The 141,491-nt window shown below is 40.9% G+C and overlaps 11 protein-coding genes across 18 annotated transcripts; 9 read left to right on the plus strand and 2 right to left on the minus strand.

The window, feature by feature from the left end:
* The first annotated feature begins 1,101 nt into the window (after positions 1-1,101).
* Positions 1,102-28,923, plus strand: LOC119196251 (heterogeneous nuclear ribonucleoprotein C). Of its 2 annotated transcripts, none has more exons than XM_037451793.2 (7): positions 1,102-1,341; positions 5,641-5,716; positions 21,343-21,393; positions 25,618-25,787; positions 26,216-26,329; positions 26,969-27,126; positions 27,663-28,923. In XM_037451793.2, exons 1-7 carry the CDS (start codon positions 1,320-1,322, stop codon positions 27,699-27,701), a joined length of 630 nt encoding a protein of 209 aa, XP_037307690.2. In that variant the 5' UTR covers positions 1,102-1,319; the 3' UTR covers positions 27,702-28,923. The 2 variants fall into 2 exon arrangements, with proteins under 2 accessions (XP_037307690.2, XP_037307697.2); XM_037451800.2 differs by having other exon boundaries at positions 1,102-1,287.
* Positions 28,924-30,229: 1,306 nt separating this feature from the next.
* On the plus strand, positions 30,230-32,661 carry uraha (urate (5-hydroxyiso-) hydrolase a). 3 transcript variants are annotated; one of them, XM_037452037.2, is made up of 4 exons: positions 30,230-30,437; positions 31,766-31,905; positions 32,009-32,144; positions 32,237-32,661. In XM_037452037.2, exons 1-4 carry the CDS (start codon positions 30,384-30,386, stop codon positions 32,324-32,326), a joined length of 420 nt encoding a protein of 139 aa, XP_037307934.1. In that variant the 5' UTR covers positions 30,230-30,383; the 3' UTR covers positions 32,327-32,661. The 3 variants fall into 3 exon arrangements, with proteins under 3 accessions (XP_037307934.1, XP_037307943.1, XP_037307950.1); XM_037452046.2 differs by lacking the exon at positions 30,230-30,437 and adding an exon at positions 31,124-31,264; XM_037452053.2 differs by lacking the exon at positions 30,230-30,437 and adding an exon at positions 31,268-31,406.
* Positions 32,662-32,790: 129 nt separating this feature from the next.
* Positions 32,791-36,093, plus strand: pdcd5 (programmed cell death 5). Its single transcript, XM_037452074.2, has 6 exons — positions 32,791-33,014; positions 34,119-34,162; positions 34,422-34,483; positions 35,183-35,274; positions 35,362-35,433; positions 35,518-36,093. The coding sequence occupies exons 1-6, from the start codon at positions 32,949-32,951 to the stop codon at positions 35,566-35,568; spliced, it is 387 nt and encodes a 128-aa protein (XP_037307971.1). The 5' UTR covers positions 32,791-32,948; the 3' UTR covers positions 35,569-36,093.
* An 873-nt stretch (positions 36,094-36,966) lies between these two features.
* On the plus strand, positions 36,967-40,766 carry mvda (mevalonate (diphospho) decarboxylase a). Of its 2 annotated transcripts, XM_037454968.2 has the most exons (10): positions 36,971-37,142; positions 37,309-37,379; positions 37,719-37,833; positions 37,918-38,064; positions 38,216-38,415; positions 38,562-38,636; positions 38,782-39,000; positions 39,517-39,632; positions 39,756-39,864; positions 40,198-40,766. In XM_037454968.2, the coding sequence occupies exons 1-10, from the start codon at positions 37,082-37,084 to the stop codon at positions 40,276-40,278; spliced, it is 1,194 nt and encodes a 397-aa protein (XP_037310865.2). In that variant the 5' UTR covers positions 36,971-37,081; the 3' UTR covers positions 40,279-40,766. The 2 variants fall into 2 exon arrangements, with proteins under 2 accessions (XP_037310858.2, XP_037310865.2); XM_037454961.2 differs by having other exon boundaries at positions 36,967-37,142; positions 37,719-38,064.
* Positions 40,767-41,167: 401 nt separating this feature from the next.
* Positions 41,168-43,616, plus strand: LOC119198985 (cytochrome b-245 light chain). Its single transcript, XM_037456624.2, has 6 exons — positions 41,168-41,380; positions 41,724-41,793; positions 42,021-42,095; positions 42,203-42,286; positions 42,395-42,476; positions 42,862-43,616. The coding sequence occupies exons 1-6, from the start codon at positions 41,323-41,325 to the stop codon at positions 43,045-43,047; spliced, it is 555 nt and encodes a 184-aa protein (XP_037312521.1). The 5' UTR covers positions 41,168-41,322; the 3' UTR covers positions 43,048-43,616.
* Positions 43,617-44,331: 715 nt separating this feature from the next.
* tcf25 (transcription factor 25 (basic helix-loop-helix)) lies at positions 44,332-54,898 on the plus strand. Its single transcript, XM_037488997.2, has 18 exons — positions 44,332-44,692; positions 45,296-45,442; positions 45,534-45,605; positions 45,772-45,896; positions 46,651-46,716; positions 46,802-46,884; positions 47,203-47,333; positions 47,754-47,853; positions 48,125-48,218; positions 48,364-48,456; positions 49,785-49,890; positions 50,590-50,749; positions 50,855-50,942; positions 51,168-51,326; positions 51,418-51,505; positions 51,918-51,997; positions 52,148-52,223; positions 53,778-54,898. The coding sequence occupies exons 1-18, from the start codon at positions 44,492-44,494 to the stop codon at positions 53,943-53,945; spliced, it is 2,037 nt and encodes a 678-aa protein (XP_037344894.2). The 5' UTR covers positions 44,332-44,491; the 3' UTR covers positions 53,946-54,898.
* A 1,378-nt stretch (positions 54,899-56,276) lies between these two features.
* mc1r (melanocortin 1 receptor) lies at positions 56,277-59,668 on the plus strand. The gene has a single exon (XM_037489012.2). The coding sequence runs from the start codon at positions 56,847-56,849 to the stop codon at positions 57,822-57,824; it is 978 nt and encodes a 325-aa protein (XP_037344909.2). The 5' UTR covers positions 56,277-56,846; the 3' UTR covers positions 57,825-59,668.
* Positions 59,669-62,372: 2,704 nt separating this feature from the next.
* Positions 62,373-71,209, plus strand: def8 (differentially expressed in FDCP 8 homolog). Of its 3 annotated transcripts, XM_037451889.2 has the most exons (13): positions 62,419-62,826; positions 63,079-63,110; positions 63,606-63,728; positions 65,624-65,718; positions 65,839-65,988; positions 66,596-66,737; positions 67,099-67,263; positions 67,561-67,688; positions 67,971-68,084; positions 68,298-68,378; positions 68,579-68,719; positions 68,965-69,074; positions 69,369-71,209. In XM_037451889.2, the coding sequence occupies exons 3-13, from the start codon at positions 63,620-63,622 to the stop codon at positions 69,448-69,450; spliced, it is 1,317 nt and encodes a 438-aa protein (XP_037307786.1). In that variant the 5' UTR covers positions 62,419-62,826; positions 63,079-63,110; positions 63,606-63,619; the 3' UTR covers positions 69,451-71,209. The 3 variants fall into 3 exon arrangements, with proteins under 3 accessions (XP_037307771.2, XP_037307786.1, XP_037307778.1); XM_037451874.2 differs by lacking the exon at positions 63,079-63,110 and having other exon boundaries at positions 62,373-62,560; XM_037451881.2 differs by lacking the exon at positions 63,079-63,110 and having other exon boundaries at positions 69,369-71,208.
* A 1,704-nt stretch (positions 71,210-72,913) lies between these two features.
* dbndd1 (dysbindin domain containing 1) lies at positions 72,914-83,943 on the minus strand. The gene is made up of 4 exons (XM_037453539.2): positions 83,534-83,943; positions 81,101-81,247; positions 76,475-76,612; positions 72,914-73,455 (listed from the first exon to the last, which is right to left on the minus strand). Exons 1-4 carry the CDS (start codon positions 83,562-83,564, stop codon positions 73,301-73,303), a joined length of 471 nt encoding a protein of 156 aa, XP_037309436.2. The 5' UTR covers positions 83,565-83,943; the 3' UTR covers positions 72,914-73,300.
* A 2,188-nt stretch (positions 83,944-86,131) lies between these two features.
* mthfsd (methenyltetrahydrofolate synthetase domain containing) lies at positions 86,132-93,139 on the plus strand. Of its 2 annotated transcripts, none has more exons than XM_037490444.2 (8): positions 86,132-86,579; positions 86,933-87,036; positions 87,665-87,778; positions 88,245-88,358; positions 88,491-88,581; positions 88,962-89,074; positions 89,914-90,039; positions 91,186-93,139. In XM_037490444.2, the coding sequence occupies exons 1-8, from the start codon at positions 86,534-86,536 to the stop codon at positions 91,906-91,908; spliced, it is 1,431 nt and encodes a 476-aa protein (XP_037346341.2). In that variant the 5' UTR covers positions 86,132-86,533; the 3' UTR covers positions 91,909-93,139. The 2 variants fall into 2 exon arrangements, with proteins under 2 accessions (XP_037346341.2, XP_037346331.1); XM_037490434.2 differs by lacking the exon at positions 87,665-87,778 and adding an exon at positions 87,832-87,945 and having other exon boundaries at positions 86,145-86,579.
* A 2,649-nt stretch (positions 93,140-95,788) lies between these two features.
* Positions 95,789-98,289, minus strand: foxf1 (forkhead box F1). Its single transcript, XM_037456712.2, has 2 exons — positions 96,997-98,289; positions 95,789-95,966 (listed from the first exon to the last, which is right to left on the minus strand). The coding sequence occupies exons 1-2, from the start codon at positions 97,973-97,975 to the stop codon at positions 95,803-95,805; spliced, it is 1,143 nt and encodes a 380-aa protein (XP_037312609.1). The 5' UTR covers positions 97,976-98,289; the 3' UTR covers positions 95,789-95,802.
* Between the last annotated feature and the right edge of the window lie 43,202 nt (positions 98,290-141,491).

The raw sequence follows: 141,491 nt of genomic DNA on the forward strand, positions 1-141,491 counted from the left end.
CGTGCTGCTGTGACACTACAAGCTTTTTCCGAATTCACTGTCTGTTGCTGGATCAGGTAACGCAATGGTGGTCGAGCCTGCGGCCCACAGATCAATTATTTTAGCATTTTTTTAGCATTATGAACAGCGTGTCTGTGGCATCATTCCTGTGGGAAATCACAGGTAGCGCTCTAAAAAATGACCACAACCTCCTAACACATGGTGGCCTTTTATAGCAGACACAGCTATTCTAGGGTTAACAGTTTAATGATGCAATTGTGCCAATAGTGAAAAGAAGTAATAATCATTTGACCAAGATTAAAGTTTGTCTTACAGACAGTTTTACTCTGTGTTGGTTGTTAAAGAAGCTAATTAAAACCCTCATGAAAGCCTCCCCTCGGGAGCCAGAAAGATTAAATACCCTCATGTGTCTTCTCATTCCAACTACACAGCACAACAGAAATGGAGCAACGATTTCACAGCAGGCACAGTGTGCAATGTGTTTAAAGTGATTCAGCTGGGATTATGCTCAGATGCTGTATTAAATAATGTATTAATCTTGATGGGGGAATTACCATTATGATGTGCAATGATAATGCAGCTGGAGATGTATAAATATAGCTTCAGTTTCTTTACTAGTTTCGATATTCAATACAGTTGAGGTTTAGTGTGGCGATTATTTGCTTGTCAGATTTCTTTTGTTTAAAATTGTCAATATGGCGTAGTGAAACACAGTTGTTGCTCCCTTTGTTAATCCCGTTATGCCTTATTTCGAATAACCACACAGTACATGTGTGCGCATATCCAGTCTGAAGCATATAATTCAATGAATGTCACATCTGTGTCTTCAGGTGCCTGCTCTTTGGCACGTGTGTTGACACGCGCGCACACACACACACACACACACACACACACAAACAGGCGCGCGAACACGCGCTAAAGGCAGCATCCCTCTTGCCTGGCTGCACTTTGTGAGCCCTCCAGCAGAGCCCCTGTTGCTGAGGGGGAACCAGCTGCACACTCATCCAATCCTCCTGCCAGTTCACCCACCGATGGAACAGCCCAGCGCCACCTATGCACCCCTGCCGTCGGAAAACAGTTGGTACATCCCATCGGTGGTCCTCTAGCTGGTTTATTCACCGAGTCAGTAGTAGCACCGCATTTAGCCAAAAGGGAGCCTGAGCGCGCGCGCACGCACACACACACGCACACGCGCGCACACACACACACGCACACTCAGCGGACGCTGAGGACGCAAAAAGAGAGTTGCAAGAGAGAAGCAAAGACATCCTCAGCCAGCTCAAGAGGGTCAGTTTCCTCGTTGTTTTGAGATCCTTGATATGACCCTCTTTAGCCCGAGATGTGAGTATTCCGGTGTTTATCAGTGTGTGTGTGTGCGCGCGCGCGCGTGTGTGTGTGTGTGTTTATGTATGTATTGGTGGATGTTTGCGTGTGTCGGAAAGACAATATTTTCACTGTGCTTCTCGTTGTTTGTCCTACCTTCACATCTTCTGCCTTCATAGAATCCGCCTGCTGGCTGCTCTGAATCTCTGGCTCATTTTACACTTTTTCCCCCGGAGCAGTTTTTTTCTTTCCGTGTCCTTACCCACACGTTGACCTAGTCAGATGAACATTTCAGTTAATAGTGTAAACATTGTGATGCATGAAGAAGTGTTTCTGACAACGTGTATTTACAGACATTCCAATTCAACCTCTCACAAGTCTCCCATTGGCAAGGTCAGCATTCGCTCCCTGGGCATGGAGGCTTGCGGAACAGAATTAACTTATGTCTGGTGATGTACTCAAGCATGCCCCACCCCCAGCTGTTGAATTTGAATTATGCATCTTTTCCCTAAAATGATCTGAGCTGTAACGTCTCCTCACAACTCCCATACTAGTTGAGAAACAGCACTTTGTTCACAAAGCTACTTTTTAGTCTCAAGTAAAGTGTGCACGCATGTATAATAGAAGATGAAAGGGAAACTCCTCTCAGGCTGTCTCCCTGTGGTTTGCATAATGTGGGATGTTTGGAAAGGGTCTGTAACTCAGATCATGTACAGTCACTCTTCACTGCTTTTTTTGCTGCTGTCAAAAGAGACCCTTTTCTGGCTCACACCAACAACTCTGTTCTCAACATGCCTTCTATTCATATCAACCATTCATATTTATTTATTTATTCAGTTATTTATATGTGCGGTATCCTCAGAGTTTTATGCTGACAGTTGCGCTTACGATTACTAACTTTGCATTTAGCCCTGAGAGCTAAAACAAGAAAACGTTGCCGCTTTGCTCACAGTTTCATTCTCCGTTGTAGTGTGTGACATGGAGAGGATGCAGCATGACGAAAAGAAGCCAGCACGCTGAGCTTTTACATCCTCATTTTTTTTTTAAACGATTTTTTCTTCATATTTAGGGTGGCAGGATGGGCTGATTAATTAAGATTGAGAAAAGAGAGGACTTAAGAGCTGTGGGCACATTTAGGTGAAAACCAGCAAAAAGAAAATGTTTTAAGCATCAGATGAAATTATAGCGGTTAGAAAGTGTGTCAACGGCACATTTACATGAGTTTATAGGGCAAAATACATTTTTTAAAATGTAACAAAATATATTTGTTGCTTTATTGTTTCATATTGACAAATTTGTTCTGCGCTAAGAAGATCAAAAGGTTATACGAGCAATATCTTTACCAGTTAGATTGAAAATCTACAAGAAATATCTTTGTTTAATTTTCCCCCAAGGTATGACGTTGTTTCTTGAATCTGCCAAAGCCCATTCAAAAAAAATTAATTCCCAGTTTCCCTAGTTTAGACGATTGTTGCGAAAGCCTTCATTCATAATGGTGTGTGAATAGTACAAAAATACCACTGACAATGTATAGCAGTCATCAGGTTTACCATTTGTGTTCTGCTCAAAAGTCAGTTGAGATTAACAAAAAAATTCATAAAAATTTAAGGGCGGTGGTTCAACCCATTGCATGACAATTTGAAGAATCAGGAAGAAAGAAAATGATAGAAGACAGAAAATTGAGTGTTTGATTGAAATTGATTGCAGGATTACCCCATCCTCCACAAATCTGTGCTCTTTAAAGTGCACAGATTAATAGACCGCGCTGTACTAAATTACATCTTCCTATGCGCTATGTTAACAATTTTTTTCAGAGTGTGTTTGTGAAAGTGTCAGGTTTCAAGGAAATTTGTAGTGGGGGATTTATTACTGGCAAGACTGAAATTCTCGGTGAAGCAGCAGCAGTAGTTAAAGTGTGCGTGCGTCTGTGTGTGTGTGTGTGTGTGTGTGTGTGTGTGTGTGTGTGGGTGCGTGCGCATTTGCACAGAAAAATGACTCTGCTTGCCAAAAAAAGTCTGTAAACATAAAATGCACGCTGTGCACGAGTTCCTCCTATTCGTGTGTTTCAGCAGAGTTCTTGACTGTCGTGAGGTTTTGCTCTTGAGTGTTAATGTTGCATGCATAAATCACCTAAAGCCTAATAGGTAGTGATTAAAAATATAATTACTAGTTTGCCCTGATAGGTGAGTTGTCTCATCAGTAGGTGCAGGGAGGTGAAAGCACAGGTTCTCACAGAGCAGCTTCCCTGGAGCTCCAGGGACACTTCAGCAGTGTGGATGCTGACAGACTGGGGTCTTCAAAGGCCTCCTGTAGAGATGCAGAATAGTTTATAATAATAAAAGCCTTTCCATGCTGTGCAGTTTTTGGTTTGCACGTAGTGTGACTAAGCCGTCTCTTGAGCTTTAAAACCATTGAAATCTGCAAACAGACCGACTGTAGACCGATGCAGCTGCTTTTCAACTCCTCGTGACCGATTGCCATGTTTGACCTTGATGTCCCCTCTGGTGCCCTTTGCCTTCTATTATACCCGCGTTTGTTTCAGTATAATCCACCACTACTGGACTCTGTTGGGCTTCTTCCTTATATGTGATGTGAATAAAGACTCCGCATACAATGTTATAATGACATGCCGCCCATGATGATGACACTAATACCATATACAAACACTCTTGTCATATGTAGTTTACAATAATAGTCTTTGATGCATCCCAACACCAGTTTTGGGATAATGTACCAATGCAATAACAAAATACATAAAAATACATGCTACTAAAAACTAATAACAAAAAGTGGTATGTATAAAACATCATTACTTGCATTGTAGTTATAATTTTGCCACTGTTCAAACTTAACACATCCATGAAACAAAACAGAAAGTCAGGTTCAAATCCAGAAAAATGTGGAGGGAGCTTTGAAGTTCACACACATTGGACTCAACTGTGCTCAGCAGCCTCCTCCCGTCGTCTTCTTCATGCAGTCAATCATACAGTTGTCATGTTGCGCATTATAAAACTCTGAACTCTGTTTCCTTCTGCCATACGATCACGTCAGCCCGATCTATGTAGATCGGGAACTGTCCAGTATATCTTTAAATATTTGTTTATTTATACTTTTCTTTTAACATGGTGAAAATATCAAACTCTGGCAAGCAAAAGCAGGAAGCATGATGGAAACTTCAGTAATATTTGTACTTGTAATATAATATATATATAATATAATATAATTTCACTTGTGGTAAATCATTTTCTAGTTTTAAAGGCTTTATTACAACTTTCTCAAATCTAAAACCTTCTGTTAATAACATAGTTCATATTATATCTTATTTTTCACATATCCTTTGAAATGCCTTTCATTCGTTTGATGTATTTTAAACGTGTCGTATTTTATATGGGTCTGCATCCCTAAAATCAACAACACAGTCACAGCAGTAGTGTGCACGCACGCTCTGCTCAGGCAAGTAATAGTTAAGGTGTCAGCAATAAGGGCCAGTTTCTCACCAGCAGAGTTGGCTGCAGAGAAGCAGGTCACTGTTTGACTAAATTTGTCAGGAAATGGTCTCTGCGGGAGGTAGAGGCACATACACGTGTCAAAATGAACGCATTCAAACCCATACTTTATTAATTGTAGCTTGCAGCCATTTGACAGTCCCACTGTGTGAGTGTATGTGCAGCTGGCCCAGTCACACTCCATTCACCCCCCCCCCCCCTCCCCCCATCTGTCCGTGTCAGACTGGCCTAGTCTCCTCCTCTCATCACTTGCTTTCCTTTCTTTTACACTCACCTTTGGAAAGTCACTGGTGAGCCCCAACCAACAGGAGCAGTGAGCTGTTGGCATATCCTGTAATCAAGATGGCTCGTGGTTAAATGGTTAAATGGCCCTTTGGAACATGCCTGCAGAGCTGTTTGCAGGAGAGATGTAAGAAGACAGAGAGATGGGGTTCGGCTTTTGAGACTAGAAGTCTAAAGCTGCACCCGATTTCTGATGTACGCTTGCAGGCGGGAGACAAACATGGAGGTGAACAGCTGGCTTAGAGTGGCAGAAGCAATTAACGGAGAGTGTTGGTATATAGATGTATTTGAAAAACAGCGCTGTTGGTCTTGGCCAGCCCTTTAGTCATTATCATGTCAAATGATGACAGCAAGTGGGGTTAATTTAGCAAACTAGGGTGTAGGATAAACATGACCAGACAACATAGAGCATTTTCTGGTTAGAGAACCAATCGACCATTCCTCCTCGTGCTTTGCCCCTGCTGTGTTGTGTTATTTTCATTCTCTTTGTTCAATCAGTGCACGGTTAATTGGTTTCACTTCCATGCAGACATGAGCATGAGTGGAGAGTTGAAGTCCAGCCGCTCCAGGGCAGCGAGTAAGAGGGCCAGCAACACCATTTATGGGTGAGTATAAAAACACACAAACACACACTCTTGCCCTCACACACTAAGATAATCATGCGTTCTCTTATTTGCTGCAACCTTTTATCGGTAACTCAATGGCTGCACCTCAGTGTTGCAATCAATGCCGCATTATTTGTTGTTGGCTTCATACCAACTGTGCATGCAAGCTGCTATTGATTTTAGCCGGAGGGGCTGTCTCCATCCCTCAATGTTTTAATCTCTCTGTTGATGTAGTGCACACATATGAGCTGATTACTGTTTATTGCTGGTGGTTCAATACAGTGCCGTGGTGCTACACTAACATGAACTGGTTGTTTAGATAGCTGTCAAATAGAATGGAGGGCAGTGGGAGAGATGACAGTGTGTCGAATTAAGGTAGTAATAGTTTTGAATTCTGAATTTTTACATTCTCCACTTTTTACAGATCTACACAGTTAAAGTTGTGTTACGTTGACAGGAGACAGGAATAATATTAAAATAATTTACTGGACATCCACCAAAGGACACCATAATGCAAGATAGGTTTGAATTACAAAGAAGAGGAAATTAATATTAATTAAGAGATTCAATAATATTGAGGCCAACTGGTTTGTCCCCAGCCAAATCAGAAAATCTCTTTATCATTTTGCATAACTGGGGCATGTGTTTCCAGCTCTTCTATAAAGACTGATATTTTTTTTATTATTGCCAGCTCCATTTCCTGTCTCTGCGCTGGTTCCATCGTAGCATATCATGGTATGTAGATTGATACAACTTGCAGTGTGGGACATTATGTCTGCAGCATGTGCTTTAAAACAGTTCATCTCTGCTTGCGCTCCCTTCTCCACTCCCTTAAACCCGCAAACGTTATTTTCTGGCCCAATTCCAACATGTAGTTATTCAACATCGTGCGGCCATGCATTAATGAGGTTAGTCATACACACACCCACACGCACACACACAATGACTAACCTCAGATGGAACACACCTGAGGTAGCAGCTCTGATAGAGACTGAGACCTCTGTAGCTCTTTCAGGTTTACGGACACATCCAGCCAGCTAAACCAGAGAACGTGTCCACCCTGTGCACACGTTAACGATCCAAAAGTCCCCAGCCACGTCTCCGGTGCCCTTGCTTATACCAAAACTATCGCCTAAGTCACCCTTTATTTTGATCGCCACTGCACACCTGTTAGCTTCTTGACAGCATCTGGCTCGGTTGATGCTGCGTTCACAAAAATGTGTCCACTGAAAACACATACACAGACTCACAGGGGGAAAAGAAGACCAGCGTTGAATAGTAATAATAGTAATAACACATTTTCAATCTTGGCAAACCTTGACATAGAAATGACATATCTATCTTGAGCAACCCATTAAACATTTGTTGAGCTATTTCAGGACCAAAGCACACAGTCACTGTCATCTCTGGGGCTATGGCGTTAGCATGACTAAAAACGTTCATGTGAAACGTCAAACATACAAAAGGTTATTTTCAATTTCACTTGAAGCCAATATCTAATGGGGTTTTGAATTCCTTTCTAAGAACGCCACATTATAGATTCTGAGTTCCAGAAACTAAGAAATTAAATGATAACACAAGCCAATCTACATTATCGTTTCTCTGAAACTACATTAGAGCTGAAGTCACAAATTTAAATTATTGCAACACAGCCACCAAAAGTATCCTAGTCAAGGCTCCAATTACCCTGCTCTGTATGTCTGACAGCAGTGTGCCCCGTCTCCTCCCCGGTGCCACTGTTCTCACAGAGCTGGCCAACAAACACGACGGCCTGTGGCCTAGATTACTTTACCAACAAACTTTCCAGCCCGCGGAAGATGCAGAAGCAATGTAATCTGCTATGGAACACCGTCTGTGTTGCCAGCTTTTACTTTCTAATTATTGCTGTGAAGTAGCTCAAAGTTAACAGTTAAACTGAACAAAAGCTTTTCATTTTAAACCTCTTGATATAGTTAAAGTCAGTTCTTGCCTCATGATAGCTGGCACATTTGTTGTTCTCCATTTCCTCTGCTCCCATTACGCCGGAACATTTTCTCCCTGACAGCATATAGTTTTGTCATCATTTATTGTCTTTGTCACAGTTCCTCTCTAGCCTGCCGAGTGCCAGCTGTGAAAGGAGGGATGGGTTAGAGAGCGCAGCAAGCGTTTCACATCCAGATGTTGCTGCTGCAGCCGTGGCCTCTGTGCGCTCCAGTGCACTACTACAAAAGCTCACTGTATTGTGTGGCCCCTACAGGGAGGCTCAGGTGCCAGGAAGAGGACCCCAGAGGTGTCATGCGCGTGTGTGTAGTTATCTAATGACTTGGATAGCATTATGGGTTAAACAGTTTAAAAGACTTCTTTTAATTAATGTCTCTGCTGTGATGGTGAGCAATATGTTTTCCTGTTGTATGTACATCACCTTCAGGCAATTCCTCAGGTACTCCTGGAGGGAAGTTCTTTAAATGTGGCCTAGAGCAGTGGTGCCTAACAACACGAGCCACTTGGTTCAGGGCCGCAGACAAAGAAAAAAATCACCTGATTCTCTCCCAATTACATGCGCTTTTTTTGAACACATATCGGCAGAGTGTACCGAGCATCTGCTCTCTGGTATTTCTGTCAGCTTTTTCCACGTGCTTTTGTCTTTTAGTATTCTCTCATCTGTTTTAATTGCCATAAAGGCTGGTCATAGAGGATGGAAACAATGCCCTGACCTGCCAGTCACAATGCCCAAAAGACACTTAACAGGGGCAGGAGCCGGTGGAGGCAGCAGGATATGAAGTCCGCAGTGGGAAATGATGTCCTGATGTCTGTTCTGTTTGATACAGAGAGAGACAAAACTCAAAGGCTAATTTGATGGCCGATAGTACAAATATTAAAAAGGAAATGAGCCATAAGAGGGCTACAGCAAATAACAAAACAATGTTTGGTTAGTTACAACATTGGTCTTTAGTGTTTTGGCCATCATTTTTATAGGTTACGGTATCGTTGTTGTTGTTCCTCCATGTTTATTGCTATTACTCATGGGGCAACAGGAACAAACAGTCAGGCGTTCGTCCAGTTTTATGAAAATTGGCCTTGCAGTTTTTCACAAAACTGACAAATAAACCGGCAAACCAAACTAAAAACATAACTTCCTTGGAGGCAATAAATACACAACTGTTAATAATCCGGAATCATTCTTTAAAACCTTTCAGAGGCAGTGTGGTAATAATGACAATTGAACCGTAAAGCTGCATATTGCATACGCAACACTTATTTTGTCAGATTTGTGTAGCTTGCCTGGGGCTCAGCTAGCTGACATCTGTCAAACCACCAGAAGCAGTGAAAAAGCAAAGGGCAAATGACGGCAATCAGCACTTAGGAAAGCAATGTTGAAATTCACTCGTTTTTGATGCGCCAACATTTCTTTGCTGGACTGTGACATTACTCTGATTGTCACAACACAGCAGCTGGCTGCCAGCTGTTATGATACCCACCCACAGCTAAATCTGTATGCATGACATCCTGATTATCTCTTTAAAACATGACAGTAATAGATTTTATTTTGAATAAAAGGGGTGCATCATACTGGGAGATAATAAGTCACATTCATGTACTATTAATGGGAATAAAAGACTGGAATATGTGAAATAGATACAACATAGTGCTCAATCCACACGCGCCGTCCCAGAGTGGATGTTGGGTTATGATGATAAACTATGTACAGGTCACTTCTGAACCACCCAGGACTAGTGTGAAATAAGGGTGCAAAAAACATCCTGCAGGCTACCCAATTAGTTTCCTTAGAGGACATAAGCAGATGCCCTGTTGTCTTATTCACAAGAATGCATTGCGGCATCTATTTCCCATCTATTTTTATTTAAAAGTTGTGTCAATCAAACAATGAAGAGAATAAAGGCAAAACACAGACCGTTCTTTCCTTTGTTCTCTCGTTGTGAGAATAATTTATATTCAATGGAAGTCTATGAAAAGAATAACCTACTTACTTGATTTATTACCTCAGTTCACATTGTATTCTTCTTCATCATCATCATCTTCTTCAACACATCATGTCCGTCTTTAAAATGATCCTATTTAGAATAAAATTGATGATGAAGCGGGGTGGCTTTAGGGCATGGCTACTTTGGTGTTGATGATCTTGAGGTTTTCTGTGTTTTCATCTTAAAACTTTAACCTTTTCATGTTATGTTTTCAGTACAACTCCCCCGTCACAGACAACAATTCAAAATAGCAGTTCACAAACCAATGGGTGACGTAGCAGTGATATGGTTGGGACAATACTTTATATGTTTGTTTAAGGATACTTAACTCTGCATCTTCTCACACCGTCCACAGCGACAAAGTATTTCAATAGTAATGCAATATTTTGCTTCTGCCGCGGCAAAAAACAGCCCAGTAGCCATTCACCAAAGAAAAGATACCTTCCTCTTCCACTTCAGCATCAGTTTTAAAATGTCACTGCCGTTTTCATTTTTATGTCCAGCTTTCCATCTTTTTTTTTGTCGCCTGTGTTTCTGCGTGGTTGGATGCACAGACAATTCGGTGCCTGTAATCCATTCCTGGGAGGGAGCAGAGGAGGGTGTACTGTAGGTAAAGGTCAGTGCAGTCAGAGGTGGATGTACTGCTGAGGAAAAGGTCACTCCGTGCAGAGAAGGGAGGAGAGTGCATCTGTCGGTTTCAAGGCCACTGCCACGTCCTTTTTTAGGAAGCATAAAACAACTAATGATGGAAGACTGTTGAAGCGAAGAGCAAGAGGTTGATATGGAGGCTGTAGAGCTGATGCTGTGTGGAGGAATGCCAGGCATTAGTAGGTCAGGATATGATGGAAGAAGTTACCATGATCACAACTGAGGATTTCTCTTTAACATAAATCTATTGTCATGTCAGTGTATGATGGTGTGTTGGTGTGTCTTGCTTTAAATGCATGTATTTCTTTAGCTGCGTTGCCAACCCGGATGAGTTATTGCACCTGTCCTGCAGGCTTATCAGTCTACAGGGGTTGGTCCCCGTGCTAATGAAGTCATTTCTACCATTGCTGCTTTTTCAGAGCTTGGTGGAGAGAAGGGAAGCTGGTGAGAGAGGTAGAGAAGGAAGAATGAATACGGACTGATGAAAAAAACATGCATGGTGTAATACAGAGAAACAACAGAACGGTGCTAAACAGCTGAAGGAGAGAGGAATAGATGGAAGAGGAACATTCAGGGACAGAAATAAAAACAGTTAGGGAGAGTGAGGGGTGAAGAAAGCAAAGAAGGGGAAGCAAGTGAGCACTGCACTGCGTGTCATTGGCCCCCTGGCGTGAACAATCCATCTCAAATTGATCTTCCAGCTCGGCCCAGCAGGGCATTCCGAATCAATCTCAAATTGATCTCAGTGCCAGAGGTCGGAAAAACTAGCAGTAGAGCTTATCAGAAATATGGTGGTGCTGGGAGGATCTGACAGGGAAACTTATCACACTGCACAACAGGAAATGGGCTCTGAGCCCCCAGGGCAGCAAGAGGACGAGCCTTCTCCCTGTACACACACACACAAACATGCACGCACAATCACACTTACCAGCACACACCGATTCAATGTCTGCGCGTGACTTAACACAGCCATTCGCTGACACTTGCTCCCCGGGTTCAGCACAGTACGGAGAGTGTATACTGTGCATAGACACATAAACCAGCACACTCACACAATCTCTCGGTCTCGCTCACACTACCAGGCACAAGATCATAAACACCCGCAGGCCATATGATAAAAAAAGACCCTGTCAGAGCCCAATATGTCAATATATTGTAAGTTAAGACGGGTGAGATTCAAGCCCTGTAGCCCACAAAAGGCTTATAAAGCTTTTAATGTGACCCCAGCAAGACTGTGCGAAAGGGCCAGAGGAAGGACAATCAATACTGGCGTGCATTTAGACTGTCAGTGAGCTTAGGGGAACAACCTGCCTCACCGGGCCCTGTGAAAAATAAAGCCATAAAAACAATTGACTTTCACCACATAGTGTCTTTGGAAATACTGAGGTAATCCAGTCCAGGAGCATTCACGTACACGCCACAGTATCCTCAGCACATCAACTGGCTGCTTATGTTTGGTAACTTTTAAAGACACCACTATGCTGTTATTACTGTCAAGTTGTCTTTGTTCCGTTTCAAAAGGGGTTGTCGAATACTTTTTCTTGCTGCTTGCATCACCAGATTGAAGCTGGCAGGAACCTTACAGAGCATGAGTAGAACACTAAGGAAACCGATTATTATTATTATAAGTTCATTGTTGATGGCAGAGCGAGTTGGAGAGTCACAGAGCAATGGGGCGGAGGGGCGATTTGGCAGGGCGGGAATCATGCTGTGGGGGGCCCTTACCAGTGTTTATTTTATAATGAAGTATTTGTAGGCACCCCTAGAAGGGCAACATTTTCAGCAGGTAAAACAAACATTTTAGGGACATAAAAGTCCATTAAGCTATTCATTATGATTTCTCGAGAGTAAATTCTCAATTTAATCATATTGCCGTGAAACAGTAAATTCCATAATACGTCCTCCATGCAGGCACTTAAGGACGAAACATCTGGCTGTTACTATATAAAAACAACCGCACCACTTACTTAAACAGACCTTCAAGTGTAATATATTTAACTTTACAAGCTTTTTATTCCAGTTGATGTTGACTTTCATTCTCATTATGTTTATTATTTTTGTTTCTTTAATTATTAGCATTAAAAAAGAGTATCTAATAAAAATAGAAAATGGGATTCATTTATTCCTTTTTTTACCGCCCAATCCTCAGAGTACTTCTTTTGAAGGGACAGAAAATGACTTATTGCTTACGTCCCACAGTGTCTTGGTCACTGTATGTCGGCAAAGAAATGATATGAAATGTCCCCAAAGCCATGGGTGCAGTAGGAAATGCTTATGTTGCTAAATGGGTAGTGCTGTGCTCTGGTGAAGTGGGAGATGCAGGCAATGAAAGACTAAGAGTTCAGTGAAAGAGTGTGAGATGGAGAGCAGTGTCTTTGTCAGCTGTTGGGAGCAGGAGAGGCTTTTCTTGTCCTGCACTGTAAAAGCGCTATGTCAGCACAGGAGGGTAATGGGGGTTACCAGTGTGTGAGTATATAAAAAAGTGTGAATTTGTGAGTACACGTGGTTGCATCTCCCAAGAGGAACAACAGAACATCAGTGATCCCAGTGGGCCTCAGGGTACCTTTTATGTATGTATGCACACAACATTAAAAAATCAAAGTCACTCTCTAGGAACCTCTTAAAATTCCTGGTTTCTTACAGGATGTTTATCACTAAAAACATCCGACAGGACAATACAAAGACAGACTGAGAGGACCCCTTGATGTGGCCATCTCCTTTTATATATATACACTTACATTTATAAACTTACATTAAATACAAACATGTGCAATTTCTAACACATCTGTGTTTCTTCACTTTTGCTTCCTCTGCTTTTCAATATCTATCTTGACAGATTCAGGGAGGTTTTTGACTTAACAAAGCTGATGCCAGCTGAGGTTTGAGTGTTTTCCAGCGGGAGTTGCAGACTGCAGTCCGAGGTTGACTCTGCAAATGTCAGTCATGTTGATCACCGTTAAAATGTCAGAAAGCTCTTCGGGGGGCCTTTCTGAATGGCAGCTTCTTATTTGTCCAACATCTCCTCTAAATATTCATATATTCTCTTTTTGTCCAAAGAGATAACTGTATTTGTTTGCTCAGTGGCTGGATACCAAAGTCTACCTAGAGACAGCTACTCAAACACACACACACACACACACACACACACACAAAGCTTTGCTATTTAGTTTTTTTTACTTTCCTTTTCGTAGCGAGCAAGTTAATTTGCGCTGTGTGTAATCGTGCTGCTTTGCCCTTCAAGGCGTTGAGTTGAAGTGACTTTTAGCTTTTAATTCCCTGATAATTTCCGGACAACAGAATAGTTCAGGACATTAAAATGATGCAGAGGCTTGACAGAGTTGAAAAGACTGAAAGGATTAACTACTTCAGGCAGCCTCGGGTAACCTTTTAACTTTGCGCTCTAAGTCGCTGCTGACGGGGGCAGTCGCCCTTGTTATAGGAGGTGTCTAGATATCTGTGTTCCTCGAGCTCTTTATGCTTAATGAGTGCATGGGAGGGCGCGCTGTGAGTGGCCCCGGATGTCACTTGTCACCTTACTGCTGTGTAATGCTGCTAATAAGCACTAAATAACCTGAAGTCGGATATTTCCAATTACTGCTCCCACCGAGCCTCTGAGCTTTTGATGAACGGCAGCGAGCAAAAGCAGTTGGGCCTCCTGGAGACAAGCCGCACGTATTAGAAGATGCACTTTAGAATAAAGTAACAGCATTTTGTGTTGAGTTGTGTGCCGATGGTCATAAGTCACGCTGAAGAATTGGCCTTTGGCCTCAGGAGGTTTATGCCACATTGTTGACGCTACTGAGGGGAGCATGTTTCTATAGCACGTCGAGCTCAACCTACACCTTTCTACATATCCACATATGTATAGTGTGCAGACATACCTACACCCACGTACAGCACACACACAAACAGGAATAACCGCAGCACATAAACAGACACAGATTATACTGCACGGCTTCGAGTGATAAAAGATACAGTTCTTGACTCTGATCTTATTTTTATCTTTATCTTTGTATTCCTGTATTCAAGACTGGATCATATGATGTGTTTTCATGGTGGCTACAAAACATTTACATTATTTATTTATTCATATCTCATGCTGCAGGAGTGCTCAATGAGTAATCAATATAAAAGCGCTTTGGGCCTTCACAATAAACACCTGTGAAACTGACTGATTTGAAAGGCGGATTATGTTAATCTTTAGTTTAGACGGTCCAGGGTCGGTACATTGAGTCCCTCTACTGCATACTGTATCTGCAACATCGCTGTGTTATCTCTTCCTGTTATGTTTCTTTCATGGGTTTAGTGTCGCAGAGCTTCTGTTCAGTGTTTTGAACCTGTTCAGTTACTGTGAGATGAAAGCCCAGCGGCAAATGATGAAATTACAGCTTTAATGGTGATAGACTGTGAGACACCGTCTTTGACCCTGATGGAAAAACATTTAAAAACTGCTGTTTCTTATGACTTGGTTTATTTCAAGGAGTCAGATCCCCATCACAGTTTGCTTGTAATAAAAACACGGGCTGGCTCATTATTTCCATCTCTGAATTCTTTGGCTAATCAAACAGTAACCAGACCATGCTTCACTCCGTGGCTGATCCCACACAAGCTGGCTGCATCAGTAAGGAATGTCCACATCCTGACAGCTGCTGGGGAATCTTGACTCATTTCTCTCTCCGCCCCCCATCCTCCTTGTCATTTTAACAAAGGAGCCACTCCACCCTTTCTCAGCCTCTCTGTCCTCTCCACTTTATCCGCTCTTGTTTGAGAGCTTTGGCAAGTTGGCTCTGCCTCCGCCCTCCATCTGAGTGTTGGTTTAGCCCTGATGAGTTCACCTCTGAAGGGACAAGAGGGATGCATTGTGATGGACAAATGGACCAAAGGAAGAAAATATTGTTTTCCTTTGGGACACCCTTCATCGAGTCTCCTGTTCCCTGATGTATGTCTTTTGTACAGGAACTGTCTATTAAGCTCCAGCTGTAGACCTGGCCCCTGTCCAATGCCTTATTGATGCAGCAGCACTGCTCCTCCCTGTCAATGCACTTCTCTTCTGCTCCGCTCAGATGTGGCTCCAATCAAACCTACACGGCTGTTTGCCATTCAGGGGCTACTTAAACTAAAGTGAGGAAGGATGATTGCAATCTGGAACATAACTCCTATCTATGTAACTCAACTTCTCAGACTGAATGACATTCAGCTGTAAGTTGACGTTGATGCATGTAGGATATGGATTTATGACCTCCTGGAGCTGTCATTACTCTACTACCTCTCAAGCCGTACATTTCTCACTACATACAGTACAAGCAATAATGAATGTCACAGGAGCAGATCACATGGTAATGTGGTATTGATTGGCTTCTGTCCTGCACACATCACTGATCACAGAGCGTCTGACTCCTGCGAGGAGCAAGAAGGTCTGACCCTGCTTCTTGGTGTAAAGAGAGGCTACAGCACACATCAGAGAGGTCCCTGTTGTCCAATCAGAAGGACAACCCTGCACAAAGGAACTTGAGCAGGAAAATAGATGTTTGAAAGAATACACACGTCTAACCCCCCCCCCTCAGTGTCATCGTAGATTGTCTACGGTGACAGAAGGAAAGACAACAAATGGATCATTCAAGAACACATGGGTTTCAAGCTTTGCAAACACAATGCCACCGGGAACTAGGTCAGGTCACAGAGTTCCTGAGAGAATTGAGATCAGCTGCTCTCATCACAAATTGTATTGTAGTCTGCAGCCTGTCGTACGGTTTCATCAGATCGATCGTCATCGTGTCAAACTTCACTTCACTTTGACGTCGGCAATATAAGAACCTTTTATTGACCTCACAAGGTAACTCTAGGAGTCTCTTCTGGTACTTTGAGAGGAAATGAAACGTTCAGAGCAAGGGTCAGCGAGGGTCTTTGTCTCTTATTTAGATGTTTCGTGACCAGTTGGTTATTGGTTATTAGTCAAGGTTTCAGCATTAAATTGTGATCTGAGAATTATAACCATAGATGCTGGTTGCTGTTGCTGCTATACGAGCAAAAGGAATTTCATTTTGAACTATTTCTTCTCAACATATATATATATATATATTGCCTTCCAAAACTGCGTTTTTTTACATTAGAAACCATCAAGCGCAAAGTGAGGCATTAAAGATCAGACCACAAAAAAATTCAATGCAGGAATAACACAAGAGATAAGAGGTTATTTCAAACAGCACACAAGAAACCTGTGACTGCACTTTTGACAAAACCCCAAACTACTTCACTGGGTACTTCACACTGTTGCATTACTCAATAGGTAATTAGTTTAATTTGACTCTTTAACTCCACGGGTATCATGGAGAGAGGCCAACGTTGGAGTAATGTGCCCCCTGCTTTTCCTTTGTTAGAAGATGAGCTGCAGTGTTTGAACCAGCTGAAGCTGCAGTTCTGTTGGCTGAGGCAAACATACAAAGAATTACTCTCTGAGCGTGAAGACATAAAAGCATTGGGTTCATTCATCTGCACTTTGAAGGAGCTAAAATGTCTCATCGTCAGAATCATTTCTTTACTGGGAAAAGCGTGAAAGAACCAAGTTTGTTGATTTGTGGGATATATAGTCATGGGAGTTAGGGTGAGAAATGAAAATGAAAAGAAGCCTTTAGTCTGAAAGGTCTCATCTATATCGCACCTGGATTTCAGCATTGTTTGAGAATGTAACTGTCACAGAGCATCTCTCTAATCTCACCGCATTTGCTCATATGACTAATTATGTAACAAGTGAGATATAAAAATAATGGGGACACAATGAGGAGCACATTAACACTTTTTCAAATGGAGGCACACACATAGCATGAGACTCCTCTTCATTAATCCTCTTCTACATAGCATGCTGGGAGGCTTCCCCTCACATTTAACCCCTGCAGAGCTCCAATGAGGGAGATAACAGGTGCTTACTAGAGTTTAATAGATAGTAAGAAATTATTCGACTTGTTGATTAAAGTCTCGTTGTCTTCAAGAGTGATGCTGGTAAATGGTTTATGTTTTCATATAGAAGAATATAGGCAGAATTGATTTAGCAAAAGCCTCTACATAAAGCACACAGGAATAATCTGTTATCATGCTTCTGTTAAATGCAGTCATTTTAAGAGCATGGTCAGTAATATTCCAGTATTGGATCCTATCATTTTTTACTAAACCTGCATTCTGGCCAGTTTTAAATCTGCAGTCTCGGGGAAGCACAGTCACAGCCTGTTCTTCAGCTGATTTTAAAAATGTAATTTTAACTCAATGACCATCACATTTTTAGGAAGCATACAAAGGGAAATTCAGTAACTGGAACTAATTCCTTCAACTATGGCGAGTGTGCTTTTGAACACTAACAAATCCTATCAAATGCAAGTGCAATTTTCTTGAAATCATGTAAGAAAAAAATGATGTACTTGACGCGGCGGCACATGTTTTAGTCCGGCCCTTTTGCTGCTTGTCTCTTCCCTGCCTTTCCTGGCTGTCTCTCTCATTATGATACAAATAAATACTCTACATTATTAAACAACATTTAATCAAACTCTACATATTCCTTGACAAACCGTTATAGATAAAAGGACACTGAAGATGCATGGCTCTATGTTGTATGTTAGCTATTTTTACGTTCGCTGCTTTCTTTTTCTCAACTTCAAGTCTGTTTAATATTGACATAAACGTGCTCTGTGTATATTTCTCTGACATTTGTAATCGTATCCTGTGAAGACAATCTTATCATCAGTGGGGATAGCACGTTTGTGGCATTTTAATGAATAGAACTTCTTTTTCATCTGTGAAGATGTTGTTTTTCAGACAAGAGCTAAAATTCTGTTGTTATTTGTACTAAAACTGGTATGTCTTGTATCAACTTATTCAGCCCGTTCGTACCGAGAATCACACCAGAAAATGTTGACAGTGCTGTGAATTGATTGTCAAAGAAGTGCAGGAGGAACGACTACAGCAGTGAATATTTATCACCGAAGATATCAACACAATCAAGAAAACAAGAATCTCACATACAATGTGACTTTGATGCATTGTCAGCACGATGTAAATTGCATCTGTCAAGGCTCTGAGCCAAATCTCTAATAACTCATCACACACGCACGCACAGCAGCGCACACACACTTCAGACGTTCTCCCACAGTTGGAATGAAACTGATGAATTTCTGTTCACAGCGGGTTGTTGGGGAACATTTCTGGGCTTCTTTGTTCACACAAAAAGCAGCTCATCTTTGGCTTATGCACAAACACACATGCACAAACACACATGCACACACACACACACACGCACACACAGGCACGCTGAGGCTGAGATGATTTATAGTCGGCCATGCCTAATGGATTGCTTTGGCACTTGTGAAATTATGAAAAGAAATTAATTAGCCTTTAGTGACCCTGCTGTCCATCTGCCTCTCTCTCCCTCTCTCTCTCTCTCCTCCCCCCCCCCCCCTCAGCCCCCCCACACAGTGACCCAGTCATTTGGCTGCGCACTTTGGATGTAATTACAGTCAAAACCTGTCACACATTTAGCGTTGTTAAACATCACCGGCTAACCAAATGAATAAAACATACATATACAGTATTTTTCAACATTCAGTGGTTAAAAGCAACACACATGATTATATAGATATACATACATACATACAAGCTGATACAAGACGTATCTATATACCGATATCTAAATGTATGTATATATTGTATTTCAGATTTTTCTTTTCTAAAGCCTTTTTTGATATTGAAATTAATTCTATACAAATATGTTGTCTAATTCTAACCTAAGCCTAATCCTGAAAAACAAAAACAAAGAATTAACAATTGATGATCCCCGTCTGCTTCAGAGCTGCATCCAGAACGTAAAATGACGAAGGTAAATCAGTGAACGCTGATGCGAGAAAAAATAGGAAAGATCAGCAGCCTATTTTCTCCTCAGTGAGGATTCACTCTTCTGGCTGAATTCACTTGGAGAGTAGAATGCTCATTTCAGGACCGTGGAGTTCTCGTTTTCTTGTCCTTCTGCCTCTGTGTGTGTGTCCTTCAGGGGAACAGAATGAAGGCTTACCGTAAAATTACCAGTCACACAAAAATGCCCTTTTTATTTGTGTCCCAAAATGCACAAAATGAGCTGGTGCAATATGTATACATCCTCCGTTCTAACGAGTATCAGAGGGCAGACTTTAAATAAAATGTAAAAATGTGCTCTGCAGTGTTGTGCAGCTCAGACAACCAGCACTGAATTATTTTGTGGTTTCCTGCCTCCTGGCTCCGGGAACCAGCTGCTATGAGAAGAAATGAAGCCCATGAAAGCAACGTTGGGGGAGACGTGATTACGGTCCAGTCCAAAATAAGTCTTCACTTCACATCCGGAGGTGATGTTCGTTTTGAAAGTGTGTGTAATTCTGAATACGGAGAAGTATTTGGTTTAGTCCCCTGCTGTTCATCCTGGCATAGAAAAAATACATTTCTTCTTTGAGACGAGCAGCTTGATGACAACCAGGGGAATCACTGCCTCCCTGAGTGACAGATAAGCAGATGGCAGGGGCTTTGGGGGTTATTTTCCCAAAATACGTAGAACAAAAATCTTGTTTTCTTCACACATTGTCTGAAAAGAGGATGTCACTTGGATGTGGAAATTTGCGAGTCACTCTAAAATGTGTCATAGATTTGTTGCAGCAAATTACATACGTTTTATGTGGTTGCTTTGAAATGCAATTTTTGCTTACTCTAGTGTCTAAAGAAAAAATATTTTAACAATGGATCATAAGACTCGCTTTTAAAAAAGGCTTAGTCTTTTTGACAAATTTTGAGAGTTCTAACTTGAATTGTAGTTCCCCTCTCATCTGTGGAGGAATTAGTGTCTTTCTGCTATCGTTTGATTTCCACAGATTTGCTGTACCACTACAATAGTCCTCATTTATTTTTTAACTTTAATGAACTGGAAACACTATTAAAGGGTTAAAGACAAACTGTGGTATTAGCTGTTTACAAGCATGCGGCACACTTATCGACTGTTTTACTTTGTTTACCTTAATTTACAAAATGAAAATCATGCTGTTTAGAAGAATTGAAACAAGCGATTTAAACCATTACCTCTTGTCTACAGTGTTTATGCAGCAAAGATATTAAGTGAAAAATAGGGTAATCGGATTTATTTCGAGACAAGTCGCCCCCTGATGGCCGGTAGAGATAATGCAGGTTAAAGGCTTTTCTGCTTTTACATCAGTTATCCTGACCTGTAAGGTGCTGCCTCTGTTTAAGTCATTATGATGTAGCGATTCAGTTTTTTTAAATAGAATAACAGCATATATAAATGTTTAACCTAGGTGCTGTTTTTTTTCAATGCGCTTGACCTATCTATCTTGCAGGTCAAGCTTTTGAATGGAATTGCAAGACTAATTAAAAGAGAAATGGAAGGAGTACGGTCAAACAAAGAGAAAGTATGAACGACAGAAGGGTAAAGACTGATTGAGAGGGATTAGTCAGTAAGAGAGACAAAGAGAGACCGATGCAGGTAGAGAAACATGGCGGCGTTATTAGGGACACTTGGAATGCTGATGTCTGACACACCAGAATGTAATCCCGCTCTGCCTTAGTGTCACTTCTGTCCTGCACCTCCTCTCGTCTGTTATACAGGTACGGTCCAGCTCGCAGCACATTTCAGTTCCCTCGTGTTACTTCGCTCACCTGCCTCACTGCTTGCCTCACCTCACCAAGCGTGCACATGAGATGAGATGTTCAGTGGGTGGTACAGTTTGCACACAAGATTCTATGGATTTTCCATCTTGGAGGCTGCAGCAAAACAAATCCAATGTCTTTTTCAAGCTGGCTGGAGATCTGAGCATTGCTTTCTTTCCAGATGAAGGGATAGTACCGCAATAATCGGTTGAGGCTATAAATTGATACGCCAAGCGAGTTTGCTGCCTTTTTAAGAGGAATGTTTGATCGCCCCAGTAAAGACGCATGGTGAATCTTTGAGAAATGCTTCACTAACCACCACCCCCGTCTCCTTCTCCACCACTTCTGCAGATCCGAGTTCGACCTGGACTGTGACAGCTACCACGAGGACTACAATGACAGGTAATGTCAGAGAGCCACGCATGGCAGCTCACACACATCATTGCTTGTCTGCGTGTCACAGGGGGCTAAAGGAAGAGGCTAAGGTGGATCCCTAAACCTTGCTGTCTGCGATAGTCTCCGCTCTCTGTCGCTCTCTGCCACACAGACGTCCGTCATCCTGGCTGTGCTTACGATGTCGCCAGCTACTACTTAACAGCCGGAAGCTGTCGGGTGGTGGCTGATCACTCGTTGCACACGGACACACACAGTGCACACTTTCCGGGAAGACACCCACCTTGTGGATTTGGGATGCGTAATCCCGTTCAAGCATCGTGTAGCTGAATCTAAAATGCCTCTGTTTAGCAAACTTGGTCATGTCATTTCCTTACATCCATGTTACAGAGGTTTCTTTGAATTCCTCAATGAATCCTCTTCTGTGCCTGTGACCTTAGCATGCGGGTTGGCCGACCTCTTCTTACAATCTACCGTATTTTAAAATCTTTTTTTTTCTCAAAAAACGTTGGAACAAATGTTGGAGGTTCAGAGATATTGTTAATATCCACATTAACGTTTGAACAACGTTACCATGGGAGTGAACGCTTAATAACGTTTGATTTAGCACAGCCTGATCTAGTGGATGCATAACGCAACCCCAGTCAAACGTTTTACTGCAGTATCTTCTATTCTATGAGCCTTATAATCCGGTGCGCCCTATATAGGAAAATAGTTCTAAAATAGGCGATTCATTGAAGGTGCGCCTTATAATCCAGTGCGCCTTATAGTCGTGAAAATACGGTAGTCTAGTTTTTCTTGAAATGTCTGTCTTTAAAATGGCGTTGCGAGTATGCCTGGAAACAAATGAATCTCTGCTCCCCCATCAGTCTTTGTGAGTAGAAAAATACGCTTGTAGATACACACCACATAGCTCGTTCAGGTCGCCACAGGGTCATTATGGATGCATGCTGGACCTGGTGTCACCCACTTCAAATCGGGTTGGTTAACAGCACAGTTATGTTTCTGTTCACTTTAAGCTACAACTGCCCACAATCTTGATTCTCAAGGCCTAAGATCCTAAGACATAAAGGCCAGCCGTCCAAACCTTTAACCTGAGACTGGAAGCAGTCGAACCAAGAGGTTGAATTGAAGAGAATAGTGTGAAATCATTTGATGCATATTTGTGTATCAAAATATGTATCCAAATGAAATTGATATTCTGATGATGTTCAGGTGAGCAAAGAAGGCCTCACTGGCCCTGACGACCCGTCAATGACTAGATTTAATTGTAATAGTTGGCACAACATACCAGTATTTACAATAATGAGAAAACGTCCAAATTAAATACATATAGATTTCTTCGTAATGACACACACAAACAGGTATTGACAATAACGGCAAAACATTCAAATTAAATATGGATTTCTTCGTATGTTACGTTACCGACTCACTACACCGCAATACATTCATATTTTGAGCGTCATTAATTTCCCAAGAAAACAGACACAACTAACATTAATCATCGTCACCGATCAATTTGATCGCACAGTTGTTATATATATTTTTTCTAAATATAACAACAGATTGACAATAACAACCATCCATTAAGGTTGAATAATGCTCTTCAATTAAAACCCCTAAACTGAGCAGGTTCTTTGTAATGAACTCAGTTAGTTTGTTGTGTGCACTCGCCTTTTTGTATGTTACTGCAGAACACACTCTTATGCAGTTAAGTGCAGTGGTTAGGTCAACAAGGTAGTGAGTTCAACTGAGCTCCACTCAGAGTGACTTTATATTATTGATCCTCCACATGAAATTGTGCAGGACCTCCCTACACCCTGCAGGCCACAGGCATAGACACTCCACTCGGCACATCTGAATACAAGCAGGCAGACACATAAAACACACGAGCACCGAATACACAACTCATTCCACGGCCTTCATGCACGTGCACGTATCGATGCTCTGTTGCTCAGTGTTAACTGTCATCTTTTCATTGCTTTAGTTTTTTGCATTTATTTTGCCTTGCTCTGCATTTTTTCCTCTATGCTCAGGGGGAACACTCACCACTGATTTTCAATTTGTTTTTAACACACTGCATGATTATTCCCCACGCTGTTGACTAAAACTATTGACAACTGCGTGTGCATATTGATGTGTGCGTGCGCATGTACATGCCTCTGGGTTTGAGTGCATTGTGTGTGTGTGTGTGTGTGTGTGTGTGTGTGTGTGTGTGTGTGTGTATGTGTGTTTGTGGAACATCAATATGTGGGGGGAAAAAAATACTTTTTTTTATTTATTTTTTGTCCTCTTGTGCCAACATGATAGAAAAGTGTCTTTATACACACAGATAACAGCTCCAGCTGACAAAGCTGCTTTTCGTGTGGGGTCTAATCCATAGAGACAAACACTCTCTCTCTCTCTCTCTCTCTCTCAAACACTCACACACTTTTCTGTAATCCTCACTCGTCCACAGTCTCTCATTGTCTGAGCTTCCATTCTCTGAGATGACACTTCAAAGCCGGTATAACAACACATTGTCTATCTGCCCCTGCAAACTGCTCTGAAGGACTTTAAACCCCCGTAAGCCTCTGGTCTCTGTTTCTCTCAACATGGACAATGCTCAAATCCTCTAATCTCACACACTGATGGTGGCCTAATACACTTCATCCTTATATGACATTGTGATGCCTGTGCGTTTGTTTGCACACTTTGGATGTGAGAAGAACACAAAAATCCGGAATACACTCTTTGGAGAATATAGCAGGGTGAAAGACAAAAATTGAGGAAACTTTTCAAAGTGGCCCACTATCTGGCTATCAGCTCAGCCAGTAATCTACTTTACGGTCCGACTCCAAGTGCCTCGAGCTGACAGCTTGCCTTCCTGTTGTGTGCTGGCGTCAAACAGCAGGGAAGCTGTTCACTCCCGAGGCTTTGCAGAAACCATTGACACTATTTAGATCAGACTGTCCTTGATCTAGATACGTCCACATTGAGACAAGGTTTATCAGAATGATCAATGTTTTGGTACCTTCAGGTCTAAAAAGCACTCAAGATTTTTAATGAGAAAAAGAGATTTAATCTGTAATGTGGAAATGTTTTCCTTTCATGTCGCAGACAGTAACATTAGTTATACTGTAGCTTTTTTGCTTTTGGTTGCAGGCTGTCAGGAGACATTATACACTGTTCATGTCCTTTCAATCAGTTTTTGTTGCATTTCAGGCAGCATCATCAGACCCAAAGTAAACCCTGTCACTGCTGTTTGCTAACGTAGCTCATCATCTCAGTGGTCATGTGTCAATTTTATCAAAAGAACTTAATTATAAATATACATATATTTTTTTTATTAGTTACACATCCATCAATATTCTACCACTGATCTTAACCCAAGCCACAGTGATAATAGTGAATAACAGTTCCAAACCTCTCCCACAAGTACAATTAATAATGACATAATCATATTTGGACTTGGTCGGGGTTCATCCTTGCTCTTTGCTGAACGGTTTGCTTGTTCTGGGCCTGCTTTGCCTTGCTGTGTTCTCACCTGGTCGTTGTGTGTTTTAAGGTCAAATCCCTTTCTGCATCAGTCACAACATTGCCTCTAGTTCTACTGAAACATGCACATGCACACAGGCACAACTCAGTGAGGTTTCTGTAAGCTCTATAGACTTTGCCTGTGATACCCCCCATGTCACCAGCACTACGCCTGGCAGCAAGCTATTGATTGGTCCTGACAGAACCAATTACATTCAGTGACAGTTAGAGACATGGAGCCTTCCACAGGGAGGAGGCAACATCAGCACAAGAGAGAGAGAAACAGGGATGGAAAGTAAAATACTAAATAATATTGAAAATACCCTTTTTATCTATGAGGTGTTTGATCAGATTATTTTATTTATTTATTTAAGTGTCACAGCTTTCCTTTAATATGTCGTTTCTCCCTCTCTACGTCTCTTGGTAGGGCAAGGATTGAATGTTTTCAACATGAGTACCAATGCAATAAGTGTTGAGTTTTGATACAAATTTTGAGGGAACATATACATGTTTTTCAACATTTCACTTTCTTTTTAAATCAAGTAAAGCCAAAGTTATCATATTGAAGTGATGCCTAACATCAGGGACAACTGTGCCATGTCATGATTGTGAGCAGGTTCTCTTTCTTCTCACAGCACACCTTCCCAAAAATTAAACAAAATTCCTGCAAGCACATAAAGACGTGTGGTTTTCAAATTCTATCTGCTGAACTTTTAGGGCGTATGACTACCAACGTGTGCCGGCATCGCTGTCGCCTCTGCCCGTCGGACCCGGTCCGGCCAAGCGATCCCGTTCCTCCTCCTACTCCTCTGGGAACAGACGCAGTCGAGACAGAACTCACTTCAAAAGCTCCAGAGCCCACTCCACAAATTCATCCGCAGCCAAGTGTGAGTAATATGAATGGAGTGAAGAAAAAAGATTGCATTAGATGATGCAGATCTTTTCTCTTAGTTTGAAAGGGGAATGCTTCTTAACATTAAAAAAAAAAATTGTTAATACAAATCTCAGCCTGTCGTGTTTTGCCTCTCGTACTTTTTAGCACAATACAGTCAAGCACAATATGCTTTGTGTATTTTACTGAAGTTACACAATGATTTAAACACTTACACATTTTGAGGAATATGCTTTTTTTCTTTGTTGCAGAGAGTTAGATGAGATGGTAAATAGCTCTCTGGTATGCATCTTCTCATCTAACTCTTGGCAAGAAAGCAAATATGTGCATTCCTCAATATTCTAGCTAATCCCATAATGGATTTTCAGGTAGTATTATAATTTCCTAACGTCCCTTACAATCTCACCGTCTTCATCCCTGCAGTGGGCATGCAGGAGCTGCAGGTGATTAAAAAGGAGCTGACTCTGATAAAGACACAGATCGATGGGCTGCTCGACAATCTTGACAAAATGGACACAGAGAGGAACGACAGCAAAGGTGAGACTCGTTCACAAAGACAGTGGAAGCAGCTGATGGATAATCTATTCACACGTCAAAAACATTTTAGGTGGAATCTGGCAATATGCCCCTTTTCTGCTTGATTACCTTTAGCAGTCACAACCCCAATCAGAATTCTTCAGGATGTGTGTGGCAGAGGATACTGGGGGATGGGATCGTACTGCACCTCCTATTCTACCGGACTAATTCATTATTTCCCTCCACTGATCATTTTAAAGTTGAAGCAGGACCGCCATCCAATGGATTGCGATGTCTGGATATATGGATGTGAGCAAATGATGGGACATGCTAAACAAACAATGTGCTTGACGACAGTTCCTAAAAAAGACATATTGAAGACTTAGAGCGACCACAGATCAGTGTGCATGAGTTGCTGCTGCCCTCATGTGGACTTTTGAACAAAATACTTTTTCTCCATCTGCATCTCCCATCACTTCCCCCTCATCTGTCCTTCATCCTGTCACTCCCACTCTTGTTTTCTGCATTAAATACAAAGTCAGCGGGAGACGTTTTTGTCTGTGAACCACACAAAACATGCATTTTCTTCTCCAAAGGAAACAGGGCCTCAGCTCGACGCTTAAACTGCATGGCATGCATCTGTTTATTTCTGCTCTGTAGGTTCTCCCCTGAGAGAGGACAGTCCAGCCGGCTCACTGTACGCTCTGTCTGCCAGCAGCCCCGAGCACTCCCTCTCCTCCCTCTCTCCACCCAGCTCCCGCCATCGAATCCGCAGAGAGAAACCGGACCTGAGGGGGCCTGGTGATGAACACCACACGGTAAATGCACCTGAAGACTGTGTGCACTTGTTCTGGAAGGACTCGAACGGGAATCAGCAGGGGGCTTTCCCTTTAGCTATTGTTGTCCTAAATCTAATGGTGCCAACATTTTTTTTGTCAAGCAGTATGTCTGCTAGCGTCCCATTTTGTGGATGATAAAAATAATAATTTAGAACAATAATACACTGGAGATGTCTCTAACACGCCGAATGAGTTCTAACAAAAGGCCATTCATAACTAGCACCCTTCAGATTCACATTTCCTTACTGTCCATACGATTAGCTTCAAATGAAAATGTGCTTTTGGAATTTGGCATAAAACAACACACAAAATACACAAATCACAACAATACACTACATTTACGCATCTCAAAGTATTCAAGTGACCAGGTGGCATTAATATAACATGGGCTGTGTGGATCATTAGTCCACTAGTATGTAGTCATTTCATTTTTCACTTCAGTCATTGTGAGCTTGCAGTTCAGGGAAATGTTTCTTTGTTTTGTCCCTCACTCTTTGTCCGTCTGTCTGTTACAGATGAGCAACTACAGCTCTGACCCAGAGGAGGGAATATGAGGGAGGAACATGAGAAGACATAGAAGACATGTATTAAGTGCCAAACATGGAGGAGGAGAAGAACAGCCGACACTGAAATTATCAGATATCACGCTACATGTATGTCATTGTGTCACAACAGCCTGGTTTCTGTGAGAATAATTTCAAGTCAAAATAAAACATTGACACAGATGACTTATATACATTAAGTACAAATATATCTTATTAGTAATGATTTGTAAAGTTGGCCTGAGAGAGTGAGACAGTAATCAGAAAGGACAACTGGATAAACTGTAATGAATTCAACTTTTTTTATTTTACCGCCTACGGAGCCATTCCTATTATATTTTAAAAGAGGGTCTACACAAATGCTTAGTTTCCAATATTAATCCAAACACTACAAAATTAATCGAAATAAGTCACATTTTAAACATTGTCTTAGTAGTTTAAAAATTGATTTTTTCACGCAGCAAATGCCAGCATCAGACTTTACATATGGTAATACTTTAGAATAATAATGTATGTGTCATGTTATCAGAGGTGCTGCAACATTCTGCTGCTTCACCAGTGTCTCCCAAGAAATAAAATTCTTCTACTTGAATAAGATTACTTAGAAACAATATAGAACCAACAATATTAATGAAGCTAGGGCACTTATTAACAACATTAACAACATACTTACATATTATAATTTTCAAAATAATGGTATAACTGCAATTACTACTGGAATTTTACATGTAATGTAAAAGCAAAACTTGTGAAAACAAAGGAAAGCGCTACACTCTCAAACTTGATCTCAATGGGGCTTTTTGTTGACGCTCAGCGCTCCCTTTCCCTCTATTGTACACGAGAATTCAGCTGGACAAAGTTAACATTGGTTAGATTGAAGAGATTGAAGTGTAACGCTGATCATTCAGTTGACAGGTTGTTTTCTGCGTGTATCTGTATGCTGTAAAATGTGTTGATGAAATGTTACTACGGTCTTCCATCATGTATTTGGCACTTTTTAGACATATTGTGTATTATTGTAAACTTTACTGTAATTGTTGACGTGTCTGATTTGAATCTTGCTTTAGGACTTCTCATGACTTATTTTTAAAAGAAAACAATGCTGTTATTCCTATGGTGTTACATTTTTTTTGTTTGCATTCTTCAGATTAGCCAAGTGGAAATACAAGTGAAATACTCAGTCCCAGTAGTAAAGGTATTTTCCTATGGAGTATAAATACAGTACATGAAAGTGTGTGGTTTTTTTTGAGAGACCATATGGTCATAGATGCAAAAATGTGGAAAGTACTGCTTGAAAACGTTAATACTCACAAATAAACCGAAGAGCATAAATCATATGATAGATTGTATGAAACAGAGGAAGGTCGATTAATGTAATCATAGTCTTGATTGCAGGAAGACAGAGAGCTAGATCACATGATTTCTCTTTGCATGCATGATTTGAGCTACAGTCAATCGTAACGTTAGTGTCAAGGTTCTGTCAGGGTTCAAGCTGCTGGTGCAGAGGAAGGGAGGGAGGGAGGACTCAGACGCAGGATCTAAAGGTTTCCAAAGGTCCTCTTTAATCCAAAATACGTGCTCCAACAAAAGGTAGACTCGACACAACATAGACAATGACACGACCGGGGGCAACAGGACAGCAGGGCTTAAATACACTAGGGAGGTGCAGGTGATTGGACACAGGTGGAAACAATCAGGCAATCACAGGACAAGGCAGGAAGTGAAGTTACCCAGAGACACGAGAGACATGAAACTGCAAAATAAAACAGGAAAGAGAACCAAACCGTCAGGCAGAAATTGAAACACTATCATCCATATTGTGTGTGTTCTGAGGACAGCTGCGGTACAAGTCAGCTTTAATTTTGAATTGGTAGTGGAAATATGACATGATAGCTAACTAGAAACCGTAAAATAACATCACAGAATGTAGTTAGAATAATTTGTGTTAATTCTTGAGAGCAGTTTCTTTAATGACGACACACCTAAAGTCCTAAAGTGAACAAGTGATGAAGTTCAAGAGTTTTCGGAGAGAACTCTGACAATAGCTTAGTAAATGGACCTCCTGATTAGAAGGTGTGTAACAGTTCCTGTCAGACTCGTTTGACACTTGTGTTCAAACTCAAAATTCCTGTCTAAGAAAGATGCAAATATAAAGTAATACGTAAATGATCATTTTCTGATATGCTCTATATTTATACTGAAAGCACATAGTTGTCTTTGCATTAAGAGCGTGTACATGAGAAAAAAAGCTAAATACAGCTCTATTTTAAATGAAGTAGTGGCCTGATATAACAGACCATCGTGTTATGTGTTTGAAGAGCAGTGCTTGTTGGCAACAATTAGCTTTAAATCATTCCCATCGTTACATTGAAAATTTTGAACGCATTAAATTGAGAGGGGGGTAAGGGGAGGAATTATGTGCTTGTCTACATCTGCCTTGGCCTCTGAGTAGACAACTTTGTCATCCATTTCCACCGAGTTCAAAGTGCAGAAACCAAAATGGCAAAAGGAGCTCTTGCACAACCATTCTTCTGTTGACAGAAAGATAAGCATTTGAGAACTAAATGTCTTTCTGAGTAGGTCAGTGTGCACAATTGCAAGAGGACAATGTGACAAACATCTGATGCCGTTTAATAAACCATGAAATTACATATTTTTCGTTAAAACTTGTGACCCAGTTAATTCACAGTGCACATGAGTGTAAACAGGCTGCAGCAGCTCAAGGGTCATATATTGCCTGAAAATAAGGTAAGCAAAAATCTTTTTGAAACATGTTGTATGGACAGTGTATTGCATTTTATAGCTACTCTGGCTGAGTTGACTTTGTTAAATGTAAGATAAGCAGAAGCAGTCAATAGTACAGTCATGGAATATATATTTTACCCCAAAAGCTTTTGACTTACTTATTTTTCAGATTTGGAATCAACTGATTATATCCAGGATTTCATTCAGCTTTTATTACAAGTTTGATGAACTATCTGTATGTAGTTGAGGTAACTACATGTGCATTTAAACAATTACTCTAATTACAATTACTATTAAGTACATTAGCCTTTATACACAATAACTCAAAACATTCACAATTTGCTACTTTTATTTTCTGTGTTTTAATATGAAAATACCCCCCATTAGATCAGTTTTATACATTTTCCTGTTTTGGCCAGTTTTCAAATTTTTTTATACAAATGTTGGGTATCTATACTTTACTGGAGTATTTATTTTTCAGACGACTTTTAACTTCTACATTTTTACGCAAATATCTGTACTTTTTACTCCCTACAAAAATAACCTTGTTACTCCTATTTCATTTTGGCTTGTTTTGATCGTTTTAAAAACCCCAAAAAAACCCTACCCGGATAAATCGCGTCATCCGGGTTGAGTGAACTTGATTGTGGTTGGATGAGAAGTTTAAACATTTACCATCCAGACACCTTATTGGTTTTCTCCGCGATGCGCCTGAAAATCACACAAATCAGAGGCCGGATGCAGAAGGTGGTTCCTCTGTCAGGGCGGCAGGGTGCGGTGGTCGGTGGTCGGTGGCAGGACCTTTTACAGAAGGCCACAAGCCGATCTCAGTTGGGTATTTAGCGGCATGGACACTACTCTTCCTCATGCAAATTCCAGTTAACGTCAAATGAGTATCTACATGACCATGGGTTCGCCGTAAATGTTTTTTCTAACTTTATTGAGAATTTGGCACAACACAGCGACTTGCAGGTAGCGTAACGTCTTACATAGTGATATAAAGTTATGTCTTAATGCGAGGCTTTAGAAATTAACTCAAAGGGATTCTGTATTTGCTCATGAAGCCCGAAACGGGTTATTTGGCCATTGTTTTGATAACCGGCCGTTGACAGTTCAGTGTTTCCATGAGTACTTTTATACTTAGTAGTAGTTTTGAAACCAGTACTTTTATACTTGAGTTGATACTTCAACTTCTATAAAAGTCTTTTTAAACCCTTGTATCTATACTTCTACTTGAGTAATGAATGTGAATACTTTTGACACCTCTGGTCAACAGTGATTTCTTTCGATTTAAACAGGTGAATTTAAAATCTTGACCTCTTGTTGTGTAGATCACAGCGATGGCAGGCCCTGCGAGCCCCCTGACCACCCATGTGCTGAACACTGCATTGGGGGTCCCTGGTGCAAACATGGCCCTCAGTCTCCATCGACAAGACCCTTCGACTAGTGCATGGCGTTTGATAAACACTGGGTAAAAACTGAGGAAAACAGTCAATAACCAAATCTCTTCACAAGAAGAATATTTAAAATATTAGTAACACTCATATGACTTGAATCATATTTTGTCTTAACAGAATTACTAATGCTGATGGACGTTGCCCGGGACTCGTAACAACACAAATGTTTACATCTGGGGTGTATAGATTGCATTTTGACACTGCTCAGTACTGGCAGAGTATGGGAGAGACCTGCTTCTACCCGTATGTTGAGGTGAGAACGTCATAAAGGGTTCTGTGCTAACATGAGGTACAATGCCGTTAAGTCATTTAACAATCTATTTAATTTTTTGTATTTTGTTGCAGATCGTCTTCACTATAACTGACCCGAGCCAAAAGCACCATGTCCCATTGCTCCTGAGTCGTTTCTCTTATAGTACATACAGAGGGAGCTAGAAATAAAGTGTGATGTCTCATCACAGAGTGAGGCAACTCCACGAAGAACATTCATCGCTGCACCAGCTGAACTGTCATATTTACAAATCGATTACACAAATTGATTAAACAGACTATGCTTATTTTGATTCCATTCATACAAAATCTGCACACTGCTAACTTTTTCAATTCTTTTTTCTGGTGCTGGTTCTGGTGCTGGTTCATGTAAATGCATCTGTTAGTGAGGGTTTTCAAAACTTGGCACTTACTCTCTGTTTTAGTCAGTTAAATGAAACTGACTTATTTTCCCTTTTTGTGAAACTAATACCATATCAATAAAGTATAAAACATCTTCATTGTTCTCAGCAAGAAGACCCTACCTTGTATGTTACTGTAACGCCTAATATACTGTATATTTTCTACAGTTCAACAATCTGTCCAGTAGGGGTCCTCGTAACCTCTCTTATCTGATCCTCACTCTGCGCTCGATTGCTTCAGCCTGAGAGTTGGCTCGTTGTTTTCGACCTTGATTACACTCCCCTGAACAAGGAAGGGCCTTGCCTCAATCGGGAGTTTAGGTTGCATTTTATGCCTTTATTTCGTCCCTTTCCAATCTATTAGGTCCATATCGCTGTTGTTAACCATGGCAGACGACGAATTAGAGGCAATTAGGCGGCAAAGAATGGCGGAGCTACAGGCGAAGCACGGGGTAAGAACAAAACGAAAGGGAGCGTGTGTGCGGTCGCCCTGTAAGAAGAGACTGGGTTCAGTATGCTGCCCGCTAACACAGTGCTAAACCAGCACAGAGGATGTACAAAGCCCACTTATGAGAGCAAAGCATGATGTAAATGCTGTGTAATTAGTCCAGTAGTAAGTAACATAAATCACAGCTATAACCATCACCATCTATGCTAGCCTTTCACACCCCTCTGACAATGAAAGCGATAACAAGGAGATATGTAACGTTAATATCTAAAATAACTCACTTTTCAAAGTAGACCGATGAGATCAGTTGAAGTTGGGTATTTTAATACATCTGTTAAATATCTGTCGCGAGAAGGCAATATTTGCAATAGTGTTTTTATTAGCCACATGAATATTATGTAATAGGGGAAGGTAAATAAGTTCTAATGTGACCCTCAAAAAAAACGTTGTACACTTCTAATATAGCTAAAAATTGATAAAGTGGCATCCTATGCAAATAACATGAATGTGAAAACACACTTCTCAGCAGACACTTCTCAGTAGGATATTATTTTTATCGATGGATACGTTGATATTGTAGATTGTACCAGATATGTACAATACATTGCTGCACTGAAATGTGTAAGATATATTTGACGTCATTTAGAAAGACTGTTTCCTCCACCTGGTTTCAGGGAGTGTTAACTCCTTTATTTTTCTCATTTCAAATCTTTAACCTGGTACATAGAGCAGCAGTCAAAATGTACTCATCGGCTGCATTCAAAGTATCTTATTAAGAAGAAGACATGTCAGACTGAATAAATATTTGAAAATAGAAACCAAACTCTTCAAATAATAACAAATGTCAACAATTTAGAACCTTTTTAATGAAGCAGATCAGATGGAAGGTATCCTAGATACAAAATACATTGCAAAATAAAATGAAACCGTTGTTGGACATCAATGAAACTGCAAATGAATGTGAATAAAAAAAGGTAAACAATACTGTAAATTATCCATCATGGTAAAGAGATAGCTCATCTATATAGACACTAATATGTTTACAGATGAGAAGTCGGGATGTTGGTATTGAATGTATACAACCCATATGTGACACATTTTCTTTTAGGATTCTTCTAATAATCAGCAGCAAGGGGAGGAGGCCAAACAAAGGTAAGTGTTAACTTAAACACTTGTGCACTTAAAGATCACATATGCATTAAATTATCTGCACACTATTGTGAGATGATAGGAATTACCGAGTCTCAATACATGAAAGTAAAGTTAATAGTTAATATGACGTTAACTGTGTAACTGAGTTGATGATGCGATGGCCTGACAGTTTGAAAGAAGTTTTCATTTTACTGATCTCAGTCCTTGACTCAGACGATGGTACGTAGGTCCTGATGTGGTAATGTTGCTTTCTTCACAGAGAAAAAGACATGAGGAACTCTATTTTGGCTCAAGTTCTTGACCAGTCTGCCAGGGCCAGACGTAAGTGTGCTGAGAGATTTATTTTGCCTATTGAGGGGAATGCATTTGGAAATTAATCAAGCTCTTGAAGAACCGAAAGCTATTATTAAATGCTTGGCTTCCGGTTCCGCTGCTCACAACTCACTCAAAAACTTCTAATTCAAACAGCTTCACACTCAACACGGTCCTTCCTTTGGTCCTGAGCATTTCACCTTCCATCAAATAGTTGCACCCGCAAAAGCTCACTTAAACATTGGCCTTTGGCAGTGTAACAGTTCATAGGTGACACGTTTTAATTGACTGCACAGTGTATAGATAACGCACTTGTAATTAATAGTAATAATGTCCCATAGAGCTCAAGAGTGATACAGTTGCTAAGTATGCAGTCAATTGAATGAAAGCTTTTTGAGAAAAAAAGAGCAAGCACACAGAGACTCCTTCCATTTTAGTGGCATGTATTTATTTGCCATCAAAAACACAAATGTATGTGAAAATCAGATATTACAAATTGTACAAATGATGATGAGTGCTTCCAATTCATTCTATTTGAAATGTCCAACATGATCCAAGAAATGTGAGGCTCCTATTTATTAAGTAGGGGAAAAAATGAAAAGGTCTAGTGCTTCTTTAAAACTGTGTTGTGTTATGAAAAGGTTATGATGAACATGAATAAATGCTTCTCAATTGTGAACACAAGGTGGTGAAATGTTCCTTTTTCAGTGAGCAATCTTGCTATGGTGAAGCCGGAGAAGGCCAGTGCAGTTGAAAACTATCTCATTCAAATGGCTCGTTTTGGATCTTTGGGAGGAAAGGTTAGGATATTGACCTGATGCTTGAATACAGTGTTGATATTATTCCTCATGCCAGAAATGTGACGATTTTTTTTTTTGTGTGTACAGATTTCAGAGTCAGGCTTGATCGAGATCCTAGAAAAAGTGAGTCAGCAAACAGAGAAGAAGACAACAGTCAAAGTAGGTTCCAATGTAATGTTGCCCGGGTTTGAGTGATTATCAGTCACTTGCCCATCTCACATCCTTATGCTCTGTACTCTTCAGTTCGACAGGCGTAGGGTGATGGACTCAGATGACGATGAAGATGATTACTAACTTTTAATGGGAACCGTGGAACAAGCCAAGAAATCTGGAGAGGACATGCTTCACTGAGACTCTGACAAAATCTATGACCTCTTTGCTGAATCCTGGAATGCCACACAAACATCTGTGTGTCTCTGGAGAGTACATCACCAGGAGGGAAGAACAAAGTGGAGTTGACCTTGTGGCGTAAAAGTTGGGGGTTTGAATACTCTGTGTCAAATAGGATGTTCTACTGATCTCTTTTCAGTTAAGTTGCTACAAATTTGCTCTGCTTATGTTACACCCCGACAGCTACAGCGGTTGGCTCCTCTAGTTCGTCTCTATAGTCACTTTTTCCCTTTATTTTTATCATGTTAGACTTTGGTTTTTCAATCACAAGAAGATGGATAAAATACAAACCGTTTTATCCAGATTGTTCAAAGCAGTTTTTTGTTTGTTAGGGCCAGCATCAGTTGAAGTTCTGTTGTTGCACTTTGATATTTTCATTTTGCTGACATGTTTAAAGGTTTACATTAAAAAAAAGGTCTTACATTTGAATGTTTGTTGTTCTATTGTATCCCTTTTATCAAATGTTCAGTTATGAAAAAGAGTTCACAGATTTTATTCCATGGTTTGAGGCACACAAATTTCCTAGTTTTATGGTTAAAACTAGGAAATTTGCAAATGCAAGAACAGAACAACTTTGCAGTATTATTACACATAATCACTAATGCACAAAAAAAGTTTACATCATCCTTTTTATAGATGCCTATTTATTCTCAACAAGCATTTACAGGTGGCTAAATGTTCCCAACTAGAATGGCTCTTTTGGAAGAAAACACTAAAGTAATTGTTTTGTGCTTTGCGTTCTTGCATTACATAATGGAAGAAGAGAATTTTCCAATTCTAAAAGAGTTACTGTGTCACTGTTAGTGGAAAGATTCTTTAAGTATAAAGTTGCTCCATGACAAAAGTCCTTTGCTTGCTTATATTCTTATAGTGTTGCTTATATTAATATATTGCGATCAAATGCTTTCACAAGTAGTCTTTAACATATAGTAGAGTTAAATTGTGAGAGTTGTAAAGTCATTGAAATACTCAAGAACAATTAGATACAAATTGCACTGACAGTACCTCATTTAATTTTTTTTAAACATGTTATTATCTTCCCACTGATTTTGACATACAAGTTCAATATCTTAAAATTGTTTTGCTTTGCATTGATAATCATTTACTTTCTTGGCCGCTGAATGGATTTGTTCTAATTCAGAGACACTGCTGTGGGATGGTCTTCTTCTTGCCCCATTTCGCACGACCGTGGTCAGATAATCTCTCATTGGCTCGTCCGAATGTTCGATCAAAATGGCTCGACTCTGATTGGTGGCAGCGTTAGTGACGTGTTCATGACCAGCCAACCGGAGGACACCGTGCGGAAAGGCTATACTAGTAAGGCTATGCGTTAGCTTAACAGTAACTACTGAACAGCAGTGTTTAGAGGTAACGTCATACATTTTTATTATAGAAACGAGTTATACATTAGGAAAGTATGGAGAAGCCAAAAACAGTTACATGTACCGCGCCTGTGAACATAGCTGTCATTAAATACTGTAAGTATCTCCTCGATTCAGTTAATCTTTCTGTAATAACTCATTCTTCTAAATACAATACATGCTTTTCCGGTGTGGTGAGCTGTGCACAGCAGAAACACAAGGGTTTGGATTTAGTGTCAAGCATTTCAAGATTGTTTCACCCTGTTTAAAACTCACTTTCCAGGGGGGAAGCGAAATGAAGAATTAATTCTACCCATTAACTCATCCCTGAGCGTCACATTGCATCAAGACCAGGTATTTACCTTTACGTGTGTAGCAAAAAGTCAGATGAAGATGCAAGTCCGCCATTTGTTCTATTTCATGCATTGTGATTTTCTACTGGAAATATTTTTTTCTAACCTTTGTGGGATATTAGGATATAGTGTCAGTATCTGTATTCCATGTTCAATGTAAATGTGATGGAAACATTGCAAGATGTTGAAATACACCTTGAATTGTTCCCTGGATGGGCTACATTGATGGTGTCATGCATTTGTTGCAGATCTTGAAGCTTGCATACTCTAGTCTGGCTTTGTTGTATTGATATAACAGCTACAATTTCATATAAAACCTCCACCCCCCCCATCTGTTCAGCTGAAAACTACCACAACAGTGGCAACCAGCAGGTCATTTCAGGAAGATCGAATATGGCTAAATGGCAAAGAGGAGGACATAACCCATCCTCGGCTACAGTCGTGTCTGAGAGAAAGTGAGTCCTGGCTTTTAGTTCCTCTTAAAAAAATCTACAGAAACAACAAGCCAACCTGTCATTTTTTCTGTGTTCTGTATTTAGTTCGACGACTTGCAAGGAAGAGAAGTAAGGACGGGGACCCTGCTTCGGATTCGATGAAATTGTCTCACAAAGTCCACATCTGCTCTGTTAACGACTTCCCCACCGCCGCCGGCCTCGCCTCCTCCGCTGCAGGATTTGCTTGTCTAGGTGTGTGTGTGTTTGCTACAGGTGTTCATCTTAGGATCAGAACCATGCTTGTTGTGTGTGGCCATTCTTCAATGAAACGTGTCTATCTGATATTTGATATATTTTCCTTTGACTCTGTCTCCCCTGCTCCCTCTTGGTTGTTGTGTTGTAGTTTACACTCTCGCCCAGGTGTTTGGCGTGGAGGGGGAGTTGTCTGAGATTGCTCGGCAAGGCTCCGGGAGCGCATGCCGAAGTATGTATGGAGGTTTTGTCCAGTGGATCATGGGCGAGGAAGACGATGGCAAGGATAGTCTGGCCCAGCAGGTGGCACCAGAGACTCATTGGCCTGAGCTCAGAGTCCTCGTATTAGTGGTAAGTCAGTTTGACTGTGTTTTTTTTTTTAGAGTGACAGAATGATGTGAAGTTTGATCCTGGCCCTTTTGTACTCCATTGTGAAAGTCTGATGGTGTTTTTGTTTTTTCTTCTATGAATGACAATTTATGAATGCGTTTTCTCAGGCCAGTGCGGAGAGGAAGCCAGTGGGCAGCACCTCTGGGATGCAAACCAGTGTACAAACAAGCCGTCTCCTAAAGGTACTCACATTAACTTACAGGTATTCAGTGTTTTAATATTACTGTCATTCTGCTATAATTGGAAACTACTTTAATTTATGATACTTTTTAAGCTAACTTCCTTGTGACTCACAAGACATCCCATGTTCATCTTTTCCTTGTGCAGCACCGAGCCGAGTCTGTGGTCCCAGGCCGGATGGTGGAGATGATTGAAGCCGTGCAAAGAAGGGACTTTGCTGCTTTTGCCGAACTAACGATGAAGGACAGTAACCAGTTCCACGCAACCTGCCTTGACACATACCCACCCATCTTTTACCTCAACAGTGTGTCTCAACAAGTTATCAATTTGGTGCATCGGTATAACGGACACTACAAGGAGACAAGGGTGAGGAGGTTTCTGAGACAGAGCGGAAAAATATTCATGTAGTCCTCTTCCTGTTGTAGTGTTTAACAGCTGTGTATTTAATTAAAAGAAATATTTAATTATTACATGACAAAAGTAAACGAAAGTAAAATAATGAGTTAAGGGTTAATGAATTAATAAATTTCTCTGCATCATAGAATACATAAATAAACGAAAACATGGAGCTGTGTGCGTTAAAAATATTCTAAAATGACTTGGAAAGTATCAGTTAGCAGTACATGATTTGTAGTTAATGGGACGAACACAAACATATTACAAATATACTCAGATCATTTTTTCCGTGGCAGTCTCTGTCTTGTACCACATATATTATTTAGAATTGTAGCCTCTTCGCATTTGCATCGCTGCTAGTAAGCGAATGCATTTGCCTCAGGTCATGCTGCTGTATTTCTGAGCTGGTGTAATGAAGATGTGAAACTAGTAGGGTGGTTTTCACACTCTTCGGATGACTGTTACAGCCTCCTTGTTCCCCTCTAGTTGGCCTACACTTTTGACGCGGGACCCAACGCTGTGATCTACACGCTACAGCAGCATGTTCCTGAGTTTGTTCAGGCAGTTCAACATTTCTTCCCCCCAGAGACCAATGGAGGAGAGTGAGTTGAAAGTTACTGTTACAATACATAAACTTGTCAAAAGTTGCTTCAAATAAGCCGTCTATTAAGATGTTTGCTTTTGCCTCTTGACATTAGAATTGAATGATTATTTATTCTCTGCAGGTTCATAAAGGGTCTTCCCATTGAGCACGTGGCTCTTCCTGAGGAGCTGAGACAGGCTATTGGTCTAGAGCCCTTAGCAAAGGGAATAAGCTACATTATTAGTACCAAGGTACACACACAGATCTAATCACTCTGTCACTTGTTTTTTCAGTTTACTTCAACGTCACCTAAAACATAAAACTCAATGTGTCTGTATCTGTTTTTGGTTTGTCTATCTTAAAACTGCACAAAGATGTGATGTATGAGTTGTCAGGTTGTCGTAATTTCTGTCCACATTTCCTTTTTAACACGCGGTTACGTAAATGTTGTGTTGCACTACTTCAGTTGAAAATTGTGGCACATGTTGTAAGATGTAGAGTAGTTCCTCGGCTTCACTGAAAGGAAATGGATGGATGGATAAATGGGCTTTTTCCTCAAAATCTTTTCATGTTTTGTGTTCAAGGTTGGACCAGGCCCTTGTGTTCTGGAGGATCCCACTCAGCATCTCCTTGGATCTGACGGGTGGCCTAAGAAAACTTTGTGATTCAAGTTCCACTGAATAAAAATGAGGGCAACACAGCAGCGAGATAACTATAAAATTTGCATTTATTTAGGTTTTTACAAATCACTGAGACACCACGGCTTCATTACTATTGTGGGTGCTAATACGTCTTTCTTGATTATCAAGCTTTACTGGTGCACCGGTCCTTATCTCTAAATTAAGTAGATATTGTTTTAGAGGTGTTCGACTCACTGGTTCGGTTGTAGGGATGAGCATGTGACTTTGTTTGTCAATACATGGACACGCTAGCATTGCTCACGGGTTTAACACACTGCACCATAAATGCAGCTCCATACTGCAGCTGGTCTTGGGCTCTATTCTACCTGAGACAAGGCTTGTGCCTACAATCCATTTCATTTCGCTTTTAATTTAATTTTCCCCTTGTAAAAATATAATTTCAGGCCTGCAGTACGTACTTAACTTTTGATAATTGTATTCTGTAACACTAAATAAAACATATTGTTATTGTCTATATTGCCTTGCGTGTGTTTTTCTAATTAACAATATCAAGCTTTTTGAGATTGTTTTGTCAGGGACAGATGCAGAGTAGGGAAACTAAAATAAACATGTGCTTGACTTTAAAAGCTGAAATGTTCAGAACAAAATAGCCCAGCAAGCACTAAAAACGTGCTTGAAATAATGATCATAACATGAGATCATTCCTGAATCTGGCAATAAAGCAACTTCTTTGTATAATTGTGTTTAGCAACGTGTTACCTAGTTGACAACAAGCTAAACGTAAGTTTCTTCAGCTTCTCGTGTTGCACTTATCTTTACCTGTTGGGTAAGTTGGACCGGTTAAGTGGTCCCTCCTTTCCACCGCACTTCTGCACCATTCGGAAATGACGATTTAAATGGGGATCGGCTCACGTACGCCCCGCCTCCCAGTCTGCACACACACACACACACACACACAAAAACACACACGCACACACGCTTCGCTTCTTCCTTGTAGAAAAGATCACATTTTCTAGTCGCTCTGTGGTGAGATCCAGCGGCTCGCAGGGCGGCGAATAAGTGAACGCAATGGGGAAAATCGAGTGGGCCATGTGGGCCAATGAGCAGGCTCTGGCCTCAGGACTCAGTGAGTATGAAAACATCTTCTTGAGATTGGAAAAAAAAAAAAACTTTATTGAGTGAGTTTCATAAAAAGTTTGATTAATTTACATGAGACATTAAGATCAAATTAAATATTTTCACGGGATATTCTGATCATTATCTATCTGCCTTGACCAATGGTATGCTACAGGTCAAAGCACTATATCTTTATCAATTGACTTAATTCGAGTCTGTTTTTAATAACAAATTATAAAGCGTTTCAGAGCCAAAGGGTGATACAGAATTTGACACAGGTTGTCTCTGAGTGGATTAGTAAAAGGTGTGTTTGCAAAAAGTTTTAATATTAACTTCCTGCTTCCTTCTTTTAGTTCTCCTCACAGGAGGCATTGTGGGGGTTGCTGGACAGTTCAGGGGCTGGCAGTTTGCTGCTTATGCTATGTATCCTTCATACCTAAACCATGATCATTTAGTTTAATCTCAAGAAGTGAAGCCTCATTTGTATTTGTTCTGGCATTCATACCATATTCCTATATTATGCGGTCTCATTTATATCTTTGCCAGTATAAATGAACCTTCTCACAGCCACAGATTGTTTATTTAAATTTGCTTTAATTATTATGTGACTAGTGAACCTTGTAAAGTGAAGGTCCTTGACAGATCAATAGTGCTGCTGGGGCATTTGTGTGTCTTTTGGAGTATCCCAGAAGCAAGAGGGCTAAAGGCACAAGTGTGGAGAGAACGTAAGTGATGTCTGTTTTTATGTGTAGGTCGTATTCCACTGGTCATTTTCTGTGATGATTGCATGTGAAGCTTTCTTTGCTAATTTCTGTCTCTGGTTTTCCCTCAGTGGTCAGTACTGCTTCACCGTGTGTGTGAAATCCTTTGGGCCATTGACAAGGAACTACTATGTCAGAGCATTTTTACATGCTGTGTGAGTTCACATGTCATATGTCACCTTTGCTGGACTGCATTCCTCTCGTTCAGTGTCTCTCCAATAGAAGACACTTTAGTCTTCAAAGTTTTGTTCCGTCTTTCTTAGAATCTGTGTACCTGGTGGTTTTATGCTCGCTACTGTGCTCGGATGTGTCTGCCTCGGCATCGCCAGCATTATCTACCTTGCAGTAAGTTAATCTTTTATTACTTCAATTTCTAATTATAGCAGGTAAAGTTGTTGGCTGAGGCAGGAAGTAGCCATTTGACCGAAAGAAGGAAATGACAACAAGGAAGAGATTGGTTCCTCAGTTGAGACACGGCCGTCTCATTATGAAATCTGACCCAGCTGGGGTGTGCCTGGATTCTTCAACATTGTGGTTACCACAGTCATGAAGTTTATCTTACACTGTTAATCTCAATCTAAGTGTGCATTTGACCATGAGTGTACTGGATAAGGGCCCTTGCTATGTATCCTTCCTTTTAAAGTTGTTAGGATTTGAACTTGATAGGTTTGAAGCACGCTTTACTTGATCTCACTGCCTTTTTTTTTCGCCGTCATCCTCTTGCTTATAGGCAGCTATCCGAGGTGAACACTGGGAGCCCATTGTTCCAAGGAAGGAGACGGTAGGACCGCCACCCGCCGACATCAAGAATCCCCCCCAGAATCCACCACCGAGACCTCCTCCTGAGACGCGCAGGAAACGGGTAGATGACCTCGAGGGAGCGGCCTATGATAACCCCATTCCTGTGCAAGACTAACTAACCAATTTAATGCATCATCTTCTTAACTCTTTCCCTTGTCTGTCTGAGAGATTTGTACATTTAAACATATCAAAATCAGTCACAAGATGATCTTATATTAATAGTTTTATGAAGCCAATGAGTGGACTACATGTCGGCCCAGACAAGATTCTGTACCTTGAGAGTGAACTCAAATGTTTCTTTATCACAATTATTGCGAATTAAAAGGAAGAGTAAAGCCACCACAGAAATCAAAGGTAAATGCTGTAGCTGCTAAGTGTCGACCATTCACAAAGGTTAGCAAGTCCAAAGACTGTAGGTGTTGCACTGCTGTTTTCTTTGCTGACCACCAGAAAATATATGAAGTTGCGTTGCATCCACTGTATTGTTTTCCAATGCTTATGTATGTACTCACATTCTTATCTTAACCCCATGTATTTATGTATTTCTTGAGGTCAACTGATAACAACAGGCATTAAGGGGATTAAGTTAACATATTGGGCTGGGGCTGATTACATTGGGCCTTTATCATTATTTTGTTGCCTGTATTTTGATGTCTTGTAAATAAAAGCCTTATGTGCATTGAATCATGCTCTGTCCTGGTTTTGTATGTTCATATATATTATCTTGCTGTACAAGTGTCCAATGGATGTTTATTTTAAGAACTGACATTTGCAACTTCCCTTTTTTGTAAACGTAGTTTCACAGTTCAGTTACAATACATTAGAAATTCCATTTCTCAGTGTTGAGTGTCTGCTTGTCACACTGCCATTGTTTGTTGGCTTATGATGTATTGGGTGAATGATTAATCTACCAGGTTGTCCGACAAGTTCTGCATGTTTTTTCATTCATTTCTGTCATGTAGATATTGTTTTTGTTGGTCACAGATGATCTATTAAGCAGATGCAGTGTGTGTGGATACTAGAGAGGCGCAATAATACTTCCCCATTTTGATTTATGGGTCTGTCACTCAGCATCACTTAGTATAATTCAGAATAAGGAGGCAGCATCAACTTGAGTAAAACATTTTATGGTCCTGTTACAAAAAACACATTTCATTCAAGACATCACAGTATTACCATTTGTTATTGTTAGAAGCATCTAGCACAAAACAATGACATTGTCTTGAATGAAATCAGTGGTTTTAATTATTTTTACTTTTGTGTTATACTGCCACCTCCTGCTGCATGAGAGAACAACGCGCTGACTGAGTGAATTTGTGTGCGGCATCAATAGCTTATTTTCTGGTGCATTTTCCACCTGTCCTGTAGAGGGCAGTAACGCACTCAGAAGTGTTACTGCATTTAGAAAGAGGGAAAAAGAAGAAGAAGAGAAAACGGACAACCAATGGAATTGCCACTTATTACACAGCCTGTCAGCTAACTAACGTTAGTACAGTTACTACCTAAATCGGTAATATTTTAATTAACGTTACGTGTATGTGTCGTTTGAGCAGTGGACAATGTCTTCCCGGGCTCTGCGGAGGCTCAAAGGGAAACAGCGGGGTCAGGAGGCCTTGGACCTCGGGGATCTAACTTTGGGTGACAGCTCGGAGGAGCAGCTGGACTCGGCTAATGTTTCTCCTCCGCCTGATGGCAAAGACCGCGGCCGAAAGGCGAAGAAAAATAAGGCTCAGAAAAACTTCAGCAACATCTATGAACTGGTAAGGAGAAGATGTAACTAGCCGAACTGGAAGCAATTTACTTATAATACGACCCCGTCAAATTACGTGTTTCCCCCTTCGCTCATAAACATTGCTAACTCAAGCTAGCCGTGTGACGTCAGCGTTAGCTTGTTTCTCAGGTAATTAAACGTTACTCTAAGATAACATATTACGTTAAGCCTTAACGTTAAGTAAGCTAACACGCTGTTTGTCAGAAGCAGTGTACAATAACAACAACCTTAAGAAAAACAGTGACTAAAAAAGTCCACCATGCTGTACCAAAGACATGTTTACTAACCTTTGAATTGCATAAAACCAAAATGGAGACTTTGTCAACAAATCCGCACATGATCCTGAACCTAAACCCTCAAAGACTATTATCTATTTATTTTGATCAACATTTGGACAGAACAATGAATAATGAACAACAATAAAGTGGTGTTTGAATTCAGTAACCTCATTTAATACTAATAATTCGAATTTGTACGAAGCAGTTAAACTACTCAAACTTAGTGGTTGCCATTGAATTGTTGTAACCTCAGGTCTTTTCAGGAAAAGCTTTTTCTTGCTTACCAAACCCTCTTGTATTTTTCTTTTTACTAGATAGGTGATGTAGACAACGAAGCAGAGAAAATCTCACCCGATGAAGATGCAGAAAAGCCAGCTGGAAATGAAACAAATGGCACGGGAAAAAACAATAACAGCGAAACTGAGGAACCAACTAAAAACAAAGAGGAAATTTCTACAAAGGTAGATATGCGAGAAGAACGATTTCTGACCTTCACAAAATTATTTTGATCAGCTTTGCATATATTAAAGTCTAATCTCTTGTTTTTAATAGTCTTTGTCTGGAGACAGAGTTAAAAAGAAGAAGAAAAGGAAAAAGACAAAACTGACATCAGAAGATGCACAGGTAATTTTATTTGGAAGGTATTCTACATCTGCTCTAGTATGAAATTAAGTACTTTAATTAACAATAAATAGCAATCCTCGTTTATTTATTGAAAACTGTAGCTTCTGTAGCCTTTATTACACTACTTAAACATGGCTTCGTCCCTCTTTTTTATAATGAACTCCAGGAGGCGGTACCAGAAGATAATATAGATTTATTGCTGCAAAATCTGGAGCAGTCTAATGGTCTGAGTTTGCAAAATGAGGATTGCAGTGTCTCCGAGAGAAGAACCGTGTTACACGTGGAGCACAGGTGAGAAGACCAACATCTCTGGTGTAGACTGATTCAGACAAGATTGCATTTCTTTGTTCATTCTCTGTCACAGCCCCGACACAAGGGGGACCAGGTCATTCACGGAATCCCTTCCATTGGAAAAAAAAAATCTCGTCAGGTCACCACGCATGCGTGTGACTCCTGACAGACGAGAGGCTTGTGTGGGGACCCCGGCGTTAGAACAGGCAGCAGCGCCCACTTGAAAATGACTGTGTCCTCCCCGTCGACCGTCCGCGTGCCACCTCCCCCCGTTGGTCGGACCATACGTGCCAAACCCCTCACCCACCTATGATGAGTTTGACTCTCCTGATTTAGAGGCTGTCTGTATAAGGGGATGCAATGCGTATAATCAACAGAGCATTGTAAAAGGTCAAAACTTCTCGATATATGGCCACACAGCCAGTGATGTCAGGGCGAACCTTTACAAATCACAATCAAAGGCTAAAATCCCTGTGTTCATAGAATTATGTCATGTGGCTGCTGATTTCAGTGATTCAACCATGCTGGAAAAACGGCGAGCATGTACTCTAACATTTGTCAAGTGTGAAAGCCTTTCATCTGGGAATAACCAGTCAACTTCGTAATGTTGCTTTTATTGGATTTATGACTCTATGTTTTTACATTCATACACAACATCTAAATCAAACACCTTGTTTCTCCTGGAATGTGTTTCCTCAGCTCGCTAATGTTGTCATTTAGCACATCAACATTTACATCTTTGTCTACTCCTAAGGAACCTCAACCCAGACACGGAGCTGAAGAGATATTTTGGGGCTCGAGCTATTCAGGGGGAACAAAGGTAAAAAAATGTTTTATGGAATTAGCCCTCACTGTCTGCATGAGTGCAGTATGTTCCTGTGGTCATTTATATTGTTTTTTGGCAGACCACGACAGAGAAACCGACAGTTTCACCGTAGCACCTGGATGACAATTCCAAAGGACAGCTGGCCTCGTTTCAGCCGTCCAGGTAGGCTTCTCCCTATAGTCATCTGAAGTGTAACATTTCCAAAGTTTGTTGCAGATATGTGGAGCAGAAAACAATATAAACAGTATAAATACACATAAATCACATATGTTGGAAATTAAATCAATACACTGTATTGGCTGACGCATACATGTGTCTTTTAAAAAAATATATTTTTAAGGTATATCTTTTGCAAGAAATCTTCACTAATGTAATCTCTCATTAGATCTGATCTTGAATCAGTGTTTAATAGGTATTCTCTATTAGCATCCTGTTGTGTCCTTCCTTATGTGTTGTTAACTCGGTTTAATATCTTGGTAGGAATCTCAATGACGCTTCTGCAGTCAAAGGAAGGCACACAGTACTTCACCTTTGAACATGGTCGGCAGTACCAACAAGTGCAGTTCAAGTTCCTGGATGCTGTTGAGTCTATGGATCCCAACAACATTGTGGTAGAACAAGTTCATTTCTGCTCTTTTGTTTGGTGTCATTTAATTACTGTTGCCTGGATTACGTAAAATAATCAGTGTGACTGGTGGCAGGGCATAAGCAGGGCATAGACATGCTATTCATCCAAAGCTTTCAACTCTTGAATTGACATAAAACATCTTGTTGTGGTCTCCTCAATGACCACTGTGGTTTGAAATTTCAAAGGTCCATTTACTGAGCTCAAAAGTGCGCTGTCCGCATGTCTAATGAGATGCAGTTACTATGCTTGCGCTTGTACTATTTAACAGTTATTAACCAGTCTGATGGCAGATTGCTAAAGTGTGTGAACATACTGACATTCTTGCAGAAAACAAAATTCTGACCCTTCTTCCTATGTTGAATGATTTTCTCTATTGTGTCTCTATTTTTCTTTTTCTCACCAGGCATTGCTTCAGCTTAACCCCTACCATATTGATTCCTTGCTGCAGCTGTCTGATGTCTGTCGCATACAGGAGGATCAGGAGATGGCCAGGGACCTCATCGGTGAGAATAATGCGCTACTTTTTATAACTTGATTCAATTATAAACCAAAGACAGAAAATTTGTTTAAATTCCAGCAATGAGCCAGATACCAAACAATTAAGTGCTGGTGATACAGAACATACAGTAAGAGCGTAACGTAACATGTTGTACAGCTGTGTTCAGGACTGCTGTCTGTACATTGTGCTTCAGTGAAAATGCTGTTGTTAGGATTATTGTAATTATTGTTGTGGATAAAAGGGAATGATGGATTTTTCTTCATTTGTTTTTCCAGAGAGGGCAATGTACAGCTTCGAGTGTGCCTTTCACCCCCTGTTCAGTCTAACCTCAGGTACCAGCAGACTCGATTATCTGCGTACAGAGAACAGGTGGGTAACTTCCTTTTCCTCTTTGTTTGCTGTTGCTCAACACATTGCTTTGCGTCAGGCATCTGTGACTTAAGAATCTTGTTTCTCACTGAAATTGTATTTGAATGACCGAGCAATTGAATAATTGAATCATCTTGGTCTGCAGGGCGTTTTATCTGGCTCTCTATAAGCACATGATGTTCCTGGAAAAGAGAGGCTGCCCTCGGACGGCTTTGGAGTACTGCAAACTTATTCTGAGGTACGGAGAAGTTATAGAGTAGAGTAAGTAATGTCATACAGAGAAGTTCACATGCTTTGGCAGGATTCTTTTCTTACAAAAATAAGAAGGCAAAGTCTAATCACTCAACTGACCGGCCAGTGTTTCAGAGATCGGAGTGAGACAAGGACAAAAGGTGATCTTGTAATCTTCGCAATAAAACATCTTTGATGTTTTACATCTTTACGTGTCGTGGCCAATCAGCGTTCAGAAGTCTACAGCGCCTTCTTTTCCCTCCAACTTTTCATCCTTTCACTCCAAATTTAAGTTAACACTGGATTATTATTATTATTATTATTACGTTAAGTGTTTCAGCTTAATCTATGATCTTAATGAGATCAGTTTAAACTTTTGGTCAAATCTTCATCAAGGCTTGAGTGTTCGTCACACAACGTGAATGTGCTGTGGTGGCCAGGTATGGTGTAATGATGATACTCATGAAGAATTATATAACATTTACATTGGTTAAATCTCAAAACAATGCAGATGTCAACATCTCATTACATGACACGCAACCTCCGGTTTCCTGTTGCTACATAGTTCACTTCATAATGCCTCGCATACACACACACACACACACTAAAGATGGTCGTTCCCTGCCATCGGTCTGCTCCAGCTTAAACTTTACGACCTAACCAAATCATGGTCAATGCTTATCTCTGATTTCTATCGGACTCTGGCTTCCTTACTGTCAGCTAGGTTCTGGTCCTTTTATAAAGCGGCACTGGAGGAATAAAAGCTGACGGCTGCCCTTGTTTCATCAGTAGTGAGTAAATCATTGTCAGCCTCAAATGCCAAGAAGAATCTGCTTGAAGAACTGTCTCACGATGATCTGATTAAAACTGTCAATGTTATGTTTGAGAGAAAAACAGCGCTCATAACTTTATTCCCCTTTTTATATATATATATATATATATATATATATTTTTAAACCAAAATCATATTAAATATCATCATGCATGCTCAAATAGTATTGGGTGGATTTTAAAGGAAACCAGAAAAACTATTTCATCATAGAAAATTGTGCACAGCAGAGTGCAGGAAAAGCTTTAAAACTTACTCTGAAAGCAAATAAGCAAAGCAGTGGGATTTTCCTACATCTGGTTTCTGATGTTTGACGATTTATTTTTCACTGAAATTACATTTTAGATGAAGCCAAATGTCAACTTGAACCAACAGTGCCTTTTTAAGGACCGTGTGATACACAAATAGTTTCACCCATTGTGGGATGAGACCGTTAGTTGTTCTTGGATCCAGATGTTGTATTTGTGCCCTATTAACCCTCTAATCACCTTTTGCTTTTGTCTTAGTTTGGACCCAGATGCTGACCCACTTTGCATGCTCCTGCTCATAGATTTTCTTACACTGCGCTCGAGAGAATACCAGTATCTCCTCCAGTTACATCAGGACTTGGAGGTAATTATTAGTGGCCTGTAAGGGTTATTTTACTGGTGCATTTGACAAGGTGCCCGCCATGGCCTGAGGGTTTAAGTCTTCAGTTGTCCATACATCTGTTTGCACATATGTCCGTACATGAGGCGATGTCTCAGGAATGCCTGGTTGGAAAACTTTGTTGCCCACCAAGACCCAAGGATGAACCGATTCTATTGGTCAAAGATCCAGGTCAATATCCCGGTGACCTCACAAAACATCATTTTTGGCTTAAATCAAATATTAGTTTTTCAGTTATCGGTATTGACACGCCTAACTATCAAGCCTAAAAGACCATGCACCAATCCAATATTACATTATTACACTACCAAATCATTTTTATAAACTTGTATAATGCTACACAACAATATGTGACAATTGATGTGTGCCTAATCAATAGTTACTTGCACTTCTTGCTGAGTTAGTTGTTTTCTATGTATGCTTCATGCTACATGACCCGTTTTCAAGGAACTGTCTTACACAAGATTTAAACCGATGCTTTAGCGTTGTTCTTACCAGTCACTACCAGATCTGTCAATTGAATCAACTGACTGTTAGTCGATATACATTTTCTTGTTTCGTGGATCTTAACCTTCTGTTTGTCAGTCATCTGAGAATCTTTTTTTGTTCACTAACCTTAAAGTTTAATTTGCTGACACAAAAATTTCTGTTTTTGCATTTTAGGTGCACAGAAATCTGGGCCTGCTGCCAAACTTTGCATTCTCCACTGCACTTTGTCATTTCCATCTTAGTCAACAAGATGATGCTGATCCTGAAGAACGAGAGAAAGAAAGAGAAACAGCTGACCAGATGCTGCAGACAGCTCTCATCATGTTCCCCGGAGGTTAGACTCTCAGTCAATGAATATTAAAAGGGAATTCCCCCTCAGTCACTTCTTCCCATTGTTAATTGCTATGACTGAAGATATCACTGTAATAAATCTCTGCAGTCTTGATTCCTCTACTGGATCTGTGTACTGTGCAGCCCGATGCCACAGTCAGCTCACATGCCTTCTTTGGCCCAAAGAGCCGGATTGGGTAATGTATCCTCCCTTTGTTTTGTTCATCATGCTATTTAACCCCTTTTTTATGAATGAAGCTTTGTGTCATTTATTTTAATGTGGCTTTTTACTGAGCATTTGTCATGTTATTGCTATGAACCTTTTCATAGCTTATGACCTATTGTTATCCTTACTTTCTATCCATTTTGCTTTTCCGTTACCCCAACGTTAAACAAAAACCCGCCCCACTATCTGTTTTTAGGCAGCCGCCAGCCCTGGCTGAACTGACTGCTCTGTATGTGGGGAGAACTCACAGCATGTGGAGGGAGGCAGCGGTAATGCTTTGGTTGGAACAGTCTGTGAAAGAGGTGCTGCGTCGGGTTGATGCTAAAGACCCTCTGGTAGATGACTGCCAAAACAAGTAAGTAACCTGGTTTAGCTGCTGTGTTGAAATACTTCTCTGCAGTCTTGCTTCCTACGTTCGCGTAACTCCCGTCCCTCTACTTTATCAGACAGCAGAGGTACAAGTGTGCACCGAGGAACATCCATCGCCACGTCCTCCTCTCTGAGATCAAAGAGGCCACCTCGAGTCTGCCTCTTGTAAGTAACGTTCAGCAACCACACTTATCAAGGAAAACCAATCAGATCAAAATCTTGTCAACCATCTTATGCACACTAAGGCCTTCCACATATCCTGACATGCTGGATGAGTTTGTTTGATAATAATCACACTACTGGAAATATGTGGCCTCCCTTATGTCTTAATCTAAGATTATCTTTGTTTTCACAAGTAAAAACTTGGACTGGTACAACAAGAAGAAATGCAATATTTTATTCTTTTTAAAAAAATGGACTCGTAGACTGACAATCATATGATCATGGATGTGCAAAAAATTCTAAAGAATCCAATGAGCTTAGTTTCACACTGCTTTAAAGTTCGTACCGTTGGATCCAAAAAATTCTGATGACCTTTCTGACCCATGTTGTTGTATATGTGTTTTGACAAACAAAGGAGGTGACTAGTCAGCCTGTGATGGGATTCGACCCTCTGCCTCCACTGGACTCTGTGACATCATACACCCGACCAGAGAGGTAATGGAGGACCCGTACATCTGTCCACTCTAAATCCCGTTGCAGTCAAAAAAGAAGCAATTGTTGTGCTGTAGAAAGCAGCAGGCGATAGAGCAGCAATTTTCTTTCATGTCAAAATTGTATTTTTCTCATGTGTGTTTGTGTAACTAGGCAGCACGTTGGTGCAACCAATGAAAGTACATTGTCGCTGTTTTTCCGGTCTTTGCTGCCAAACTTCAACCTTCAGGTGAGTTTTGTGGATTAGGCCGAATTGGTTGTAGCAAATAGTTTTGGAAAATTGCTTTAGTTTTATTGAAAGAAAATATGGTTGTCTTCCACAAATATAAAACAATCAGGCCTTTAAACAGAATTCATGTTATTTATGTGATGTTGTGAATCTGTCATAATTTGTGAATTCAGTTGTCAACCAGTAGAGCAAACCATAGTGATGTCACCTGAAGATGAATCCTGTACAATAAAAGAACTCTCCAAAGGAACCTATGACGTGGAAATTGCCGCATCATGTGATTAACAGCCGTGTTAAATACCATTTTAAATGGTTATAAATGTCAGCAATATATTGGTTGCTTAATGGTACAGTCATCTTTAGTCCACATTTGTCCTCAGCAAAGAACGAGTGTTTGCTTTTTCTCCTCATTTACTCTGCATTATTTGCTTGTCACAAACAGCTTTCCGTTTGGCGTGTAGCGCTGTAGAGCTGGACAGAATGTACCAAACCACTGCAGTCTGCAATTCCCAATGCGGTGTACACCCTGACTTCAAGACATATTTGCATCGTGCCGACAATCTATATTAGACCATAACTGTCTATTAACTTTGTAAAAATGTAAAAGAGTACCCTGTGGAGTTTTCCACCACTACTACTGCTATAGAGCAATGTATTTGTGATGCAATTCCCTCTTAGTTTGTTCTGTGGCACGCACATGAGAAGTGTGATGCTATGCTATGCAACTCTCACATTTTATTCACCAACAAATCTGCGTTGACAATATTGTTTTGGGAAGAGAAAGCATTCAACATTTTTGTTACAGTGAGGCCATTATTTTAGTCCACACAACTTGTTTGTGTACAAGTAAACTCCTGGGTACATTTTATATTGTGTGGAATTTGACAATTTATAACTTAGAATAACTGACAATTTGATGGATGGCCTGAGAGCTGCAAATAGACTGAACCCACTTACACTGGACTTCATTTATCTCTAAGGTTTTAAGAGATTCTGATGAATTAACTTGCGACCAGAATAATTTGTAAGATCCCTGTGATAACACAACAATCTTCAAGTCCTGCATGGCTGCTTTGACAACCCAAAAGAATGATTTTTTTTCTCTAACTCATCACTAGTCCAGTGCGCTTTAAAACTCGAACTGCTGCCACATAAAGATGCAGCAGCAGCAACATCCTGTGGGTCAGCTATACATGCTCAAAGTTACCAGATGGGTTTCCATCAGGACAGTTCCATCCATCCTGATCATGTTATCCACTTACGGAGAGGAAAAGATGTGATACAGATAAAAGAAACAAAGTTAAGATATAGCAAAATATGCTGCACATTGTTCTTTATTAATGCTGACCGTTAAATATCTACAAACAGCATCATGTTGTATATATTATATTAGAAAAAATATAAAACAATGTCTGTTATACATTCCAGAGGATTGTGACAGTTAAGGGTGTTAAATAGAAGAAGAAACAAAATCTGACAACGATAAACACAAACATAGAAAGTAATGACACGTCAGATATTTGTATTTTGACCAACATCTCTTTCCTCTATAAGGGGGGGCTGAGGCAGGAGGATGACATGGAAGTTGCCCGAGCTGGACAGGAGCTGAACCAGGAAGTGAATCGTCTAATGGTGGCAATGAGAGACATGCTGGCAAACATCAGGTTTCAAGAGCCCCCCAGAGAGGACAACCCCTACAGAGATGAGGATGAGTGGGACTGAGGCAGGTGGAGACAGGAGGAAGAAATAGGGACATTAAGAAATTTAAAACTATTTGATGGTGTTTTAAGGGTTTACAATAATTAAGAAGAGATGAACAACTGTATTTTTTTTTTAACTGGCACAGTTATCACAAACCATAAGGATGGAAGAAAGAGCTGACTTAAACAATATTTAAACAGACTATTGGCAACATTGGGAACTTTTCAATAGTCAGAAAACAGATTTTTTTAACTCATCGCGACTCAAGTTGACTGTTTTATTTCTTCTTTGTCAGTGAGCCACACTCTCAGTTCTCCCTCTCGCTTTAGACTATGAGGCAATTTTTCATGTTTACTAACAGTGGACCGGCTTATAAATTAAGATCCACATTTCTTTGAGTGACAGTTCTGTATCAAACATTTAGCAATTGAGCATGGCAGCACTATAATTTTGTATTTCATTGCCACAGGGTTTCCAAACAGCAGTGCTTTCCTACCAAATAGATGAAAAGTTTCAAAATATGACAAGGCACTCTAAAAGGATGTTAGTTCCAGCATGTTAAGGTTACTAAAAAGTTCCTCAAATCATTATTTTAGAAAAGTCCAAAGTTATTTCTGGATAAAAATTACTTTCACTACTTTCAGGCTTTATGATTTATTAAAAACTCATCCATAAACATTTTTATTTTCTAAATCAAACCATCCCAATATTGCAATTCTGTTATCTAATGAAGAAATTGTTACTTAAATGGTTACAAAGTCCTTTCATTGGACAACATCTGTCTGAGGACTTAATGAAATCTTCTAGGACTCATTCTTGTGTAAATCGTATTGTTGCTGCAGGATGGCAGCGGTTCCTCTCCTTTGCTCCCTCACGTCTCCCCTGTTTGGAAATCTATTCCACATTTCTGTTTGAGTCGGCACATTTTTGATTATTTTGATGGCTTACCCCAACCAATAAAACAGTAGAGAAATCACCCGAATTTGTTCTGTTGTCAAAGTGATGTTAAGGGCGTACGACACTTGTTTTATGAATGTTGCCTAAATTCTATAGTGTATATAACCGTACTTCTGGCAAGATGTCAACCATAGATATGTCCTTCCAACTTCCCTTATGTGACAATCCACCTAATGTCTCAGCCTGACAGCCTGCAGCGCCCTCACGTGGCTTTCATCTGGAAAAAGGAACAATCTCGTCTCATGAGGATGCACCTTTTTGTTTTCCTGTCAAACCTCCGAACAAAAAAATGTCAGACATAAGAGTTGAGTTAATCTCTTTATGGGTTTTCTCTATTAAAACACCAATTCATTTATAATAAAAAACATTAAGTTAGTCAACCTAAAGATGTCTTTGTTCTCAGGAGACAAACAAAGCACCATCAGTACTAGCTGTTCGTGCATTGATAATGTAATAAAATGAGAAAATAGTCACAGGGGCATTTCAAATTAAGTTTAAAAAAAATGTTTAAAGCCACATTTAGTTTCAAATTTATAAGCCGCAAGTGACCAAATCAATGTTTAATGAGCTGTCATCTGTTCATACTCGTATGTTCTTTAGCGATATGTGCCGTGCAAGTCAAATGGTAAACAGATTACGTACATGTCAGTCATACCTGTTCCTTTACAAACATGCGTGTATATGGGGCCCCAAACATCACAGCCCGGCTCAGAGACCTGCCGCAAAGCAGGGAGACAAACAAGCAAGCACGGTTAAAAAAGGGACCCGTTTGTTGTTAACAAAACAAATAAGGATCAGAAGTGAGCCCAGAACCGCACAGCCCTGATGTCGTGCCAGAGACGCCAGCGCCTCCTCTCAGTCAACCCCTGGTTTCTGAATGGAGAAGATCTTTAGGGCCGATCCGCCTCTGCTCAGGTGTGGCTCATCCAGCTGATGACACTTCAATCAGGACCTGCAACAACAGTCAAAAACACAAGGCCACCTGGGACGTGGGAGGGTGTCACAGTGACTTTAGGGAAGAAATACAGCTCTTTGTTGATGACTTTGCTGCATGACTTTGGGAACAAAGTGTCCACAGCAACAGTAACCGCAAATATAATCACTCAAAGCTGTTTAAACCAAAAAATTAAAAAAGAAAATCCAGGTCAAGAAACAAAAGCATTGAACCAATGTCAAACCATGGAAGTTTTAAATAAAGGCACTGACTAACTGCGCGTGGTGTTTGGTAATCCATCACCGTCAGCATTATTGTCAAAATCAAACTATACATCCATAAATTAAATAGCAAACTTTCGGTTTCAGACAAACATTTAACAAAATGATACCAAGCAGAACATCGCTTGTCCCCACCCTGCCGTTTTCTCCATTTCTTCCCCCCCCCCCCCCCCCCCCCCCCAAAGCTGCGCGCGTGTGAGACGTTACTGAGACACAACCACAGCCCAGCTGACGTTTGTTTGAGAGGAGGAGGAGGCGCCTCGGGTCTCTCAGGATGCCGCATCCCTCTCACAAACCTTCAACACAGTCAGTCACAGTGTCCCGTTCCCTGGGCAGGAGTTCCGCGCATGGACCGATGAGAGGGAAAACGCGTGGTTCTGATGGAGAGGGGAAATTGATGGACGTGTAAGAGTTGCAGCCACAAAGAACCGGAAAACTCGCGAGGAGACGAACTTTTCACACGGACGAGCGCTCAAATGAATTTGACTGAGTATTTATTTAACTATTATTATTTAATGGGCGAAATAGAAAGTGATAACTCGTTGTGGATATTTGACAGTTAGCGAGGAGGTGGTTCAAATAACTCAACAACTCGCTTGATTTTCTTTTCAACTTGCTGTGGTGAACCGGTTTATGGCTGAAAAGAAGCAACAAAACAAAGACAACTTGACAACTTGCTTGCTCATTGACACTACTGCAGTAAAATCCAGCATTTACAGGCCTGTACATACTTCATATAGAGGTTAGAACATGGAATTGACCAACAGGTCCCGTCTTGCCCCCTCCATCTACCACATGGAGCTCAACCCGCAAAATGACTTCATGGAGGACAACGAAACGAACTCCACCGCTGGAGAGCGAAACTCGCTGGGCTGCGTGCAGATCCGCATCCCGCAGGAGCTCTTCTTGGCTCTGGGGCTCATCAGCCTGATGGAGAACATCCTGGTGGTTCTTGCCATCTCCAAGAACCGCAACCTGCACTCTCCAATGTACTACTTCATCTGCTGCCTGGCGGTGTCCGACATGCTGGTGAGTGTAAGCAACGTGGTGGAGACCATCTTCATGCTTCTCAACGACCACGGCCTGATGGACGTGCACCCCGGCATGCTGCGCCACCTGGACAACGTCATCGACGTGATGATCTGCAGCTCCGTGGTGTCCTCGCTCTCGTTCCTGTGCACCATCGCTGCGGATCGCTACATCACCATCTTTTACGCGCTGCGTTACCACAGCATCATGACCACACAGCGCGCAGTCATCATTATCGGGGTGGTGTGGTTGGCCAGTATCACCTCCAGCATCCTCTTCATCGTGTACCACACCGACATCGCTGTCATTGTGTGCCTCGTCACGTTCTTCTGCGCCACCCTGGTGTTTAACGCCGTGCTGTACCTCCACATGTTCTTCCTGGCCCACGTGCACTCCAGGCGCATCATGGCTTTCAACAAAAACCGGCGCCAATCCACGAGCATGAAGGGAGCCATGACCCTCACCATTCTGCTCGGGGTTTTCATTGTATGCTGGGGCCCGTTCTTCCTCCATCTCATCCTCATCCTCACTTGCCCCACCAGCCCCTTCTGCAATTGTTTCTTCCGAAACTTCAATCTCTTCCTCATCCTCATCATCTGCAATTCGCTAATCGACCCGCTCATCTACGCCTACCGGAGCCGCGAGCTGCGTAAAACCCTGCGGGAGCTTGTCCTGTGTTCGTGGTGCTTCGGGATGTGACAAGGAGCAGAATGTCTGCAGAAGGCCTGCATTATGACATACACCGTGACTGATGAGTGCTTGAACCGACTGTATATCTGTACATCGTGGATATCAAGGTATTTCCACACATTCCGTCTGTGGGGAGGTTGTACACAATTCCATGGACTGTGAAACTCTTTTAATCCAATAATGATTCAGAGATCCTCGTATTTGAAGCTGTTTCGAAAACTGCACAAGCTGGCAAGCATTTTATTCTTGTTCAATAAAAGTAAATGTATTTTCCTCTCTAAATCTCGAACATGTTGGTATAAACTAATTTCTTTGAAGAAATGTGTTCCCACCCTTTTTCATGCTATTGGCACTATTTAAGAAATCAGGTAAGAAAACATCTGTAAATATGTTAAAGTTGTTGCCACGGTGCATGTAGTCTGTTGAGCACAGTAATTCATTTAGAGACAATTCCACAAGGAGACTGCTCGTATTCAGACCAATTTCTGAGGGTGCTTTTAACAAAAAATGATGCTTTGCGAAACAGGATTTGGAGTGTAATTCTTACATTGCGGTGTTAAGCAATTCATAGGACATGTTAATGTTTGACGTTACCAATGAGCTCCCTTTGACCCTTCCATTTCCCTACTATTTCAAAGTGGTGTCCATCCTGTCAACTTCATCCTAAAAACATATACATTTACTCCAATGTTCCTAACTGCTGGCTAGAAAATAGTTTGTTTCATTTTTCAAGCATGCCAAGAGAAATGGATCGATATTAAATGACACGTAACAGAAAAGTGTTGCATTTAGCCTTTCGATGACACGACAGCAAACTCTCGCTGCAGTCTAATTATTGGCGTTGTGGGTGTAACTCTGCGTGCCAAAAATACATTTCTGGATTACTGAAAGGGGAAATATGGTTGAAATCACATGGCCTGCCTGGCTCAAGGCCCCGGGGCACAAGAGGGTTTATGAGAGAAGCCATATCAAAGTAACATTTTGAATGGTTCTCTGAGATGTGCAAATAAGGGAGACTTCTTAAAGATTTGGGCCTGGCTTATGCCGCTCAAACAAGTGGGACTTTAAGCCTGGTGGCCTGTTCTTTCTTTTCGTAACAAAAATAATACTTCTTTACTCAACCTATTGCTCTTGAATTTAAGAATCTCTCCTTTCTTATTATTTAATTATTATATGACATATTTTTTATAGATCCTGATTTGCTGTAAAGAGGATCTGACTTTTAGTCTCTGAGTGATCTTAATAAACCGTGAAGTTAAGCCATATGTCTGTATTTGAGCCAAGAAGTGTATTGTTGCCCCCCATTGAATTGTTGCAGAGTTGTTGCCGTATTACGGAAAAAGACTTCTAATAATTCAACTTTCCTGGTTAGATGACAGCAACCGAGGGTGAAATTCATATGTGTGAAATGTATATTTGTGTGCACATTGTACTGTTTATGTGTTGCCAGATTGTTTGCTGACACAGTCCCTGTTTGCTACTGAATATAGCATCATTTTCTTCGAGTCAATTGGGGTTAGGGTTATTAATGAATGAAACAGTTGGAATGTTATTATATTTTATTATAGTGTTATAATCTATTTTCCTTGATGTGTTTTGTCTTGATGTTACTGGCACATGGCACATTATTCAAGAACATTCCTGCCAAAGGCCTTCTTCTTATAGGTCCTATACATACTAACAAGATACTACAGTTTCTCAGAGATCACCATCATGTGTTCGGGTAACTAAATGGAGATTTTTCCATTTAAAAGTTGTAAAAAAAGATATGTAAAATTGTACACCTCAACGAGTGTCTCTGTGATATGAATTAAAAGTATTTACTTCCACTCCTTGAACTAACATGTTTATAACATGACACTTATATTTATTAATAAAGAACAAATATCTAATACAACTTTTGCTAATAGCAGACAGAAGGGCCATTCATATATAACACAACAGAGACAAATTTGAAATACTCATTTTTTAAACTCATGATCAAGTTAAATTCCTGTGAAATAAATAACATCATTGACGAGAAGGGGGTTCCCAACTGAAATAAATATAAATCCTCACCCTGTCCTCTAGGAAGAAATTAGAAGTCTTAATTCTATAAATAACGGATTTAACAGAAAACAAGCTAAATTTGAGTTTACCAGCCTCAATTTATATCCCATGTTTTTCTTTGGAACTTTGCTTAGTTTATGTTGGACGGGACATTTTAGGATAAAGAGGGTGTGGCCTTTTGGCTTACCTTGTAATGCATAATAGCTTGTAATTCTTTATTGGTTTGAAGAATTTTTATTTGTCCATCAATATTCTTTCCTCTACAGCAGCTCCTTTCAATGCGTGCGGTTGTTTTTTCTTCTTAAAATGTTAAGGCTCATAAATCAATATATTTCATGGGTTATTATTCTCCATGTGGCGTTTTGTTGTCATCCTTTCGTCACTGAAAATATACGCAGGCCCTTGACCGTGACTATAAATGTTAACCTTTACAAATGCCAGGAGCGCTTTTGCCGTCCCACGGGCGATCGCAGCACGACACATCCGTTGTTCCACAGTTACTATTTAGAGCTTGTGTAAACTGTAAATAGGAACATGGGCTGTTTGCGAAAACAAGTCACTCAGATCGTAACATCCGGGTTAAGGCTGTGGCTGAGCGTGAAAGCGCGTGTCACCGCCTGCGGTCATCAGGCTCTCTGCTGCAGCGCAGATAGCGGTGACGGTGAACAATCATGGACAATGACTAACTTGTTTTTGCTATATTCCAGTGCTCTGCTCTCATTTGGCCCTGATGCTTCAGCTATATAACACACCTGGTTCAAATGCCCGCTTAACCCAGATAAGAGGTAACAGGTAACAGAGCTGCTCCTCTGCAGCAAGGGTCCGATACCAGCAGCTCCAGATGCAGAGTACTGACTAACTTTAGAACAATTGCAAGAACTCGTTGTGCCTTCCGTGGCCGTAACTTCTTGTAAACCTTGCGTTAAGTTGTGCATTAGTTCAGCTGAATGACTGACTGGGGGTGGAGCTCATGGTTTGAATGCCATCACTTAGATGCAGCATTAAAAAATTGGCATGAGAATAAGTTCCTTAGTCTTATTGAATTAGTTATCGCTGTGGGTTGCTAATCTTCCCTTCCTCTGTCACATGCAGGCTCATTAGAAAATACTACACCCCCCCCCCTCCCATCTGAGTATCTCCACAAGGAGCTACCCAGAGGTGTACCATATTTCCTCTAAAGTCCAATCGGACCACACTGCATGGGGCTGGATGTAAAAAGATGATACTTACAGAGGGGTTTTTCAGTCAGAGGGTTCAAATTATCTTGCGTTTCCTTTTCTTCATATGAGCATCAATATACGTGCTGAACTAGAGACCCAAAATATGGAGTATGGACCTGAAAATCAGCCATCTTCTTCAAATGCTTTCAGCCAGAAATGTGACCCTCTGCATCATACGCATTAAGGACTAGATCGCACTGATAGTGCTTCATAAACAAGGAAGAGATGTGACATCCTCAGTGTGCCTGTGACTATTTAGTTTATTCGGTTACAATGTTGGAGTGTACCATGTCACAGAGCTTTGTCAATCTCCTCTGAGCATCAGTTGCCGCTGAACTCGAGTGTTTTGATAATTAACTGGAACAACTGTGACATACCTCTCGTCATGCTACTGGTTAAGATTTATTATGTATCACCAGATATTTCATTTTAAGCAATTGGGAAAACATTATCTGATCGTTAGTCATTTTACGGGAGCCAATCTTTGGCTTTAGCGTTTGTTGATTTTACCATATTATGGGATTCTAATTGAAGGCACTACTGTTAATGCTTTGCTTGCAGGAAGCATCATTTTTACTTAGGTTTATGACTGGTTCCTTTGTGCTGAACAAAACACTCCTTACTGCAAAGATGAATCTCCACCTTGAGCTGCGATGACTTAAGTTACGGACAGAAAGTGTGTCTTCGAACTAAGAAGACTGCTGCTGATGAAGGTGTTTTCAGATGAGCCCTAAAAAATGTATTCATTTGATATTAACAAATAGTTTAATTGAAATTGTTTTAGTTTTTTACACTTATACCATTAAAATGTTAAATTCTTCAGAAACCCCATGAGGAGAGGTAGTGTACCTGCAAACACTAAATTGTATATAGATCAAATATGAATGTCGTATGTCTTATTTTTCAGTGATAGAATGATGACATCTTGACAAGATTAATGGAATAATAAATGATAACAAAATGCTGCTCAGAAGTGATATAAGTAAATGTAAGAAACACACCTTGAAAAAGACAGTGTCCAAATGCTTTTATTATGTACAACCGCAAATAAACCAAACAGGTGCTTATAGGGTGTAGGAATGTCATTTTGGAAAGAGAAATATTGAAGAGTCAGCGTAGATGTACAACTGGAGTGGAGCATCAAAAGACAATACGTCTAAGTAATACCGTAATTGTATTTATATGATAATCGTCATTATGATGTTACACACTCCGGTGCAATAAGCGGCCGGAGTAACCTTTCATGTTGGGTTGCAGTGCCACAATTAAAGGAAAAGAAGGAGTTTATTCTGAAAATACGTACCGGAAATGGACTTTCTACTTCTTTTGACAATTGATGACTCGGCGCTTTACGTCTCATGCTGCTGCTGATAGCAAAACAACTGTGGTTGAACTGCTCATTCATTCCGCAAGCCTCGACCAAAGGCCTATTTGACAGCTACCGAGTCCGTAGTGGTAAATATGCTCGACCACGTGGTAAGCTTCTGACCGGCCCGGGCTAGCATTATTAGCAACAACAGCAGTGTTTGGCTGTCAAAAGCTAGCGAGCTAACGTTAGCTGCCTGCTGACACTTAATTAATTAATTAATTAATGTGCCCTTTATTTTATCGGTAACATGCTTGTGATTATTCACATTAAATACCCCACACCTTTACCATTAATACTCTGAACAAGACGGTAAAGGTCGCCGCTGTTTTGGGGAGTGTGACTGGCAACAACAGACCTGGGATCAGCCGGTGAGGTGAGCCTTCAGTCCGTGGCGATAAGGACCTTTCTCAGGCTGTGACTCGGTGAATGTTAAACCAGACTGGTGATACAAATATTTCAGTTTAATGTATAAGTTGTGAATGAAATGTACGTTAATGGATAGTTTTTATTGTCATGTCTGACAGTAGTGTAGTTTCCCATAGGCGAGCTGTGGTTTAAATGTTCTTGTCATAATAATCTGAATTCCTGTTTTAATTTTAATATACTGCAACCTTTTGGGAACCAGGAAGAGAAAAAATATAAATGAGAAGGTTGAAGGTGAGGTATTCATTTGAATGTTGAGGTTTCTTTTTGTCATTTAACTTAACTTAGCGGCATCTGATCTATTTCTAAAGCTCTTTTAAGAGGCCTCCATTCCTTGTTAGTTATTAATTAGTTAGTTAGTTATTGAATGTTTTAGTTTGTTGAATCATTTTGTTCCACTTTCAAAACATCCTGACAATGCATACTACATTTGGTAATAAAGATTGTACTTGCAAGTTAAGAAAGAACTGTCAAAAGATGTTGTAAAGTTTGATGAAGACATCAGAGACATAGGTGACGTTTTAGGAGACTTACGACCCGGTTGAGAGACGTGTTTACTGCTTATTATCAGTGGCCCGTTTGGGATCTGAATAAAATCGCATTGTACAGTGACCCATAACAACGGAAACGCTATCCGGCTGTCATTAAAAGACGGACCTTTTTTTGCTTTGGTCCTTCAGCGAGAGGAACAAAGCTCTCCGTGTGACTAAAGTCTCTTGTCTTCTTCAGATGTAGACGATGAAATGGAGTATGACGAGAAACTTGCAATTTTCCGCCAAACCCGCCTCAACCCCTTTGATCGTGGGGAGGAAGAAGATGTCCTCCATGGAAGCAAGACACCACCACAGCGCGGTAACCTACTTTGCAGGCACATTAATATACACTCTATTTATTTCTATTGCACCAAAGAGTTTTATGGACATCATTTATTGGACCAAACCATACGGGTTTATTTGTCTGGTCAAGTGGTCTCAAACAGCTCTTAAAGAAAAACCTGGTGAAGACCAACATGAGTCCCGCTGCAAACAGTATGTGTCAAATGCTACGCTCACTGAGGGAGGGGCCGCGATTCACGGAGGAGGACGAAAGCACAACAAAACGCCGTTTTAGCTGTTTAAAAATTGTGCCTTAAATTGTGAGGAGAGAAATGACTCCCGTCAGAATATAGAAACTGGTTTAATTAGTTTCAGTATTCTGCTTTGCTCTGAAAAAGACGTCTTGTTTGGTAGCTTGTGGAAAGAAGCCAGTAAATCTGGGGTCTTTTTGAGCCATTGTTCTGAAAAAATATCAAATGTTCTGTTTCTTTGGCCTCTTGTGAGGATGTGGTGCCGCAGTGGGAGGTGTTTTCTTGTACCATGGTTTCTGCTTTTCTAAATGTCACTTACTTGCACTTGTAGGGTTTTCTCCCCTTACAGGGTCAAATGCTTTTGTGTTGCAGGACCTCAGTGACTCCTCAGTCAAACTGATTTTACCAAATTGTTTTTCAGATGTTTACAGACGTTAAACTGTTTAATCTAGGTCAGAATGGATCCCGACACTGGACAGTTGTGAGTGACTCTTAGCTAAAGGAAGTTGTGAATACCATAGCAGAGAGAGAGGAAACGAAAACCAAGTGTAAGCAGCACTTAAGTCACACTTCCTGTATTCTGAGAATTAAAAGCATTTTTGTCCAATTACGATCATTTTACCAGACGAGCCAGACACGCTGCGTTCTATTGTCTTTCCCACGTCTGTCTGAGAAACCAAATTCACCGAATGTTTTGTTCAGAGGTGTACGCAGGTAACAGCTGTTTTTTTGCACTTTTTTGATACGATGGAGTGATTGTAAGAATACGTGATCAAAGTGGTTTCATTTGTATCATTGAGAGTATTATAAATCACAATTGTTTTTAAATTAAGTATACACTGTTGATATCTTTTAGGTGTAATCAGCGTGTGTTTTAATTGTTTACTTTGCATGGATTTGATCTGACATACAGAGTTGGCTTGAATTTTACTGTCTCCTTTTACCTTTTTTAATTTTTTCACGTAGATAAACATAATTTGTATCATGCTACACTGCACAGGCCTTATTGTCTGTATAGTATACATACTTCAGTGTCCTGCTGCTTTGTGTTTTTTCTCTCTAAATTCATGTCTTGATTTAGCCTTTATGCTATTTCCCTCACTTATTAGTGTTTTGGAAGTATAAACTCTGACAAATATATGTGAACAATTGCACGTCGGGACAAAATAAGTCCTTTCAGGCCTGTTCTTAGTCATGAGACTGCTATGAGAACAAGAAAGAAGTCCTTTCACATTTTCCAGCACTTAAAGTGACCAACGCACACAAGCAGTCATGCCACTGATAACAGTAGAAGAATGTTCGCTCTGTGATTTAACTGATGTACAAGACTCACATCTCAGAGACTGATAACAAACAATTTTGATCGAAAAGTTATTAGCACTTTAAAGTTCATTCATCTTCCTTATCTGCAGTGGACACAGCAGGAGGCCCTTATGTCACCTGGCTTGGTTACACATGAACCAAACTGAGATGATTTCCAGGGATTTTCCTTCATTTGAACATTCATCCCTTTCGTCTTTTGTCCCGCGTTCTTACGTGGTGAGCCTGAGGGCAGGAATTACCATGAGAAGTCACAGTCATTTTAAAGATTAGCATGTATGACCGAGTGCACTTACAACACCAAAGTGTGTCTGCTGTCACAAGAAGAAAAGTGCTTTATGCCGTGTTTCGTTCTCTTTAGAAGCAAAGCCTGAGCTGTTATCAGGGACCAGAACCCACAGCACGGACCGGACCATGGACCTTGGTCTAGCTGAGGACCACTTCTCAAGGCCTATGGTAAATAAAGGATGGTTCCCGCTGTCCGCCTCAAATCCAAATGACTTTGATGTTGTTAGACAATGAGTGCTTATATTCATTGATTGATGATTAACTTTTGCTCTTCTTCGCCTATTTCAGGGTTCAATTGTGGCTTCTGACATTGAACAGCTGAAAGTGGCCATAGAGGAGTGTAAAAAGCTGATTTTGGAGCTGCCAGAACACTCGGAGAGACAAAAGGACACTGTGGTGAAACTTATCCATCTTCGTCTCAAATTACAGGAACTTAAGGTTGGAACTAAACCTTGGATGAACATGATAATGTAGCTTGTTGAAAGTAAGGAGTAATCAGAAAAACCTCAAGACATTAGTACTTAACCAATTTCTCTTGACCTGCTTAGGATTAAACATGTGTTAGCAGAGGATAATGAATTATGTCAAATGTAACTGTTTTTATTGTATATCGTGTATCGTAAAGCAAAGCATTTCTTGAAAACAATGCTGCATTTAAGTGCACATGGGAAATCAGCACTTTGAAGAATTGGATTGAAGAATCTCTCTCTGAGGCGATGATTTTCGGACAAAATAGAAATCAAATTGTAGTTGGCCTGTAACTGAGAGGTGATGCTTTTCAGAGAAGTTTTCCCTCCTTTTGGCCTTTATTGCCATTATCCTGTGGCATATCCTTATGAACAATAGACGATATAGAATTTTTGAAGCATTGTCATCTGATGCAAGTTGTGTTCCTAGGAAATTTGAGGGTAAATATTTTTAATAACTTTACAGAGTGAACAATATGTTTAGGCTGAATACATATGGTACAACTCTTAGTATGATAATAAAGAACTCTGTTACTGCTATGTTAGTGATCTTTGAATCTTGTTTTGTCCCTCAAAAGGACCCTGAGGAGGATGAGCCTAATCTGAGAATCTTACTGGAGCATCGCTTTTCAAAGGAAAAGAGCAAGAGCGTGAAACAGACCTGTGACAAGTGTAGCACTATCATCTGGGGCCTTATCCAGACTTGGTATACCTGCACAGGTGAGACACACTATGCGATGCATCATTCTCATAAAGCACTCTGGAAATATTTTGCTTATAAAAGATCATAAAACATCACATTGTGTATTGCATAGAGGGATTTAAGAGCGCAAAAGTCATTTTGATTGAATGTCCATATCAGACTTCGATAATTTTTTTCCATTTTGTTAAATTTTGGATTTTCATTTTATATTGCTAGGTTTCCTTTTTATTTTCTCTGAATATATTTTTGTAATAGGTGACTCTGGGCGTGTATCTTTGTACAGCTTTTTTTAATTGGTCAACCGCCTATTATACCAAACCCATTGTGTATAGTGTTAATACCAATGCGTGCCATGTGATTATCCCTCTCTCGTTGCAGGTTGCTATTATCGTTGCCATAGTAAGTGTATGAACTTGATCACCAAGCCCTGTGTCAGGTCGAAGGTCAGCCACCAGTCAGAGTACCAGCTCAGCATTTGCCCTGAGATTGGACTCGACCGACAAGACTACCGCTGTGCAGAATGTCGCACTCCTATATCACTACGTGAGTACAAATCGAGTGTGTTGATTTGTGTTTGGCAGGTTGGAATTAAAAATAATATGTAGGCTAATTGGACCAATGTTTGCTCGATAGGTATGTGCACACAGTTGTAAATAATAGTGAGTTTATAGCCATTCACCGCTTGCTATAAAGAAATGATTGTGACAGAAATGGACACAGAACAATCAGTTTGAGGAAATCCTTATTCTCTTTGACATAATTGTGTATGTAATGTATACAAGTACATCTTGCTTAATGTATGTCATATTTTGACTGTTCGGTGCCATATTTCTCTTGCAGGGGGCGTGCCCGCTGAAGCCAGACAGTGTGACTACACAGGCCAGTATTACTGCAGCACATGCCACTGGAACGACACTGCCATGGTCCCAGCCCGTGTCATCCACAACTGGGAGTTTGAATCACGCAAGGTAACGCTCAACAGAATAAAATACATACTGTATGTATTGTATTGTGTTGTCTGTATGTAAGAAATCCCTTCTTGTATTTGTTAAATCACACAGATTTTTTTTTCAGCAGCATCAATGAGGTTTATATCAACCTTTACATGTCACGTTGAACTTCCTAGTAATTAGATATACTATACAGCAGTCTCACTGTGTCTTCTGCTGTTATTGAGGAGCTTTTTCAAGTCCACCTGATCTGATAAACGCGGGTCAGTGGTCCTTGTTCTGACAGTTTCTCTGTTGCAGGTTTGTCGCTCGTCGATGCGCTACCTGTCCCTGATGATCTCACGACCGGTGCTGAAGCTAAAAGAAATCAACCCGCTGCTATTCAACTTTGTGGAGGAACTGGTCGAGATCAGGGTGAGTAGCTCTTTTGGAGGCACCACGCCAAAAAAATGGCAGTTTGTAAAGTAAAGATCTCAGTGTATATAAAACCAAATACACAGCTCGTATTATCTTCAAGAGCTGTATTGTCAGCTTTAGCCCAGAACCAAAGCAATGTGTTGTTTCATTAACAATGAGATCAGAAGTTATCTGACAGCAATGTGTGCGTGTGGGTTTTTTTCTTTACAGAAACTGCGTCAGGATATTCTGTTGATGAAACCCTATTTTATTACCTGCAAGGAGGCAATGGAGGCTCGGCTCCTACTACAGGTGAGCATCTTTTTGCTAAATTGTTTTTGCATGGTGGAGTCATTTTTAATGGCGCGATATGTGACCAATAAGTAAATGTTCAGGTACAGTACAGGAATAGGAAAAGGTTCCTTGTGTAAAATATACACATAATATAATGTATGTGACATTTTTAAAAAGGCCTCCCACAGACCAACACCTTTTGTGTTTGAGTTCCACAGCTTCAAGATCGACAGCACTTTGTGGAGAACGACGACATGTACTCACTGCAGGATTTGATCGACATCTCCAGTGGCAGACTCAGCTGTTCCCTCACAGAGATCCACACAACGTTTGCAAAGCACATCAAACTAGACTGTGAGGTGAGCTCTTGCATATCGCACAAACAACAACGCTAAGGACTTCTCTTCTCTGGTTTCCTCTGCAGGTATCACACCTACATAGTCTTGTAGTATCAATAGCAATAGGCATTTATTGACACGTAATACTTAAGTATTATACTATTATAAGTAAATCATACTATATATTATTTGTATTATTATTATTAGAGAACAAGTAGCTTTTTTCCTGACACCCTGACCTTCTTTCCCATTGTGTTTGTGCGTAGCGTTGTCAAGCCAAAGGATTTGTGTGTGAGCTGTGCAAGGAAGGAGACATTCTGTTCCCTTTTGACAGTCATACCTCGGTCTGCCACGACTGCTCTGCAGTCTTCCACAGGTAAGTCCCCGTCACCTCTTCAGACTGAGACAATACGTCAAACAGACTGATTGTCTCTTGGACTTCTTATAAGTGGAGCTACTATTAATCCCGAAGACAAGCAGTTGTTTAGTATAATCTAGGATCAGCAGTTAACACACCTTCAACAAAGAAATATAAAGGCAGGTGTGTCCCTCTCAACAAAGTGAACAATTCAAACACTGAACGCTCCCTTTTTAAAAAACATTACTGAACAGACAACATTTAATACAAACTATTTTGTAACAAAAATGTTGCTGTTCTGTGTTTCTTTAGAGATTGTTACTATGACAACTCCACAACTTGTCCGCGCTGTGCCAGGATGACGGATCGCAAGCAGGATGAAGAACCAGCTTGATGGATCCAGAGGACCTACTGCAGCTACTGGGAAGTAGGACCTTTGCCTCACTTTGCTCTCGCTGAACAAGTCTTACAGAAGACTCCCTTTTAGTCAATGTCCTTGGTTGGCTTTGTGCATATGTTTTTATACTGTAGTGTAACTTAATGTGCGTCACATAATGAGAAGGGTACCGAGAAATCCATCTGAATATTAATATATTTATATATGTATATTTTTTTTTATCCAACTTTTTAATTCCTACTGAATTTGGATGTATTGAACACTGCGTATGTGTGTAAGTGTGAGTGATTTGCATTAGTGTGTGCGTGTCTGCTTGTATACAAAATAAATGCCCTAAAGAGAGACGCCATCTCTTCAGATGGTGAATATGCGTGTAGGAGCCGTTGTACATAAACTTAAGCAAACCTCTGCATTAACCTACACTGACAATTTTACCTGACTTTAAAGTAGCCATATACAATGATTGGTTTTAAATTTTAATTAATAGGTTCCGAAGACTAACATTGCTTTCAGCTACCAGTTGATTGTTTTTATTTTGAAAAAATAAGAAATCCATAGAAATTGCTAGACTTTGATGTTTACTAATGTTTCATCATCAGTGATTCCTCACAAATACTGCTCCTAAAGCAGTACACAGTCGTCCTCAGCTTATATAACATCATCATGCCTCAGCACTAATATTTCCTTCCTTTCCTGCAAAAATCTGCTAGTTTGTTGTCAATTCGTCAAACTTGATAACGGAAAACAGTTATCTTGCTTGCAACTATTTTGCCAAAAGTTGTATGTATCCAATCATTAAAACCATTATTTGAATGATAAATACATAGTATTGTCAAAAGATGTATCATTAAAGCATGCATCACTAGTAAATATATTTGTTTTACTGAAAGAAAATAATTGACGGTAAGTGTGCTTTCCTTGAATTCCAAACTGTGAACTCATTTGTGACTGATTGAATTGTGTTTAATATGCTTCAGTTTGTAGCAAATAGATGCCAACCATGAACATGCCTAAAATAGTCAGTTAATATACAGCTGTTCTACAAAAGCGTCTTACTACTCTTAACACTATGTCTATGGTTTCAGTCTTAATGTACCAATAGCACATGTGGTCCAGAAATAACAAAGATCTTAAGTGACAATATGTAACATGTAATTATTGATCTGAAGTATTTCTTTAAAATGTGTTTTGGCTGCGTTATCTATCAGCATTATGTGATGTGTTTTCAAACTAAGTTCATGGTGTCTGCTAAAAGCTATTCACTGTTCTAAAATGTGGAGTACGGCATGAATAAAGTCATTACCTACAACTACTGTCTGTTCATGGAGGAGGTGTAACATAGTGGGCATCATGGGCACATATCTAAACTAATATCTGATCATGCTCGTGGTTGGCAAAGTGTCACTGTGATGTTCCTTGTTCAGACTGAGCAACTTTCCAGTATGCCATGGAAATGTTGCAGCACAGAATACCATAAAAGAATCATGGGAAATATAATATAAAATGCCATTCAATTGTGACATTAAATTATTATGTCAATAAATGTCTTTTAGAAAAGGAGATTCTAGATAAAGGCGACATGGTGGAGGAAGAGTTTGAGGAGGAAACATTTCTACCCGAAGGGCTGAAGAACTGGAACAAGAATAAAGGGGAGGAAAAAGCACAACTAAATCGAGAAAACAAAGCAGCCTTTTACCTGTAGGTGGATGCGCAGCCTCAAGGCAAATATTCCACTGTATACTGCTGAATAAAGTTGAGCTACATCTGGTGAAGACCGCCAGGAATCTAAAAAAGAAATCGCTTGTTCCTTCCACAGGCCGCTGCAAAGGGAACGATGACGTTGTGTTGCACAGGTCCTAAGGTGACTGAATAATACACTTTCAAGTTGTAGATTGTATACTACTACGGGGGGAATTCCAAAAATGACTCATCTTTTTACTGTTCGATCAGTATTAAGTCATGAGTTTGGTGAAAAGTGAAGGTTGTGACTAACATTTTACTGGAAGGGCCTTCTTGCCACACTGAGGCAGTACTGTAGTGCAATACACACTACAGAATAAGCTGCAGTCATGCTTAGAAACAGAAATTGACTGTTTTTAAGAATCTGAATGCATTGGCATTGTGGAACACCTACATTAGTTGTGTGTTTTTGTTAGTTACATACTGCTGGTATCGTTTGACTTGTTATGTTATTCTTTGACCCATGACCCATAAATCTATAAGACTGCTTCCCATCTTGGCCACTCCTTAATTCTGTTAGTAAATATTTTGATATTTAAAATTACTTTTCCCTGAGTAGAGAAACCAGATTATTCTTATTATCTCTGATTTTTGGTGGTACTTTTAAAATATTTCTCTCCAACGTTCTGTATTCTTAACTTCCTCATAAATATATATATATAAACATGTAAATATATACACAACTATTAGAGAAACCCTTACTATATTATAACTATTAGAAAATACAAATATATATCCAAGTAATTGCTGTATTACACTGATCAATTAATTGAATTTACACAAGACCACCCACATTTTAGAATATTGTAAAACAATATGATGATTTCTTAAAATGTTGGCTCATTACAGTACAGAATGGAGCAGTATTTCCAAAGTGTAGTAACATAAATTACAAGATGAAATACAATTTTTCAAGAATTTTATTGATTCTGCTATCATACTTGTGTCACATTTGATCCACTGTGTCACAACATTCAGAATTATTGGCAACCCTGGTAAAGACAAGCTAAAGGTCAGATAAATAAAATAAAAGTTATCAGCTCCAAGCTTTTCTTAGAAAAAAGGGAAGTATTGCATTGATAGTTGAATAAATCGTTTCAAAGATGATTACAAAATTGTTGGCACTTTGTTGGGTTTTTCGCATTCATGTGAAGCTTACTGAAGTCAATGCCACTATAATTCGATCCTCTCTTCGTTTCCATCTCCTTCAAGTATCGCCGATCAAGTGAATGTGTCTACCAACTTTGATTGACAAACAGCAACTCCGGCAACGATCGCATTAAAAAGAGATTTAAAAAAACAGAAAACATGTTTGAGCATGGTAAAGTGTATTGGTCTGTTTACTGTTTGTGTCATCTGCACCGAATGCCAATCATTCTGGCCGGGAACAGGCCCTCTGAATGCAATTCTGTGCGAGGGGTGCAACCATTTTCCGTTTCGGCAATTATAATACCAACACACATTCTCCAAGATGGGGAAAGTATGCTGAGTACAACGAGCATGGCCCCACACTGGCATCCACTTTCACTGATAACGTTACCATTATTGCCGACAACAGAAAAGCAACCTCTCATATTTTCAAACCAATGCATTAAGCTACAGCCTCAGCGGGATATTTTATTTTGACAGTTGTCGTGATTTATGTTTCAAATCATATCCGGGTAATTCATTGTGAGTCCCAGTGTCTGACCTTCACAAGCTTTATCCCCCCCCCCCCCCCCCCCCCACCCCTGAGAGGCTGTACAAATGGAGGTGATGTAATTCTGCTGACGTCATAACCCTGTCATTCCCAACCAAGCTCAAAATCATTTGGCAGCCTATAGTGCATTAACAACTCCTTACATGCAAATCACAATAATTGTGTTTGTTTGCATGTGAGAGAGACAGACAGCAAGAGATAGAGAGGAAGAGAGCGCGTGTATTGTACATCTCAACACCTTTAGTTGAAATACAGACCTAGCTGTCCAGAGTTCATCCTGAACTCAACAGCACCATGGTGACGTGGGTGCACAGTGGCAGATGGGGGGCCTCTTGGTCCGCTTTGTGTTGTTCCGCTCTGGCTGTGTGCGTCTGGCTCTGGAATCTCCGGACTGCTTCGCATCACACATCACATCTTCTTTGCCCTCTCCAGCTTCGTTAAGGGCTCTGCGGTGTCCGAGTCACTGTGGTGCTTTCGCTCTCGCGGCGGCTCAACTTTGCTGCACCGTGTCCAAGAGGGGGAGCGCACGTACCCAGCTCTGGGCAGCATAGGATGATGGGAACCTGGGAACACAACATAAACTTGTCACTAAAAGGAATGCACTCTTGGCAGATGCAAAAAAAAAGAAACAGACCTACAGTATGTAGCGCTACACCTGCTGAAACCACGTTCGAGCTATTTCAGTCAAGTGTTTACATGCATCAGAATCCTTGAATGAAACAGTTGCTTCCTTGTTTTCTCCCAGTCGTTAACAGCCTTTAGCCTTATTTAGCTAAGACACTGATAGGAAAGGACACAAAACAATGCTCTCTGTTTGAGTAACACAATATATAAGTAATTACACCGAAAATATTTGTATTTATTTATTGTTATCATTACCTCTGTGTACCACTTGGTAGCGATGTCCAGCCTTCTGAGTGAAGGTCATACTAAGCACCTCGTTTATGTGTCCCCCCCAGCCACATCCATATCCTCACACACACAGAAAAAAAGAAAATTCGAGCGAGAAAGGGTACACGAGAGGTATTGATCTCGAAAGATTGATGGCGTTGTGGGGTTTAATAAAAGAGAGCGGAAAACAACCTCCTCAGCAGCGTGAAGGGCTCTACTGCAGCAGGCACCATGAACACAGATGTTTATGTTTGTAGTACATATCTGTGTGTCTGCAAGAATGAACTATCCCACTGCCTTTCAGATTCATGTGGGCCTCATAACTAGTTAAAAGAATGATGGAAATGTATTATTCCAATAAATGGAAAATGAAAATGGTCGAACTCATGTTTTCCCAACTGAGAGGAAAAGTAATTAGATACTTCCCAACTACATGAAGAGATTTTTCTTTAATTCTTCTGCTCTCATGCAGCACACAAAGTACCCTGAGCTATGGGGTACTGCACTGTATTCCTTTTGTGGCTAACTGGTAGCATGTCGCTGCATAACTTAATGTTTTTGAGACATTTGCCTCTCCAAAAACAACTATTACATTTGTGTATTTATGTGCAAGTGCAGAGTGGGTGACAATGCCCTTCTCATCAAACCGATTTAAGGGAAACAATTATTTTTTTCCTTTCCTTGTGTAGTCCTATGCTTGAAACATTGCACCACAGCCAGACCATCCGTCAGGCCAGCCGTCTCAACAGCAATCTTGAATTTAGAATTTTACCATTTCTCTGCTAAAGCGGTATCTGGGGCAGACGTGGAAAAAGAGATTGGAAATTAAAGATAGAGGAGTTGAGAGACAGTGTGAAGAGGATAAATGTGTATCTGGTGAGTGTGAGACAAACACAGCAAACAGGTCGGAGAGAGAGCAGCCCTGCACAAAATGACACATCTCACATCAAAAGGTTAAATGCTTTTTGGGAGGAAGAAATGTTTGTGAATTCTCAGATGGAAGATCTATTTGTATTCCCAGTTTATGCAGTACAATAAAAATAAAAACAAGAGGAAATGATGCACCCTGCTCATTGTAAGGTGGCCCTTTGCATTCATAAATAAGATCATCAGATCATCCGAATATAATATAATATGTCATGTGTAAATATATGTATATATCGTTGGTGGTATTCTATTTTTTCACACAGATATGAGGCTTTGTGAATGAAATCCCATAACAATGGTATACAGCAGTACGTCTCCTCACAGCAGGACTTCATCTTGATTAGCAGGGGAGCAGATGTGAGACCTCGGACTTAAAGCCTTTTGGCGGTTGCATCTCCTCCACCCGGCTCCTGTGAAGCGGCTGCGACCAATTAACCAGAGCCTGAGGGATCTTGCTAAGGTGGTGTTGGAAAGCACAAGGGTGAATGGGTGGCAAGCTAAAAGTGTTATTCTGTGGGAACATGGGTTAAAAAAATGAAATAAGTACGTCACATATAATTTACCGACTTGTTGTTTTAAGGTTCAAGTTTGCACATAAAAGGGCAAATTAAAAAAATTGGCAATGTAGCTGCAAAAGAAACATTGCACAGATGGACCACTAGGACCATAGCTAACTTATAGCAGGCTGTGCATTTCATTAGCAATAAACAGAAAATAGAAGAAAAAAAATATAGCACTGTTGTTGCAAAAGAAGGAGGAGGATAAGAAATGTAAGAGAAAATAAGAGTGATAGAAGTAAAGAGAATATTTAAAGAAAAACTATATATATAATCTTATATTATAAGATTCATTTCTCCATGTGAATGTGGAGTATATATTACATCCAGCACCATGTTTCAGGGGATTCAAACCAAGTCCACCATTAGCTTCTCTTTGAACAGAGTAATGAACAGCTATCTGGAGCTCTCTCATATTCCCCACCAAAGCAAGAGAATGAGATGCTTCCAAGTAGCGTGAATGAAAGCCTGACATTTATTTCGACACATATGTGAGGTTTGAAACTTTCCACACAGGCCATGCATAGATTATACAACATCTTAAAGACATTGTCTAAACTGTATTGGATCTCAAAATCTCCCGCTGGTCTGACATCCCGTGCACATACAGAGAGGCAGAGAGGAGGAGAGAGTTCACTGCCCGCATGTGTGATGAGGCTCACAGGTCATAAATAAAACATGTGCGAATTAGGAGAGAGAGATGTGTGAGCCTTCACCTTGTACAGTAGCTGCCGTCTGTTAGTGCATGAAGATTAAAATGTTTTCTCATAAGAAATAAACAACGTGTGGTAATTTAAAAATGGAAGTTCAACCTATTAGGGGCATTCATACCAGACGCCGTGAAGTATCGTTTTGATGCCTCCCTAAACGGAGTCGCGTGCTATATTGAATCATTAAGGGTCAGCAATGCTTTTTAAGACACTGCCAGGCCATAATGTTGTGAAACTCTCTCTTCCCCAGGTCACTGAGTAATACCACACAGTAGTGTTTTACGTTTCCTCTCGATGCATCTTCACTCCGACAGTCACTGAGTGCAGGGAATAAAACAAGAGGGCAAAAGTGTGCATAAAAATGTTAACATTGCTTAAATTAATTTTTGTTTGCCTTCGTATGAATTTAAATCTGTGCACAGGCAAGAAGAGTTTCATTCCCTTCATTTTTTAATTATACATCAGTTTTTTGTCATTCCCTTCGAGCAGGGCCTTACCTGCTGGGGACTCGTTGTGGATGTCCTCATCAGAGTCTGCAAAAACTTCAGCCAGTTCCTGGTCCGACATGTCAGTCAGCTCGGTCAGATCCAGGAGGTCAAAGTGCACCTCCAGAGAGGACACACTACTCAGTGGCTCTATGAGAAAACAGCATACTTTAAGTGTGGAAATTAAAATCATCCACATATCATAGACAGTGAAGAAGAACAGCGACTCCTTAAAGAGTAGAGGAGAGAGTGCATTAATCGCTCCCAGCCCATCATGTACTACTCTTAAATCTTAAATGTATTCATAATGAGAACAGTAGTTGGCTCTTGCTGTACTACAGTAAGATTAATTTGACAAAGAACATATTTATTCAGTTATGAACTTTTGTGTTTTCTCTTGAAAAGTTCAGTGTTCTCTACTTTGGAAAAAGAGGTCGCCACTGCAGTCAGTGCCTGTGTTTCAGACACCTGTGACGTCATGCAGGCATTCACGGAACAACTGAAACAAGAGCTAAAGGCAAAGGAGATGTAAATAGCCATTTATTTAACACATTGTGATCTCCATCCCTCCCCCCGGCGTGTGCAGCACCTGTTCATTTCACCACCAGATTCTTTGCCAGACAGGAGTCAATTCGGCCGCACACAACAGGGTCAAGTGCACATGAGGCGTGCCAGGCTCTGCATTCCCAACAGGTTAACATCTTAAAGTGTGGTGAAATGTATTCAAAGACACTGTAGCACATGCAGCTGAGCATGGGTCCAAGAGCATCGGCCTGTTAGGAAGTTAGGAACCCATTCTGTGCGCTAAATCTGAACAAATCTACCACGAGAGTGAGAAAGACGTTTGGAGACATCACTGAAGCAGGTGTGGGGGTTTTCTTAGGAATCATTGGATGCCTGTCTGCGGAGCAACGTCAGGTCTGGGACATTTCACTGTTGGTTTGTGAGCTTGACATTGTGGCGAAATGAGGGGTTACGTGACAGGTTGAAAGCCGTTATTACCGCATGTCGTTTGCCAGCTGTTTTCGAGACTGTTTAAGACAATGCGTCATGTTGAAGAGGCAAAACACTCTGCTGACATCTTTCTCACCATCGTCCTTCAGCAACTATTGATTTAAAGTAGATTATCGTGGGGGATCGGTGGCTCGTCATTGTGCCGTCTTTCAGATATTAAAACAAAGGATTCAGTGACAATGATAAAATGCAAATTAGGGATGAGCAATGGAAATTCAGAGACTTTGGAGTATGAAGTCTAAACGTGTCCTTGTCTTTGCCCCCAAACCATCTGCTTCACCCCAGAAGTCTTCATTACCCGGACAGGGTCACACGCCGGTCATGACCCAGCTAGATATAATATGCAGAAATATTTACTAAACCAGGGACCATATGGGTGGCCTTGAAGGCTTTGAGGGAAAATATTGTGAATTGTAATGTCCATAAAAAGAGTGTAATAGGCACAGAAAAAAAGGGAAAAGAACTACAACTCACTCAGCTCAATGACTTCCTCCATATAATAAGTTAGAATTTTTTTTTTCAAACACATATTAATTCATATTCTGGCAATGAATCCATAACAAACGCAACCCTCTGATCTGTATATCCAAGCACATATGAAAAGCAAACCGGTAACTAGAGACCATCTTGAGGAGGACCAGCAGCATGAAGTGGGGGAGCCAATGGCCTAAAGCCATTTTCCAACCCCCCCCCCCCCCCCAACTTTGTGCGCTCATGCTCAGGGGCCTAATGTGGGCTGGAGGATGACATGTGTAATGACTCCATCTTGCCGCTACCACAGAGAAAAAAACACAGGCAGAAATCTAACAAATGTAGCGCCTCCCAGACAGACTCAGAAGACAAACACGCCCTTTTGGCAGGAGATGGCAGATGTCATTACAGGTGTAATCAATAACACGATTGTGGCCCTGTTCCATTTAGCCTAACAAGGTCTATTAATTGTGAATGCTGGCTCACTGGTATGAATATACGTATTGGAACGGGACCATGATTAAGCCGCTCTGACGCGGCTGCTTGGAAAGGCCCTTTATACCACTGTCACTGTCGGTAAGAATCCAATTCTGTTGAATGTGATCTTCCATATTATTGCCTAGATCTATTTAAACCATAAAAGGTTTTACCTTCAAAGCCAAATAATTCATTATTTCTAGCTGACGAGTTTCCTTTGCCACACCATTAGCCGCTGCACCGCTAATCACTCTCTATGTCACTGGCAGCAGAGGCGTAGAGAATTAAGAAAATGTCTGTCTGCTGTCTCATAGTGTTTGATTACATGTTGTGGAGGAACAAAACATTTTTTTTATTTAATTTGATTATATTCAGATTTTTTAATTTATGTAACTTTCCCATTGGGCTCGATGGTGCCTGCTTACAGCTATCGGTCTTTTTGAAATCCCCTTTCTGAAGGAGTAAAGAAACTGAAGGCAGTGAAACAGGGAGTTTAATATCTGCGGAGGAGGGGATCAAAGAAACTGGGGAGCTGCAAGTAGAGAAGAGCATTCGATGAAGCTAGGTAAGAAGGTTGAAAAAATAAGAAAGCAATGAAAGCAAGAGGACTTAGATGAAGGAAGGCATGATGTAAAACAAAACACCCCCGGATTATTTTAAATGACAATATTTTCAACCGACTACAAGCTTATTCCTATTCTTTTGTGCTTGCTTTTTAACCATCTCTCCCCCATATCTCTTTTACTCTCCCACACCCTTCCTCCTTGAATAATTGATCAGTGCCTTTGCTCTCCCGGGCAGATGCACTGAAACAACTGCCTCCATCTCAGAGGCCAATCAGGCGAGCCTTAAGACGCCAGTGAGGACGACCGACAATGAAGACGCCGCGCTGAGACCAAAAAAAGGACTCTGTGCTTGAAGCAGATGGAGGATGCAAAGTGCCACTGCCTCGTACTACAGCTGGTAACACATATTCTTATTTATTTTCAGCATTCTTGACTTTGAAGTTTATGTATATGAAATAAACGTGCCGTTGATTGACTGAAAAGGAAACTTATCACAAATAATTTTTTTGCGTGCCTTCAATTTAATGTTTGATGAAAAAAAGGTTTACTTCATTTTTTGTTTTCTCTTTCTTCTCTGTGCATGTAGAAAGGTACAGATTAGTTCAACTAAAGGAACACATAGGGACGGGTAGAGGGAGGAGTTGACACTTGGTGGAAGGGAGCAGGGAGGATATGACTTGCTGCATGTATGGGATGCCCTTGCTTTCATACCGGCTCATCAGCGCTCTGAGGTGATTGGTGAGGCCTTAGCAGCTGGGGTCAGATGGAGGATACATTTTTGAAAGAGAAAAAAGTATTGAGACAGCATTTCTTGCGGGCTCTATACTTTTCTTGTGCTAATTGTTTTATGTTACATTGTTTGCAAATCAGCAATGGATACGTAAGTCATTTTTACCTTTCAGGACGCAGCTAAATGCATCGGAATCAAGAAAAATGTTACTTTGATAGAAACAAGTCAGCTGAAAAGATTTGATGAATGGTTCACTGGGCTACGGCTGCTCGACAAGTTATAGCTTAAACTGTAAATTAAAACTGCACAAAGGTCTTTTAATCCCATGTTTATCAATTCTTCCTTTTGACTATTGGTTTGTGCTATTACAGATCAATACATATGAGTAAACACTTTTTCTTATGGGACCACTGCCGAGCTGTCACCCTACATTTTTTATCTGTCCAACTTTTGACAATAAAAGAAGGGAAATTGTATCTGCATGAATGTTTTTTTAATGTAATACTGCATCTATTGTTCTTGCATTTGTTTAATTTCAATGATTTAGTTGCCACTAACAGCTTGCTCCTCTCTTGCTCCGAGATGAAGCTGCGTTGTGGCTCTGTGGACAATGACCGGAGTCAATAATCACCATAAAATGTAAATAGCATGGACATTTTGATGTGATTCCCGATCTCTTATTGGGGTCAATGAATGTACAAGAAGAAGGCGGTGATTGATCATTGGGATTAAATGTTCACCCAGTACGGAAACCTTTTCTTCAGATTAAAATCTGATGACACAACCAGTCAGTAGGTCACGTTAAAACACCCTGACCCAGACATTAGCCTCTGGGCTGGGCTGTTTCTCTGAAAAAGTGTTTGGTAAGTTAAGCAATAAACATTGTCTCACCCGGGAATCTGTCTGTTTGCCCTCGGCTCAGAGGCGCACAGGGAGGCTTCTGTATGGTTTTGATGCACAATGAGTCCTTTCAACCAAGGCTAAGCTGCAGTGGTCTTTGAGAATGTGGCACCAGAAAGTCTGAAATACTCTGCAAACATTTAGCGGTTTTAAAGAGAAGAACAACCAGGACGAACCTATTGGATGAGGATGTAGATTGTGTTGAATTTTAAATGTTCCATGTGTTATATGGCAGATTCATTCAGTGTCACATGTGTTAACATCCGGTGACTAATAGCAATATGTCAGATATAACAGAATAATCCTCTGCCCTTGTTATAGTCCCCTTCCTTGGATTCACTTTCTATTGATCAGGTATCTTGCTCGAAGCATTTTCCAACTATAATTAGGTTGTTAGATTGCCAACCATGAATATTCATCCCTCTTTGACTCTTAACATTGCCTTCGCTTTACCCCCCCTTCCCCCCCCCCGGTACTCACGTCTCTTTTCGGTGATGTGCAGCAGGCTGGCAGTGTGCCCTGAGAGGACACCCTCCTCCTCCTCCCCTGCTGCCCAGTGAAACAACTCCTTGGATAGGTCACCTGAGCCGGACGGCTTCAGCAGCTTCTGGGTGTCTTTATTGGGCTCTATCACACACATGTACACAGATACTGATGGTAAGATGGAGCGATGACACTGCAAAAAGGTGTAAATATTCTTAATAGTTTTAACACAAAATAATTTTAGAAAAGTCTGCTTTCAAGGATGTGGGCTTCATTGAAAGGAGGTTTGTTAACTTGACTGTTGTCAAAAGTCTGATTCAACAGTTATATTATTGTCTTTTCCGAAAACATTTGAGAGTTTTTTCATTTTATAAAAAGGATAAAAAGTCAGGCGATGAACTAGTCTGAAAATAGAGGGTACTTAAAATAGCATCCCTTCAAATGAAGCAGTGTGCACAATATCTGTTGGCCTATTTGACACAGCTAGAATAAAGTAGTGGATTTGATTAGGGTGAGGGGGGAACAGACAAGAGTACGGAAGTGCTGCATATAATTTAAGGATTACAGACAACTGAATTGCCACATGCTGGATCAGGCATTTTAGATTAAATCCTGGATTTATCAACAACGCACAAACTGGTGCTACAGTTTTAAAAGTTAAATTTAAAAGAAAAGTATATATTTCTAAACAGATCACAGCACAAATACATGTCTTTTCTCAATGCCATAATTCTTTATGATAATACGTGGAGCTGATAGAGAGACATGTGGGAGAGGAGCAGGCTCTGGACGGGTGTCACCAGATGGCGGCTGAATCTTCTTTTGCTCCTGGACAGTTGCTCCTCTCATTTCAGATTAAAAGTGTTTTATAGCCAGAACGAGATGGATTCGACTTTCCCACTGATGTTTGTTCAATATTTAGACTGGCAGTTAAGGTTATGATTCCTATTTTTTTTTTAATAGAATTGTCATCACAAGAATAGCAGCTTGTTGGTGTTGCAGTGCATTTGATACAAAACAAAAACATTTCCCATGTTTTAATGAGCTATTTGTGTTCCACAAGGAAATGCAAAATGACACATGATCTCATGTCACATCTTCATTCATGCCCAAGTGTTTAATAGAAGTCTCTTGACGATGGTTCTGGCTCTCAGTCCGGATGGTCAAAAGTGGCAGAAGTAAAAGAACTTTAAAGAGAGAACGATCTGCGTGTACAGACGGTCTGATCCAGCAACAAACTGCCGAACCGGCTGTGAAGAAGAAGGAGCTGTTAGCTGGGCAACATCCGACCCTCCACCAACAGATGGAGTGAAACGAAAGAGGGAATGGAAAACATTTGCCAAAATTGAATCAAACTCACTGCCTCGGTTTCATAAATCAATCGCTGACTGTATTGCAGGCAGGAATAATTAACATCCTCAACACAGGGAATTCTGCATGGGAAATAATAAATACTCTGCAAAGGATAACTCCAGAAACATTTTTTTCTGAACATTTTATGGTTGTCCTTCAATCCTTCCAAATCGAGCTGGAGATACTACTTTGTTCTGAACAGTCCCGTTGCTCACCAGAAGTCACACTTCTTTCACCTGACTTGTTATAACAACGATGATCACTCTAATGCAACCATCATAATAAACAAATAATACCACAATTTTCATGGGTCTGGTAATTCTGTGCAGGAACATGTGCTCAGATACTGTGGAACAAAGCAGGAAAAATATGATATCCCATTATATCTGCTTTCTTTGAGGCAGCTGCAATACTGACAAATAATCTACCCTTTTCCTACATTATGAGAGGCATATTCCTTTATTTATTATTGCTAATATTGCGATGTGTGTTAGATACATTCCAGCAGTGAGCCTATACACTGTGTATAGACCACAGTTATATCATCCGCCCTTTGTGAATGTTTGATTGTTTAGATGCTACAGTGGATTAGTACTGAGGCATTGTGCAGTTCTACCACACAGCACTGGTGTCTCTGGATGCACAAAACACAAAAGGCCATATGAGTCCACTATTGTACTGGAAATTGTATTTCATCAGTCCAGCTTTTGGATGGTTGACTACAGTGTGTGGAAAGAAAAAGACCTGCTAGGGAGTAGATTACACATGAAGCTTAGCTGCAGAGATGAACCCTCCAACAAATGGATCCTGAGAGAGGAAAATGATCAGAAACTGTACCAGTGCACTGCTACATTTAAACCAAATGTATTTCAGTGAATGCATTGTGCATAGACATATAGAACGGGAATGTAGTCCCATTATTTCTAAAGTATTCATATAAGTACAAACATATGGAATAAGATGTTGTAGGAGAGATACTTACAGCAGTGTATCCATAGAACAATGCATTCAAAAGACATACAGCATGCAAATGTAACACTGTGGCAGAGAATAGAAAGAATGAAAGATGTCTCTTACCTGGGCTCTCTGCCCCTCCCTGAGCCTCCATGCAGCCCAGCCGAGTGTCTAGCTGTTCACCACACCAGCATCGAGGAGTGGAGGAGAGGAAAGGCACGGAGGAGAGTGTGTCTGAGTGTGTGCACGTGAGAGAGGGAATAGGGTGGGGTGGGTGGGTTTACACAGCGAGACCACCGCTCTCTAAAGACTCCTCCTTCTTTTTTTGTCCTTCGTTGTTCTAGATTTCCCAAACAGGTGACGGTAGTTTTGCCTCTCTCTCAGTCCACCTGCACCGCTCTGAGTGCTGCACTGCCTCACAGACCGAGTCCACTACACAGAGGCAGCAGCATCCCTGCAAATGTCCATGCCCCTTGTTTTAGTAAATGCAGCATTGTGAGGCTTGGCTTGGTATGTACAGAACCCAGAGAGAGAGAGGGAGAGAGAAAGAGAGAGATGGAGGTAGAGAGAGAGAGAGAGAGAGAGAGATGGAGGTAGAGAGAGAGAGAGAGAGAGAGAGAGAGAGAGAGAGAGAGGGGGGGAGGGCTCAGTTGGCAGCCTGCCCAGACTGAGAGAGAGAGCGAGAGGGGGAGAGAGAGGGGGGTGTCAGGGAGGACTGTGGACCACTAGAGTGAGGATATTGTGTGTGCGTGTGCATATGTGAGGATGACTGTGGCATAATAGTTTGTGCATATTAGAAAGCAAGTTATTAACCCTGATGATGGGACAGTTCAAGTTAAATATACCCAGCTCAGGTTTTATCGCCTATGACAGTAAGGTATAACAAAAAGATAAGATGAGATCTGCAGCATCAAACACAGTTTAATGACATTACATTACATGTCAATTAGCTGACGCTTTAATCCAAAGCGACTTACAATAATTGCATTTCAACCATAGAGATACAAACTCAGGAGAACAAGAAACAAGAAAGTGCAATTTTATTTGTTTTTACTTGTTATAGATTAGAGCCATTATAAGTACAATTTAAGTGCTACAATTTGTTAGTGTTTTCCGAGCAGAGTGTGCGGGTCGGGATGTAGGGTTTGTGTCCTGGATGTAGACTGGACCCGATTCAGTCACAGCATGGTACATGTTGTGAATGAATAGCAAACTATGTTATGAGTCTGCGGCAGCTTGTAGATAAGCATGAAGTTGAGTTGTTTTTGTCAGCTGAGGGGAATCTGTTAGTAGAGCACGACCTCTAGTGGCACAATGTGACACCCTCGGGTGGTCATGTGATCCCAGAAACCCACCAGAAACAGTGCCGCACCCAATTCTACTCCTAAAGAGTCAGCTAGAAGAAGCAGTGAAATTAAATAAAGAGTATTTCATATTTAGTAAGAAAACCAGATTAGATTCGACTTTTCATCTGTTATCACCAGGTCAGATGTTTATTGGTAATTGGACCAGTGAAAGAACCATAACACTACAAGTCATGAACCAATGACATTCCCTTCAGCCTCAGATAAACGTTCTGTTTATGGCTGTGTTAGCATGCTAATATGAAGTTAAGAGTGTGACTGTGGCATCCATCCTCTTTACGACAACATGTTAGCTCTCTTGTTGCCCTGGCTAGACATTTTTAGTCTGGTTGCTATAAGGGTTCTCTCAATAAATAGCACATCAGTATATCATATATTTCATGTACTTACGCTACAGGCTGAGTTTATTTATATGTCACATTAGGTTATCCTGCAGGATGAAGCAACACACATTTTAATTTTGTAATATCACAGACCTAAAGCAGAGTCCCTCCTACACTGCCCGTTGTGTTTGATGATTGAATTGTGAGTTGTCAGTTCTCAAAAGGGCCTTGTCTTCAAGCCTTCTTGTTTTAGAGATTTAACTGGAAATCTATTATTATATAATTTATTAAGCAAAGTTATTTTCAAGTTCTATTTTTGTGTTATATACTTACAACAGGGCATTTAATTACTGAACTTTTTAATACTGCATATGTTAAGGAAATAAAATGAAATGTTAATTTCACTTAAAATGTTTATTCAATCATATAGTACAATTATGTATTAAAGTGCTAATGATACAAAGACCCTTATAAGTTCACAAGTACAACGTGTGTTCCTCTTTTGTCTGATAGCTCCTTTTGGAGAAGAGTGCTCACAGCAGAGGAGGACTTTTCCTCAATTTTCCAGAAAAATATAAAACAATTCTTCACAAGGACGTCAGGCCATTTGTAACTACCTCAAAACCTACAAACACAACCTTCCACTGGGATTGCATTGCAAGACCAAACACCACAAAGGGCTCGTATATGCTCAGGTTTTATGAAGTAATTTAAGGGAAGTAAAGCACACTGTGAAGAGATGGGATTCTTTCACAGGAGTAGATTATACACACATCACAATGCTGATTTCTGATGATTTCTACCTGTACCAACGATACCTGCCTAAAAATGCAGGTTATAGTTGACATTACGTCGTTTGGAATCATTCTCTGGAGTTCAATAACTGGGCAGAACGGCACTGGCTGAGAGGTTTGATGCAACACATCGTATTTTAGATGACGGTGCTAGCTAACGGTGTTAGCTGGCGGACTGAACACGTGTTTTCGGGCACAGGGGAGGGCGCTGCGCTTCTGAGAGCAAGCCGCTGGTCGGAAAGGTGAGCTGCGGTCACGAGCCAACGTTAGCTGCTCACACGCGGCACAGTGAACCAGAGGCTAGATCATGCGCCTGGATATGTGTTCAATGCAAGGAGAAGCTCCGATAACACCACACGCATAGACATTGTCTACCGAGCAAAATATACGTTTGCTGCTATATTAATGTTCGCATTGGTTTGCATTGATCCTCTAAACGTGGTTTAACACAGTGCGGGAAGGTTCGTCAGGCCTAAACGCCTTTGGCTTCGCCTTTGGTTTAAATTGACCATCCTGAGCTGCCGTAGTAGCGAAAACATTGTCAAGCAGCTGTTCCGTGCGTATTATGTTACAGAGCTCACGTGTGAGACTTTACTGCGTATAGTGCTGTAGCGGAAAATACTTTCTACCATCAATAACACTATGGAGCCTGTCATACAAGTGGAGCCCGTCATAATAGTAAATCCTGGTAGGTAAAATAATATTGATGTTTGTTTTGACGCTAGAAATGAATGTCGATGCATGCTAATGTTTAGCATTTTTAAATGTTTGGCTAGCTACTTCGTCTAGCTTCACTTGTAGTTTGTTTAAAAAAAAAAACGGTTCCGTTGTTGAATGTACAGCGGTACATTTACATTACCAGTAGCACAATGCAGCATATTATTGAAGTACATCCGAAAAAATGAGATTTTGATGTTTTTGGTATATCGCTGTGAATGAATGTCGACGCATGCTAACATGTAGCAGTTGTCACCGTGTGGCTAATTTTAGCAAACCGTCACTGTAAGCCTGTTATTAAAGCTCGTACGGTTTTCTCTACAGGAGCGACGAAATGGGACATTCGTCAGAAAGTTTGGGACTACATCGAAGATAATAATCTGGCCAATTTTCCCAGGCCTGTTCACAACAGAATCCCAAATTTCAAGGTACCTTAAAACATTTTAATTGAGCAATGTTTGCAGTGCACGGAAAAAAACAGTGTTGGTTTTTAACTAGTTGTGAACCAAATCAACGTTGATACACTGAACTAATGAATCAAATATGCAGTGGTATTACAGTCGACATTGTTGCGAAGGATTTCACCTGGTTATCTATTCAATAATGCATTTTATTCGTACAGGGTGGTGTGCTCACTGTGACTTGTTAACTCTGTTTTGCATGGGGGCCACGCGTACTCGGGACATTATGTAGTAAGTAATAAAACTGATAAACACACCGCTTTAATATAAGATGACCTGGAAACCACACTTGGAGTCGTAATATTTTCTATTGCATTAACATATATGTTAAGATACAGAACACACACAAATATATAATTTTATTTATTTTTTAAATAAAAAAATGTTTTCTTAAAACAGTGTTAATAAATGCCGCCATAACGTGTTCCATATGTTGGATGATAAATAAGCATATAAATATTTGCAAAAACCTGCATCAAATAAAAATATCACCATGAGGTATGTGGTTTTTGCAGCTGCCTTTTAACTGCGTTTAAATAAATGTCTGTTTTGTCTTTTTAATTTTTTTAAATAATTTTTACTGTGTACTGGCCAGGGTGCAAATCAAGCATGCAACAGGCTTGTAGGCCTGCAGGAGTTCAAGTCCAGCCAGACAATCAAAGTAAACCCAGACAGACCTCAGCAGCAGGCGCGCTTTGTCACTCTGGAAGTAAGTTAATGCTGAAGAACACTTGTCATTCCTTGTGCTCTCCTCTCAACCAGGGGGCTTTCACAGCCTGTACCAAGGTGTCTGAGCTGCAGGTGTTCACCCAGGCTACTGAGGTGAAGGTGGATCCTGATAAACCCCTGGAGGGTGCCCGGCTTGCAGTGCTACAGGTAGCACTTTACTGTGGAAACGCACATAAAGAACCAAAGTGTCTCAGAATGTATTACAAAAAATGTCTCTGTCCTTTTTATATATCTAATTTTCAACTTGATCTACAAGGAGTGGTACATTCTGTTAGACTCCCTAACGTGCTAAATAAGATTAAGTGCTACATACCTTTATTCAGTTATTGAAGTGACGGTTCATCACTTCACATCGATTCTTTGCATTCCCTGTTTTGGAATATTTGTTATTTTTACTTAACTGTATATGTATCTGATGCATAATTTATTTGATAAATCTTTCACAGGCGCAGAAAACTCTATTGGTCCCCACTCCTCGTCTTCGTACCGGCCTTTTCAATAACATCACACCTCCCCAGGGGGCCACCAAAGAACAGCTACGCATATGTTCCTCCTCACAGGTTTCAACAAGTTGATTTGACATACTTTTGTTAATATTCTCACGCAGAATATCATTGGGATTTATGAACACGTAAGTGCTAACCTATTGCTAATATATCTTCTTTTACTGTTGTCTGAACCTCTTCCATCAGGGTGTGAGAGACTTCAGTGTGCCTTTTGACCTGGATGCGAAGGTGAAGGTAGACCTGGTAGTGGTTGGCTCTGTGGCGGTGTCAGAGAAAGGTGACCAACGACCCACCGCTTCACAATAACCAATTCATTCATTAGAGTTCATGCAAATTTGCCTCAATAACAAGATGGTTATTCATTTATTGATATCTAACAGAGGTTTAAACGCTTGCTCGCCCATAAACGGTCAACACAAGTGTTGCCAATTTTTAAATAACATGCATATTGCAACAAAAAAGTACTAATGACTTGTAAGACTACAGGCAACTAAGTCGGTAGTATTGTATTCCATCCTACACTCGTGCAATGCACAATGAATAAGAAAAGCTGTATTTGTGGAGTCACACAGATCTGTATACTAGTGAGTGCCCCTTCGATTTCTTCATAGCACTGTTTAAAACCTACGCTTTACAAGAGGTTCTCCTGTTCTGCAGGCTTGCGGATTGGGAAAGGAGAGGGCTTCGCTGACCTGGAGTATGCCATGATGGCCTGCATGGGAGCTGTGAATGAGTCTACCGTGGTGGTTACTATTGTCCATGACTGCCAGGTTAGTTCACTACTGTTCTGAGCACATGCTGTCACGCCTTCTTGTCTATATCCTTTCAAGTAAAGGTGAACTGATTTGATTTATTAAATGATAATCAACTTTCTATATCCACAACATAGTATATGTTTGGCATTCTAGTGTGTAATGGGAATTATAATAGAAATCCAGCTTTCTGATTGAGAGTGAGTCACGGCGGGTGCATTATTCAGCGATTTGCTGTTCACATTGACCCGAGCGTTCCATATCACTGCGCACTCAAAGACGGGATAGGTTTTGAGCTACTGTTAGTTCTCAATTGAGCTTTTAGCTCGGTGGCGATCGCCGGGGGAAAAAACGGAAATCACACACAGGATCGTTTTGAGGCAATGCGCGCTTTCGCAAACTGACAATTAAGGTGGAGCTCATGATCGATGTGAATGAATGAGATGGTGCGGGACCCAATGCCGTTTACATGGACGTACGGGGACTGTTTTGTGCTGAGCGGCAGCTATTTACTTAGTATTTATAATTTCATTGCTAACCGTATTATAAAAGCAATAAGGTACCAGAGGCTGTATCTTTTATCTTCAATAATGTAACCGTTCCGTGGATGCTGGCGCTGTAAACTGTAAGAAAAAAAAAAGTACAGCCTCTCGTACCATATTGCTTAAATGTGTCACACAAATTCCAAACGTTTAAATCTGAGAGGACACAAATGTATCATAAGTTGTCACAAGCAAGTAACAGAAATATGATTTACACCAAAAATGTTCTTCTCTGTTCCTACTTAAAATGTTAAAATTGTTGATGAAATGCATAATTACTGACACGTAGTCCCTGTGGGATGTTTGTGCTTCCAGGTGGTGGATATTCCAGATGACATAATGGAAAGCCATGACCTGACTGTGGACTACATCCTCACACCCACCAGAATTATCAAAACAGATTGCCAGTTCCCCAAACCACAAGGAATCTTCTGGAATAAGGTGCATTAAAATGACTGTCTTTGCTCTGTCTATTGCTACTTCTAGTCCACAATACAAACAAATACACTGGTAGGGCAAATTCCATTTTAGTTATTGGCATCAACCAAAATATAATAAAACATTTTATCCATTTAAGATACGATAATCCTTTTCGTCCAGCACGTGGGAAATTTACAGTATTGTAGTTAATGTGCCAACAAGAGACATAGTAAAAAAAGAAAAGTGACTCAAAACTGGCCTAATTAAAAAACAACTCATTAGTGAGTCTGTAATATTTAATCCTAAAATGGAACAAATCTATGAGTTGTATGAATGAAATGAGAAACGGTTTGAGGCAAGGGTCATCAGACTGAGGAAACAACCATTTAACACACATAACGTGGTGGTTCTACATTAGAAAACCTGTGTTGCATTTCATTGCAATGTTGCCCTCTAGAGGACATTAAGTAGCACCACATCTCATCAGAAGAATCACCTTTTCATTGCATATGCATTTAATTTAGCTACTCTAATAAGTTATTTTCCATTCATTCCTTTATTTGCAGTTCACTTTTTAAATCTATAATATTACTTGTTAGTTTTTTACTAACTTACCGAATATGTCGGACCCTGAAAGTGGTTCCTCCACCAGATCATTTATCGTTAATTAGACACGATGGAGGCATTATTCTCAACCTGTCGATATTTTATGTGTGTCCCCTGTGCTCCTTAAGACATGCATGTAAGTAAACAGGACCCAGTGACCTCATTGGCAGGAAGGCCATGTTTGATCATCAAAGGCGCCCCTGCCCAGCGAGATGGTGTCCGCTGGGGCAGGGGAACGACAGGTCAAACAGGCCAGTCTAAAAACAATAGTCCTGTATTTCCTTTACATGACAGGTCTGTATCAAAGGCTGCCAAGACACTTTGCAGCCCCAACAAATCTAGACGGTAGCCTTTTATTTTTAACTGCTTGGGAAATGACACGGCCTTCTGCTATATAGATTATTGCAATGGCATGGGCTGTAAACAGGATAGAATAATTCCATTACATATTTCAGCTTTTGCTTTATTAATCAAATTGAGTCTGTGGGTATGGTGCCTGCGTGTGTGCGTGACACACTCGTCTTACAGCCTTACTGAAACTAACAAGTTGTGTTTCTTCAGCTGAACAGTGAAAAGCTGGAGAAGATCCCCATCCTGAAGAAGTTGCTTGCTCTGGAGGAACAGGCTGGAAAGGATGTTACACTTGGGGTGGCACCCGTTGCTGCAGAATCTGGTCTGCAGACCGGTCAACCAAAAAGGCAGACCAGGCGGAGGCCAAGGCAGAACATACAGCAGGATGATAAGGGCGAGTCCAAGCAGGAGAACACAGGAGAGCCAGAAAAGCGAGTCAGACAACGCCCGGCTAGAGTGAGGAAGGATAGCAGAGGAGATGGTGGGGGAGGTTATGAGAGAGGAAAGGGAAAAAGAGGAGATAACCTGAAGGAAAAGAGCCCCGAGGAGGGGGGAGGTGAAGTCCCGTCTCAACGTAAGCTCCCTCTGAGTGTGACCACGGTTTACCTGGGGGGAATCCCTGCTGGGCTGCGTGTCAGTGAGCTGAAAGCTGCCCTGAGAGAGAGGGAGGCTGCCCCACTGAGGCTCACCTGGCAGGGCGCTCAACACAGGGCCTTCCTGGACTACAGCGACCCCCAGGCAGCAGAGCAGGCCCTGGAGGCCCTGCAGGATCTCAGCCTGAATGGTCACAGTCTGCAGGCTGAGCTGGCCAAGAGCCAGCGTGGAGGGAAGAGGTCCGGACAGTCCAATCGGAGGCCGAGACCGTCAACGCCTCCGAAATCCAACCCGGTGACCGCAGATGAGAGTGACACCAATGAAAATGCTGAGCAGTAATAGCAATAAGCAATACTGAGCCCAGAAGTATTAATTGTGGAGCTGCGTAAAAATGCCTTAAGAAGAAATACATTTTTTTTGTTTTTGTTTTTATATTTCGGGATTTATTACAACGGTTATTTGAACTGTAAGATATCTAAATTGACGGCTAAGACTAATGGGCTTGAAAGATTTGCGTAGAATATGCGATAGTTGAATCAAAAAGCATTTCACCAAAAAGGTATTTTTTTAAAGAATATACCATTTCCCAATACTTAACCACATACCTATGTGCCTTGTTTATTCACGCAGCACCGTCAGTGTGTCCCAAGAACCTTCGGTTTTTGAGGGTACTTTTTTTAAATAGTTGACATGTAGTAGACATGGACAAGTTATTTCCTTTTAAAGCTGTACGTACATTGTCTATTTGTTAAAATAGATGTGTAGAGTAGATTGTAAAGTGTTAAAATACATTTAATTTCCACAACCTGTCATCAAAGGTGCCTCCGTCAGGAGCGTCTTGTTTTTGAACTTGTTAATCTAAAAGCCATTAGGTCAAAGGTGACCTGCTTAGTTATTGTTGCACATAGTGCAACCATGTTTTCATTTAAACAGTTTAAAGCATCCCGATGGTTCATGAGGCCGGACGCTCGACAATGAATTTAAAAAGAAAAACCTTGTTTAACATCTAGATATCGTTTAAAGCCACAGTGGAGTTGATTATTTAAAAAATACTTTTTTTCAACAAATCAATTAAACAATTTGCATATTGATATGCGGTTCTGGTTAGAACACTGCAAACGGTGTAACTTGGTTGAAAATGTGCGTAATTCATCCTTTAAAACGGCTCCGGGTTTAGGTCCAAACGTCTACTTGATTGTTTGCATCTACTTCCCAGTTCAAATATACAGACAATGAACCGCTAAACTGATTTTATTTGAAAATAACACGCGGCTGTCCGTGTAGCCTCGTTGGAGCTATGCTTTTTGATTTCGACTTGCCGTTTCTACCGGCTTATGTTTTTTTTTCAGAATATTTGGGGAATGGAAATTGTAAATTTAAGCAGTGTTAATTGTATCTTTTGTTGACAGAAATGACACATTCATGGCTTCCTGTGTGGTTTTGCCAGTTTGAGTATGAAGCCAGGGCTCGTGTAACAGTTGAGAGATGCTACGATGTCGGCTGAACTGTTCTAGTGTTAATGCATCCGTTTGTAACCTGTTAACATTTTCCATTGAAGCATTTGACTGTACTGGCTAAGTGTCTTTTTTTTGTCTGATATACTTAAGTGGCGTTAAGCCTTCATAGTTCTGCAGCATTTAAGAAATAGGCTCTGATTGTCCTTTTTGCAGACTGAGAAAAACCCTGAACTCCTTCATTGTTGTATTCCAGGTGTCACAAAGTTACCCCTCAAACTCCAATGATACAGGTTGTGCTGAGGAGGCAGTAATTAGATGTCGAAAGCTAAACTTATCACGTAATATTTTACACCATCGAGCTCACACAAACCCAAATAGAAATGAATTTCAGTAATGTAGAGCAAACTTTGGATTATGCATTTACTTAATGTTTTCTTGAGTAAAATATAACCACAGGTGAGAATGAATTTGATTGTTTTGATCAATAGCGCTGTTGCAGAGCACCGGTTTAACTTAAAATGAAATACTGAAAGTCAGTCAGTCCTCCGGGCTCTGGTGCCCTGTTCAGAACGTGGTGGTTCTGTGTCTGACCTGGTAGCTGCTCACACTGGTGTCAGAGGAGCGGACGCTTTTCCCTGAGGTCAAGAGCACACAGCATGTCTGTCTGACCAGAGCAGGCCTCAGGCTTTTTACGGAGCTGTCGTCCAGGCCTGCTGGGGGAACAGCTGTGGAGCTCCGTTTCACTCCCTCTGCTCCGCCTGGGCACTGAACCCCGGCAAATGTCATCGGTTTGTCAATGCGCTGTTAAACCCCCTACGCGCTCCATGGCGCTGCTCATGTTGGGGTTCAGTCCGTGGTCATGGAGGATTTTGTAAGTAACTCAACTATTGAAAATCAAAATGCTTACAGAAGCTCTGATGTATGTAAACAGCATTAATTAATTAAAGTAAAATGAATAAAACCTCTCACATTGCAATTCTGTTGCTTGACTGACTGACAGCCCTATGGTTGCTCACTAAAAATACATCCAGGCCGCCATTTTTGTTTTCTACTTTTCAAGCACCTGTTATTTCCAACTCCACAAACTCCCCTGAAGCTAAAATAATGAAATATTCTTAAAAGAGAAACACGTAAAATCCAATTGAATAGAAAATACCTTGCAGTTAGTAAAACTGACAATTTTAAGTTTTGCAACTGCAATAACCAACAAATAAGGAGGCTAATGGAGAACGTTTTGGCTCATGTTCCTCATGGAATTTTTACATTACCATTTTATATTTCCTGGTGTGATAAGGCACTTGTATGTTCAGTTCTTATTCCTGTGTGTCCTATACATTTTTAGTTATGTAATATTTAAAAGGTTTTTATGCTAAAAGATAGAGCTTTCACTTAAAGCCCCATTACCATGTTTTTGATGTTATGCAGATTTTCAAAGGTTAGTGCAGCATAATCATCGTTTGAGCAAAATGTTTTTACAGGAAAACAACTATCCGACCATGTAGCTACTGCAGATCTCGTTCTTTGGTGGGAGAGAACATGATCCTTGATCCTATTTCTAATCTATAATCATTCAGTTATTGTTTTGTGTAACATTGGATATCGGCTTTCATTAACAGGACTGCTTTGATGTCACTCTGGCCTCAGTCGTGAACTTTACATTTGTAGAATTCTGCAGTACTGTATTATGAACCTTGTAAGCTCATGCTTTCATTTTTAGGCTTCAAAGATTAGATTAGAGCCACTTGAATGCAGATTTATTTTCGATCTGTTGAGGCCTAAAAATGAAATGGTCATTATTTATAAAGAATGTGATGCTTCAAGGTACAACTTGCTTCACTTTTTGAACATTTCGGTTTGATTGTGTAGAAGTGATGACCAGTTTGAGATTTTTTTTTTGTGGATTTAGGCTTGAACAGCCCAACAGATATATTTTATTTCTTACAAAGGATTTGTTGTAATATAGCCCTCATTGGACCCTTGCTAATGTCCCTAACAGTATACACAGTGCTGAAAATAAGTATACATATCTCTAACACAAACAACATAACAGTGCATACAATATATCCTCAATTTTCATTTTAAAATCTCAAGCGTTCTGACAAATATTGCCAATAAAGAATATACCTCCTTGGCTGATTCGCCTGAAATTAAAATATGTAGGCCTACAGAATAAATAAAAAAGATGCGCTTAGGTTATTCAAAAAGTGCTCTCATCGTTTTGACACAATATATATGGACAAGTTTTATGTGAAGTCCATAATTGCCCCTTAAAATTCAACGTTGAAAGTCCAAGAAAAGAAAAAAGAGCCTCCGTCTAATTTGTCAGAGATAAAAGAAGTAAAAACGTCAGACAGAAAATGGACGTGTGCATTTGTACAATGGCCTACTTTAACAAGAAAATACACATTAAGAAAGGTGTGAAGTGGTAGTCATCCGCTCTGCAGGACTAAGTACCAAACAGCAGCAGGGTTTCATACACCGAGTCTTTACCCCGCTGGTCGATCGTGATGGCATGAAAAGTTTTTTTTTGTTTTTAATATTATTATATATTATTATTACGTCGTTGCTTGGTGAGTGGCCGGTCTCCGCGGTGTGAAACGGAAAAGTAGTCCGGTCTACATGAAGCAGGGCCGTGCCTTTATGTCCCTCAGTGGTTAAGTATACGTCTGTTGTCGTTTCACCCCGCTGCGTGGCTCAAGTCTCCGACACCGTCCTCCGGTCCGCGGGGAGTCCGTGGGGTGTCCGGGGGTGGGGGGGGGGGGGGGGGGGGGGTGTATCACATGACGCATGGCTTGATGTCCTGGTAGGAGACCTGTTGGTGGTGGTAGTACGCGCTGCTGCTCGGGGAGTGCATCGTTGAAGACGTCATCGCGTTGAACGAGAAGACGAACTCCTTTCGGTCACACATGCTCGGAGACTGGGAATGGTACCGAGGAATACCTATGAAATGTAAAAAATACCAATTAAAATCGATAGTATGCAATATATACATGCATATACATATATATATATATATCGTCATAACTTGGTCGAATTAGACTTCGACAAACTCTGACAACGTTGTTTGATGGTTTAATATCCGAGAAATTATAGAATGATTAAACAAGATAGATATTTTAGTATTTAGTTGTTGGTCTGTTTATTTGTCAATTGCCCAGGGTATGCCTATCTTCTAAGAATATAAATATTATTTAATTAATAATTATTATTATAACAGATGTGGTATAAATAGCTATGTAAAATTAAAGGGGGGTCTAACACTCGTGTTATATATCTTTTTTAAAGGAAATTCCAATATAAAATACTTCCTCGAATACGAAACATTATGAATATAACAAATTGTATTTTGCGTTGAAGACATTTATAAAGCATCACTTAGTTTCCCTAGCTTTTCATGCCCGGCCCACATTCCCCACAGACTAGAAGTCCATTAAGCAAGCGAGATTAAGATTGTCAAAAGGGGAGGCAGGTCTCAGGGCTAATTGTCAGTGACCGTTTCGCACGCCAATCCCGCAGGAGTCGGGAGCGGGGCAGGGCAGGGCGGCCCGCGCCTGACCGCGCGTCATTGTCTTGCCCGGAGATTAGCACGCATCTGTACCAATTCTCCAGGATGTCTTTTTTTCCCAGGAATTATTTGTAATACTGTCATATGTTTTGATTCTGCCCTTTACAATTTACACATCAGTGGTACGAAATACGCGGTTTCCTTTAGTTTTATCAACTCCTTTAATAAGATTGAGTGGAATTCTTCTTCCGTTTTATACAACATGAGATAAGCCCAAGCCGCAGTTTATATAAAATAGGCTTTTAGGCCCACGATATAAGAAGTCTATACAAATATGTGATACTGGACTGGGACATATAAAAACCTCAGATGAAATGCTTTAGCATTTGTAGATTTTTCCTATGATTTGTTTCAAACTAATCGTTGCAGTTAAGTAGATTAATAGATCATGCACATGCAGCCTACCTTGTAAATCTGTAGAATTGTGCCCGTTCTGGTGCAGGTAGGATTGGTCTAGTGAATGCGTGGGCAAGCTGGGCTGCAGCGAGTTGGCCCCCGGGTTACAAGGAGACAGCGGCTGCTGCTTTATGTAGGAGGCCCCGTTATTCAGCGAGCCCGAGGGGGCCGGAGCCCACGCCGAGGCTGAGCTCGAGTAGACTGGGTGAGGCTCCATGACTCCCCCGCTTGTCAGCAGAGGGGAGGCAGAATTGTCGTGGTGGGGATAATCACTCCCGTTGGATCCTGTGCAATTGCCCATGTAGGAATGTCCCCCGTTGGTCGACAAGTGTGACATGGTGTGCCCGGAGAGACCCATCCCGTCCATGTTACCTGCCAAGTGTCCATTCATCATCCCCAGCCCGCTGTCCAGAGACAAGCCGTTGGGCGGACAGGAGAGGCCCCCGCCGCTCCCCTGGAAGTTGTAGGACTCGGGGATGTGGTTGAAACCAAGGCCGTTCATCATGCTGTACATGGGCTTCAGCGCCTGGCATTTGCGCCTAAAGCCCCTGGGTCTCCTTCTGAAGGAGCCTTCCTCGAACATAAACTCACTGGCCGGGTCGATAGTCCAGTAGTGTCCCTTCCCCGGCCGGCCGAGGCCCTTGGGCAGCTTGATGAAGCACTCGTTCAACGACAAGTTATGACGCACCGAGTTCTTCCATCCCTGGTAGGAGCCCCTGAAGAACGGGAAGCGGCTCTGCAGGAATTGGTATATCTCACTGAGCGTCAGGCGCTTGGTTGGAGAGCTCTGGATGGCCATGACTATTAAAGCAATGTATGAATAAGGGGGTTTCTCTGGTCTGCGGATCCCGGCGTTTGTCTTTTTGGTTTTGGTCGTGGAGGAGGCGGTTTCCATCGCAGCCGTGTGTCCGTGCGGCTTCTCCGGGGCAGACATCGGGCTGCTCTGTCCAGGAGTCTGCGCTGAGGGCTGCTGGACCTCTGCCGTCATTAGTTCAATTTTGTCTTCGAAATGGGAAATTAAAAAATTGTTGCTTTCCACCTATCCGGCTAGAAACACTAGAAGGTCGGACACTTAGTCGCTAACATAAAGAGCCAAGGGGGAAAAAAAAGGTAACCGAACCGACTTAACGAACGAGCCAGACGTTCTTCTTAACTCGGACTTCTTCCTTTTGATTGAGTCCCGCAGTGGTGTGAAGCCGTGCCGCCTTGTACGCAGCGTCTGATATGGGACCCGGAGAAGGAGAAGCAGAACAGGAGCCGCTTTCCACTTCAGTTGGTGTGTTGTCGTGCGTCCGAGGAGCTGACTTTTTACTTATCTGTTGCCATCAGCGCATTGGAAGCTGGATGTCTTGGCCATCCTAATGCTAGAGACCCGCCCAGTTCCCTCCTACTCCAGTGGTGGGCTGTAAGCATGCACATCTGTGTGCGTTCACTTTTCAGGGAAATGTGTTTTTTTCCTAACTTTACAATGAAATGGGAAATATACTTTATCCCATAGATGCTAATAAGCTATACGCACTTGAATGTAATACATCCACATTTTTCATTATATTATATTACCATATTCTGATATGGCATTTTGATGCAGATTTCTCGTTTTTTTATTTCATATTTTATTTAAATAACATTTTTTTTTCATTTACAATGCAGACTATTGATGTAAACTGACTTTAACAAACCAACCGTGCAAACGGCATCTCTCAAATGAAGGTCCCGTGCTAGAAGCACCAGCACGGCAAAGAGCTCCTTTGGCATTAAATTCATGAAAGATTTTTAAAAACATTTTTAATGAATGAAACGTATTTCGCAGAGAACAGGCCCCTCTAATTCAAAGCCACCCTCTTTATTTTTGTAAAAGATAGACAGGAACATGGCCAGGATGTTTATACAGCAAAATGTAAACATTTTCCCTGGCATTCTTTAAATATAAAATCAAGCAAAAGCCCCGTTAGATCAGCTAATACTCATTCTGATGCGATATGTCCGTCTGTTCGGGACGGCCTTCGGTGATGTTGGACGTTTTTGCACATGAATATTGTTTGTATAATGCAGTCATAATATTTACGCAGGGACCCAGGAGGAGTGAGGTGGAAGCTCTGCCGAGCTGTGAGCACAGAAACTCGGACGGGGGCTTGAGATGAACTCCTGCAGGCACGCGAACGATCGAACGATCCAGGAATGAAGGTATTGGGTTTACAATTCTGAGTTAGAAAATTAGCAGCAGGCCGTCTTAATTGAGGGTCAATGGGTGTTTGGTTCGGTTGTATTTGACATGTTATCCCGTAGAATAATAAGGAAAACGAAGTCCAAATGTGCCTTGTGGATTTTGCTTCAACTGCATTGTAGTTCAATCAGAATCAGAGTCGCAGCTGTTTGTTTATTTGTTGTTTTCCCGAAGTTCAGACGCATCATTTTAGTTCGTTTTACTGCCGTCTGCGCAGCTGCGAGCGAGAGAAACTCAGAGACGACCACTCCATAACCTACAACTGTTGACAGTAAAATGCTTATTGTTCCCTGGAGATCTGGATCGCGGCAGCTTCTCCATGGGCTCGGTTAGTCAGCATGTTGCGCTTCTCCGTGACTGTTTCTGTCGATGCTTGTGATGACCGCTGCTTGCGACACAATGGAAACTTACACCGGATGAAATGTGTGTTGCCCTGCGTGTTAAAATCAGACTATGTTTGGAGCGTGTGATGCCGGTGCAGGTCACAAGTAGCTCTGTTAATAAAATGTCTCTGGAAAATGATTTTAGATTGGTAGCATGTTTAATATCGATTCTATTTCATGAAATATATTTAAAATAATTGTCGATGTATAACTGACATATCAAATATTATATTTATGTTTACCGGATATTGCCGGTCCCTCTTGTTTCGGTCAAGAAAACAATTCATTGTTAAATGTTCACCCCAAAGGGGACAGGCGGTGCCCTGTTGGTTTTTGCTGTGGCAGAGAAGGCTTAAACGTATGGAGAAATGAATGTAAGTATTGTTTTAACCGATGCCTGCTCGGCTGGAGTGAGGGCCACACATTTATCAGGGTATAGACCACCCAGCGCGCACCAGCGGCAGGCGCGCTCCCGTCCCCTCTCTCTCTCTGCCCACTGCATTTAATTACCGCCGATGACTTCATTCCATTAAGGAATTGTTTTCCCTCGCACGCTCATTCGCCCCATGGCATGTTGCTCTGTCTTTGTTGTCCACAGGCCTACATACATATATGTCCAACCTGCGTGTTCATCCAAAGCCTGTATCCGTGGCTGTTTACCCTCAGTGTGGAGTTGTGACGCGCTACTCCCCCACACTGCTTTCACCAATAAAAATATACACAATGTGTTATTTTTCTTATCACCTAAGATGCCTTGGGAGTTGATCTGTGGATCTACCCGAAATTGCAATTATAATCTACATAGAGCAATGTGTATAATGTCATATCCAGCATTTCAGAATATATATTTCTTAGTCTTACTGTATTTTACAAGGGAAAAGTTGCTGTTGCAGCGTCAGTGGACCATTATGTTCATCATCATGACGCAGGAGTCGCGAGGTCAGCGCTTCCCTGTTGCTCCATCGCACACCAAGTCGTGCACTTTTCCATGACGTCCCGTCATGAAATATTTGACAGCGCTGCATCCTCAGGAATGCTTGGCCACTTAGGTGGAGGTACACCGCAGTGTGCACAGTCCTGGCAGGCTTTACAGACCATCTTACCGTTATGTGGTGCACTCAAACACATTTTGGTACGTATGTAATATGTCATTTAGGCCTTTTCTCACGTACACCCGAATGTTATGAGTTCGTTGAGCTTTATCTTGCATTAATAATTGATCATTAGAATCTTGACATCCCAGTGAACATTTTTTGGTTGAAAAGACGTTGAATAAACGTCTATGCCCGACGTTGAAAAGACGTTGCAAAATGGTTTAAAAGTGAAAGTTGTTTCAACGCCTATTCGTAGACGTTGAAAATACGTCTATATTTAGACCGCATATCAACGTGATTTTTAATACGGTAAAATGTCCTCTACTTTGTGCTATAGCATTATTTTATAGGTGTAAAAAGAAATGACGTCCACATTTGTGCGTTTACCACCGATATTAAAAATCACGTTGAAAACGGGTCTAAACATAGACGTCTTTTCAACGTATACGAATAGACGTTGAAACAACTTTCACTTTTAAACCAATTTTCAACGTCTTTTCAACGTCGGGTCATAGACGTCTTTTAAACGTCTTTTCAACGGATAAATTGCTCGCTGGAAAAGTACAAATTACACACAATCAGCTGTTGACAGTTGTCAATCATGTCAACAGCCCTTAACAAGGACAACACAATTTGATTAATTTGTATTTATTCATATCAATATAACACTAAACACTTTTCCTATACAGAACAGAATACAAAAATAAATTATATTTTGTGAAAATAAACTATGAAATTAAGTGAAGCAACAACATGAACCAGTTAGTTTAGAATTTTGTGTTTGTAAACCATTTTTCTGAATCATTGGAACTTCATTTTCAGATTCTGTAACAAGATCTGGTTCTGAGTCACTTGAATCCGGATCGTATACCTGAAATCAGCTCCGTCTCCCTCATCGTCACTCAATGATTCAGAATGCGCAAAACACCCCTCAGTTACAGATTCCTCTAGTCAATAAGTTAATTCAATTCATTTTATTTTGTTCAACCCAAAATGAAAAATAATCCTGAGGGAGCTTTACAGTCTGTAAACATGTAGCATCCTGTCCCGAAACCATCACATCGGCACAGATAAAACTCCCTTCAACTGGACAACACTTAAGGGTGAACAGTGGAGAACTAGGTGTGTACAGAAAGAACAACTTAAAGATGTACAGTACGTTCAATTCCTACGACAGAAATTATTCAAATATTCAGAGTAGTACACCAGGTGTAAGGCAGGACAACTGCAGGGACAAACTCCATCAGATGTAACCTCCATCCACAGGAACCTGTGAGGAGGGAAGAACAAAGACTTTAGGGAAAAGGAAAAGTGTGTAATTTGGGTTTATAATGACAGTAATAAAAAAGTTTAATAATGATAACAGCAGCAGGTGTTTGAGAACCCTTATTTATAGATTGTTTACTTATGACATTATAAACAATTTATGGCATTTCTGGAGTAACATTTCCAGGTATATTACACAGTACCATACTTTACAATGTTGCTTTAAGCATGCAGTAACTTGGCTAGCTTGTTTACAGGCCACAACTTGTTGAATTCACTTGCAATCTGTTTCGGCCGCGTTGCTTTAAAAACGTGTATTTTCTACATGAAATGGGAACGGCAATAATATGATATGGGTTCAGCAACAACCTAACACATAAGCAACACCAAACACACGGAAAATACTCTATGATGTTTACTTTTGGTCCAGTTCATGTTGAACGCTAGCATGCTCCGAGCTAGCATGCTAACTAGCAAACGATCAGCGCTAACGCTAACTAGCTTACCAAAATAACAGTCTTTCCCGTATCGAGTGGGCAGCACAAGTAAAATAACTGGTTATAGTTCCAGGTGCTTCATTCAACACTCACGTACTTACAGAGTATTGGGGCCGGTAGCCGTGGTTGTATCAGCCCGTTCACGTCGCTCTGCTCCCGGACACACTTCACCTCGCGCTGCACCCGGTGCAAGCGTCTAAGAACTTGCGCATGCGCGTTACAGATGTGATCAGAGTTACGTGTTTACAACTAATGTTTGAAACGGCCCGCATTATTTTGTCCTTAAAGCATATTGTTACGCCTCCTCTCCCGAGCCGGGGTGGAGGCGTAACAGACTCACACTCTGTATTTCCATATTCATGACGTTTTAAGAAAAATCTTAAATGCGTTGAAATCACGTCTTTGCGTAGACCAAATTTCGCCGACCAGTTCATTCATTATTATGATAATCTTAATGATATTATCGTCTCTCTTTCAACCTTACGTTACAACATGACACATACTCGAGAAATTTACCCGTTTCTAGCACGTTGAGGTTTCTCGCACTTTTTCGCCGGTTGAAAAGAAGTTGAAATGAGGTCTTAGACGTTCAGACCTCATTTCAACCCGATTTCAACCATATTTCAACGTTGAAATAACGTCTTGTGCTCACTGGGATCAGTCAGTTCTCCGAGACACGACACCACATGTGAGCAAGTCAGGCCATAACGTCCAAACGTCCACATGTTTGCTCTTTCATACCAAATATAGGCAAACATTGGCGGGTTATGTATTCACCAGCTGCAGCGGTCACTAGTGTCATTTGATTTGGCCTCAAAGAAACATGTTCAGCTGTTCGGTCAAGAGTGATCCAGGTAATTTACAAGGGTCGAACTTGTAAATTAAATGTTATTTCTAAAGCATCTTAGGAAAATGAGTCAGTTACTGTCCTCGCAAGGCCGCAGCGGGTCACCAAGAGGCCGCCGGGACTCAGCGATCGATCTCAGCGATCGATCAACTGGCCTTAAATTCCTCCAACTTGAACTTAAATCGGGTGTTGATAAGATTTTTACAGCTTAATTCAATCAGAGCTAACCATTTTCCAATTTATTGTTTAACCTCTTTGCATGCAATTGATGTTATGTGTTAAAACAATTGACTTGAACTGATCCAATTTGACGACAAAAAAGTGAACACATTTTATATTATAATAAATAATAATTTCAAATAAATTAAAAATGAAAAAATACATGCATCCATAATCCCGTGAAGGTAAACAGCAGATTTGACAAGTTACTGTTTAATCAGAGGGCCTGCCGATGGTGTGATGTCACAATTGGATTCTCTGATAATAACATTTTATTGTGTTTCATTTTATCGTTATGCCAAACTAATAACAATCAATACAACAATTATTCTTCTTTATCTACATAAACAACTGTTATATTTACATTTGTTGCACATTTACAGTAAAGAACGTTTCTGTGTTTTTATCTGACAATTTTAAGATGCGTCCTAATTGTTTTTCCGGCTCTTCCTCTCTGCGGTGTCACCTGTAAGCCACTAAGTATTGTCACTTTAATGGAAAACAGTGTAATGTCGAGGTGCGTACCCCCTCATCACTTTCCCTGCACTGTAGGTGGCCGTGTATATTTTCGTTCCAATGGTGTTTATGTGAACGAGAAAGGACGGGATTGCTAGCAGACCGCTGATTGCGCGCATTGGCCTCGTGGATCTGAGGTGTATTTGATGGGCAACACCCTCTCCGGTAATCAGCTGCACTCGATTACTTTTCAATTCCGTCGGCGAGATACACTTTCATTGGGCTGTTAAGTGCGCGTGTGTGAAGGTGCAAAGAAAGGTTATCCCATGGCACAGAATATACATGAGGTGGATTCAAATTTCAATGCCTGTATTACTTTTCACAACAATTTTACGTCTCTTGGAGCCCATTCAAATGAAATATAATTTACAAATCTTTTAGCCCTGCCGTAGTGTCCTTGAGCATCACACTGATTCGACATCAGCTCTATAGGCCCAACGGGATCAGTTCTTATACCAACCCATACGTCACATGGAAAGCGTCACCGTTCTTTCTCCGCTCTACCAAAGTGATGAGGGAATGACATAATTCATATTTTAACCTTATTCACAATGTCACGTGTTACACAGAGGTATACGCCCACCTGTTTTCCTTCAGCTACACACCTGCAGCATCGGCTATACAACTACCAATTGCAAGCTATAATTGATAATTGAGAGTTATCGGTTATGTTTCGACATCGCGGACCTTTAATGGAATTGTTTCGAAAATGAATTGAAGTATTAGGTATTTAATTTATAAGATGTACAAACCTCAAATATGTACTGCAAAGATAGTAAAAATGATAAATGAATGCATTAAGCTTTAGTTCATATTTATTTTGATGCTTTTACTTTTTTATTATGGAACAATAGAAACAAAGTATGCTATTTTTTATTTTGTTTAAAGAGCTTGACATATACGCGTTAATTCACTTCGTTTTACCGCAATAGTCCTCAGTGTCAAATTAAAGATAGCCCACTCACATAATCAGATTGTCATTTTCTTATTTCACAAGTTTGTTTCATGTCAAATGAATAAAATTCTCTCTGGTTTATTTTGTAATCATAGGCAGCGCCACATAATTTGACAAGGAGGAGAGCAGTGGGGAGGGTTTGGCAGGTCAAGGGGTTTTCCAAGCTGTCCAAATGTGGTAAACATAGCCATTTTGAATATACCTTTTTTAAGCAAATTCGTATTTCAGCAGTTGTTATTTGCTGTGTGAAATATGGCAAATCAAACAAAGCATTGAGAAAAAATTAAAAAATGGGTTTGACTAAAAGTTCAAGACATGAAGAAAAAAGTTATGCTTGGTTTAGATTGTGATGGACTGCTGCGTTCATCCCCAATTTACTCAGCAAATGATTTCAGAACAGTACACGTTTTATAATGGATTGGCTTTTTTTTCAGGATATTGTTGATTGATAAAAATTGTCAGGGAACAATTGATAAAATCCAACTATATCTCCATCATTGTCACTGTTGTTTGCAGAATTAATTATATTGGCACCAAATCTTTATGACTAATTATTACATTTGTTTTGTTTTTTCTTGGTTTCAATGTTTTAGATTTTAAAATATGTTTAATGAGGAATGTGCATACGTTAAAGAGTGGAGATTTTAATATGATAGATCATATTGAATATAAATTGAATATGTAACAAGGACACTTTTGGATTGTCAATCATGGCTGACCAATATTTTAAGATATAACTTTCCATAATTTATTTTTCTTCTATATTTTAGAATTCACTGATAACACAAGTGTCAAGTAAATCTCTGCTTTAAAAAATTTGAGTTCAAATTTTAGCTACACTTTGGACGGATATTTCGTAAAATTACCTTTTTTCTTGATTGCCTTCTGTGTAGCTATTGCTCAACCAAAAACGATATTGAATAAAAAAATGTGCATCGCTATATCGAAAAATACATTAATATGTGTCATTAGACCACTTCATCATGCAGTCTTTCTTTCTTTCTTTCTAGGAAGATTCATTGCCACACAGTGAGTGGGAGTCAGTTTGGTGCCCCGCCCTGCACCCCCCCCCCCCCCCCTTCCAGGGCCGGTCCAACATGGTCTGTCTGATGCAGGGAGAGACATCAATAATAAGAGCTGAAGCAGAAACCACAGTGGAGAACACTAAGGAGAGAGGGAGGGCGGACTCTGCTGCAGGTTAGCATACTTTGATACGGCCTCGATGGCAGTTTGATGGGTGCACATGGGACGACATGGGTTTATACTTATGTGTTTACATGCACGTTGACATAATATCCATGGTGTTTACGCACAGCCCACTTATGCTTTTTCTTCTTTACTCTGAAGGGGGATTTTCTTGTGGCAAGCTGCTTCGGAAAAAGCAATTAAGAATTCCCAAACAGTACACCACAATGGTAGATATCATTTGTGCAATGTGTGTTCTATGTCCCTAGCAGTTTTTGTCTGGAATGGCTTGGCTATTTTTAATCTGTGCACAACCAAACCCACCTACAGACAAACCGCAAATTGAATGAAGGGGAGGGGGATGCGTGGGCATGGTAATTGCCTATTGTGGAGCTGAAACGTCTCTGTTCTGTCATAAACAGCTCTGGTAGTTCACAACTTGATACCCCGCGCTCCAGTCGGTCTGAAACGAGGGCATATCCTCATCGCATGTGGGAACCCGGAGCCGGGCCGTGGTTGGAATCAGTCAGGAATGCTCTGGGATGGTAACTGGATTCGGTCGTAATGCCCGGCTCTCCACAGTGGAACACTAGGGTGGGAAAAAGGCCGAGAGCATTTCCTGAGTGGAGGGGGGTCCAAGTGAAGCGTCACATGCATGGGCATCATGTGACGGTGATGCTGCCAGGTTTCAGCCCATGATCCCAAGTGAAGAGAGCAGTACAGCTGTGGGAGAGCTGTGGTGGGTGCTGTGGGCAGTGCCAGGGAACGGGGAGCTTGACCAGTGGACCGAGTAGAGAGGAATATATTCTATAACGCAATCGTTATCTGTTCATTTCACAACATTTAAATGTGCTGCTTAGTTCTCTGTGTTATTCTTTCTTCCATTTAAACTGTGATTATGTTTAAGTTGAGCTCCTCACAACATATCATGAATAACACAAATGTAAAACTAAAAGCTGAATCAATCAATTATGAAGAAGAAATGTTCTATTATATCCCGACAATAACAAGAAATGTTAACAGAGTCTATAATACAAGTCTTAGGTACACTACACATGTTTTTCTTTAAAAACTAGAGGATGTTTTTACAATTGAGGAACCTGAGATGAAAGTAAAGTTGGTCAGAAGTATCAGAGCACTCTCTCAGCCAATTTGCATGGACCTTAGATTGTTTAGTTTTTTAAGATTTTCAGGATTTCCCTCTTTGAATGCTTGATGGTCCAATATAAAGCTGTCTTTGTGTTTCAATCTGAGTGAGTTATGATTCTGGGAGGAAAGGATGTGTTTTTTTGCCAAATTGTACTGCAAAAAATCTACATGCTTTTGTTCTTCATAGCACATAATGTGTTCATCATGGACAATAATTCTAAAGAGACTTCAACTGAGCAATTCTATATTTTGGTGAGGGGCACTATAAAACAATTTTGCTCTGGACACAGACATGCATTGGAAGAAACACTGCCTTCATATTGTTTTGCGTCTATACTTGTTCTTTTGTGTCTCTCTTTCTTGTGTATTTGAAGGCCAAGGGGACCCCTTACACCCACCTGTCTGCACACGTGCACACCATGTATGTGTATGACTGCCTCATGTGTACACGCCGATGAAAACAACGCCTCAGCCTTTGTTTTTGTGCGCCTTTTAATGTCCGTCTATGGCTGCATGTGGTCATGCATCGGAGCATATGAGAATATTGCTGACTAGATATTTGTGTGTGTGTGTGTGTCCAGAGCTGGCAGCCAGACGTTGCTCCCTTTGGCTTATGTAAATGTTTTGATAATCTTTGGAGGAATTTTATCCTATAGTTGTCAAAGGGATTTTTATTTCCACCTGCTACCGGCCTCTTTCCGCCGGTCTGCTCTATAACAATGGTAGTGGGAAAGCTGTGGAGTGCAAAGTGAGTGATTGATGTTGGACTGTATTTGGCCCCTTCTTCAGATTGGGGCCTGAAAGGAAGTGGCCAACCCTCCTTTCCACCCCGGCTACCACGCAATAGCGCCGGGCTCAAGAGGGCGGAGTGCTGATCAGGATTTTCTTTTACACACCCTTTTAACAAAGTTTGAATATGCCCAAGAGCCAGCAGCAGCTTGTCGACAAGGTTTCATGACTTGTAATCAATTTGCATCGAGAAGAAGTACATTTACGTTCCACGAGTGAACAATGTCTCATTCAGGCCGTCTTTTTCTATTGTTTTCTCTGGGGTAAAAAGAGATACAGGCTCCTCACGGCTGCATTCTTTCCGTTTCGCCGAAGCTCAGCCTGGCAGAGACGCTAATCTATCACCCAAATTGTCAGTGCGTCTTTCTCCCTATTTCTAACTGTGTTTCTCTTTCTGCTTCCTCCAGGCTGAAGTGGGCAGGCGTGCGGCTTTGGCCGCAGGAAGCTGTGAATTCTTTGGAGAATGGAAGACGTCTTACGGGGAGACATACTGGCCTCCGCCCACTCACCATCCCAAAATGACACCTGACCCCTTCATGTGTTTACATCAGACCATGGAAGTGAGAAATTTGATGAGTCACTCTGGCTGAGTGTTTACACTCCGGAGTCACGCAAGGAAGGAAATCAGCCACGGTCTGCTAAAAGTGGGGAGGTGAGAGAGAATAGCTGCAGTCCCCCTTGGCTGCAGTGATTTACCTCTCAGAGCAGAATTTATTTCACGTCATCTCTGCTGCGAAGATCTCAGACCAAACACAAAACAGCAACTTTCTCAGCGCGGAGGAGTGTGGAGGTGAATGCAAGTGGAGGTATTCACTGACCAAAGGTGTGTTTCAGTTTGCAAAACTATAAAAGTAATATTCATTAGCAAAGAAAAATTAAGTCTTTAGTCCCAGTTACTTTCTAACAAAATATGTGTCACATCCTAGAATAACTGTAAAAATATTATATATATATATTTTTTTACAATTAACACTTGAAATGATGAAGTCACTTGCATGATGACAATACATGTTCGCCGTGTACTTTTTTCAGCATTATTTCCTCAGCTAAGACGGAATTTAATTATTCACTAGATAAAAAATGAAAATCACCAGGTTTCCCCAAATAGCAACTATGTTCAACTATATAAACACATACCGTAGAAATATTTAACATATTCTTAATATTTAAAAGATGTCATATCTGACACTATGAATTCTACAGGAAAATCCCATTAATCCAAATTCTATGGTGATCCTTTTTAGTATGTCAGGATGTAAAAAGTGAGTCTAGTGAGATCTGTGTTGAAATAAACGATTTCATGAAAAATACCCAATTGCCTTTAAGTTTGTAGAAATTGTTAAAAGGCCATTTTCAGCATCTTCATGTTACACCATACGGTTTATACTGACAACAGCTGATGTAGGTCACTATTCACTTCATGCCATCAAGAATACAGGATCATAATGTACATTAACTCCTTGTGTTGTCATTGCCGTATGAACCACTCTGGACACGTATTGCTTTATTCTGCAGAGGACTTTACATTCAATGTGAACTGTAAAGCGTGTTTACTGTTTACTGTCGTCCTCCACACCGAGAGACGTTACACTTCAACTTGCACTACTGTTGTTTTCAAGAGACAGCTGTGGTTACTGCAGTTGTGTTCTCTAAATAAAAAGAACACATCATTTCTTTGCACCATTACATTGGTGCAAATAATTTCATTGCCGACTGTAGCGAGTGTCTTGTTACACACCCGCATACACACCGCCACAATGAGAGAGTCAGCAGCTCTTGTTATGTCCGATCTCTCCTGAATTGTTAGTCCTGCCAGAGGCTTTGATTGATAGCTATGTTTATCACCATATTATTAAGTAATCAGGCTCACCACAGCTGGGCCTGAAGCTCCTTAATTCAAGCCTAAAGCACACGGCTTGGTGCTTATTAAAGTTTTTGCGAAATGGATGATTTTTGTGAATAAAGAAAAAAGAATATACTGTATATACAGTGTATATTCTAGAAAATGTATTACCGGCTTTTCACGGTCAGAAAGATAACGTTCAAAAACCCGAATCTTTCATCAGACTGTTTTACTTTACGGTTGAACCTGATAACGAACATTACGGTACAGTACATCACATCTGTATATAACATGAGTGGTTGAATCAGTCTATGTTCTGTGTATCAGCCGAGGTTCTTTCTCGCTTCGTTAATAGAGCCTGCAGCAGCCTGCGTTTGTGTATTCCCGAGGTAAACACAGTCATGGCAAAGTAGACATGCTGCTGAGTGTGTCCCGACTGGAGACAGAGAGCACTGTGGCACTGTAGTGACGGAGACACCGGCAGCTCTCCAGAGCCAGGGCTAATGTGATGAATGGCCATTGGGTAATGGGCCATGTATTAGGGCAAAATAGCGCTTTTAAAAGCTCGAGCTGGAGCCGTTCATATGGGCAATTTGATTCAGGAATCAATCAGGTAGCAGATGTTTCATGTTGGATCAGTCAACTCTGTCTTGCTCTCTCTTTCAACCAAATGAAAGAAGAATTGCTTGAATGACTGCGCGTTGCCGTTAAATGAAAGCGTAAATTTACGCAGTCTAAAACGTCACTGGGCTTTAAAAACGTTGATCCTGAATCAAAATGACGGACGCAATCACATGCTGGCGGTGAAGGAACTCTCATTGGACTGTGTGTCCTTGAACAAACCGCCTCTGTGTCAATCAGGAGGATATCGTACTTGAGGAACTGCAGCGCTTCTTTCTAGCCATTATGGAAATTATTGGACTACAGATGGACCTCTTGGAACAAAAATTCCTTTTTTTTCTTTAACAGGATATTCAGATTCAACATTTATCCTCAAAGTAAAAAACAATGTGCACCAATTTTCAAATACTGTATTACTAAAAAGGCTTGGAGTTGTTTGTGTAATAATTAAGGTGCTTTGTGCTATATTCCTTACTACTTTCCTACCGGATCCTTGTTTTTTATACCAATCCCAACCTTTGTTCATAATATCCTTTATAATGTTGTTGTGCTACATTGTTATGGACCTAAAGGTAACGTTGGAATTGGTTTTACATTTTTATTTCACTAATAAAGGGTTTGAATTGGTAGTGGTACTTGCTCATATTTATTCTAGTCTCTCTCATTTCTCTCTGGTATACTATGAGTTTGCTTTGCTTTTTAACTTCAAGAAAAAGATGCTAAAGTTCAGGTCAACTTCCAAGTCTCGCTCCTTGCCAAATTCAAGTCAAGAACCACTTAAGGACCTTAAGATGAATTCCCTGTTTTTCTGTGTTGGTGTTGAGACTCCTATTATAAACACAGCAAGGATACATTCTGCAATATTGAAGCTGTTGGTGGTCCTGTTGTTTTCTCCAACCACCAAAAGGTTTATTGATCACTGTTCATAGAGTCTATGTATCTAAATAAGTGGCCTCTGCGTCTCTAAGACGATAATAAATAATGACCTGTGTCTGATCTATGATGGTTATTTGCTGGAGCCCAGTTATCTCGGTTTGACCTGGGCCTGAGTAAGGGTGGATTTATGTGGGTACATATTGGATTATCAGTCTTTCTGGGGAGGTCATGTGAACCGAGGAGCTCAAGCTTGCTTGAAAAAAATCTCCGTTTGAGTTTCCTCCATCCTGATTGTTTTAGTCAGGGGGAAGTAGTTACCCAGCCATTTACCCGGAAGTCTCTGAAGCATTTATCTCAGGTTGGGATGGATTTCACCTCGTGCTTGCTACCACGTCTGCCCTCAACATTTAACAGTTAGGGCCGGACACACGAGTGGAGGACTTTCAGTGTATCCCCACGGCCATAATTATGTGTGGATAACCAAAGGCAATGAAAATGCCATTTCTCGGTGTCCAAACCGCCTTATCACAGGTGTTGGTAAGGACAGACAGATGGACAGAGAGACAGACAGCCACATGGTTCCACTTTGACGTTTGCTAATTCCAGGGAATCAATCCTAAATGACACCTATGGGATACACAGAGTGGATTTCCCTCTGATGCAGATTGGTAGTGGTTTGAGGATGAAAGACGGTAAAATAAATAAAGCTGTGGTGAGCAGGCAGAGCTCTTCTGTCCGCACAGTACGACCATAATGGGATACATACTGACAGGAGGAAAGAAGTGGAGGCCTGCTCCTGTTTTCATCAGTGTTGCCACGGAAACCCCGATGAGCTATTGCTGCTGGTCCTGAATTTCTGTGTTGAGAAAAATACCCCTTTCTTTTACTTTAAAGGGGTAATAGAAATATGTCTAACAAGTGGAATACTAGTGATTAGCAGCTCTGTTCCTTGTCACCCACCCTGCTGGCTCGCGGGCCGCTGCTGATACTGTTTTAATCCTAAAACGCATTAAATCAAACTCAGCCGTATCAAATGGCATTTTAACCTCCCCCAATCAATCTTTTCATCAGCTGCTGTGTCTGCGTCGGCCCGGACTACGAATATTAATGGTAAGACAATACTGGCTTGTCTCATACTGGCTGAGAACTTTCATGATACTCCTACAAGTTACACTGACCTCCGATTCCCCGCTGTGCCAGCACAAATTCAACTTCTTCGTTTGCAACATTGGAAGTTTCCCTGGAAGCTTTTTTAATTGTTGGTGCAGAAGCCGGCTTATCGTCCCACTTGATTTAAAAACGTGATGTGCTTCTCGTCACTTAGTCGTTTGAGCTCAATATCAAGAAAGATGTATATGCGTCTCATGCATATGGACATATACATCATAGTCCAATATGTAACAAGTTTGACGTGAAATCAAGACTCCAGGGTGAAAATACAAAAAAAACGTTTTAGTGAAGTATTAACCTATTAAGGGAGTAGTTGTAATTTACATCATACTTTTTTGTGTGATATCATAATGGGATAATTGCCATTCCAGGTAGAGTATTTTAATGCCTTTTACCATCTTTAGAGGTGATCTTAACAATGACAAGTTAAAAGTTAAACATTTTCCCTATGTATTATTCATGACTTAATGTCTAATTAATGCCTGTTACGCACAGATGGACTTAATATAAGGGTATTATCAAGGTTTTGTCACTGGTGCCACTGAGGTGATTTATTCAGATTCTGGTTGACTCCCGTCTGATGCACTTCAACAAATCACAGCCTGAGGTCTGGCCAACCCCACACACCACACTCGTCTCTGACTCCCTCTCTGACCCCATCACATCTCCCTCTGACTGGACGACACAGATATCAGCCGAGGGCCGTTTTCAAAGCTCAAACTGACCACAAGTCAAACCATCGAGCGGCATTGAGAAATGCAGTCAATTAGACATCTTGTGCAGAATAAAACTGCATGCAAGGCGTTCTAGTTACACGTTGATTTAAAGGAGCGCAAAAACCTCTTTGCCCAGTGGAAGCTGTGAGTTTTTGTAATGATTAACGGGTTTTTGACCACCAGCAGTGCCGTGTGACCCTGGGGCTCAGGGTGATAAGACCTTCATAACTCTACTTTATCCCCCTGCTCATTATCAACCTCAATCCCAGATCTGCCCAGAGCCCTCAGGCTGCCCCGGGGCAGGCTGCTCCCCACCGCCCGTAGCCCTGTGCTGCCTGAAGATTACTGGGGAGACACGCAGGCTCAGCCCGTCTGAACCCAAACACTTGACAGCCTCATGCTGGTAAAGGCAGGATTAAACATTTCGTAGTACTCATCTGCAAAATAACCATTGGTTTGGTGTGAGTTGCAAAGGGCTCATCTGAGGATAATACAAATATACACATTTTTGACCTAATCTCATTGGCATGTTATTTTTTCCATCTTAATTTAAAATGAATGTTACTTGGATGATCAGAAAGTGCAAATACATTTTGTAGAGTTTCTTTGTATTCTGAACATTTATTATCATTGTGATGCCAAACATTACATATTTCACTTACCCAAGAGGGAGTCATGCAAAAAACGTTCAATCAATTATGGAATAATATACTTCTTAATTGTGAAAGGTTGAATCATTTCTTGAGCCACGCGTCCGGGCTGACGCCTGACCAGCAGCGCCGCTCAGGCGTCAGCTCGTCAACAGGCTGTTGCTCAATCCAAGTCTGGATTTTAGGAGTGAAGCTTATAGAAATAAGGAGCTGGGGCCAAGGAGAGGTGTTATAGTAACACATGAATAAGAGCGCTTTTTAACCTCATGGTGTTATTCCTGGCCCTCCGTATCTGCTCCAAGGCCACGCATTTTTCATCACGTTCTCAAAAAGGAACTGAACTGTTGTCATTTGTTTAACTTTCATCTTGCTCTAAGAGGGTTTTTATGAAGTGAACAGCCGTCCCATCAGAGGTACAGGATTAATGTCTTTAGCATTAACCAAAGACTTTTTTTTTGGCCATGCTGTAGTGTTTGCGTGTTCTTTTGAATTGTATAGAAGTTGCATCCTAAATGAAATGTAGTTTCACTTTGTTTTTCAACGTAACTAAAACCCACAACGTATGTCTGATGTGTCTGTTTGAGTCTGCCTGAGCATCTCAGCTATGACACTGCTTGACTATGCATCGTGTTCATGTATTGCAGAAGGAGAGTTCATGTCAGCATGGATTTGTCTGTCATTTTAAGTCTGTGTTTCATAAGTGCTGTGAGGGTTATGATGATGGTCATGACAGATGCTGATGAAGTACTCACAACAGTCCCCTGCATTCTCTGAGCCTGATAACCAAACCAAATTGTATTCATCTGGTAACAGGGATACCATCATGTAATAATATTTGATCTTGTAAAAAGAAAGAAAAAATTAAACCATGAAAATAAATTGCTTTTTTACTCCAAGAAATATTTTAGTTATAAATGTTTTGGGAACAATAGTCAATATTTCATACAACATAGATTTTTGTAAATTTAGAGTGAAGCTATTTCAGTTGACATTGATTTAAAAAAGCCACATTTATTACCTAATTTGAAAATACACAGGTTGTTGTGTGATGTTTAAGGATGGATATAAAAGTCAAAGTGAAAACATTTGACTTGACAATCATCAAGAAAATGTTGCAAGTTGTTATAGTTTTTATCAATAATGAATATATTGATTTGATTTTTACAACATTGAGAGGAGCAAACATTTTCTGTAACTAAATTAACATTTTTTATAAGGCAATGTGACAAAATAACATGAAAAAATTTGTATTTATATTAAATGTGAAAGTACAATTAACTGACTTAGTGCTGTTGATAACACAGTGGCTCGGTCTCATCACAATCTGCAGTTATGTTTATGAGGAGACTTGGTCAGTCTGTCTGTCTGTCAGAGATCCATTTGTGTAATTCAAGGAGGCTTAAAGAGAGCTCAGCAAGGTCTGTAGAGCAAAGTAACCCTCTGGACAATATTTCTGCTTTTTGCCTGAAAATCACCCAGTGGCTGGTGGCGTGCATGTGGTGCCCCACACAGCGCTGAGCCTCTTCCGGTCCAATCCTCTTCACACTCTTCAATCTTCCCTTCCTCCACATTACTCTAGAAACCCCAAACTCTGCATCGTGCAAAAAACCCTCCTTTGTTTTCCCCTCCCGTTCTCCTCTTATTTACCGCCACCACTTACTCTCCAGCGAGCAGGCAGCCGGTAAAGGATATTGGGAAATAGCTGAAAAATGATTCCTTTTGCTGACCTTTTCCACATGTGTGCGTTTTTGTGCCAGTGAGTGCATGTGTGAGAGTAAGGAGGGATGCACAAAGAAGGGGGAGGAGGCGTTTACATTTTTTGTTTTAATTTACCAATTGGCTCTTAACCAAGGGGTCAAAGGTTGGCTTAGCACAACAGCTTTGACAAGATAAGCACCTGTTTCTCTGCTGGAGGAGTCAGGAGTTATCCTATTACCCTCAATATGTAAACCTCTCAAAGGACCTGTACACATGCGTACATACTGACGTAAATATAGGAAAACACCAGCGCTGCTCTCTCAGGGAAAACACTAACACTGTCAACACCTTCCACCCCCGGAACTTCAGAGACATTCACAACTAGTATTACCTGACTTCAGACTCCTCATCAAGCTTTCTGTTTTGAGCTGCGTTTGATGCTTTGTTTACCTCGTTAGTGACATGAATCTGTAATTGAATGTTTCGGGATGCTCATTACACTTCACAAGTGAAGAGAAGATGCTTTATACAAAAGGTGCTGGCACGACTACCTTTGTGGGAACGCAGTGCTTTCAGATTGGCACTGCTGTATTTTTAGTCAGCAAAAAGGCACGGAGAAACCACCTTTCTCTGCCACACTTAAGCTCCCATAATTTGGTCCGCCCCTTGTTTATAGTCCCTAGGGCCTGTCTGATCTTCTTGTTTTTCTGCTGGTGAAGAGGGGCTCACCATTAACTGGACAGAGTCACAGAGGCTTAAAAACAGTTACATCCTCTTAAATGAACATTTCAGTCCACATATATTCATCGTAGCTTCATTGAATTAATGTCATGTTCTATGAGGTTTTATTGTAGTCTGTTTCTTATTTGTAAAGTTTGTTTTCTACTTGTGGTATTTCTTCCCAGGCCTCATTAGTTTTCTTTGTTCCTCATCAGCCCTGCTGTCACCTTTCCCTCATTATCCCTCCAAAGTTTCCTGCATGCGTTTACACTTAATCCTCATGTGATTTTTCTTTTTTAATCAAATCATGTACTTGCTTTTCTTACTGCATTTGAGTCTTTCCCCTGCTCCTGCACTCCGATCTTTGGGCGGCTAACAAGCCAATCAGACAGTGCCAGCTGCTGCCTGCCGAACGGTAGGCATGCCATTGGCTCCGAGCAATACGGCCATTGAAGGTCGGAGTGAATGATTTTTTAAAACAGCGGCCCTCATACTGGTGCTAATGAAGCCAAACCTGTCTCTTTTTTTGGGGTTCTCTGATTCCTCATTGGACCACAGCTGGCTTGTGATGGTACGTGTGTTATATTCTAACACTTATGAGGTGAGCTTGGCCAAAACCCCAAAGCCCCAAATCCCAGAGACAGAGCGAGGTAGTCTGTTGAGAGTGAAGACAGGCAGTCATTAAAGTGTCAGGAAGATGTCAGAGCTCTCCCTCTCTTTTTCTCACCCCGTGGTTTTTTCATTTCCCCCGAGTCAGATTACTGTTTTGAATAGAAACCAATCATTAGGTGCAACAAGTTTCCTGAGATGAAATCAGAGCTTGCAGTAGTCGTTATCTGAGTTGTAAACATCTTACTCCACTGCTCTGTCAGTACTCCCATATGTTGAATAAAGGAGTTTCCTCCTTCTTGTTTGGATTCCTTGGATGTTATGTCCTTTGCTTGAATAATTTTGACTGTGCTGTGTGCTCTTACAGAAAAGTTACTACTAAGTCCATGGTCCAAGTGTGAGTGTCTGACAGGCATCCCCCCCCCCGTTAATCCGTACATGAGTAAAGGGCCTGCTTTCTCAGGAGTGTGCGAGTGCACTGTACTTGCCCTTGTGTGTTTGTTTGCGTGTTAATTAGGGTGATGTGAGTCGCAGGCTCGCATGATCAAACGCAGCAAATGTGAAATCCTACAGGGACAGCGGTCACAAAGTCCGTCTTGGCAGTCTCAGTGTGTGCATGTGTGTTTGAGCACTGTTGCTGGCTGGAATGCTTGCTTGCTGGATGCTGTGGGCTTTCACTAAGCCTGGGCTTTCTGCTGTATTAATCACCCTCCGCAAGGTCTGATTTCTTGGCCTTGTGCGCTGAATCCGAGGCCTTGACACCCGACTCTGCTGCCCATGAACATCGCGTCAGCACGGCTTCCCACAGCATGTAGTTTCAAAACATTTGTGAATGCCTGGGCAGGAAGCTGTAGAGAGTTGATATGTGTGCAGTTGAGGGAGAGCGGAGCGCAGCAGATGAGAGGGGGAGGGGCTTGCTTCATGGATCTGTGAGCAAACAGCCCAAACTGACCCGATAAAGGGGTCGGTCCAAATGAATGGGGGTCAACGCTGGAGTGGTGTAGTGGAGATCCAGGGTGGGTAAGAGAGGGAGTCAGGGGCACGGGGGGGTTCTACAGGTCACAGCGTCACACAGACCGGGCACACCCTAGACTTACATTGTTCTGAGGCGGCCTTATGAAGGACGATGTGTCACGATGAAAACCCTTTCTCACAATTGTCTTGAAGAATTTGTGTACTCAGGCATTAATGCTGGTGATAAGTGTGTTACCCTTTGTAGCATTGGGGAGATACTGATATACTGTTGAGATGTTTAATTCTGCTCGAAAAAAAAGTACAGAACTATTAGGTAAAGCTATTACATTTTCAACAGTAAAAGTCAAGGAAGAGTAATTGTATCTATTCTCTAGATAGTTTGCAACCAAGTTTGCCTAATATTAGTGTACAATATTTGTTTATGCATTTTGTGTGTTTTGTTCTAAATTATTCTACTTTGTGTTCTAGCCTATTTGAAAAGCTACAGTACAGACGGATGCACCGTAGATCTGGTTTTATTGTGTCAAGGTTTGTGAACCCTGACTGTGTTGGTTTGATCTTTGATTATTTAAACCTTCCTGTTAAAATCCAGTAATTATTAATATCAATGCAACAAGAAATGTTACAATTTTTGTTTGTATGCACAAACTAGATGGGAAGCGGCAATACTGTGAAACCAGATGTAATTCTGTAATTATCCAGCGTTCTGCTCTTCTACAGATGCATCTTTGTGTGTGTGTGCCCGCCTGTGTGTGTTTGTGTGTAAGTGATGTTAGCTGTGGATTAGCAATGCCAGTGTAGCTCCCCAGAGCTCCCCAGTCTTAAATCCAGAATATTTTGGGAATAAAATCCCAGTCTCTCTCACAGAGCCTTTGCTTGAGCACTCTTGTTGGAAAATGTCAATGCGACACAACGCTGCATCGACTGGGCGGCCCCTCCACCGCTACGGGATACACATGGTCTGTATCCCGCCCAGGCTGTGTGTGTTTCCCAATTAAAGCATTAATCCAAATCAACCCAAATGATCACACACAGTGCAGCAACATCCAGGGAGGCCCCTCTTGCTCCATCCTCCCACCCTTTCTTTCTTCTTAAATGTCCATTTTCTTTTCTCACCCTGCGGCCCCTTTAATTGTCTCCATCACCTTTTCAGTTCATGAGTGTAATCCACCTCTGCCTCTCTCCCCCTGTGATTACTCACCCTGCATTCCTGCAGCATGCATCAAAGCAGCCAATACTAAATGTGGAAAAAGTGAATGTGGAAAAGAGGAAAACAATAGCGCAATGAGGCTCAGCTATGCCAACCATTTCATTTCCCCACTATATTGTCATTTTGAATGTGTTTATTTTCCTCTCACTGCAGAGGCTAAGGTATACTGTATATGACACAAAAATACGAGGCATAATTAAACACAATGACAGATGTCAAGCTTCCCAATGAAAGCCTTTAATTTAAGGTATAACACAACTTTTAAGGGGCATTTTAAGGGCATTACAAACTCTCTTGGTAATGTCTAGGTGCAAATGCATGTGCCCAGCGAACGTCTGTCAATTCACCGAACCACACACACACACACACACACACACACACACACACACACACACACACACACACACACACACACACACACACACGTGCAGGTCTCCAAACATCTTGCTGCAGCTTACACTAACTCATCATGTGTACAAACAAATGTTGTGAGGGGGTAGGATGTATTTCGGTGAATAACAGCCACCTGCACAGGTCTGATAGTTCACAGTTTAGTGGCCGTACAAATATGTTGCACACTTTCACATTCATGACAGCGCTAATTTACGTGGGAATTTACTCGTCACCAATTCGACTAGTGCAATGTTGGCAATAATGTGCATGACGCACATTAGCCGTATGCCTCAGGCATAATCATTTAATTATATATTTTGCTCTTCAGTGTGTGTGTTTATGTATTTTTTTTACTTCTCTAGCTTTTAAAATTTAAAACAGTAAGGCAAAGCACACACACACACCCACACACACTCATCTTTAAACATACTAGAGTACTTCTCCACTGGCACAAGAAATGTATCCTACATATTTACCTAAAACATGTTTCTGAATGTATTCACAGAGCCACGCAGGCTTAACAATGGCCAGAAGAAATTCTGAGTTAACAGTTTAAATATGACCTCAGGCAGTGGATGAGCTCCATCTGGACAAACGGATGCTGTATTTATACATACATATACTGTATGTATATCTAGTTATGTGTTTGAGCATACTCATTGACAATGGAGGCACAGAAGATGAACATGTCAATGTCCTTGTGTATGCATATGCATTGCAGGACATAAGCATGTGTGTGTTCCCCTGTTCTCCCAAACCAAACACAGTTAACAGTAGCCTGCTGTCATAACACTCTGCCATTCGACAATGGAGGGCGCTGTTCATTCTAAACAGGCATAGAGGAGAAAGGAGAAAGAGAGGGAGAGAAGTCCTGCAGAAACAGGGAAAGAAGAGGGGCCAGACGGCACAGCTTGGTGAGCGACACAAAGAAAGAGTGATTTGGAAGAGGTCGAGATGAGGTCTGCTGATGTGTTAAAACTAAGCTGGATGCATGTGTTTAGCTGTTTGTGTGTTTGTTTGTGAGCGATGTATCCATGTCAGTGTTTTCTGCTTTTGTCTATCTGTGTGTGTATTCGCCTGGCATCATCAAGTGATCATCCGTGCAGGGGAGACTGGGGCAGAGACTTACATTGATTTGACCAAAAACATGGTAGACTCTAAACTTGCACCACCCATTTCATTTACAGATAATTATATACAACACATTGTCACAATATTTGACTGAATGGGAGTAGTTAGATGTTGCATATGACCCCGACCTCAGGAATGTTGCATTATGTTAAAATACATACAATTTTCCTGAGCTGTGTTTGTTTATGTCGAACAAAGGCTCACCTTGAGTCAATTTGTAGATTTTAGGAATGCTAATCAATCCTTCCTTCATCAGAGGGGAATTTACAGGAATACAATTCAATGACGTATTCACTGTGTGAAAAAACAATAATGGATATATGTTAAATGTGTAATAATATTATCTTTATAGAAATAACGTAAGGATACTTTTATTAAACTACTAACTCCAATAATGATCTAACTCAATGATTGATTTGAGCACATTTACGTTTGTAAAAAGAAAACAAGTTCGTAATTGAGTGAACTACTTCTTTCAACAAAATTACTTGTTTATTTAGAAAACAAAAATTCATTGGTTTGTATTGATGGTTGCAACTGTACACAACTGAACACAATGCAATTCAAACTGGCTTGATTTTGATTCATTCTAAAAAGTAGTATATCAAAAACACTATATGTAAAATAACTAAACCAAGTTTTTAATAGATGCATCCGCAAATGTTGTGTGTGTCCTTTGTCTTCTTGATGGGGGGGATTCGAACTGATCATGAACAATATGAGTGTCGAGTCTCCCCTACAGTGATTAGCATCCTAAAAAAATATCCGAATAGTATCTTCACAAATTAAAAGGTTTTGACCGGAATAATCACTAAACTCCAATACCAAGCTGTCACAGTGCATGCATCTAAAAACAGATTAAATGTTATAAAAAAATGTATTAAATATCTTCTGTTTTATGACATAAAGATATATTTGCGTGCGAACACAGAACACAACAATACTCCACAGTAAAGTTAATTGCACTCTGATGGTGATGAATTTCAGAATTTTCTTTGAGGTCGACTGACAAAAACACACAGCCTAAACAGTGAAAATGGTAGAACACCCACAGACTTGAACACACACTCCTTCAGTTGGGGGTCCAGTGTAAACAACAATGACATGATTTTATTTTCTTCTCTTCTAGTGCTCAGTGGAACAGCCTTCACACACTTTCTTTCCATTTCCCCGCTTTTCAAGAAGTATAAGGAGAAGAACGTGAAATGAAAGACCTGTTATCCATATTTTCCCTGTGAAACAATAAATATGTGGTTTCACACTCTAATAAGAGATAACAGATGAATTCTCATGTGTGACATTTATTTTGAGAAATATAAAAGCTGTATTGCCTGTAGTCCGATGGCTTGACTTCACCACATATTGTGTGCAGATGCAGAAGAAAGCTCTACTGGATTTCTGTTTGGTCTTCGTTTGTTCCATTTTTTTTTTTAAAGGTTTTTCAACAGTCTTGATTCGTTTCAGATTAGGCTAAAAGGAATGTTGCCCAAAATGACCACTACTAAGCTCTGTCCCAGCACAGGCTTTAATTCTCTGTATTCCCGTAAACTGCAAATTAAATCTGTCAAAATTAGAGATCTGTAAAAAGGGGGATTTTTTAAAGGGGGATTTCAGCTACCACTATTGTCACTATTAAAAACTGAGAACATGCCTTTTTATATTTGTTTTTTAAGTTGCAAACCAAAACCAAACCAAACCAAAAACCAAAAGCAAACCAATGGTAAGTGACAATATCTATTAAATCCTTTCTACGTACCCCTCAGAATGTGAGGAGGTTTTAGCCTATTGTCACTCATCCTCTCTGACCCACCACTGTGGTGCTGTGCTGGATTACAGGGCTCACAGTGCCACCTAACAACAGGGTGCACCATGGGTTCTGCTCCAGACCCATTTTGTGAGCAGATATCTGATACCTTAACTCATCCTATCATTGTCATCTAAGATGCATGGCTCTAATTAGCTGTAAATGTAGGTGATTTTTCTTTTCTCCTCCAAATCAAGCGCTCTCTCATTTGGATTGAGTTAAAGAACACATGTGAAAAGAAACCAACTCAAGAGATCGGAGTGTGATGGTGCTCAGTAAACAGCATTATGGATCCTTGGAGTATGATTTTCTGTGTTTTATCTTTCTCTGGTCAAGCTGAACTTGGCTGCACAAGCGGTGGACATTTTTTTCTGTCAGGCTGCAGGAGTCAGTACAGCAGAGCCAGCTGCCAAGGCTCACAGCCCGGCCTCTAATTAAAACAGTGGAAAATGAGATAACTCCACAGATCCATCATGGCCGCCGTTGGCTGTCAGAGTGCTTGGGGGCTGCCACCCACTGTATGTTTACACCAGGGCCACTCGGCCTCTCTGCTCTCAGGGTGTTTTTAGAGTCCCGGCCTGATTTCTCTAATGGGCCGAGAGTTTTTTTTTTGTCTCCATCCACCCTCGCTTTGCTACAGACTCCTCTCTCCCCCCACCCCTCTTTCAAGTGTTCCTGATGGGGTTGACACAGGCTTGGAGTGGCAGGACACCCCCCCCACTCCATCCCCTCCCCCTATATTTCCCACCCACTTTGCCTCGTTATCCCTTCATTTATTAGGCCTTAATGGAAGCTGGGAGTGCTGTGATGTCATGCATTGGTGCATAGAGAGGACAGCTTTTCTCTATTTTTTTCCTCACTCATCCTTTAGATGTGGCTCAGCCATTTCAGTTATATCCATCAATTTTACATTTTGCCTGCTTTCAGCATTCTTCCTGCTAATTTAATCTTTCCCATTTATCTTACACTCCTTTAATCTTAGATAAATTGGTCTCGAAGACTTTGCACAGAAGAGATGGAGGCAGTTCTATCGCAAGGTTGCACACAGGGTGTGAGGGAGGGCACGGAGGTCTATGGCACCCTGCGGTCACCCATTTATTCGTAGGCGGAGACTTGGAACGCAGCTGATCTTTTTGTCCTGTAACACTGCTGCCATTTAAAAGAGAATGAAACGGCCGCTCTGATTAGTCAGGCTAAAACCTGTCTTCATTCTTGCTAAAAAATAGCATAGAGTGTTAGCAGATCCCCTTCAAGCCTCTCATGCCAGCCTCACTAATGATCCTAAGGCCTCTTCCAAAGCTTTTGCCAACACACTGCGAAGGGATCCAGCTACCAGCTCTGTTTCCTTTCCACAGGCAGAGTACAGCGGCAGGGAGGAATGTGGAGGTATAAAGTTGAAGGACTCGTCACAACCGGATACATGTTAGCACCCTGTTAGCTGCTTTGAAATGTCAGATGAAATGAGATGAGATGAAATGATTCAACAGTTTTTCTTATGACAGGAATCTGCACACAGCTGTTCGATAACTGATAATTACTTATTTTTATCCACAGATTTTTGATCTTGGTTAAAGGCAAGCATTACTTTACAAATATCTTTTACTGATAATGACCGAAAAAAAGACAAATGCATGCTGGTAAGGTAAGAAAAACGTATGCTCGTGGTGTCCAATAGGCCGGCCAGCTGCAAAGCTCATTCAACACATCCCTTCATGTTTTAGGTTAAATAACATTACACATTGTTGAAGGCTCTGTGAATGCAACTAAGCTGATGACAAGCACCGCAAAAGTGATACTTTATCCTGAAACTAGATCTGTATTTTTGTGCTCATTTCAAAGGCGTGTGCACCAGCAGTATGTGCCTCATTTAGAAATCAAGCAGGGATCATTACGACACCACACTCTCTCTCTCTCTCTCTCTCTCTCTCTCTCAGTGGTAACACTTTTTCAGACGTCAACAGATGTCAAATTACTCCACAATTAGCCCAATGGGCCTCCTTGCACGACTGCCTCGTGTGCTTTTACTAAAAGAGGGCTTTGGTAGATTGGGCTTTTGATTTTTAGAAGATGACAAGTCATCCATCACTCTGAACACTCCCCTGCTCGCTTCTCTCACACTACAAGTTACTCTCTCTCTCTCTCTCTCTCTCTCGGCTTTCTCCTCCCTGCCTCTCTCCCCCTGACCTCACTCTGTGTACTGCCTTGCTCTTTTTCTGCCAACTTTGTCCCCTCGCTCCTGTCACTCTCGGTCAGGATGAAAAAAGGTCGGTGTGAGAGTCGGCCGAGAGAAAGAACAGGAGAGTAAACAGGGGAGAGAGATCAAGAGCGTCTTACACGCAGAATAAATATTTGCAAAATGTAGCTTGAACACGGGGGAACACACATGAAGAAAAAGAGAGAAGGGTTAACATCTCCACTCATAAACACAAACCTTCAGCAAAGTATTTTGTAAATCTTTCTCCATTGATAGCATTTCGGTGGTGCGGTAATGCATGGATTGGACAGACAATCCTTTAACCAAAGGGTTTCCACTGCAGACCCGGTGTCAGTAATAATCTACTCGGCTGCAGTGTCCTTGAACACAGTATTGGATCCTTCCAGCTCCAGCTGACCATGTGCTTCCTATAAAAGAACTTGCATATCACTCCAGCTCCAGTAATTCTTACTGTAATAGACATAATATATGTCTTTGCAGTGCTCAGGTGAATTACACAGGATAGTGTGACTTGCAGACACGTTGAAGAGGTTTAACTCACTCGCTGTCATCGAGTCCGTGTCCAACTCTTGTGAGCTGAGTGAATGCTGAGCTTGAGTAGCACGCAGCTGGTTTCAGTCTCAACACCTCCCCTTTACTGATAAACATACAAACACCCAGTGATGCCAATTGAGCGTCTTGCTGGTGATGGATGGACAGGTGAGGAGACCCTTGTCACTGAGAGTGTGATAGCTGAAATTGAGCATCGTGGGTGCTGACAGAGAGATAAGTCTCTATCTCTGGATGATCAATAACATGACTGAAACATTAGACCTGATCTCCCATGTCAAAAAAGGTAAAGAGGTGAACCGTTTGTGTGTATACCAGGATGGACATTTTGATTAAATGGCATTGAGGAAATGGAAAATACAAAAAGACAAAACTGGTAATTTCCATAGAAATAGAAAAGAGTTTAAAGAGATAATAAAATGGATTTTAATCTTTATCACCTTGAAAAAGAATCAAGCAGCTAACTAAAAACACAATCACCAACAGGAAAGGAAAGAATTTGTGTATCTTTTGGAAGGACATTTAAGTGATGATAATTGAGATGTGGTTCCTTGGATGTCTTACTGCTACATGGCTCCATCACGCTGCCTTAAAAGGAGGCAAATATCCTGCAGACACTGAGACACACACGCGACAAAAGATGGAAGCTGTTCGTGCTTTTTCTTCTCCATTTACCTCGGTCACATTCTCTCATCCATCTCGGTATTTCTCTGAAACAATCTCTGTTTGGAAGGCCAACTTTTTGAGAAAGATGTATCCTCAAAACCAGGACCTAATCATTGTCATCAAATCGTGAAATATAAATATACAGAATATACAATTTAATATTGCTGTTTGAATGCATTTATTATATTTCATAAAAAAAAAACACCAATGTAAGTTATGAACTAATTGAATAAGAATCTGTTTAATACCACCTACTATACAGATATTTGTTTGACATTGAAACAACTTATTTTATATTACCTGAAAATTTGTCAGCTGGACTGAGTAGGTGAAAAAAACCTTCACCAAACAAACAAGCTGTGTGCTGTCAAATCATGTGACGGAGCAGCAGAACTGTGAAATTCACCCCAAAAAAGGAATACAATGAAATGCAATCCCTCCAACAGTTTAAATGAAAATCTTTTTACTATCTGGATCATGCAACAACAAAACAAACAAACAATTTTACATAATTACCAGTGGAGTGGACTGACTGCACCTTCGAGACACTAGATCCCATCCTGTCATTTATTATCTCTTTAAAAGGAGGGTTAAAAGGCCATCAGCAGCTTGAGCATCCTCCCAGTTCAGCCCACTGTAACCTCCAGGCCGCTCGGCTGAGGCTTCAAATGCCCTTTACAGCACAGCGTAATTGAGTGGGGAGCAGATAAGGAAACTAGCCGAGCCGATCTGCTGGTATGAGCGGGGAGGGGAACGGGGGGTCCCCAGAGCATCAGGGTCATTTGGCTACTCGCCCTGGATTGGCAGAGGAATGTCAGAAGCAAAAGACTTACTTAACTAAAGAGAGCTCATTCTAGTAAACTGCAATGAATAAAATGGTCAAAATGATACTGCTTTGTAGGCCAATTATGAAACTACAGCCACGAGCCGGTTGGCTTAGAGATGAACCTGAAGCCTGGAAACAGAGGGAAACAGTTCTCCTGGCTCTGTTCAAAGATAACAGTATGTGTTAACAGCTTGTTTTTCTTCCATGGTGTAAACAAACAAGGATTGACAAGTTAACTGGTGAGCTTTGCACAGAGCCACGGCTAACCAGCAGCTTGCAGTAGCTCCATGTTCACTGTAAATGCGAAAGGTATCGATCAACTCAACTCTTAGGAAATCAACTCCTCGATAAAACACTAATGGGTTTAAGTGAATAATAGGTTTAAAAATAGCAAATATTGTGTTCTTGTTCTGATTATTTCAGTAACAAGCTTCTCTCTCCCTCTTTGACTCGTGTATTTTCTTCCTTCACTGGTGGTTTCTGTGCTGCTCTGCATCAGCGTTGCAGTTGATTGCTACATGGCGCTGATTTCTGATGTTGCTTCATGTCCACCTGCTCTCTCTATCGGCTGTCATCACTTCCACAAGACCATCGGCTGCCAATTATTCCCTGCATCCCTGCGGTGGTTTGGTTTTTGTGTACTATTCTTGGAAGCTACATCAGCGGTGTTCAAGGCTGGATGTCACTTCAGAGGCAGCTGTTTTAATTCTTATGTCCTCCTTGCAACCCATGCTCAGGAACTGGCAGATTGCTAAGTAATAGATCAATGCAAAGGGACAATTTATGTTTGTTTTAGTTGTTGAACGTAATTTATATGACCATATTCTCTCTTGTATATTTCATATCATCTCATATATATAATTAATTTTTATTTGCTTGCTTTAATATTTTTTTTAATTTCCATGCTGATCATTTTATTTTTGCAATTCAAATGGTGAATATAGCGGAACAAAATATCAGCTGGATCCAAGCCAAAACTAGCTTGTCAATAATAAGCTGTCAAAAATACAAGTATGAGTTTGAGGTGTGTCCAGGATTATGTTTTGCTGCAGTCTCATAAGATTAGGATAAGGAGGTGGGGGGAGAGGTTTGGAGGGGGGGAGTTAATGGTTAATGAACCCTGGGGTTCTGTGCTGGCCCTGTAATGGCCCGGTTTTATCATCCTACGACTTCCTGTAGCTTCCTCTCCTGGGAAGGACTGCTGCAGCTCTGCTGGAAGCCCTCTGATAAAAACTCTGGCTAATGTTCACATGCTGCTGGGAACAAGAGAGAGAGGGATAAAGTGTGCCAGGGAGGGAGAGTAAGAGAGAGAGAGAGAGAGAGAGAGAGAGAGAGGCGGGTGGGGGGGGGGGGGGGGGGGTGGGGTTAAAAACAGTAATAGGTAGAAAGGGAAAAAGACAAACGTATGTAGTGTCATGTATTCTCTCGTAGCTGGAAGACAGCAAAAGACACCAGAGTGTCTTAGTGAGCAGTTGAAGGGAGGGAAGATTGTTATTTTGGACTTTTTGGCCCCAGATGACAGTAAGTCCAGTCAGAGGATAGGCATGCTTGACGCCAGGCATAAAAAACCATGGGAGCTTGATGCAGGAAGAAGAGCGATGATGATCACACAGCCTCAGATGATCCCAGGGTACCACGCTGGCTTCCTGTGGTGGGAAACAAAGCACTAGACAAAGTAATGTAGAAATGTGTGAGATGTGAAGCAGAAGATGCAGTAGAGGGTTAATGATGACATGAGAAATGTGTCGTTTAGGATTAAAAAACTTAAAACATGCTTGGAATTGGGGAGAGATGCTAAAGATAAACTGATAAGCGCTTTGCGGGACAAACATAGCTTTGTGTGTAAATATTCTTTCACTGTCAGAGGTTGAAAGAATCACAAGTATGTCTGAACCTGATAGCAAATCTCAGTTCAGTAGATACTTTCTTTCTAATCTCATCGGGTTTCTTTTTAATCCATCACGATCCTTCAGAGTTGTCACATTCATATAAGTCTGTATTGAATTATTAGCTTGTTTCTGCCCACTGACATTTATCTAGAGCAGATCAGATGCTGCCGTTAGACAACATCATCAAACCTACAAGCACATCTGCAAGAAGACTTTCTCCTGCACTGACAAAAAGATCATTTCAGCTGATAATTACATATATTTATTTGGCCTAAAGATCCACTGGATGGGGTCAAAATACATGCCACTGGCTCTTATTAACCCAAACATGCCTACTCATGTGTTTGTAGCGTTCTAATTAGATATTTTCATCACTTTTCACACTCTTTGCCAAATAGAGATCATTTTTTTTAGATAGTTTAGCATTAGCAACATGAACTGATTAATGTCACTTGGCCCAACATCCAGTAGTGCTCTCATTGTTCCTGCTCTTGCTCACCGTTATAGTGAAATACGCAGACAGACTATACTTGTTGGATATGAGGCACTGACCTCTGTACAGTTTGGAAACACTGTGTAGATGCCGTAAACATCACTATGACATGCACACGTATGTCTTGTCTCTGCTGTGCTGTCAGTGCTGTTGCTGGAAGGCTTGGAATCTGTCAGACCTGATTTGTTGAAAGAAGAAAAAGAAACCCATCGAGTACTTGTGTTTGATTGTGCTTCTTTCATATTTTCAAGGTATTTTCCCATTGATAGTTTCCTTTATTTCTGCTACTGAAACAGGTTAGCAGGAACGTCATTCTATATTTGAAACTCACGCACATTGTGCCTGACAATACAAAAATATTTTTTTCGTTATCTCAGTCTCAAAGCCCATCAAATCTTACCAGAGCTGTAGTTGATGGATGCTCACAAGACAAACTTTTCTTTCTTCGTTAAATGCGAGCTTCTTTTTTGTTTTATAGAGAAGATACAAAATAATCTGAGAATATGAAAAGAAAACCAAAGGCTGGTGAGAGGTTGGCACGATATCTGGTTCCCTGAAACATGATTCATCTTGTCAAATGATATTTTAAAAAGGGAGAGATAGTCGGGATTCTTCATGTCCGACGCAGGGAGAATGGTCTCCCCACGGTGCAGTCTGGGTGGGGTCCACGCACAATGTTGAATGAATTCCATTAGAGCCCAAATTACCTTTAATAATAAAACAACAGGCAATTACCGGGGCGCCATTAGCATGGCATTGAGGTGTTTGCTCGTGCGAGTGGCGCGGGCCGAACATATGGTTCGGCTCACGGGAAGTCCGCCGTTATAAAGCTAACATTGTCATGACTGATGTATGGTGGCGTGGTTGTGGGCTCTGAAAGATCCATTTGTCTTCTCAATTAAAGCTGAGAGGGGAAAGAAAGGAACGGGATATGGGGGCAGGGAGGTTAGGGGGCTACCCCCCTGTGCGGTCCGCACTCAGGAACATGTGTTGGGACCAAAGCTGTGTGTATTTGTGTGTTTGTAAGAGGGAACGAGAGAGAGAGAGAGCTAGAGAGTGAACAAGTGTGTGTCGGACAGTTGGATGCAGGCCAGATGAAGCCTGGGAGTTGTTTTGGCAGCTCCTTTTCACCTAAATGCCCCTAAACTCCCACTTTACTGCCTTCTCCCATATCTTTTCCTTGCCGTATTCCCCACCCCACTCATTTTGCCATGCAGCCAGGAATCTTTTCCCTGAGGCTGAGGCCACTTTAATGTGGGAAGCCTAGCAAAGGCAATCAGAGACACAGACTCTTCTACGCCACACACACACACACACACACACACACACTGAGTAGCCTCTTATCTGACATGCCGACATGCCATGTATGTTCTCTATTTCCCTCCATGATCTAACACTGTCTCACCATCACGCACTACAACACAGATAAGAACCGAACAGGGAGAAATGGGAAGAGGGGAGCTATTATTTTAAGGCTTAATACTCCACAAATCTTTTTTTTATCCATTGGGGTATAGTTTTCAACATCTAGTTAAATAATTATACTATCTACAAAGACATTCTTTGATGCTTGTCTGCTCATCCGGTTCATACATGATGTTTTCATCTTATTTTATCTGACAAATTAACTAAAGTACCACACAACTTAAGATGGACTATGTTCTCCTTTTCTAGGTGTATTAATTTCAGTTGTTGATGAATCAATTGATGTGGTGTTGTTTTTGAGCTGGGAGACTCCATTTGTCTTCCCTCCTCACTGGACAATATTACCTCTAAATGTCCACTCGTATTGTAGATTACTGAAAAGCCTCGCTCTGCTTATAGACTGCAGTGTGTGGCGCAAATACTGTAGATCTTTCTTTCTGTACGAAATTAATAATAAATGCTAAGACAAGCCATCAGAGTGCTTTATATGACAAGGTTGATTGCAGCCACAAGGGACCGTACAGGCATAAGAAAACACTCACCCAAACCGAATCTTTCTCTGTCTGTCATTCAGGGCCTGAGGTGGTCTCCACTAAACAACCACTGAGACTAAACAACTTTTTGCAATGTCTCATTTGTTAGGCGAAGTAGCCTTTCATTAGCATCAGGGCTCACAAAATCATAAATGTCCTTGCACTTCTTCGGTCTTGGTCACTTTATCCATAAAAGGTTTTAAGATGTTGTATCTGTAGAAAAAGATCCCAAACTCAGGTGTTCTCTTTTAATATCAGGACTATAGACATGACACAACTCTGACACTCAAGCGTGTTTGTGTGTGTGTGCTTGTGTTTTTGTTTGTGTGTGTGTAAGAGAGAGAGAGAGAGAGAGAGAGAGAGGAGGAGAGACAGGCAAAAAAATACTGTCAAAAAGTCCTTCCTTTAAAATATTTGTTATATTTATAAGTGTTACCTTACACATGAAAAGTTAGAATTATAGCATTTATTTCTCAAATGTAGCTCAGAAGAAGCATGACATGGAAATATAGAAACCAGTGAAAGTACAACTATATAAAAACTGTACTCGAGTTATGCAGAAAACACATACAACTCCATTAAAAAAGCTCTATATTGATTATAGCTTAAAAGAAGGTCTTCATTGGTAAATGTATTCCAAAGAGAGGTTAATGCAACTGTCCGTGCTAACGCTACTGAGAAATCATAACAAAGACAGACTCCTAATTGGCCCTTCTCATTATCCTGCCCCAGTGGTCCACTGTTGGTGGTATGCAGTGAAATTGAATAGCACTTCTAAGGCGTGCAGGGGAAGTGCACTACATGCTCAGTGTGTGATGCTTTTTAATTCAAGGTCTCTTCCAATTCCCCATTGCTGCCTGCGCTGGAACATCTGGAGCAGGCGTTAGCCCTCCGTCTGTGTGTCTAACGACCGCTGGTACCTCGGAGAGTGTGGACCTAAATAGTTCTTATCGGTTCTCCTTCTAGCGGCTTCGGTGATCAGCATGCAGCACTGTCGTTCACCTTTACTTCAACTGGAGTGGTGGCCACAGACCAGGCCCCCTGCAGCTGGCTGCCGGTGTTTGTGGATCAAGGCCGTGAGGTGTGATACCTATACTAAAGAAGAGCAGTTCTTTCCCTTCACAGTTCACACGGGACACTGCAGAGACAGGAACGCCATCGGGGTTGACGTGGCTTCAAAGCTAACGAGACGCCGGCCGCATGCTGTATTTATTGTGAGAATGTAAAATAACTTAAGCCAGCGGTTAACTTGGTTTGAGCGTGCGAAACTGAATCCGCTGGTGCATGATGGAATTGTGAGGATCAGAGCGATTGCGCGGCAAACTGAGGAGAGTGTAATAGTGTGGTGCGTTCTAATGAAATCAGCAACCCGAGGCCTCAGGAAAGAGATCCACGCACAGCGCTTGGCTGCGTCCTCACCCGAGCCGTCTTTTCAATTGAGCGTTCCAGCGCCGGTTTTAAGGAGAAGAGGCCTTGCGTCTCATCTGGATGGAAGGGTGGAAGACTATCTCGGGAATCAGCAGCACTTTAGTTTTTCCAAGCCGGGCTAAGATTGAGAACAGAGAGGGAAGGGACGGATAATGCGATGGATCTTCTGGCTTCTGTAGTTGGGCCCTAAAACACAGGCTGGAGTATGTAACAATGCCAAGTTGGACTTTGAACCTCATGTGGATTGTCTGGTGTAGGAAGCAGAACAGAATGACAGAGAGAAAGGTTTTCTTTGGTCAAATGATTGTCTCTCTTGCTTTTCTTTGTCACCACAGTGGCTTTTTAAACGCGTCGTCTTTTGGGCAGCTGTGTCAAAAAGCAGCGTGTTGCTTTCCCTCGATTGTGTTTTAATCATGTTTACATTAATAATTTAAGTTTGTCCATGCAAATTCCTGAAATGGAGTATAAACCCACAATGCTTCTCAAGTCAATTTCAGAATGTGGGATTAATATTTGTAAATTAAAACAAACTTAGAAGCTGCAAAATTTTCATTTTAATAATTTTTTGTCAACTGCTTCACCAGAACCAGGTCCTTCATTTAGGTGATTGATTGACTGTATCAAGGTTTGAGTGGCTTAAATGAGGAGTCAGACCCTTTTAGGGAGGTGAATTGGCGATGTAAGAGACACCCACGCAGTCCCGCAGACAGGGGAACCCTTAGGAAGTTGTGGGTTAATTAGATTTGTCCTACAACGCAGCGCAGCCCTTTCCACTTCAAATATTTATGGATCACACGTCAGGAGAACGGACATTTGAGACCTCTCTGAGAGCTGGCTGACATGAATTCTCCTCATAGTGCGCTGGTTTCCCAACCGCTTACAAACACACACACATGCACGCCACAGAGGCACACACACGCACATACACACCATAGAGGCACACACAGCGGCGCAAACACACACAGAGCACAAACACAAACCACTAGAACTAGAATTGATCTACTTGAACACACATCCACATAAACATGTGAACACTTTCTACTGTGATCAGTGAACACGAATGTGGGTTGTTGACATTTTATGATTTGGAAACTTGGAAATTGTCTCTATTTATTTATTAATGAATTAAACTAAGGTGGAACAGTTCTACTATTAGAAATAGCGGCTTCTACAAAAACACACGACAAGGGGAAATTATGTTAATGTTTTACATGCATACATTTGTGTGACAGTCAGTGTGTGTGTGTGTACGTGTGTGTGTGTGTGTGTGTGTGTACGTGTGTACAAGTTGATTTGTGAATGACAGTGTGTTGTGATAAAAACTCGCTGTCGACCGCTTTGCTCCGTGACGGGTCACAGAAGATCCACAGAAGATCCACGATTCTCTGTGACCCCATCCGACACATCAGGGACACTCTCTGGTTACTGTTTCCCCAGACTTCTGTCTCAAACCCGGCCAACGCACACACACACACACACACATATATCCTTAAATAGACCTACCAGGCAATGCTAGATGGTTACAACAAGGAAAGACACAGACCAAGAGAGACACGAAACAGCAACTCAGAAAGAGAGGTAAATGTAAAACGGGACGATAGAAAGAGAAACAAAGAGAAAGTTGGGATTAGAAAGAAAAGAAAATCGAGGGGGGGAGACAGAGCTGTCTTGAAGGCAACCAGACGCCTATTTGCAGCCTGAGAACAGGCCTGTCTAACTATCTCTCTTTGTCCTTTACAGCTCTACAAGGCCTGGGAGATGTTTTATAGCAGCAATCACTCAGATCCCCTTGGCTTTTATTCCATCTCAGGATGCCTCAGGATTGTAGTCCATTACTGTTTCTAAATATAGATGAAGGAAGAAAAAATACATTTCTACATAAAAATGACAAACTAATTTTTATTCAAATTAAGCATTGAAAAATAATATATATAGTATATCCATTTATTACAGACAATGACCATATAATGTACACGGTAAACGTGTCTCTGTATCGTGGTGACACCGACCTTGTATGTCTTCTAAATACATGTCTCTGTTTGATATTGAGTGACACAACAGGGCTTTTGTGCCGAGATCTGATGTCGACTAGAGTGTTATGCTGCTATTTGATCCAGAGAATGAATGTTGTTTCTGTCCCAGAGGGGGGGGGGGGGGGGGGCTGCCTTTCACTGATCCTGCTGTGTCTGTTCAGGACCACACAGCCGTGGACCCTGGGACCTCGGATCATTAGATGTACAGGGTCTGTGGGACTCTACTTCATGCACCGCACCCCCTTCCCTCTCTCTCCGCAGGACTGTTTTAGCCCAACTGGGCCGCCAGCTGACCGACAGATGCATCAATTATGAGCATTTAGGGCAGCAGATATGTGAAAATATGAGAAAGGGCAACAGGCCCAACAAAGTGTCTCTGAGCAGTGACCCGGTCAATGTGAGTGTTTGTGTGTGTGTGTGTGTGTGTGTGTGTGTGTGTGTGTGTGTGTGTGTGTGTGTGTGTGTGTGTGTGTGTGTGTGTGTGTGTGTGTGTGTGGAGGTGTGTGAGAAAGAGTGAGAGAGACAGAGAGAGAGAGAGAGAGAAATAGATACTCTAGACTGTATTGAATTTTCATAGAATTGAATGTACAATCTATTTCTAATTTAGTTTCTAAACTAACTCAAAGTGCTGAGTATTCTTTCATTAATCCTTTTTCCACTTTATGCTGCACAAACTTAGTAGTAAATAGTTAAACAAAATAACTGTTTTCAACAAGTAACCTTTCAGCTGCTGCCTGTGACAAATACACATTCTGTGCACAGTACTGACACAAAAGAATGAAATAAAGATTATTCTCATGAAAAGTACATAATAACAAAACAGTAATTGCAATTTTATTTTTTCAATTGTATGTTTCCATATCATGATACACAGCTTCAAAGCATGTTAACGCCATCTAGAGGGATCTATTAGTAAACCGACACTGGTCGCTGAGCTGCACACTCACGGCCAACATGTGTGCGTCCGTACAGTATATGTGATATTGTTTGGTGGACATTACACTGAGTCATTATTGTTAATTTTATTTGTCCAACATTGTCCGTCATATAGTTTACAGACAGACTACTAATAATTTGATCACACCTAATGCAAGAAACAGCTGAAAAATTAAACCGTGCTTTATTCCAAGATTTTTTGAGGATACACATTTTAGTACCTAAGTTAAGCTGTGTGACACAATCATTTCGTCAGTTTCCAAAAGCATCAAAGAGTCACTGATCACTGTAACCGTATTATTCTGTAGTTACATATGATTTGTGCAGAATACTTGTTTACACAAGGCAACATTTTTAAATGGAATTTTCTATTTTGATGAATAATAATAATTTTAACAAATAAATGCATATATGCTCAGAAGATGCAAAGGCCTGCAGATAATTTATTTACTCTGCAAAGCAGTGAAACAGACAGCTGGCAGTTGTCCTGGTTCCGTGCAGGTGCTATTTTAAGAGCAGACTTTAAATGTTTCATGCATCATGTGTTGGTTATGACCCGTGCAAAGAGTCGTCAGACCTGGACATGTTAGACAGCAATAATAACAGAAAAAAAGGAGCCATCATCTGGAAAGCAGTGAAGTTTGGACGTGTTTCATCACATCTCAAAGCCAGACACAGAATTTGAATCCATCCGCTCAACAAATCTAAACAATTACTCCCATTATAGATTTTACTCCTCATAATAATACTTTGTTATGGAGAGGATTGCTGCTGTAATATAATTGTGACCTCTATGAATAAACTACAAGAGAGACATTACAACAGCAACTGTTAATAAAACATATTTTGGTTAATATTTGTAATGATATAAATAATTACCTACAACTGGTTAATTAGATTTAGAATTAGAATTAGATTAGAATATATATATATATTAATAATATATGTAATGCTGTGAAGGCTCTTTATTTAATTAACTAGTCTAAACTTAAAAATACGAAAAACATTAACAAACCTTTAAGGAGTGGCTTCTATAATATCTGATGAAATTCTTATTTAGTCCCAAAAATCTTGCAGTAACATTGATCTATAATCATTTTATTATCATATGAATGTCATTGCAAGAATTGTGGGATTTTTCAAAGGCCACCATCAACACTAGGTGTGTGAATGGGATGATCAACCGATTTACGCAGCATTGTGAAGCATCCACAACAGGAAGGGATGTTGCATTTGAAGACCAACCTCGTTAGAAATATGAAATTAGTCATCTCTCTCTCTCTCTCTCTCTCTCTCTCTCTCTCTCTCTCTCTCTCTCTCTAGTTCCTGTGCTGCAGCTCCCTCAGTGAGGTTTCCACACCACTTGGTCCTCCTTTTCAAAAGAGGAACAAGCGGGAGGATGTCTGGGGTCGAAGGGAAGTCGCCTACGTGCGAGTCACAGTAACGATCAATTTAGACAGCTGACGACTCTCCTGTGATCAAACAATAGAGGAATCACAGCCAAAATCAGTTGCCTTTCAATCAGGCTCAGTTTCACCACAGCAGTGTGTTTGAAAAAAGGACACATTCATCCCTGTGACATTGGAAATTTTGCATGGTCAATTCTTAAATGTATGTAATAGATTGTATGGGATAGATTAAAAGTGCACGTTTACCATGCCCTATAAAATGCACAAATGTTTACAAATTTTAACAAATCTGTCAAAGAAATAAAAAATCTGTAAAAAACAGCTGATTTCATCATGATAGAAAATAACTATTTGCATGATAATTAATTATTATATATGTTTTCTTTATTCACAGACTGATTTGTAAATTAAAATGTTGTCAACCGTATCCTTGTTTTTTTAAATAATATTTGTCAATTGCATTTATTTCTCCCAGCAAAGTTCTTATCTTTATTACCCTTTGTTCACAAGACACTTCACTTTTTTTAGGATGGTAAGTGTTGCACTTTCATGTGTGCATTTGTGAGAGAGAACGTCGTCTCAGCCTGGATGCGAACAGCGTCTGACCCCAGTTTGTCACCCGGCGGGGACTCAGACGCTCTTGTGGCAGAGCAGGAAGGACAAAGTCTGTGTTTTTCTTCCCCCAACCTGACAGCCATATTTCATTGCTCGGTGACCTTCACCAGCTCCTTACCCGGCAGACAAGTGTCCAGCTCCTCCTGACTCTCTCTGCCTCAGCTCCTCAGCACCACTGACCCCCCCCCCCCAAACTTCCCACATTTCAGATCCTAATTTCACCGTGCTAACATTGAATTATCTGTCTGTTATAGGACGGTGCTTTCTACCTTTATACACTGCAGCCAATACCCCTTCTCAAACATGCAACTGTGACCTCAAATCAGAGCTGTTTCTTCCTGGTGACCCCAGCCTCCTGTCCAGACATTGAACCATACCCACGTCCTTTTAAAACTTGACCCCCAGACACAAACTGTCAACCTCTGCTTAGCTCAAGAACACCAAATAGCTCACGTCAGCATCAGTTCAGTCAAACTTTGTGAAGGGGTCCTTCCTTTTACTTGAAAAAGATCTTGAATATCTAGGTCAGCTTACAGTTTTTTTTCAATTGCTAAGAAGCACTGTTCAATACTGAAACCACACTTTCAAAACTCTTGACATAGTCTGCATTTCCATGATTCATTTTGGCCAAACAGTTAATCTAACCTACAAAATTCCCTCAGACCAACAAAATACTTCACACAAAAAGAGCTCGTTCCACCAATCACTGGAAACAGATTCTCATTCAGTAAACATGTATTTCACTCATAACATTACATCAATTATGAACTTTTATTGAACGTTTGAATGAATTTTCACATGAACATTATTTCATTACATACTAACCAATTTGTAATCTAATGAATTTACTAAAGCATACTTGTAATAAGAATGAATCCGAAAAAGTTTCAGCCTCTCCTTCCTCTCTAAGGCAACCGTTGGATCCTACAGTATAAGACAACAATTACTGTATTGTCATAGGTTTCAAAATGTAGACTCTGTATTGTACTGTAACATGTATCATCTCACCTGTTGTTCTGCCCAATAAAATGTGTACTTCTGGCGCGGTGCAGATTTGGCTGCAGATTTGTGGATTTTGAAAAATGTGGTGACTGAATGCATTTTGTCTGAAAGCAATGACGTCTGTATACACTTGTGTGTCGCTGAATGTGTGAAAAGTTTTGAAAACGTGGTTTGAGTATTGAAAAATGCTTCTTAGCAATTGAAAAAAAACTGTAACAAAGCATCTGGAGAAAATACAGCAATACAATGAAATATGGCGGCAGATTGTGCCTCCTCTCACAAAAATACCCAATGCACTCAATGACTAACACGTGGCGTACTTAGTTCACAAGCACTATTTCTCATATTTATTTCTAAACAGGCCTTTTATTAAAGCCGTAAAGACTTTGAGCAAGTAGTCAGCCCACCCTGCGATCAGAACTTATCAAGGCCTGCAGGACACTGAGCTATAAAGAGGAAGAATGCAGCTCGTACCATTATGAGCTAAAGACCAGATATGGAGGAATCGCAGCCCAAGCTACCTGTCATTCGTTATCATAAATGCGGTATTAAAAGTGGAGATAAGCGATGAAAGAAGAGGGAGGCAGGGTGCTGAGGATTACTGATACACAGGAGGGTGTGTGTGTGTGTGTGTGTGTTTGTAAGCAGATGGTGCAGCCCAGCCCTGCTCCGCCTGATCCCTTCCGACAGCTGCACTACATCCTCGGTGAAGGTGAGCTTGGACCCACTGGCAAACTCAGAGTACATCATGTCTTTCCTATGAAAACGCTGAGCTGTGTTTCAATGTGTGTGTGGTTGTGTGTTTGTGTGTGTGTCTGTGTGTATGCAAGCGTTGATGTGTGTATGCCCAAGTGGTAAGGTGATGTGAGGCAGGCGGTGTGACTGGTGGCAGTGGGGAGTAATTGTGATTGAACGCATTACTCCTCACTCCACCCTATGTCAGGGTGATACACACACATACACACCTACACTCACGTGCACACACACACACACGCTCAGCCTCTCCCATGGGTCATTCTGACACTGTCCAGATAAAGAAAGAGACTGATGGTTATATGGAGAGAAAAGGGGAGAATGAGAGGGAGAGTGAGAGAGAGAGGGTGTGTGTGGTGCTTAATTTTTGTTTAGCTTTTTCATATTAATGTGTTTGGCCTGTGTGTGTATACGTGTGTGCCTCTATGGTGTGTGTGTGTGTGTGTGTGTGTGTGTGTGTGTGTGTGAGAGAGAGATGGAGAAAGGGGAAATGATTTTTCTCCAGTATTTTAGATTTTAAATATGTGTATAGTAAAGTTAAATGAATAAAATGTATTTGTTGTTAAAGCTATTGTTTCCTCATGTCTTATCATGTGTGTCTGACAGGAAAAGTTTTTTTTTTTTTTTTAGTACCTCACGTCTACCTCACCTCACTACCTCATGTCCTTTAAAAAAAAAAAAATATATATATTTATATATTTCCAGTAAATAAAGTAAAGTAAGTTTGGATTTAAATAGCTTTTAAACTAAAAACAACGTTATCTAATGTTAACTTACATCAAATTGCACTTATTCTTCCAAAATAAATAATTTAAAAAAATTAAACTATGAACATGCAACACAATATGTTCTGAATGTAAAAACCAATAATTGGTGAAACGATAAACAATGTCCTTCAAATAAACCTTTTCCCCCTTTTGGGAAATTTGATAAAGCAAATAATTGAATCAAAAAACAAATCTTGCTTACAATTGCTTATTTTACTTTTGGTTTATTAACATGATGTGATTTCCCAGCTAATGAACGCGTGTTTTTTCCCTGGAAGAGGGTGTGTGCCGCCAACTTGGAGGCAGACACACTCTACAAGCTTCACTTTAAGATTTGGCAGAGCAGCAGTGTACTTAGGAATCGCTTCCTGTTTGTGTTTACTTTCTCTTGCAGCTCTACTCCGGGATTATGTGTCTCCAGCCACTGCGTCGGATCTGTCATTGGCGCTGTCTTACCCGGGCTATGTAAAGGTTTCATCCACGCAGTCAGAGCCAGCTCCGTGCCACTCTGTTGTTCCTCTGCGCTCCGTGTTGCTCCGCCCTGACCTGCAGCATGCTTTTGCTCACAGGGGAACCATGCCGATGGGGTGTGTGCTTGCGTGCATAGGCCCCTGAGCCCCGGCCCCTGTGTGGTCTGGCTGTACATGTACGTGTGTGGTCTTCCCGGCCCCCTGCTCATCTGTCCGAGGCCTGCTAACGGCCTGCCCAGTGACCACGGCTGTTTACTTTACTTCTGTCTGCACCAACTGAACTCTGATCGCCGCTTCCTCCAGCTGGGCCAAATCAGGCCCCAGCGCCGGCTCTCAGCAGCCCATGGAGAGGCCTGAAAGTCTAGGACAAGACAAGACATTGGGTCCTGGTGGATTAAGACACCTTCAGACCCCACCCCCCATGCCCTGACTCTGCCTGCCTCCAGTCTCCTGTTCCCAACTGCTTGGTGACTGGTGGCCATATCCAGGCATATGGCTTCTCCAGAAAACAGGCTGCCTGTAATTATGCTGTCAGAGGCCTGTCCTCATTGGCCAGGATAATTGGCCTCTCTGTAACAGTCAGTATCAGAAACCGCTCTGTCTCTCTCATCAGTGGAAACAGACATAGCGGCAACTCACTCAGAAGCAGACAGTCAGACATTGGATGTTACCTTTGCGTTTTTCAAAGCTTGAGCTGCATCATCAGTGTCGGCATCACTGAGGGTATCTGTTTCTTTTTGAGCAGGAAGGACATTTTACTATAAATTTAATAAATGTGTTTATTTATCAATATGAAATGGCCAGAAATGTCCTTGGAGATTAGATCTGGTGTAAATTAAAACCTTTTCTGCCTTATTAATCTTTCCCTGGCTTTGTATTTATTAATTTACTTATTTACAGTGCAGGTCAAAGAGTTAAGCGCCCAAGTGCGCCACTACACACAGGGCATATGATC

The sequence above is a fragment of the Pungitius pungitius genome, chromosome 4 (assembly GCF_949316345.1).
Source record: "Pungitius pungitius chromosome 4, fPunPun2.1, whole genome shotgun sequence".
Lineage (NCBI taxonomy): Eukaryota > Metazoa > Chordata > Actinopteri > Perciformes > Gasterosteidae > Pungitius > Pungitius pungitius.

What these genes read in the sequence shown, in the direction of transcription:
- LOC119196251 (XM_037451793.2), top strand. Translation starts at nt 1,320, where the DNA reads ATGACCCTCTTTAGCCCGAGAT. An exon ending in CACGAGGACTACAATGACAG is followed by an intron (nt 21,394 to 25,617) that starts GTAATGTCAGAG and finishes CTGAACTTTTAG; the next exon opens with GGCGTATGACTACCAACGTG. An exon ending in AAATTCATCCGCAGCCAAGT is followed by an intron (nt 25,788 to 26,215) that starts GTGAGTAATATG and finishes TCATCCCTGCAG; the next exon opens with TGGGCATGCAGGAGCTGCAG.
- uraha (XM_037452037.2), top strand. Translation starts at nt 30,384, where the DNA reads ATGAGTGTAAACAGGCTGCAGCAGCTCAAGGGTCATATATTGCCTGAA. An exon ending in TGGCGTTTGATAAACACTGG is followed by an intron (nt 31,906 to 32,008) that starts GTAAAAACTGAG and finishes TTGTCTTAACAG; the next exon opens with AATTACTAATGCTGATGGAC. An exon ending in GCTTCTACCCGTATGTTGAG is followed by an intron (nt 32,145 to 32,236) that starts GTGAGAACGTCA and finishes ATTTTGTTGCAG; the next exon opens with ATCGTCTTCACTATAACTGA.
- pdcd5 (XM_037452074.2), top strand. Translation starts at nt 32,949, where the DNA reads ATGGCAGACGACGAATTAGAGGCAATTAGGCGGCAAAGAATGGCGGAG. An exon ending in AGCTACAGGCGAAGCACGGG is followed by an intron (nt 33,015 to 34,118) that starts GTAAGAACAAAA and finishes ATTTTCTTTTAG; the next exon opens with GATTCTTCTAATAATCAGCA. An exon ending in CCAGTCTGCCAGGGCCAGAC is followed by an intron (nt 34,484 to 35,182) that starts GTAAGTGTGCTG and finishes TTCCTTTTTCAG; the next exon opens with TGAGCAATCTTGCTATGGTG.
- mvda (XM_037454961.2), top strand. Translation starts at nt 37,082, where the DNA reads ATGGAGAAGCCAAAAACAGTTACATGTACCGCGCCTGTGAACATAGCT. An exon ending in TCAGAGTCCTCGTATTAGTG is followed by an intron (nt 38,416 to 38,561) that starts GTAAGTCAGTTT and finishes GCGTTTTCTCAG; the next exon opens with GCCAGTGCGGAGAGGAAGCC. An exon ending in CCAGAGACCAATGGAGGAGA is followed by an intron (nt 39,633 to 39,755) that starts GTGAGTTGAAAG and finishes TATTCTCTGCAG; the next exon opens with GTTCATAAAGGGTCTTCCCA.
- LOC119198985 (XM_037456624.2), top strand. Translation starts at nt 41,323, where the DNA reads ATGGGGAAAATCGAGTGGGCCATGTGGGCCAATGAGCAGGCTCTGGCC. An exon ending in GGCACAAGTGTGGAGAGAAC is followed by an intron (nt 42,096 to 42,202) that starts GTAAGTGATGTC and finishes GTTTTCCCTCAG; the next exon opens with TGGTCAGTACTGCTTCACCG. An exon ending in AGAGCATTTTTACATGCTGT is followed by an intron (nt 42,287 to 42,394) that starts GTGAGTTCACAT and finishes CGTCTTTCTTAG; the next exon opens with AATCTGTGTACCTGGTGGTT.
- tcf25 (XM_037488997.2), top strand. Translation starts at nt 44,492, where the DNA reads ATGTCTTCCCGGGCTCTGCGGAGGCTCAAAGGGAAACAGCGGGGTCAG. An exon ending in GCTATTCAGGGGGAACAAAG is followed by an intron (nt 46,717 to 46,801) that starts GTAAAAAAATGT and finishes GTTTTTTGGCAG; the next exon opens with ACCACGACAGAGAAACCGAC. An exon ending in TGGATCCCAACAACATTGTG is followed by an intron (nt 47,334 to 47,753) that starts GTAGAACAAGTT and finishes TTTTCTCACCAG; the next exon opens with GCATTGCTTCAGCTTAACCC.
- mc1r (XM_037489012.2), top strand. Translation starts at nt 56,847, where the DNA reads ATGGAATTGACCAACAGGTCCCGTCTTGCCCCCTCCATCTACCACATG.
- def8 (XM_037451874.2), top strand. Translation starts at nt 62,443, where the DNA reads ATGCTGCTGCTGATAGCAAAACAACTGTGGTTGAACTGCTCATTCATT. An exon ending in TCAAATTACAGGAACTTAAG is followed by an intron (nt 65,989 to 66,595) that starts GTTGGAACTAAA and finishes GTCCCTCAAAAG; the next exon opens with GACCCTGAGGAGGATGAGCC. An exon ending in GACTTGGTATACCTGCACAG is followed by an intron (nt 66,738 to 67,098) that starts GTGAGACACACT and finishes CTCTCGTTGCAG; the next exon opens with GTTGCTATTATCGTTGCCAT.
- dbndd1 (XM_037453539.2), bottom strand. Translation starts at nt 83,564, where the DNA reads ATGGAGGCTCAGGGAGGGGCAGAGAGCCCAG. An exon ending in GGGAGGGGCAGAGAGCCCAG is followed by an intron (nt 81,248 to 83,533) that starts GTAAGAGACATC and finishes TGTGTGTGATAG; the next exon opens with AGCCCAATAAAGACACCCAG. An exon ending in CCACAACGAGTCCCCAGCAG is followed by an intron (nt 73,456 to 76,474) that starts GTAAGGCCCTGC and finishes TTGTGTTCCCAG; the next exon opens with GTTCCCATCATCCTATGCTG.
- mthfsd (XM_037490444.2), top strand. Translation starts at nt 86,534, where the DNA reads ATGGAGCCTGTCATACAAGTGGAGCCCGTCATAATAGTAAATCCTG. An exon ending in CGTCATAATAGTAAATCCTG is followed by an intron (nt 86,580 to 86,932) that starts GTAGGTAAAATA and finishes TTTTCTCTACAG; the next exon opens with GAGCGACGAAATGGGACATT. An exon ending in ACAGAATCCCAAATTTCAAG is followed by an intron (nt 87,037 to 87,664) that starts GTACCTTAAAAC and finishes TGTACTGGCCAG; the next exon opens with GGTGCAAATCAAGCATGCAA.
- foxf1 (XM_037456712.2), bottom strand. Translation starts at nt 97,975, where the DNA reads ATGACGGCAGAGGTCCAGCAGCCCTCAGCGCAGACTCCTGGACAGAGC. An exon ending in CAATTCTACAGATTTACAAG is followed by an intron (nt 95,967 to 96,996) that starts GTAGGCTGCATG and finishes TACATTTCATAG; the next exon opens with GTATTCCTCGGTACCATTCC.